This window comes from Schistocerca americana, chromosome 4, assembly GCF_021461395.2.
Source record: "Schistocerca americana isolate TAMUIC-IGC-003095 chromosome 4, iqSchAmer2.1, whole genome shotgun sequence".
Taxonomy (NCBI): Eukaryota; Metazoa; Arthropoda; class Insecta; order Orthoptera; family Acrididae; genus Schistocerca; species Schistocerca americana.
In genome coordinates, this window is record NC_060122.1 from 529,955,277 (window position 1) to 530,099,455 (window position 144,179).

General features: G+C 40.7%; 1 protein-coding gene across 1 annotated transcript; it reads left to right on the forward strand.

The window, feature by feature from the left end:
• Positions 1–26,437: 26,437 nt before the first annotated feature.
• LOC124613595 (odorant receptor 30a-like) lies at positions 26,438–119,384 on the forward strand. Its single transcript, XM_047142311.1, has 4 exons — positions 26,438–27,246; positions 40,347–40,446; positions 83,995–84,150; positions 119,343–119,384. The coding sequence occupies exons 1-4, from the start codon at positions 26,438–26,440 to the stop codon at positions 119,382–119,384; spliced, it is 1,107 nt and encodes a 368-aa protein (XP_046998267.1).
• The last annotated feature ends 24,795 nt before the right edge of the window (positions 119,385–144,179 follow it).

Sequence of the window (144,179 nt, forward strand, 5' to 3'; positions counted from 1 at the left end):
TGGTCAAATCTGTGCATGCAGAGCAAGGAGCAGTCCCCCAGCTTCGAATGCCACGCTCCAGCTTGTGATTGACTTGTGATAAAGTGGGAGTAGTCTAAGATGTGAATGTGCTTTGCTATCGAACTGGCGAGGAAAGCAGAGAGGTCACTCTTGTACTGGTGCTTCGCTAGTAAAGAACTGCAGGTCTCTATCTAAACGGTGAGACTTGTGCCCTTTGCTACTGTGCCACTTAGAGCCTGTGCCAGTCACCTTCCGAACCATCAGAGGTACTGCTTCTATCATCACGCACACAATGAGTGATGCATGGGTGTACTTATTTTTCTTGAGTCTGCCATCTAAACATTTGTCATCTTCCGTCACGCATAGTCACGGGATGGAGTCAAATTGGCTTGGAAGACCAGCAGACGGGCCCACCTACACTCTGGAATCCACCGGGTTTTCAGAGGATCATAGGGAATTACCTGCATTCCGAATTAGCCGAACGCGAGACCGCCTACTTGCATTTTTCGGGCGCGCGCTATTAATAAGAGATTGCTGCCGTCCATGACTTCAGTCGCTGAATGCATCGTGGTGTGCCGCCCTAATCAGGAGAAGGGTAAAGTATTCACTGCTACAGCGTAGGGCTCCAGTATACACTTCTCAGCACCCTGTTCTTTCGAACCACATTTTTGTTTTTGGAACAGTAGAGTATAGATTCTGGATGGTGGTGTAGTTTTTGTGCCATAACCCGGATTAACATGTATGAAGTCAGATAAAGCGATTAGTGTTCTGGTTAGTGTCGTGGGTCAATCCTCAGCTGATCACTTTTTCCACCATAGACCCCATATTAGTCAAAGCGTTTGTCAAATAAAAATGATTGTGTGACGTTTCTTTAGCCATTTCTTTGTCTTGTGAGATTTAGAATGAATAAATCCATTGTTATTTAGACCACAACTCCTCCCTGTGTCCTGATTAACATTATCTTTGCCATTTTTATTAAAGTCTTGATTACAAAAGAAAGTAGCAAGCTTGCAAGTCCATCAAGAACAAACGGCTTGGGCTGCTCACTGAGGGAGTGATTCTGCTTGACGACAACGCGGCTATCACTCTTAGTGTGCACTTGGAGAGGTGTGAACCAAGTTCACATAGGAGCGGCTTGAGAATCCACTCTACAGCCCAGACATGTCACCCTGCGACTTCCGTGTGTTAGGTTCGCTAAAAATATCTCAAACGGAAGCGCTTCAGCTCTCGGCTACGAACTGAAGAACACAGTGAAGGACTGCCTCCTGACACAGCCACAAGGATTCTGGGAACAGGGAATCCTTCGGTTTGTGTAACAGTGGGATAGCTGTGCTCAAGCCTCTAGTGATTACTTTTGAATAAACAATTATATCCACAGTTTTGTCTTAGACCTCTCTATTTGAACACACTCGTTCTTCTGCATTAGAAAACACACACATTCACACAAGCACAACTCACACATATAGCCGCTGTCTAAGGGCGCTAGAGCAATTTTTAAACAGTCTTTTTCATTGTGTTTGGCTGAGACTGAGAGCCTCCACTATATGGAAAGTATGCATCTCTTCGTCCAAAGTTAATCGAAGACCATGAAAGTCTTTTTTTCAGGGCTCCAAAAATATGGAAATCGCATGGGGAGAGATCGCTACTGTATCGAGGATGTGAAAGAGCTTTCCACCATAATTTCTGCAGTGTTCTCGCAACAGTCTTTGCTACTTGTGGGTGGGGCATTATCCTGCAGCAGAATGATGCCGCTCGTCAACATTTCTGGAAGCTTGGTCTTGATGGCGCGCTACAAAAAAAATGGTACAAATGGCTCTGAGCACTATGGGACTTAACATCTATGGTCATCAGTCCTCTAGAACTTAGAAATAGTTAAACCTAACTAACCTAAGGACAGCACACAACACCCAGCCATCACGAGGGAGAGAAAATCCCTGACCCCGCCGGGAATCGAACCCGGGAACCCGGGCGTGGGAAGCGAGAACGCTACCGCACGACCACGAGATGCGAGCGGCGCGCTACACTTTTTGCAGTGACCACGTACCGCAGTGTGTTAATTGTGGGCCCGTGTTCCAGTATGTCAGTGAGTAACGGATCCTTGCAGTGAAAGAAAAAGGTTATCATGACTTTCCCTTAGCTGGGGTGCCTGTTGTTTCAGCTATGCTTCAGAAATTGCACTGGAAAGTCCTCACACATTCTACACACAGTCCAGATATCTTCCCATACGATTTTCTTATTTCTGAGGCCCTAAAGAAAATCATTCGTGGCTGTCGATTTGCTTCAGACGAAGATGTGCACGCCTGGGTACAATTATGGTTCTGTAGAAAGGCAACTGCGAATATCTTTCCAGGAAGGCATTGACCATGTTGTCTGACAGTGGAAAAAATTATTAACATTTACAGTGATTACTTTTGAAAGAATAATGTTTACTGGCATTTTCCATCTGTGTCATTTTAGTTTGACTGTCTTTTGTGTGTACAAGAACCAAGAAGAAACAATAGGAAAGTGAGGGTCAGAGAAAAGTACTCAAATTAAAAATGGCTTGAGGCAGGAATGTAGTGTTTCTCTCTTCTCTTAAACCTGTTCCAATCATTGAAGGAACTAAAAGGAAAGTTCTGTAGCGAGATTACAATTCAGAGTGAAAGGATATCAATAATAAAAACTCATATACAACATTCGTATCCTCTGTGAAAATGAGAAAGAATTCCAGGACCTATTGATTCGAATGAAAGTTCATTGAACAAAGAATGTCACTTATTTGAAAGACGAAAGTATTGATGAAGAGTAAAAGTAAGACTAACTACAACCTTAACATCAAAATTAGAGATCACTCACTAGACAAAGATAATGTTTTCTTCTACCTTGAAATCAAATTCAGAGCAGTCTGCTATCTGAAAACTGTACTATCAGAAAATGGTGGAATGATGGTAATAACCATGAGGACAGAAGGAGCTGACTAACTCAGGAAAAGAGAGCATTTTGTGCCAAAAGATTCCTCATGGTATCAGACATAGGCTTTAATTTGACAAAAAAAATTTTTTGAAAATTATATCAGCAGCAAAGCATTGTGTTGCAGTAAATGATGGAATGTGGGAAAACCAGAAAAGAGGTGAAACATTTGAGATACAGTGTTACAGATGAATGTAGATAAGTTAAGTGATGAGATAAGTAACGAGAAGGATCTTTGCAGAATTGTCGCTACATCAGAGAATAGCTTACATTGACTACAGCGGGCCATAGAAGGCAAATAAATACAGTGTGTTTCATCTACCCCTCCTAATAGGTTTTTTGCTACCCACAATGACTTCAAAAACAATGTGGGGCATTTTCAAATTTTCTCGCTTACAACGCACGAACTAGTGGTCCTACAAAAAAAATGATCAGGACCTTTTTGTAAGAAATTTGATGCTGTAGTCTTCAGTCTGAAGACTGGTTTGATGTATCTTTTAATGCAAACCTCTTCATCTCCAAATAGCTACGGCAGCCTACATCCTTCTGAATCTGCTTTTTGTATTCCTCTCTTGGTCTTCCTCTACGATTTCCCCCCCCCCTCCCCCTTCCTCCCACACACACAGATACTTCCCTCCAATGCTAATTTGATGATCCCTTGATGTCTCAGAACGTGTGATGTCAACGAATCCATTCTTTTGGTCAGGTTCTGCCACAAATTACTTGTCTCCCCAATTCTGTTCAGTATTTCCTCATTAGTTACGTGATCGACCCATACAATCCTCAACATTCTTCTGTAGCACCACATTTCTAAAGCTTCTATTCTCTTTTTATCTAAGCTGTTTATCATCCATGTTTCACTTCCATACATGGTTACACTCCAGACAAAAACCTTTAGAGAAGACGTCCTAACACTTAAATGTACATTAACTGTTAAAAGATTTCTCTTCTTCAGAAATACTTTTCTCGGCGTTGCTAGTCTACATTTTATATCCTCTATACTTCTGCCACCACGAGAAAAACTCACAACTACTTTGTCTCGTTTCCTAATCTGATTTCTGTAGCATCACCTGATTTAATTCGACTACATTCCATTATTCTTGTTTTGCTTTTGTTGATATTCATCTTATACCCTCCTTTCAAAACACTGTCCATTCCTTTCAGCTGCTTTTCCACACCTTTTGCTGTCTCTGACAGAATTACAATGTCATTGGAAATCCTCAAAGCTTTTATTTCTTCTCCCTAAACTTTAATTATTACTTCAATGTTTTCTTTTGTTTCCTTTACTGCTTGTTCAATGTACAGATTGAATTACATCAGGGACACGCTACAATAATGTCCCACTCCCTTCTCAACCGCTGCTTCCCTTTCATGTCCCTCAACTCTTATTACTGCATCTGGTTTTTGTAGGAGTTGTAAATAGCCTTTCACCCCCTGTATTTTACCCTAGCTACCTTCAGAATTTCAAAGAGTGTATTCCAGTCAACGGTGTCGACAAATATTATGAATGTAGGACTGACTTTCCTTAACCTACCTAAGATAAGTCGTAGGTCAGGATTGTCTCTCACGTTCCTACATTTCTTTGGAATCCAAACTGATCTTCTTCGAGATCTGCTACTATCTCATTTTCCATTCTTCTGTAAAGAATTCGTCCTAGTATCTTACAACGGATTATTAAACTGATAGTTCAGTAATTTTCACTAGCGTAGTTAAATTTTATGCCAGAATATGTTTTCGCTAAAGGCCAAAGTTTTCAAATTATTCAAGAATAACGTATGAAAGTGACCTTCAAAAGCGTTTTTCTTAGGTAAGTCGAGAAATGTGGCCTGCAGCGAAAAGACAACCCGAAAAAAATTGAAGTACATTATATTTCTGCTCAATTTTCTCTGCAGGACTAATATTTGCACAAAGCGAGCGAGAGAATATGAAAATCTCCTCTGTGGTTTTGAATGCATTGCGGGTTGCATAAAACCTATCATTAGGTGCACCTGAATCATGCTGTATACTAGGAGAAGATAAGGAACGAAACGTATACAGAGTATGTTCTAGTTAGAGATGAAGAAATAATATGAAGAAATCGTGGTTGGTTACATCAAACAAATCACTAGATTTTTGACACCTAACCACTCCCCGTATTTTAAAAGAAACGGGTTCTTCCTTCCCTGTATTTTACCAAGCACAGTCAATATTTCAAAACTCATAAATTTAAATGTTACTCGCATTTGGGAATGTCAATACTCGAAAGCCAAGCTGTATCCTTGTCAGGCGATTTTCTTTCTTACCTGCCAACAATGTTACGAGAGCGCCATGGGCAGTTGGTAGAGGGTCCTTGTTGTGCACTAGCAAATTCTGTTACCTCTATCTTCTAAAATAAAAAGCTCTCCATTATTGAGAACTTATTGAGAAATCTAAACAGATAGTACGTGTTCTGTTACTATACGAGCGGTAGTCATAAAGTGTTGATTATGTGTTCGGAAAAAATAAAATTACGTGATTCATTTTTCATTTCTTTACAGGTATATGTCCGCAGTCTTGGTATGCACTGATGAGGAGGTTTGTAAGAACAAAAAGGATAATACGGGACCTGCTGCTCAAGTAGGTGCAGGTACCTTCCAACTGGTGATCTACATTGCGCCCAGCTGAGAGCTCTAGGTTGCTGCCCCTGCAGAGACAGGTAACGTATTTGATCCCATGGCAATGGGAATGAGGAGAGCCGTGGAGAATTGCCGAAAGAAAGAGCGGCCTCATCGGTTGTCGACGGCTTTGAAGCTGTAAAGAGAAGTACACTTAGTTGTACGACCTTGCATCCGCCACAGCCAACGCGAATTTGAAATCTACAGCTGCCAGTAGAAAGCTCTACAACGTCACACTTTGCTGCCCCCAGGACAACAATAAGCTGACGACTATCTTCCCTGGAAAAATGGCATTCCTTCCTGTATGTTTAGCAGTCGAGAAGACAAATTATAGACGGTGGTTTTCCATAAGTTGCCTCTCATTTTGTGATAGTGAGTCTCAAGAAGATACTATAGACAGTGGACTTTGTTGGGGAACGAGAAGAGATACTTCCGGCATTGCTGCCATTTTCTAGTAAAAAGCAGACAGTTCTGTCCTCTGCTGCAAGTTTCTGAGTGTGTGTGTGTGTGTGTGTGTGTGTGTGTGTGTGTGTGTGTGTGTGTGATGTAACATTGTGATGGATCTGTGTAACAAAGTTGCATGTGCTGAAGTTTACTGTGTTTCCAATCCTCATTAACAACAATAAGTAGCAACATTTTGATGCGAAAAGGTTAACTGTTACAAAACGTTAAAGAGGATTTCACGTCACCGGCGAAGATTTCGAGCGGCTTAAATCTCGTCATACGATCACGACAAGCAACAGTCAGGTCGCTCAGGTAAGCCATGGACGGCTGTACAACACTTGCACAAATGTTACTAATTGTTTGTTTACTTATGATGTTACTTGTTACACACATTTTGGTCGTAGAACAATATCAGGCAACAGGCATATAAATGCATAGTGCAACAAAGATCGTAAAACTATTCGATCTATTAGACAGCGGCCTATCTGTAAGTAACAGCAAATATTAGCAAGTCGTGTAGATGGCGATTACTAGACAGCAGTGCCATCTGTCAGTCGAAAGCGAGCAATTGTAAGGGTGGTGACCAGTACAGAAACATCCTCCCGAAGTTAGCAAAAAACTATATGTCTTTAATTATCGCAGTCACGATTCTCCCAAAACTAGGACCAAGCTCCAATGCGTTCGTTGTTTCTTCGCCAGAAGAGGGTTGGATTGGCTTGTTTGGGCAAGGTGAACAGACAGTGACGTCTTCGGTCTCTTCGGATTAGGGAAGGACGGGGAAGGATGTCGGCCTTGTCCTTTCAAAGGAATCATCCCGACACATTTGCTGGAGCCATTTAGGGAAATCACGGAAAACGTAAATCAGGATGGCCGGTCGCGGGGTTGAACCGTCGTCCTCCAGAATGCGAGTCCAGTGTGCTAGCCACTGCGCCACCTCGCTCGGTGCCAGAAGAGGAAATTCGACATTATGAAGATCGCCTGCAGCAAACCCTAGAGGAGCTGAACACACTAAGTGATTCAGTACAGAATTTGTTTTATGATACCGAATACGAGGGCGACATAGAAGCTTGCGACATCTTACAGACAAATGTAACGTGCCGTTTGAAAGGAGAAAGAGCCTTTCGGAGGAACACGTTCAGGTGACAAAAATACTGCTGACACGCGTTTGGCAACCTAACAAGTTCACCAATACGTCTCTGTAGACATCATGAGGCCTACCATCAAGCTGCATCCTTTCTCAGATGACATAGGAGCAATGCCTTGATTTTGGTAGCATTTCACTGCTTACGTATACCAAAGTCCGATTGTGTCAGTTATCAATAAACATGTATTCCTCCATTGACATCTAAATGGAGAAACCAAGCATTTGGCTATCGGGACTGCTGTTATAACTAACACATATAAGCAAACGAGATAATATGATATCCAGAACAGGATTATCCAAAGCAGTCTTGACTTCTTGGAGAACCTAAGCGCTTCCACTTCAGCCAGTTAAGAGGCTCTCAACACCACCGCACTGTGTGCCATTAGCGGATCGATGAACTACGAGGACTAGGAAAGGATGTGAAATCTTAAGGAAGAGTGCTCGCCCTGAACTGCTAGTGCAATGCCAGAAATATTTTGGAGACGCCGGTTTACCCAAACCGACGGCAAAAGATCCAAGAAAGGAATCTTACACACCCTGGAGTTTAGAAACGAATCGGTGGAGGGAGCTATCACCACACGCAAGATACAGGAAATACCGCTACACAAGAGAAGTTTGTATCCACAGCATGTGAAGATTAAAACAGAGGGGAACAAGAAGACGAAACAGCAGAATCCAGAACATTTCTACGTGTTCTGCGAAAAAAAGGAGCACTCGTGGTTGGCTAGAATAGATAGCCTGAAGAAAATGAACTACTGCCTCTTATGTCTTACAAAGGGCCATCACAAAAATCAGTGTTTCAGCTGGGGAAAAGCATCTGTCCGAAATGTAAGGGTGATCGCCACATACACAACTGCAACAGCCTCTTCCCAGCAGTGTACAAGACTGAAATAACGACTCCCAACTTGACATACTTGTAGATTGATCATGCGAGTATCAAAGGATTGGCTGGTAGTGGTAAACTGTGTCACGTTACGCATATTTAGGAGAGCTAACCGATCGCCCAGTGCGGGTACGAGGTAAGACGAATTTGTTGAATGTCTGAGTGCTGGCGGACAGCCCCAGGGCAGCCAAAGCGCCGCGGTCAGTCCAGAGATAGCGACCGTCGCTGGCGAGCCCAGCTGCGGGCACAGAGGCTCTGCCGAAAATGCAGAAAATCTCGGTATGGGGAATTTTGACGCTTAATAGGACAGACAATGTTCCAAAAATGACAGAGTGTCAGACAAGATGAAAGATGTCTTCTTATAGCTCTTTGAGAATTTATAATAATTAATAAACAAATTTTAAAGTAAATCTGAATACGTCGGCGACCCGAGAAAAATGAGGCGCATCCAGTGACACAATAATAATTTCAAGATATTTAAAACGACAAAAGTTAGCAATTTACAGTGACTAAATGTTGTCACAAGGAGCCTCTGAATTAACAATTTTTAAACACTTCATGGGATTCCAACACACAGTATCTCAGATGATAGCATTGCACTATAATTACCATCGCAGCTGATAGCTACTTACCTGTATCTATTTTATTTCTTGACTTATTACGTTTTTTATACCTTTTCAGTATGCGAATCTTTGTTAGAACGTCGTATTCTCTACACTTACACAGCAAATGAACACAGCATCGGTAACTTATATTTTGTCATACTTGTGTTTTTATTTAGTGAAAAGTTTACTATTTTTCCAATAACTTTATTTAAATATCGATTGCAGGAGCTATTGGAAATCTGTGCTAATTTAAAAGTGGTCAATTTCATGTGTTAGCGGGCACCACAATTGAAAAGAGAAATGAAAGGCGCTTTTGTTAAGAAGGCATAAATAATTGTTTAATAACATTTAGCGATAATCTGTAGTTATTTAGTATGAATATACTTCTGCAAGAATACTGGCTTATTTATTTATGAACCAACTATATATTTATCGGAGGTGAGAGGACTGTAACCAAATGTTTGGCATTTCTTTATTAAAATATTATTGTACTTTGTTAGGTTAGTCTGGGAAGTCGTCATGTTGAGTCAGATCATGCCTGCACAGCTTAAGAACGACGTGTTTTTGGTGGGGACGGCCTTCAGCCATCATCTACATTATATACATCATACTCCGCAAGCCACCTAATGGCGTGTGGCGGAGGGTTCTTTCGGTACCTCCAATCCTGCTCCACTCGCGAATAGTGCGTGGGAAGAATGATTGTCGGTAAGCCTCTGTATTGGCTCTAATTTCTCGAATTTACTGCTTGTGGTCAATACGCGAGATGTTTGGGGGTGGGGGGTGGGGGGAGTAATATGTTGTCTGACTCCTCCTGAGAAGTGCTGTCCCGAAATTTCAGTAGTAAGTCTCTTCGTGATGCACAAAGTCTCTCTTGTAATGTCTGCCAGTGGAGTTTGTTTAGCATTTCCGTAACACTCTCTCGCCAGCTAAACGATCCCGTGACGAAACGCGCCGCTCTTCTTAGGTTCTTCTCTATCTCCTCTATCAGTCCTACCTGATAGGGATCCCAGATAGATGAACAATACTCAAGAATCGGGCGAACAAGCGCCTTATAGCCCACTTCTTTCGTGGATGAGTTACATTTCCTTAAGATTCTTACGATGAATCTGAGTCTTGTGTCTGCTTTTCCCACTATCTGTTTTATATGGTCATCCCACTTAAGGTCGCTCTGGATAGTTACGCCTAGGTATTTTACGGTAGACGCTGTCTCCTTCTGCTTGTCGTCAATAGTGTAGCTGTACAGTAGTGGATTTCTTTTCCACCTTATGCGCAATATGTTACATTTATTTACATTCAGGGTCGATTGGTAGAGTCTGCACCATTTATGTATTTTCTGCAGGTAGTTCTACAAATTCTTACTATTTTCTGGCGTTGCTACTATCGTACAGACAACTGCATCATCTGTGAATAGGCTTAAAGAGCATCCGAAGTTTTCTACTAGATCATTTATATATATTGTGAACAGCAACGGTCCTATCACACTTCCCTGTGGTACTCCGGATATTACCTTTACATCTGTGGATTTAGTTCCGTTAAGAGCGACGTGTAGAGTTCTATCTGCAAGAAAGTCTTCAATCCAGTCGCAGGTGTGCTCCGATACTCCGTAAGCTCGTTTTTTTTTATTATTATTAAACGGCAATGCGGGACGGTGTCAAATGCCTTACTGAAATCAAGGAACACCGCATCAGCCTGAGCGCCGTTGTCCACTGCGCTGTGGGTCTCATGGAGGAACAGAGCGAGCTGAGTTTCGCAGGATCTCTGTTTGCGGAATCCATGTCGACTTTTACAGAGGAGCAGTTCATTTTCAAAGAACGTCATAATTTCTGAGCATAAAACATGTTCCATTATTCTACAACAGATTGACGTCAACGATATAGGTCTGTAATTTTGTGGATCTGTCTTACGGCCTTTATTAAAAACGGGAATGATATGCGCTTTTTTCCAGTCGTTAGGTACCTTTCGTTGCTCAAGCAATATACGATAAATTACTGCTAGACGGGGAGCAAGTTCTTTCGCATAGACTTTGTAGAATCTTACAGGTATCTCATCTGGTCCTGAAGCCTTTCCACTACTAAGCGATTGTAGCTGATTTTCAATTCCGCGATCGGTTATCACAATATCTGCCATTTCGACGTTCGCACGACGATTGAAAGGAAGGACAGTGTTACGATCTTCCGCGGTGAAACAACTTCGGAAGACCGAATTAATTAGTTCGGCCTTCTCTCTGTTATCTTCCTTTTCGGTGCCGTTGTGGTCGCTGAGAGAATGAATAGGTGATTTTGACTCGCTTACTGATTTTACAGCTGACCAAAATCTCTTAGAGTGTTTACTCAGGTCGGCTGACAACGTCTTACTTTCGAAATCATTGAACGCTTCTCTCATTGCTCTCCTTACGCTCATTTTCGCTTCGTTCAGCTTTTGTTTGTCAGTTAGGTTTTTACTTCTCTTGAATGTGAGATGAAGTGCTCTTTGTTTACGTAGTGCTTTTGTAACACGGCTATTAAACCATGGTGGATCTTTCCCATCCCATAAAACCTTACTCGGAACATACTTGTCTAGGGCATATTGAACGATACGTTTGAATTTTTTCCATTTGTTCTCCACGTCTTCGTCCTCATGACCGAATATTTGATGCTGACTGTTGTGATATTCTGAAATTTGTATCCTGTCACCCTTGCTGAGCAAATGTATCTTCCTACCTTTCTCAACATTTCTTGTAGGACCCGTCGTCATAGGTGCCGTCACAGCCTTATGATCACTGATACCTTCCTCTAAGTTAACTCGATAAGTTCAGGCCTGTTTGTTGCCAGGAGGTCTAAGACGTTACCCTCACGAGTTGGTTCTCTATCTGCTCAAGGTAATTTTCGGAAGTGGAAAAGCAGACAGTAGCGGAAAACTATGGGAGTCAAATGGTGACTGGAACTTTTCGAATGTAATGCGGATGCTTCAGTTATATACGTGATTGATGCGGAACGGTGAATGGCGGCTACCATACTTTAACTTCTGAAGCGACTTTATATTTCGAGGGCTGAACGTGATCCAAAGTAGAACTAAATTTTCCCGCTTGCATTGCAGAAATGAGGGTAGACAAAGTATGAGTTACTGTTCTTCGTATCACTTGTGTTAATTTGTGCATCATCGTGGTGAACTCCGAACTGTTTTGTGCTGATGAATTTTTTGTGTATTGTGATCACAAAATGGACTTACTTTACGTGCATCTTTGATGGCTATTTCTTTTTGTTAATTTGCTACCATTATCATAATGCTCTCTACGTAACTTCATTGCATTTGATAAGGGTATTTTCCATCTGCAATTTAAATATCTTAGGAACCCTTCCTGTTTATTTGAGAAGACTTTTCTTGAATAAATACTATTCAGCATAATTCTCTGTCACAAACATAAGTACAGACTTTGGAACAGAATCTTTGATATTAAATTATTCATTAACTTCTATTTTGCATTTATTTTATATTTCATTGATTCACAATTCTATCTAGTACATAGACTATTTGACGGCAGGATCACAGCTACAGGTAATTATTTTCTGCGAACTTGCCGTGGCGCATGAAAGCAGACTTGTACGCCACAGACCTATGACAACATTAAGCTATTAGTTTTAAACATGGCCATGCATAGCCTAAGTACCTAAAGTACGAGTAATGAGAGGTAAGCAGACAGCTGGATTGCTTGTATGAAATCCTGTTTGGAAGAGCAACTACACTAGCAGTAACAGACAGACACTGTCACGACTGACATGTGCAATCTTAGACACAGGGAGTTGGTCATATTTTATCCATCAGTCGATGATCGAACGATCGAACTCAATGTCACCTAAACCTAAAGTTTGTTTGAGTCATTCTTCCTTACAATCCTGTGAACGAGGAAGTTTTATTTTGATATGATGGGATACTGTACCAACGCCTGCAGCCCTGTGACAACTTGCGAAAGCGGCAATAAAGTCTCATAACAATCAACAGTGCCACAAGGCGTAGGAGATATGGGCATGAGAGAGGAGACTGAAGATTTCCCTATTGATTTCTTCATCACAGCAGATTAATACTGGAAAATTGTAACGTCGGAACTAGCAGTTAATGTATCTCCTTCTGTGGTTCTTACCAAAATCTCAGGACATGTTTTTAGTGGAAACAGAAGTGATACTGCAGTTAATCAGATAACAGTCGCTTTCAACCAGGGGAACTTCAATGAAACGTCTGATGAGCCAATGCACTATTTTCTTGAACTTGGAGATAATCGACATAAAGGAGCGTCAAGAATGACCATTGACACCCGTCGTCAACACTGTCTGGCGACAGTTCCGAGAGCCATACAGCATGGAAATTGGCCATAGAGTAGTAGGCAAGCCTCGGAAGGAGGACATTCTTTTCTCCAGCAACTTCCTACTGTTGGGGCACAGCTTCGCTTTTTACAAGGAAATGAAGAACTGAAGCTTATTTATCACAAGAACACGTTAAACTACATTAAAAGGGATCAGGTAAAAATTACAAATAAGGGCTATAATGTTGGAACTGTCACATTATATCGTCAAGAAATTCAGTAAGGAAGTATCAAATGTAGGCTCGTTAGAAACTATCAGAGCTCTTCAAAATAATCCAGCACACTAAAATCCAGTAGTATTGTGACTATAATGTAATTACCTGGAAGTAGATACCATGGACGGCTTGGTGAGGCGGGTGGCGGTGGCAACATGTGATATCATCCTTGAAGTGCTGCTTGATGCAGGTGCTTGATCGCTCTCAAGTGGCTGAAGAGAGCCTTAACACTATTTACCTAAAAATAAAAACTGCAGTAAATTGGAGGCCCGTCAATCAAGAACAGAGTTGGGATTGACACTTGTCCACGTCCTAAATGGTGGCAACCTGGTTAAATGGTTCCAATGGGTCTGAGCGCTATGGGACTTAACATCTGAGGTCATCAGTCCTCTAGAACATAGAATTACTTAAACCTAATAAATTAAGGACATCACACACATCCATGCCCGAGGCAGGATTTGAACCTGCGACCGTAGCGTTCACACGGTTCCAGACTGAAGCGCCTAGAACCGCTCGGCCACCCCGGCCGGCCAACCTGGTTAACATTCCGTGAGGGCCAAGACTACCTACTAGGAAGGATTTACCTAGGGAGTTCTGTCTGAGACAGATGTTCAATGAGGACGTTAGGTGTAGATTGAGAAATTGATACCTTTTGGTGCTAAGACAGTACCATGAGATGAAAGGATATCCATCAAGAAGAAGACCAAGAACTGGACTAGTTGATCTACTTCAGGAGGACACTTGTGGAAGAGAGCTGCGTTAGAATAAATGCAGCATGTCAGAGACGACAAAATCAAGTGCATCGTTCTATGGCAACTAAATTGAGCAAAGATCTGTCAGTTTATGTGTCTAATATAGCACTGCGATGGATACTATGATATAAAATTTTGTGTACTTAAGTTCACTACGTTTTCCTTTCTCTTAAATACAGTAACTAGCAACAGGCTTCGGCATGTGTTCTGTCGAGTGCCTGAGATCTTAAAAGATATGGGAGGAGATGCCGCTGTACATGGGCGTTGCTGGTAAGAAAAACACAACAAAATACCGAAAAGCCACATGCGAAACGCGGCTTGCCGCAATGTTTGTGGTGCCGAAAGCCTAGACACACAACCAAGTACTCTCATCCCTGAGAAGTGTGTGAAGTGCTTACTTAGGTGGACAACGCAGCAAGACTTGTCTTCTTGCTCGATCCAGTTCACACCTAAGTGCGCACTCTGTGGAGAGCAGCAGGTGGCTGCTGGGCCGGCTGCGTGATCTGTAAGCGCACCTGCGATTTACAAAGGGACCAGGATATTACACTGTAGGGTGAAGGCGGTGTGACGAAAGCTCTTTCAGTTATGAGCTCTACCGTAGAGGTGAAGCAAGGTAGGACAGATGAATCAGTTTTTCAAGCTCATTCAGTGGAAGCTAAATACAAAAGAGGAGCTGACTGGTCCATAATTGATACAGGCAAACCCCAGTGGGCCAAGACTTCTAGACCACAAACGTGGGACGCAACGGCTCACATCAATTGTGTTACCCAGATACCAGGGTCAACCAGCTAGCAGGCAGCTGTACCAGTTACATATAGCTGCTATTTACCAAGACACCACTCCCAGAGGTGATCGGCACCATCGCTAAGTCACAGCAGACCCCTCCTAAGGTATGTAATGCTCTTGTCGGTGACTGTGTGTCACGTAACGCTGCTAAGGTGCGCAATTCTCACTACGACTGCAGAGATGTTGCGGCGTCCTGGAGAAACACTCCACTCCTCGCGTCCATCACAAACCTCATTTCGAGATTGCCACATCGTACTACCGCCACAGTCCCTTCAGCTGTCATGACTGCCACCAGGTATCCCATAGAAGACCATAGTGGCAGAAAAATTATACAGAATCATGGTCTGGGTGTGGAAAGATAGTGGTGCCTGCACACAAGCCACAGAATTCCCGCAGCTTCTCTGTGAGGAGGTTGTGGACGTGTGATTCACACTAATCTCAAACTACGTTTGCTACCGCACAGACAAGGAGGCAGGTGGTGGCTGGACAACAGTCTGTGTGTGTGCTTTACTGAGTCACTGCCGAGTAATCTTACACTCTATCCCTGTGATCAAAGCCACGGCGATGGCAGTTATCACTTGCAGTCGCAAGATCAACTTTATCGCTGCCTGCGGTATTTCAAGGGTCTATTGGATGTGGCAGACTTTGAGGCGATTCTGTCACTAGATGACTTTAAAGCCAAACATGCTGCCTGGAATTCACATCTACGCCACTTCATGGCACGAAGCATTTGCGATGGCTCTGTGAGATCCTACACAGGCTACTTCTTCATATAATGGTGAAAGAGTGCATGACCTAGATATCGCAGTTATTAAAGGCGTACCACATCATGTGACGCCAAGCCCACACAATCCCTTGCCGTTGGATCACGCCCCTGTCATATCTGATGTAGACATCGTTGGTATTAAGCCTTGGCAGCACGAAATCTGCACGAAGGGTGTCATCCGGAATGCATTCCGAGAAGACCTCACAGAATCAATGAGGGCTATGTCAGATCCCTAGGCAACTCTGGAACATGTCACCAGTTGTCACCGATCGCGTGAACTCCTGCAGCACATCTCAGGCCTGTTTACAGTTACAGTTACGGAGCACCGAATACGGGAGTGGGCTGGCAGGGTAGCCGCTCTCTGGGCGCTGACTCTTCGTGGAAAAGCACAAACTCACTTCTGCACCGTATGCAGAAAATCTCGCCGCTCTAAGAGGGCTGAAATGTGGTCTGTGAGCCAGTCACCAAGTCTGATGTTCTGACAGCCAAGTTCGCAGAGAACTTCATTTCTATTGACGCTCAGTCGATACTGGATACGTAAAGCATGTTGCTGAGTGCTTCTCAGTACCTTTCTAATGGTGTTAAAGCACTCTGAGGTTTGGGCATTTCTAAAGCTCGCATCCTGTTGCTTGCGCTGTCTCAGTTCTCAAGGAGCTATATGAAAGGAGCCTCCTTCACTATATGCACTCCTCGAGAAGCAGTTTGTCTTCAGAGAAGGCCATGCCGCTTCTTATCTACTTCTGAAACTCGTCAAGGAAGCAGTGGGAGCAAATGAGTGTCGAACTTACTTCAGGGCGGTGATCGTGTACGTCTCACGTGCATTTGTTTCCTTGTGGCATGACAGTCGCTCACACAAACTTTTTATGTAACAAATTCCAGGAACGCAAGTGCCCTACTTCGAAGGTGTAATCTTCCATCCAGGGCATAGAATGGCTTGTATCGGAGCGTTAGATCCTAAAGGGAGTCTAGTAACGTATGATGTACGTTCAACTGCTGTACATAGCAGAATTGTCAACGTGTTCACAAGCGCAGGTGCGCTGTAATCGGAAGATATGGTACTTTCACTAGCTGAACGAACGTCCAGCTTATGTAAGGCATGTTGTAGGCCGCGTGCAACTTCCCAGTAACGAGGCTGGCAAAATGGAGTTTGGACTTCAACACCATGAAGAGCCAAGTACGTAGTGAGACAACCAGTTTCCCTTTGCCCTTAACCCGCTATTTCTTTAACGTTTCTGTCCACTATCAACTCCGGATGGGCCCGTATTAGTGAGTAATCTTACCCAAACGTATGGACAACACCGCAGCCCCGAATCCTGTGAACTCCTCGATTTGAACTACTGACCATTTGCAGATGTGACAGTACAACCTTTTGTGATGGCCACCATGCTAGTGCAGGCATGGAGGGGCTCCCCTCCGCACAAAAAGAAAAAATCCTCGTTACTCAGAGACAGATCGACATCGTGGATGGAAATGTACTTTGGGGAAACACTGCCAAGTGTCCGTGTGTCACTCTTCACAGAAGTCAGACAAGGCCAGACACGCCGAAAACTGAGAGCAGTGGGAAGGCTGTTCCAACTTCTCCCGCTGCCGAACCTAACGTCAATTCTTTCACAACATCTTGGAGTTGTTCTGTGTAAGAAGCTACTGCACTGTTTTGGGGTATGTAGTTTGTCATACGGGGAAGCATGGCTGATTCGCGTACGAGGGCCTGAACAGTGTGAAAATCACTTTCCAGCTACCACTGGATTTCCCGATAGCAGAGCTCCACCAGGTAGTCGAAGTACCTTATCTCCAGGAGGTGATCGGGTAAATGATCAACCAAAGAACCAGTGTGCAGCAAGAAATTGTAGTCGGCGAAAGAAGATCCGTAACATCTGTAGTGTACTTGGCACAGCTGGTTCGGGTGCATGCCTCAACCAGTCATGTAATACGATTTTGTATATATCTCAATGACAATGCCTCAGTGTTGTAACTCCACAGACGACTATCGTTTCGCCTGCTGGCGATTGTACTTTGCAGCTCAAATCTCGCAACAGCGCTTCTACCTGCCAAGGACCTTCTTTCGTTGACTCTACTATAGCAATGGAGCTGTGAACGTGTGTAGGAACAGCCGAAAGGGCTAATCCTTCACCGAAGATTGGGAGAAGAGGATTCTTTGTTAAGGAGGGAGCATCTTCATCACCACTGGAGAGGAGGGCCTGTGTCACGCATGCACCCCAGCAGAGTTGTGTTTGTTGTTCTAAACTGTCGTTATTTTTGTACGCATCATAGGCAAGGTGATACACTGGGGACAGGGAAGGATTCTTAGAGAAATAAAGGGACCCTCGACGCCACTGCCCACCGGGTTAGCCAGTCGACTACCTGACACTACGGCTGAGGATCAACTGACTTACATTGGGCTTAACTCGGAAGACGAATGGTACAGTTCTGCTGAGCAGACACGTAGGTCGAATATGAAACTAGATGACTTTTCGCATTTGCACAGAAGACAGGCTGCAGCTGTCAAACGATCCTAGGATCACTGAGCAGAACAACTGAGAACTAAAAGCGTCTGCTACAGCTTTTTGTATACGATACCAGGGTGGATACTGGATGAAATTCCACCATGATCTGTTAAGATATCGCATCCTCCGAGCCCAGCGTAAGCGTCTTGACAATGAAATGTTGCTGCAGATGTAAGCATGCTGCTCACACGACTATAAAGCTCTCGTCAAGCATGTTATTATAGTGCTAGAGAAGAGTGTTCAGAAGAAGAACGTATTGACAGTTACGGTACTTATTCGGGGACAGATGTAGCTGTGTTACGAGCTGATAATTCCGGCGGGGCTGCTTTATACCAGGTTCAGAGATGTGGTGGCCAAACTGTATACCTGGACCAATAAGAAGAGACAGCTGCTGTTGAGTTTGGCTGTGGATATAGCTTACAACAAAGGACGATAAAAGGACGTCGACGGAATCTTCAAACAGAGTAAGCTTATATTTTATACAACTTACCATCCTTCCAACGGTCCATAACTTCAAATTCAACAATATTTGCCAATCCACTGATATTGTGCCTAACTGCATCAATATAAAGGTTAACCAGTTGGACTACTGCTCAAAAAATAATTCATATAGCACAGAAAGTGTGGCTAAAATATGAAAACAAATCTCTTCACAAAAAAATAAAGCCTTCAATACAGAACCATACAAAACCTACCTAAAACATGCATATAACATTAAAAATGTTACTGTTTTCGTTTATCTGGTTAACAACATTGAAAGTTGTAGAAAACTTCCATGAAAGAAATGAAAGGTAAAAGAAAAAATGTAAAATAGCTTCCTATACAACAAGCACAATAACTAAACACGAACAACCAAAGCAACACACCAATTTTACTCCAGACCGACAAATCTCACAGACATGCAACTAAACAGCAAAGAGGATGAGCTGTTACAAAAAGAACTGAAGTATAATGCAAATACAAAAATAGATAAGACTACACAGAACACCTCAAAATAAAATCAAAAAGCTCTTTAACCCGAAAAGACAAAAGGGAAAACAGCAACTCAACTTTCACAAAATTGTAACAAATATGGCAAAGTTGAATAATAAAAACAATATGAAGACATAACCCACTACATTCAGAACACTCGGAAAGAAACTCCAAAACAAAGACACCATTACTTAAAAACCAGACAACCGAAATACTTTAGTTCTTTCAGACAAAATGACGTACCCTGGCCTAATACAAGAATTTACTTAACAAAAGAGTATTAAGAAATTGAAATCAGACCCAACAAACAGATTCGAGACCAAGATAAAACACTATTTACACTAGATGCCAGAGAAAGAACGAAACTAATGCAGAACAATCCCACTGAATTAGCCCTGACAAAACCCTTATAAACTTCGGGAAAGCTCACCCTTACACATTTGTAGCACTCATGTTGAAACTGCTGTCTGAAAACTAAGCAGTAGAAGAGGACAGGACTTTATACAACATCACATAGTTAATATAACTCATAAAAGGTATAAAAATCCCAGAGACAGCTTCCTCACTCTCCTTTGATATACAACATATGTAATCTGACTTACCAGCAACAGAAGCAATAAACATCATAGACCAAATTCTAAAAGCCAACTTCCAGATAAACACATCAGTACCGATCATAAGAAGTAACAAACATAATTTCAGTTTAATAACGAATACTATTTGCAAGGAGAGGCGCAATCAATGGGCTGCCCAGTGTCAGGACCGTTAGAAAATATTTTTATAAACTATGTAGAATAACTTATATTTAGAAATATTATTGCAAATAGATGCAACACATTGTATTGGGTCAGATACACGGATAATACCCCATGCCTAATAACTTCACCATCAACAAAAACTAAACACATGGCCCAAAAAGATTGTATCCCAAAAGAAAAAAAAAACGGAAACAAATCAAAAAACAAAACAAGCAACAGGACTGACACAAATAAGTTTGAGATATGTACTCCATAGACTCAGTACAGCACCATTCAGCACAGAATATTGCCAAAAGGAACTAGACACCATTACAGAAAACTTCTAAAAATTGGGTACAATAATCTAGCCTTAAAATTAAACAAAATTAAAAAAGAAACTAAATCTGTAAGCATGGGACATGAGGGCCACAAACACCAGCATAACATGACTCCACACAGGCAAGCACAAACAGTCAGAACAGCATAAAGCACTCGTGATACTAACAAAGAAGAAATAAGATGGTATATAGTGACATGCAATCACAATTCACACATAAAATAATGGAAGATTTCAAAGGACAAGATATGAACATTGCTTTCCATACAGAGAGTTAAATCCAGAAGTACATCCCAAAACTAAAAAGAGAAAGTAACATACCAGAAAGCTGAAATACATTAATTACAATGTAATACATGAGATAAGAGATATATGGGACAAACTAGTAGAAAATTGAACTTTCGATGCAAAGAACATATCAGAGCCTGGAAATATGGGACAAGCCTCTCAATATTTTCAGAGCACTTGATGTAAATGAGTCACAGGTCATCTACAGAAGAGAAAGAAATGAAAATAATTAGACTACATAGTAAAAGTCACATCATAACTCTAAAAGAAAACTAACATGTACACAAAACACAGACAAAAAGTGTAACGCCCCAAGGACAGAAAACCCCAATTAACAAACTTTGTGGAAACTTAAAGTAGGGAAGTGAGTCATCTTGACAGTGACGGCAGCTATTGACGATAAAATCTACACTGGTAATATTTGGATTAACACCTATATCATTCAAATACTGAGAATACCATACAAAAAGGGGAGATAAAAGGTAAGGGTTATCATACGTTCTTTATCAAACATCTACAGAATAAATTCAAAATCATATGAACGAAGGTTAAATCCAGGAAAGTAATTCAGTCAAAGATAACATTTACCATCGAAGGGAGTTGCAGCCCCATCGAAAAGGAAATTCAATGCGACTACAATGAAACTTGGATATAGAAATGTTCAGTTAGTTAGTTTCTCTTGAGTCGCTCTAGAGTACTGTTGAGATAATTGTCTGAACGCAAACGCTATTAGATTGTTTCAGTTTTGGAAGTTTGATAATTCGTGAGGTAGAGATTGAAGTATTGCTCAGTCATTCGATTGATGAAAGTTAATCTTTACCGTTCTCAACGCGACAGTATAATAAGACGAGTGTTAGACTTCGATTGAGTGATATTGGTTTATCGGACTTAGTCTTCGTACTGATGAACAGTTAACAAATCTTGATAGCAATGGATCAACGACAGAGAAACAATTCGTAGTCTTGAGTAGGACAAAATAAAACGAAGACACGAAGAAAGACAAGTTCGCCGATTAGTCAGAAGTTGTCGTCAACGTCACGATTTCTGAACTGAACAGAAGTTAATCTTGAATGACACATCGGTGTGCGTGTGCTGTAGGGACAAACAATTAATTACAGAAAGAACAGTAAAATCTGAGTCAAAAGGTAAATATTACGTGTCGCCTAACTTTTTAAACATTTTAAGTGACTAAGGGAGTACATGAATAATGGACAGTGAAGAGTCATTAGTTTAAACCAGTATTACGGCGTATTAAAAAAAAAAAATATTTACTCCAACATAAGTTATCTCTGGAGTTACGTCGGACCGTTGTTAATAACTGGACGTAGCAACGGCATAGCAACGGAATAGTGGATAGCAAATTTCATCCTCGCTATATATGATGTGAAAAACGACCGTAGTGATGAAATCAAGAATCAATATTTTATTTCATCACGGAACTAACCGGGCAAAAAATAAAAATAAACGGTTGCAGTTTACGAGTTCACGCAAACTAAGAAGACTGCTGTGAACAGATAACAATATTTCTAAGCCACGTGAGGAGTTGTGTTCTTACGAGAGTTACAGGTGCTGTTCCACGTCACACCGACGGTGACGACCATCGTTACGAGTCGCGTCTCTTCCCGGCGAGTGAAGAAGGAGGGAAGGGACGCCACAAAAGGGAATTGCTGTTAAATGACTAGGTGAACACGAAAAACAGCTCACTGTATACACTAATTCATAGCATAGTAAATAAACAAAACAAAAGACAGTCATTCCTCCTTACCAACCCTCTTCCCAATATGTAGTCAGCCATCCACCACTTACCACACATCTACCATCAAACTGAACAATATGCTGGCCATAACCATATCTGCTATAGTAATTAACCCCTGTTCTGTTATTTATATTATTATTGTGCACGTTACACGTGCTTAATGACACACTAGGGATCAAGAGTGGCACATAAAGTTGTGTTTACTATTAAAGTGAAGTCAATTACAGTGAATCTATAGTATCAGCCACAGTATGTGCAAAGAGTTCAGGGAAAGCGAAAAATCTCTACTAAAATATATTTATGACTTGCAAAAGAACGGAAAAATATGTAACTCTGAACATGTTACCATAGGAGTGAAAGCAGCACAGTCATCAAGAAATGAGGCAGATTTAATTGTAGGTGCCCTTGCATTTGCATGAACTGCTTTAAGTCTAAAATCAATGCTTATAAACAAACATAATATGGCATTCCCGGAGACACATTGATATTGACTTGTTAACAAAGGCGAAACTCATCTGAACGATTTAATACACTCATTCATCCAGGCAAAAGGTGTTTTAATTGACACAAATCAGTAACTCTGACCTAGATTTTAGGAAATTTCCCCTGTCCGCAAGGTGATTACAAGAGCTGTACCCAACAATTTACTCCAAAAACAGGATCAGTAAAAAAGATGTAATAATTTAATTATCTTTTATCTCATGAAATATAAATGGGGTATGAATAATTTACACTCGTTGAAAAAGGGATCTAAGGTTTCGATTACCACTATTAGTGGCCGCTAAAGTGCTCGTGCCAACAGACAGCTAGTTTGCGTCAGTTGTGAGTAACATGGTTACCATCGAGTATAAGGTTTCCGCGCTTTTAACTTCGCAGAAAGTGAGTCGAAAATGTAAGTGCAGAAAGCATTTGTCTCCAATCCGGTATTGAACCACCAACTAAGAAAAGCATTGGCCGTTGGTTGAAGGAGTTTCAACAGGATATCTCTGCAGGGGCTGAGACACACACCACACGAGTATGCTTGTAAACTTTAAAACCTGACGGAATAAAGTAACAACATCAAGAACAAGTTGTGAGACATAAACGGAAGTTGGTAGCCGTGTTTCTACGTCAGAAAGATGATATCTGTTCAGTTTTCTCTCCGGTCGCGTAAGAGTGGTACTTGTAGCGCCACTATGAGGATGCAAATCAGGTTAGCTTTAAATAAAGTTTAATTTAATAAACAGAGTGGATGTCACCGCTAGGTGAACAGTGAACCATATTGACCGTATATCAATCCATGATCTGGTCGGTAGGCTTACTAGCAAACAGCTCAACCAGAAATTATTCTCGAAGTGGCCAAATTTAACCAATAATGCCGACTAAGTAAGTTCAAAGATTGATGAAACCAAGCGCTTATGAACTATAAAACAACCAAGCCTAGTAAACCACTGCAGTATTCAAACCAACCTTTGGGTTGAGGACAGCTTCATACAAAAAAATAATATTTGAGGTAATAGCAGCAGAATGAAGGCGAGTCCAGTACTTCAGATATAAACATTCACAGCTCTGGCAACAATAGGCGAATAGGCATTATGTGTGTAATCTGTTTTTTCTTCTCTGAAATCCTCAAATTATTGAGATCTGTTGTGCTTTAACACAAAAAATGCGGACTTGAGTCCTTGACAAATTCGGGCGGTTGTAATATCTAGAATATCACACACAAAGAAACCGCTTACATTTCTTTTCGTGAGTGCTGCAAGACACATTTGGTAACTAATATGCCTAAATATAAATCTATAAACTTATACAACTATGACATCCTTAAATATTATATTACCTTCACAAGCCAAAGAGGAGTGCAACAACTACAATTTAGCAATCAATCCGTGTAGATATTATTTACAAGACGTATTTCACATCGTTCGAGGTAAATAACTGACTTTGTATGGTATTCATTATATTAAGTAACTGTAATATTCTGTCAAAAATTCTATCAAAGCCACTAACTAAAGAAAGCCTTTCCTGGAAATATATGAAGAGTGAAATCGGAAAACACTCCTGGAAAATATACTCTTCTTATATCTGAAGAGTGTTAAGTAGCCCTTGTGATGTTCGTCTCTTATTTTGTAAATACTTCGTGTATTGGACATCTATCAGGGATGATGGAGAAAACAAAGGAAGCTGGAGATCTCAACTGGACTCAATCTGAAATGATTTTCGGAACAATTTTTGTGGTTGGTTTTTGAGTAAAGCTATCTAGATCGCGTAGCATATTTCTTTATTTAGGACGAAATTTCGACAACTATCATCTCTAAGTCTTTAATTAAGATCAAAGGAACATAAGAGTGAGAGGTGTTAGTTATACATTACCAGATGTACAAAAGATAAAAAAACTAATATGTTAAACATACGGAAAAAGAGTACATCACCAAAATCTGAAATTTTTAAAGCAACGTTTACGGTGTTCAGTGTCAGTTTCAATAAACTCTATGCATAAGTTGGGCCTCAACTACCAACTTGCCTTGAACGATTACAGAAATACAAGTGCTAGTCGAGAGTTGGTACCTGGGGAGATATAGTGTCTTCATTTCTCAGGTCACACACATATACAACGAATCTCTAAAATTGTAGTACCTTAATTTGCAGTATAAAACAAGATTAAAGTAGATACAGCTGCTTACTCAGTGAAACCAATAACTACATCCGGAGTTCACATAAATATAACACATGCATTCGTTACATATGCTTCAAAATTAGATAAAATACTGAATTCAAATTGCCACAATCTTCGCAGACCGATTTAGGAAATTTATTTCTTTTATTAACACATTTTTGTTGTGTCCATGTTACTAAGTGGTGCGCACAGACATTATAATTCTTTACAAACACTGGAAAGTAGTTCAGATTTCCACGGCGAATTTCATTGATAAAGTCTTCCCAGGTCACCAACGGAGCCGTCGTGTCGTGACGTCCCGGCGTTTCGAAGAGTTTCGTACTCGTTATCTTCAGGCGACAACATGACGTCACGACTCGATTGATAACCCAATAAGATTTTATCAGTCACTACAGTTTTTCATACGAGTCTGGCCATTTGTATTTCTCTTCGTAGCTATAGATAAAAGCTAGACGAAACACATGATTTGTGATTTACCATCACACCATTGTTAAGTCTCGGAAACTTGTGTAACAATTTCATACCTGTAAGAACTTACATATATTGAATGACAGATGCTGTAGCGGCTAAGTAGTACTCGTTAAAGCACATGGCTGGCGTATAGCTGCTAATGCTTACAGAATATGCCCGGCTTTGTTTGATTCAAAATGACACGTTTCAGTCGAACGGAACAGTACCAGGAACATCTTCTTATTTCCTCATGGTGTCGCAGCTGCACCTGAGACAGGTTAGGGTTCGCTCTTCCACCCAGCGAATGTTATACTTGAAAGAAAAACAATACGATTAATTATGCACATTTTACGAGCGCGAAAGAATTGTTTCGCGTAATGCTACAAAGGAGTACATTCCTTGTAGCAAACATCTGCGTCATACCGATCTTTTGTTTTCTGTGTCGTACTTGTACCTATGCATAAACGATTCTGCTAAACAACAAAGGGTAACAACCAGTATTATAGACAGTTTACTGATTCTAGTAAACAATGTTTCTCGAACATAAATTACAAAACAGAAGTTCAAAATGACTCATTAATTAGCTTACGAGGCAGACCCAGCTCCGTAGGAGTACGCTGTGTTTACAATCGGCTTGCAATTACGAATAGTTTTAATGGTCTTTGATTAACAATTCAATCCTAACTCTCCTCGTTTGTTTCGTGAGATGAGAAATATAATTTCTATCGAGGGGAGTATTCTCTTTGAAATACGATTTCTACAGAAGACTGGCCACGAGGAACTAGCCACCAGAATGGATTACTTATTTGTCGGTGGTGTTTAAATCCGGTAGTGGAATATTAGCGATCCTGAGTAATTGACGTAGAGCCGATGCTGTGAGGTGTGCACGTAGCAGTGACGTAAAGGCAGTCTCTTCTCTGCCCTGTGCGAGATTAATTACGGGATTTTGTTACGCTAATCAAGAATTCTCTGTGATCTCCACTGAGGTTAGTCCAATCGTCCGTAAACAGTGTTACAAATAACTACGTCGGTACCTGTATTGATCTGTGTTGCTCGTTATAAGTACCACAGACGTGGCAGGGAAGATCGTAGGGACTTGAGAGAGCGCGTCCGTTCTTGTCATTTGTGACACTACCGGTGAGATTTAAGATAAGAAGGGGTTTTCTAAAGCTCGGTAGATTCCGTTGTGAGCTAGTTTTTCACCTGTATTGTCTTTGTCCACTAATGGGCTGCGATCTGGAAGAGACGGAGCCGCTGACGTGGCAATACACGGCGCACTCAGTATTCAAGTACGACCTGCGCATCCTTCACCTCCTTTGCTTGTGGCCACTCCCAGGCTCGCTGTTATTCCGAACTTTGACAGCGTTCTTTATCGCGCTGTGCTTGGGGCACTTTGCAGAAGCGGTAGTCAACCTGTGTACGCTAAGGGGCGACATGGAGGCCTACACGCTGGCGCTGTCCAACGTTTCGGTAGTCATAGTAGGCGTTCTTAAAGTGACATTCTTCCTGCGTCACGAGCGCAAGTACTGTCGCCTGGTACGTTGGCTGGACGCGTTAGTGGCAGCCGAGAGGGAATCCGTTCACGGGCGGCCGTTGCTTGAGGCTATATTCCCGGCAGCCCAGAAACGGGCCGTTCGCATCGCGAGGGGCTTGCTCTTGTACAATTGTTTCCTGCTCTCTATCTGGTTGACGGCACCCCTCGCCGCCCCACCGGAAGCTAGAATACTACCCCTGCAGCAACTCCCTTTCACGGACGCAAACGCTTACCCCCTGTATGAACTCTCATACGCGCTACAGGCTCTATCCGTAATCTTCGTCGGCTTAATCAACGTGCATATGGATTGCTTCTTCACGGTGACTATGATCTACACTGCCGCACTACTCAGAAGTTTGGCCTCGCGTCTTACCGACCTGCAGGCGCATGACACTCTCCCAAGAGCAAATGGCTACGGGCGGGGGCAGAAGACTGCGACAGCGGACGAGATGTACGGCGAATTATGCTTTTGTATCAGGACTCACCAGGAAATCACAAGGTAAGCAGAGGTGGAGAACATGTGCTAAAAAACAATTTACGAGGAAACGCTTCTAACGAAAAAACCACTGAGCATGAAAGGGTCAGGTTTTGGGGGAAGAAGGTTATTTTCAATCTGGAGTTTATGGATCAGTCTTTTTTTAATCCTCCTAAATGGTCGGTCGTCGAAGCCGACAAGGTTGATTTCAAGCGGGGGTAACTCTCCTGTCGGAAAGATCACAGCTCGTGGTAGAACATTTTCCATTACATGATGGGACGATACAGCAGTCAGTGATAAACGTTTCGAAGAGACAAACAGTCTTGGCTGTAAAACAGGCTTTATCGTTTTATATTTTGCCAATAACGCGTTTCTTATCGTTTAACGCGTCGTCAGATTGGCTGGCACAGCAGGTGTTAAACACATAGGCTGCCGTCCATGCAAATGTGCCAGCAGGAAAATACCGTTCTCAATATTTTAAGAACATTGCGTGCTTGCCTGATGTAAAATAGTGTTGGTCTAAAATACATAAAAGACCTCAGTAGGTACTTGCCCTTGTCGAGTTTTAAGAGACTTCGCGCAGTGCCCTTGCATAAAGCGCAGTGGAAGAGACGCTTAAAGCTGGATCAGGCACACAGGGATGCATCAGAAAATGTAAACATGGCACTGTGCGATATCTCTTAAAACTCAACATGTGCAGCTACCTCTTGAGGTCTTTCAAGCATTTTAAACGTGACTTCCCGTATACTCCACACTATTTTATATCAGGGCACCACGCAGTGTTCCTAAAGTATTGACAACGGCGTTTGCCTGCTAAGACATTTGCAAGGACTGCAGCCTATGTGTTGACACCTGTCGTGAAAACCAATATGCAGAGCCCGTAAACAAGGCGAAGCTCGTTATTGGCAAAATATAAAATAATAAAGCTTGTTTTGCAGATAAGACTTTATCTCTTCAAAACAGTTCGTAATAATTGGCAGAAATCCATCAAACAGAAATTATATCTGGCGCTGCCCAAGGAAGTATTATAGGCCCTCTGCTGCTCATAATCTATATTTAGGGATTTAGCAGACAATCTGAGCGGCCCTCTTAGATTGTTTACAAATGATGCTGTCGTTTTCCGTCTGCTAAACCGATGAGAAGTTTATAAGTAATTGGTTCAAAAAATGGCTCTGAGCACTATGGGACTTAACATCTGAGCTATTCAGTCCCCTAGAACTTAGAACTACTTAAACCTGACTAACCTAAGGGCATCACACACATCCATGCCGGAGGCACGATTCGAACCTGCGACCGTAGCAGTCACGCGGTTCCGGACTGCAGCGCCTAGAACCGCGTGGGCACCGAGGTCGGCTCATAAGTAATTGTAACAAACATTATTGTAAATGTTTATTCTTCATGCCTACATATTTGCAACCCTCTGCTGCTTTAGGGCTCCGAATTGCAGCGCGTAACACGGCGCTGTGTTCGTGACCATGTCGGTGTGTGAGCAACAGCGTGATATAATCGAGTTTCGAATTCTAAGAGTTGGTCCACATATGGAGCAACCTCTCTTTTAGCTTGACAATGCCAGGCCACGCTGCGACGTCTGCAACAATCCGACGCCTTCGGTTCACTGTCATCGATCATCCTCCATACAGTGACAGCTTGGCCACATCCGATTTCCATCTGATTAAAAATACCTTCGGGGACTTCACTTTGATAGCGATGAAGAGGTACAAGCAGAGGTAGGGCTATGGCTCCGTCAAAAAGGACAAACATTCTGCATTGACGGTATCAACAAACGCGTCTCTCCTTGGTGTTTATGTGAAGTCTTCGCCTGGGCTACTACGTCGAGAAATACACATGCAGAATGAATAATGAAGTTGTAGAACGTTAATAACGTTTGCTTTATTGGAAAAGCTTTGAGAGTTTTCATCGTTATGTTCCCGATGTCGTTTGAACTGTGTGGCAGGTAGCGAGAGTCCTTGCCGGAAAATCCTGTTCAGACTGGATAGTTGACTCGTAAACGAGACTTGTCGCGTGGTCCACACAAGAAGAAATCAAGTACGGTGCGATCAGGTGACTACGCTGGCCACGAAACAGTATCTCCTTTGCCTATCCACTTTTCAGGTGTTCGTGAACCCTCAGTCCAAAGTGAGTTGGGGCTCGATTACGTTGGAACCACATCTGCTGACAAATAACAAGTGGGATATGTTGCAGGAAACCTTGATAACACGTTTCTGATAAACATTGTGCACGTTGGTGGATTTAAGCGGGGAGGAGGAAGAAACGTTTTTCGCTTACAACTTTCGGATCGGTCTTTTGCGGATCAGGGTCCCTTACGTCAAACTGATACACTTACCCTTATAAATCGTCTGTGAACGCTTGTAACATGGTCAAGGAATCGTACTGTATACTCCGCAAGTCACTGTACGGTGCATGGTGGATAGCACATCACGCCAATATTCTCGATTTTCTTTTATACTCCACTCGCATGTTGAGGGAAGGATTCTCTGTATGCCTCTCTCATCTCATTCCCATGACCGCAACTCGAGATACACGATGGTGGTAGCGTAATGGTTGCACAGTACTCTTCGAATTCAGCTAACGAGGTTTAGAGAGAACTACATCGTCTTGCTTTCGAGTATTCCCATTTAACTTGCCCAATCATTTCTGTTACACTGTACACTGTACCTGTACAGACGTGTTAGGATCCTACCAGTGCATCTGTCGTTTCTATTCGCTTTCACAAAACCTGGTTTAACGTGATCGTCCCATTTCATATAGCTTTCCAGTATTACCCCTATTTGCTTATGCAATTCGACGTGCTCAAGTGGACTTTTCGTCATACTAATAAGCATTATATTACATTAAATGAATCTACATTTAAAGAGAGTCCTTATTCATTACGCCAAGCGAAAACTTTGTGCAAGTCTTCCTGCAATGCCCTACGATCGTCCAACGGCGCTACTTTCCTGTACACAACTCCATCTTGAGCGAAAAACCTTATAGTGTTGCTGATCCTGTCTGATAAATCCTTTATTTAACCTGAGAACGCTAGACATTCTAATACACTTCCTGTGCCCTCACCCAGTGTTACTTTCGCTTCTGTGGAACATTTTCCGTCAAAGGTAACGTAATGGGCTCTATTAGTGAAGTACTTCTCGAACACTTCACATATACTTTCTGATCAAAAGTGTCTGAGCAGCCCTGTGTAGTACGCAGTTGACCACTAGATGTCGCGAGATGTGGACCCACTAGTAGAAAAGGAGGTGGAGACTATTGTGTTGTCAGTAGGAAAATAGTAAAAGGGGAATGGGTCGATTAAGAGGTCTCAGTTACTTCCATTGTGCTCTAGTTTCTGGATGATACCTGAGCCACGAACTTATGAGAGGTCTTTTACACCCTCCTAAAGTTGCCAAACTCGACAGTTGATGATGTGATTGTGTCACATGGAAACATGAGAGAACAACCATAATTAAATAAAGATGGACTGTGCTGAGGGACAGGGACCGTCGAGCATTGCGGAGGGTTGTTGCAAAAAAATTAATGAAATCAGCGTCAGGAATCAGGCGAGAGTTCCAAAATGCTAGAATGAGTCCAACTAGTACAATGAGTATGTTTAGGAAGTTAAAAAGAATGGTGTACAATGGTCGTTAGCTTCTCAGAAGCCACACATTTCTGTAGTCAACGCAAAGTGACGCTTGATGTGGTGAAAAAAGCGACACCACTGCACAGTCGATTGATGGAAACGAGTTGCATCGAATCACTCTATATCCTGTGGCATTCCGATGGCAGGGTCTGAGGCTTGGAGAGTGAACCGAAAATGTCACCTGGCGCCATGTGCAGCGCAGTCACTCAAGCAAGAAGGAGGTGGCCTTATGTATGCCGTAGGGGTGTTTTTCTTCGTTAGGCTGTAGATCCCTTATTACGCTTAAGAAACTATTGAATTCAGATGTGACACATTTTACAGCATTATGTACTGCAAAAAGCAGAGGAAGAGTTCAAACTAAGGAAGATCAGTATCCAGTTGCCAGCGCGGTGGAAGAGTTCGGAGACGATGATTGTTTGAATCATTATGACAATGCACCCTGTCATAAAGCATTTCGGTGCGTTATTCCATAAACATTAACGTCAAGGACGCTATGCGTTTGACTTTAGCCGCTAAGAGCGCTGCCGTCGAGTCAAGTAAGTGTGTGAACACGGCACACGTGTCGCCAAGGATTCCCCATGCCTTGGCTCTGGACTCCAGCGTTCAACATCACTAGCTGCACTGGCTTCGACTCTTGAGGAAGAATGGGCTACCATTGCTCCGACGATATTCAAGCGCCTCATTGAAAGTGTCCTCAGCAGAGTTCAAGGCATTATAAAGCCGAGGTTGGACAAATCTCGTATTTATGTCCACTAGTAGGTGCCCGGATGGAACTGGTCAGATAGTGTATGTTTTTTGCATATTTTCTAGATTTATTTCCTAACTAATTGGCTACAAATGGTTCAAATGGCTCTGAGCACTATGGGACTCAACATCTGAGGTCATCAGTCCCCTAGAACTTAGAACTAATTAAACCTAACTAACCTAAGGACATCACACACATCCATGCCCAAGACAGGATTCGAACCTGCGACCTTAGCGGTCGCGCGCGGTTCCAGTTGGCTACTCTCTATTTAATCATGTGATGATTTAATTCCAGATCTTTAACTTAACAAAGGTGACATCTATAATCATATTAATAATATAAGAGAGATGTGTTTTGCATACAGTTCTGCACAGCGTTTTTGTGCTGCTCTTCGATTCCCTTAAGTAGAGCCATGTACGAGTTGGGTATCGTCCAACTACTCCTCAGTAAACCTATCCAGTAGTGCTGTGCATGACTCTTAACGTACAACTAACCCTGCACGAAAAACAAAACCGAGGCAGAACCGAGCAGATTGCAAGTTTGAGGGCGAAGAGTAAAGTGTGCTTTTCCGTTGTCAGCAGCAGTAGCGTGACGGGCTTCGAATGAATTTCTATCCAAACAAGATATGAGGAGTCTTCAGCCGACATTTGCACTGGTGCGTAGATATTTCCAGTTAAACAGAGATATAAAAACAGACGGGGGTAAGGTATAAGACGAAACGCAACTGCTCTGTTATGAACCACATGAGACCACCGGTACCTTATACCAGAATACTAAGGAAGTATCCCTGCACAGCTTTCTAAATTTTGTTAGTGGAGTTCCGTTTGGCCTTACACACAGTCAGTCCAAACACCTTGAGATGAATAAATAAGACGGTTTCTTCTCCTACTTCATCCAAGTGAGAAGTAATGATACCGTCGTTCACTGAGCGTGAAACACAACAGGAGGAAGTATTATTGCTTCTCACATGATCTACAGTGATCTGAGTTGCATGATTTGTCTATGATTTCAATCTGCGGAGTCGAAAGACGCGACGATTAAGTGATCAGGAAAACAGTAAACTTACGAAGTATTTCGACGCAATATATGCAGAGAACAACTGCACAGCCACTCGCGAAAATGTCCTTTAACAGATTTAAATATCCTGTATTTATGTCTTACACAATATTTTCATGTATATGAAAATCCTGTGACTTTAATATTGAACGCATTTACAGTCAAACATCAAAGTTGTCTTTGGAAATTGTAAAATCTGACGTTACGAACTGAAACTCGACTTGCATCTGTTCTAATTTTAAACAATTGCCTTTTGCTCTTAAAACACTTACACCAAAAATACGCAGTGAGTACGGAATTTAATCTGAAACAATTCAGTATCTTCCTTTAGCACAGGTGGAACAGAGCCTGTCGCCATAAACAGCCTTACTAACAATTAAATGTGTAAACGTTTAATACAAGATTCTGCTGCATATGAAGCTCTGTGGATGTTTAGCTGAAGTCGTCACTCAACAAAGTTAATTTTTCATTGAATCCTTTGCTAAAAATGTTGTACTTACAATGTCGTTGCCTATTTCTAATGTTTTTCTTTTTTCAGTGTTGTAAGAACTGTGTAGTAATAATAACATGTCTTCCTTCATCTAACTGTATAATTTTTATGAATTGTGCTACAGACTTAAAAGACATGAAAGGTAATGACTGATACATATACGTACGGTAGATTTCATGTAACAGTTTTTCCATGAAGATACTAAAGATTTCATGCTCTGACTATGGTACTAGTGTGGTCACTATAACTAAATGCAACGGTTGTGACGGTGAAAAATACAGTATCGTTGTTTTCTAGATCGAGGAAGGAAAAACAGTTGATGACGAAAACCATATACAACACAATCTTCTTGCTACATTTAAACTCAACAATCTATGATAGAGGAACGCTCTATGGAACGCTACGGATTTTTCACAGATCTGAGGAAGTAACCTAATACAGCATTCTTGCAGGTACGTTGTGCTGCCACCTATCGCCAGGTACTCCATATCAGCGACCTCAGTAGTCATTAAACGTCGCGTGAGAGCAGAGTGTTCGCTCCGCGGAACTCACGGACTTCGAATGTGGTCAGGTGATTGGGTGTCACTTGTGTCATACGTCTGTATACGAGATTTCCACACTCCTAAACATCCCTAGGTCCACTGTTTCTGATGTGATAGTGAAATGGAAACGTGAAGGGATACGTACAGCACAAAAGCGTACAGGCCGACCTCGTCTGTTGACTGACAGAGACTGCCGACAGTTGAAAAGGGTCGTATTGTGTAATAGGCAGACATCTATCCAGACCATCACACAGGAATTCCAAACTGCATGAGGATCCACTGAAAGTACTACGACAGTTAGACGGGAGGTGAGAAAACTTGGATTTCATGGTCGAGCGGCTGTTCTTAAGCCACACATCACGTGTGTAAATGCCAAACGACACATTGCTTGCTGCAAGGAGAGTAAACATTGGACGATTGAACAGGGGAAAAACGTTGTTTGGAGTGATGAATCACGGTACACAGTGTGGCGATCCGATGGCAGGGTGTGTGCATGGCGAATGATCGTTGAACGTCGTTTGCAAGCGTGTGTAGTGCCAACAGTAGAATTCGGAGGCAGTGGTGTTATGGTGTGGTCGTGTTTTTCATGGAGGGGTCTTGCACCTCTTGTCCTTTTGCATGCCACTATCGTAGCACAGGCCTACATTGATGTTTTAAGCACCTTCTTGCTTCCCTCTATTGAAGAGCAATGCGATTGCATCTTTCAACACGATAATGCACGGCCTGTGGCGGAGTGGTTACACAACAATAATATCCCTGTAACGGTCTGGCCTGCACAGAGTCCTTACCTGAATCCTATAGAACACCTTTGGGACGCTTTGGAACACCGACTTCGTGCCAGGCCTCACCGACCGACATCGATACCTCTTCTCAGTGCAACATTCCGTGAAGAATGGGCTGCCATTCTCCAAGAAACCTTCCAGCACCAGATGGAACGTATGTTTGTGAGAGTGGAAGCTGTCATCAAGGCTAAGGGTGGACCAACACCATACTGAATTCCAGCATTACCGATGGAGGGCGCCACGAACTTGTAAGTCATTTTCAGCCAGGATACTTTTGATCACACACTGTAAATCAGAATACTTACACTAGGACTGATCGTTTCCGAATAACATGTGTCATCGTTTGCGAAGGTAATCATTCAGGAACGGAGGATCATTAGCAAAAGAAAACGAGAAAACTTTTTTAAAAGTATTAAACTTGGTGGCTTCCGGCACTCCTGCGACAAGATAAGGCTACGTAGGATTACTCAATGCCGCGTACTTGGTTTTACTCATCTTGTCTCACGCGTTATCTCTGAAGTGTAGGTAAGCACATTGCAACCAACTTGCGGTAGTATTTTGGAAACGGTTGCATCTTTTCTCTCTGATGGATGAAACATGAGATGGGGGAAGGAGGAACTCAGAAATCCGAGAAAAAGTATCCAAAGCTAGAAAAATTCAAGTGCATGCAAAGAAACTAACGAGTTCTGCATACATAGTAGTGTGCCTAACAAGGGCGTGTGCAGCGAGGAAGACAGGAAGACAGCTATACCCCCGAAGCGCCAGAAAAATAAGCTTCGAAATCGAACGCAAATACTCGCCTACCACACAGGCAGACGCATGAATTCAGTATCAGTTTGGCAACAATCTGTAATGGTTATAAATTAGTAGAAAGTTTACGCAGAGCCACTTGACGTGAAATGTCAAAATATTCTACCGTTTGCCGGTATTCCGGTTACACCTGAGGACAACAGTTGGCACTGGATTCTATAAGCCTGGTGTAGCATTGTTCCTTCAGTTACCGTTGTTTCGTAGGAGTCCGTACGTCAGTGGGGAAAAAGGGAACCCTTATATCATCACTTTGTCGTCCCGTCCGATTTCCTGTCTGTCCGACTGTTAACACCTTTGTTTCTCCGGAACGGGTAGAGATATCAGGTTGAAATTCATGTAGCGTACTAAGGTTTAAGGTCTTTTGACAACACGAAAAACTTAACCTTCTAGGTCAATGCAGTCAAAAGGCACGATAATTTATGTCTCCATATTTCGAAACTTGCAAACTGACTCAAGACATATAGGGTACTTCCCGTTGACCTAGAATGGTAAAACTTGGCACAAAGCAAGGTTTCGTAGTACAAGTAAATAAAAATCCAAGAATTGTTAATTTGTAATTACATTACACAAAAATATTCTTTTGCCATTTGTTGTCCGTCTGCCTGTTAAGTCTCCATTTTCTCATGGTCGGGTTAGAGATATCAAGTTGAAATTAATGCCAGATACTAAGGTCTATGGTCCCTCGGCGTTGTGAAAAAGTTAATTAGAAAAGTCAAATGATTCAAATGGCTATAAGCATTAAGGGACTTAACATCTGAGGTCATCAGTTCCCTAGAACTTACGACTACTTAAACCTAACTAACCTAAGGACATCACACACAGCCATGCCCGAGGCAGGATTCGAACCTGATACCGGTAGCGGTAGCGCGGTTCTAGACTGAAGTGGCTAGAACCGCTCGGCCACCATGGCGGCAAGTAGAAAAGTCTCTGCGATCAAAAGATACGCCCATCAGTAAATACCCTCTTTTCTCAGGAATGGCTATAAGAATCAAGTTGAAATTTATGCCAAATACTAAGGCCTACAGTTCGTTGGCTATGCAAATAATTTGAAGACAATGTAGTCAAATGATACGGTCATATGTGTTACATATTTTGATACTCGCAGACTCACTTATCAAAACCTTTTGATGAACTGTCTACACACGTAAATAAATTTGTTCGGAAACCTCAGAGTGCGAGTCCTTCTCGCACTTGTCTGGTTTTTTCTAGTTTTACTAGCTACAGTGAAAAACTATTAAAAATGTACGAAATGTATACGCATGTATCTGTACGTTAACTGCGTGAGATCAAAATCGTATGCACGAAACTCAAACGATTCACCTGCAATTAAATACGTTGAACGTGGCTGGTACCTATTATAAAGCAGAAATATTAGTATATTTGGTGATTAATACACACAGTTTTGATTCTTACTTTGTAAAAAATTGTATTTCATTTTCTCCACCCATACCTTTCCACGAAACTTATATACAATAGTTGCTTCCTTCCGCTCCCCCCCCCCCCCCCCCCCATCCCCTCTTCCACCAAACAAACCACTCAGGTCAAAAAAAATGTTTCAAATGGCTCTGAGCACCATGGGACTTAACATCTGAGGTCATCAGTCCCTTAGAACTTAAAACTACTTAAACCGAACTAACCTGAGGACATCAAAGACATCCATGCCCGAGGCAGGATTCGAACCTGCGACCATAGCAGTCGTGCGGTTCCGGACTGAAGCGCCTAGAGCCACTCGGCCACAACGGCCGGCCACACAAGTCAGCTCGCTTTAGTCCTCTTTGCTCTTAATTAAGAGTTTCTAACATTCTGCGTGGTGTCTGTTTGTTCTAAGTCGTGTCTCCCTACCACTTTCGCGCAACGACGCTCTGAGCGTGTTTTTTTATGGAATTGACTAGTTTGAACCTGGGACCTGTTGCTGGTAAGGAGATGCCAGACCACACATGACATGTAGAGTTCAGAAGAGTTCAGTGAGACTAGCGATGATATAATCAAATACTTAATGATTTCAGCGTCAGCTCCACTGCACTCCCTGTAAAAGAATCTTAATACTAACTAAATTTAGTGGAAGGGGTTCAAGGCTTTCCTATTTTTAGTTAGCTGGTAAAATAACGTCGAAAAAGCAGTTAAGTTTACCGTTGGAAATTTTATTCTACTCATTAAACATTATTTATAAATTGCACTATTGATAGAAGGAAATATTTTAATAGAGGATGATAAAAACCAAATGCGTTCAACAAAAATGTGAACGAATATTCCCTGAATGGGTTTCCAAGTTCTATAATGGATCGAAGGATGACCTATGCCATATCACATCTATAACCTAAATTTAAGTTAAGTTTCATAAAAGAGAAAACTATCAAAATGGTCTACAGTGACCCTCAATTATCTTTAATTACTTATCTAACTTGTCGTAAATTACAGTGGTTGATGTGGTTTCTCAATAATTATATAACAGAAAAATCATCGCGTTTCAAATTTTTTACTTCAAGTAGCAAACGTGAACACCATGAGATTTAATTGACGATCGACACTAGTATTACGTAAAAAGAGGATGTAACAGATGAGACTTCTGCAGTTCTGAGTGAAGCCTTATGCGCTCAAAAATGCGGCATCGCATGCGTTCATTACCTTGTCGGTGTATAGGCAGGGTCAGGGGGCGGCGGGTGGCGCAGCTCCACACAGCTCGCCGTCTCGGAAGCAACTCTCTCCTAACTTCTCCTTACTACAATTTACCGAAGTTGGTTTAAAAAAAGATATCTGGCTGTGTTTTCAACTGATCAATCCGGGTCTCAATGTTAACCTTAAGCTCCACCTACAAAAATTCTGTCTATCCAATGAGAAACGTTATACTTTTCGTGGTGGGGCAATGTTTTTAACATTTGCAACGTAACAGAGATGCGAAAAAGTCTCACGCTAAAACTTGCGGGTGGTGTGGCCCTTTTAGCGTTATCGTAAGATCTAAACTGTTCTTCTGGAGGGCTCTATCTTTTAACATGGGCTGGGGGTGATCTTGGCCGTCGGCTGGCGACGTGGGTGTCCGTCCCTTGTCGTAGGGCCTTCTCGCTTACACGACTCTGCTCTCGGCTTCTGTTCTCATTTCTCCCCTCGGAACTGCGTCTGTTTCACGGTGGGAAGGTATGACATGCATTTAGGCGTTCTTGTGTTAGTCTGTGGTATTCCATTTGGTCACTCGTTGATCGTATTACTTTGGTTAATTTAATGTCAGGATTTATTCGGAGGTATGTGACATACTGCTGGATTTGCTTATCATGTCAGGGTTTTCATGGAAGGTGTTGGATTTGCCTGACACCTTACAAGTTGCCCCCTCTAAGCTCGTTATGCATAAGGTTCGGAATTCATTTCTTGAGATTAGTGCAGGGAACAAAATTGTAAAACATGCACTGCCGGAAGAAAATAAGTGCACCCTTTTAGAGGTTTCCATTTAGTCAAGATTTAATGTTGTAACAATGCATATGAAATACATGAAATGATTACAATTACAGATCAATAGCACAAGTGGTTCTGAGGAATCAGGTATCGAACCACGTTCAAACACCAATATTAGTATGTTGTGTGCCTTCCAAGGACGGCAATGCACATACTGACTCCGACATCTGGTCATTAGGACAGATTGCGAGTAATGTCCTGGGATACGTCACGCCACGCCTGCTCAACCCGTTCACGTAGTTCTGTGAGGGTTGTTGATTGACGAGTCGCACAATTTACTTCTGTCTCATCATACCCCACACATGCTCGATTGGAGACAAGTCCGAAAATTGTGCTGGCCAGGAAAATTGCTGCATGTCTCGCAGAACACATTTAGTTTCACGTTCAGCGTGTGGTCGAGAAGTATCCTGTTGGAACAACATGTCACCTTCCTGTTACAAGAAAGAGTGTAATAACATTCTGCACATACCAAGCTCCGGTTAATGTCTCCTTCAGAAACACCAAAGGTGAACGAGAGTTGTAGCTTCTCGCACCCCTGACCGTAAGGCTCCGGATGGGGGCAGTGTGTCTTGGAAGGACGCACTCTGCAAGACAGCACTCACCAGGTGTAGGTCGTACGCGCAAGCAACCATCACTTGCGTGCAGGCAGAATCTGCTTTCATCGCTGAAGACCACGGAGAGTCACTCCATTTTCAAACGATCCTCAGACGGCGTCAGTCGAGCCGTGGACGTCGATGCTGTGGCGTGAGTCGAAGACGGGCTATAGGTGTGCGTTCCCGTAGTCCTACAGCTAATAACCAGTTCGCAACAGTTTGTGTTTCACGTCTGAGCTCACAAGCCGTTTTATCTGTGCTGTGGTAGCTGTACGGTCTGCCACTGCTGCCGTTACAATACGATCCTGGCGGGCGTCTGTGCTGCCTGGACATCCAGAATCTCGTCTACGGGTTTGAGAATATTCACATGACGCTACTAAGCATCGTTGCCCAACTGTACCGTACTTGTGTGGTAGTTTTCCGAAAGGATCTTCCTGCCACTTCGAGGGCCACAATTTTCACCCCTTTCCTCAGTTAGCTGTAGCAAGCGAGTGCGTCTCCCTGGCATAGTTGCCTGCTGGCTTTACGCGTTTGTGCAGTACTGAGCCTTCTATCTGTGAGTATTCCCTATTAAGGGTAGACACAGACGGGGCTCTGGTAGCTATGCCACTACGCTACTGCTGGCGGACGACGTTGATACCATTACCAGTACATCCACTATCATCTAGGTGGCGTATGCCATCATCGGATCAAAGGCGACGTTGTCTTTCCAGGTGTACTAACTTTTTTCCGGTAATGTATTTAGTGGTATGGTATCAAGGAAAACAACTTTTACGTGATATGCTAGGAAACAACATTATAGCGACATAAAACATTAATCAATGACGAAAATGTGTGACTGTTACTTTGCTCCCGAATCAGTTTGAAAAACGAACTAAAGAATCGCCAATGTTGATCTCAAATAAAAAAGGTGGGGTGACTCGAGGTGATAATATAATAATATGCAACGCCTGCTTTATAAGGCAGAAAGACTGAAACGTAATTTTCTAGTATTTGTTCATTTATTAACAGAAATTAACCTTTTTCAGATTTGTCCAGCACCTGGAAAGCGTCATGAACCCCATTGCAATGATGCAGTTGGCTCTTGGTGTGTTCGACGGCTGTATGTTGATTTTCCCAGCGGCATACGTAAGTACAATGGTGTTCATAATATACGTTTTGTGGCTATAAAAGCAATCATAGGCACGAACTCGCACAGGAGAAAAACAATGCTTTCAACAATGGTATACAGGCCTGAACATTAAACCTTATCATGAGAAGATCTAGAATTCCCCATCCTTTAACTGACCGACGATCAATGTCAGAAAAAAGAAGTCCTACGAAATTATTTTGTAAGGCCTCACACGTGCTAGAGATTCAAAATGTGTTGCATGTGCTATCTTTAATATTTAATGTTTCGAATACACAAAGTAGAATCTTGTCAAGTTTTGGTTTCCAGTTACACAGTGTTTCGATGTGACTTTTCATTTGCAATGTATTAAGGAGACGTGTCATCAAAGCAAAGTTATGTGGGATGGGAAAGACCCACCATGGTTCGACAGTCTTGTCAGAAAGCTACCTCGAAAGCAAAGATTGCTTGAGTACAGATTTAACTGCAGCAAAAGCCTTGTAGACAAACAGAAAGCGAACGAAGCCAAATTAGCTTACGGAGAGCCAAGCGCGAGGAGTTCTACGAATTCGAAAGTAGAGTCCTATCAACCGACCGGGCAGAAAATGGTAAGAAATTTTGGTTTCATGTTAAATAAGTAAACAGATCAACGCCCTCTGTCCAGACACTCTGTGATTATACCGGCATCGAAACGGTGGATGGCATAGACAAGGCTGAAATACCAAACATATTTGTTTCAAAATTATTTCATGAGGAAAATAGTACGACACAAACCTATAAATGACAGAGAAAGCGAAATAAATGACCGCGGTACATTTCAGTGAACTGAAATCGCTCGCCAGATGAAAGGCGACTGGACCTGAAGGTATTCTTATGCGATTTAATACAGAATATGCGAAGGAACTTGCAGTCTACCGTAGGTCTCTGGAGGAGCGAGGGGTTCCCAGTGATTGGAAACATATGCTGATCATTCCCGTTTCCAAGAAGGATTGTTGAAGAAAGGCACAAAACAAAAATTCTACGTAGCTGCCGTCAATCTGTTTTCAGAATTTCGAAGCACGTTTTATGCTCGCGTGTTATGACATTTATGGAGACCGAAAAATATTCTTTGTAGGAATAAACAGAACTAGCGTGTGAAGTCCAGCTCGCTCTGTTAAGGCACAGAAAGCAGTAAATGCCGGCGCCCAGGTTGATGCTGTGTTTCTCGATTTCCAGAAGGCGTTCGATACAATTCGGTATTGTAGTCTAATTAATAAACTACGAGCAATACGTGATACGAGACCGGGTTTGTGATTGAACTGAAGAGTTCTTGGCAGACAGAACAGAGCATGTCATTATTAATGCAGAAAAATCTGCGGACACAAAAGAAACTTCGGTCGTGCCCCAGGGAAGTGTTTTGGGACCATTACTTTCCACAATACGAAGAGTGATAAAAAAGTAATGGAATTCTTTTCTAGGTATCTCTGTTTTTTCAGCTTGTCCCCTTCAAAGAAATCCCCCTCATATATAACACACATGTGCCTGCGCTTTTTCTAGTCTTAGAAGCACTTCTGGAACTCACTTTTCGTTATGATGTTCAGCGATTCTGTTTTTATCTCCTTTATCAGCAAAACGACGTCCTTTCATTGTACTCTTCAGTCTCGGGAATAGAAAGACGTCGCAGGGAGTCATGTCTGGCGAATACTTCGGCTGAGGCAAGATAATGGTTTTTTCTTTTGCAAAAAAATCACGAGCAAGCGCTGAGGTGTAAGTGGGAGCATTATGAAGCATTTTCCACGAGTGGTTTTGCCACAAAAATGGCTCTGAGCACTATGGGACTTAACATCTTAGGTCATCAGTCCCCTAGAACTTAGAACTACTTAAACCTAACTAACCTAAGGACATCACACAACACCCAGCCATCACGAGGCAGAGAAAATCCCTGACCCCGCCGGGAATCGAACCCGGGAACCCGGGCGTGGGAAGCGAGAACGCTACCGCACGACCACGAGATGCGGGCGTTTTGCCACAATTCTGGTCGTTTTCTCCTGATTGCTTCACGCGAACACCCATGTAATATTTCTTACCGACTTACGACCGTAAGGTAGGAACTTAAGGTGCACTATACCATTGTAATCGAAGGAAACAGTGAGAAGAACCTTAACATGCGATCGATATTGTCGAACTTTTTTCGGTCTTGGCTCTTGAGTCAGCTTCCGATGGGACGATTGGGCCTCGGTTTCGACCTCATACCACTATACTCATGTTTCATCAACTGTTCTTTACAAATTCTGGATCGTTGTCGACTTCATTCAGCAGTTACTGAGCGATATCTGCTCAACGTGGTTTTTGTCGAAATTCAAATATTTCGGAACAGACTTTCGTGCTACACGTTTCGTGCCCTAAAGGTCCGCAAAAAATGCTTATCATGAGCCAGAGGATATGCCGCATCATCAGCAACCTATCTGATGATGATTCGTTGATTTTCAGAACCATTTTCTTTACTTCTTCCTCATTGTCGTCAGTAATTGATGTGCTAGGGTGCCCAGGGTGTTCGTCGTTTTCAACGTCTTCTCGATCCTTCTTGAACGTTCATGCCACCGTAAACTCTTGTCTTACTCATCAGACCAGCCAAAAGCCACAGTCAACATTTAGAATGTGGTGCTGCACTTTATACCATTTTTTCAAGCAAAACTTAAAGCAAATTGTTTTATTCATCTTTTTCGTAAGTAAAAATTCGCCGAGCTCCTTTGACTGTCAACAGTAAAATAAATATTCAAAATAGCTGTGTACGTTCAAGATGAAAAAATGTTCTGAAACTTCAGGATCACGTTTTTCAATCAATTGTCAGTAGCCATAAAAACTCTAGCTACTAACAAATATTCGGTTTAAGAGAAGCCTAATTTATTTGTCGGTGGTCAACTTCGACTCTGGTTCCCAATTTCTTAGTAGAACTGGTTACTTTATTTATTATTAATAATATCAAATAGCATGTTACGTAAAACCTGACTCCTTCACGTCTTCAGTGTAATAATGCCATCAGTTTCACCTCTGTTCCTTTACAAGTACCTTTACGTACACATACATACTCTGCGAACTACTGTATGGTGCGCGACGAAGAGGTCCCGAGTTCGAGTTTTAATCTGCCAGGAAGTTTCAAGAGTACCTTGTATCACAATTAGTCACTTATTTTCTTCTTGTACTAGCATATGGAGCGAGCAGAAAACGACCATCTGTATGCCTCCCGACGAGTCCTAATTTCCCTTGTTATCGTAGTACTTATGCGAAATGTACCTTGACAGCAATAAAATTGTTCTGCTTTCAGCTTCAAATGTCGGTCCTCTAAATTCTCTCAGTAGTGTTGGGCGAACCTACCATTAACAAATCTAGTAGTCCGTCTCTTCGCACGAACGTCTTAAAAATTTCATGCCCAGCCGATGTTGCGCTCGAACTACTTCACTTCCAATCACTAAAATAAGGATTCATTCTATGTTTCACCTTTGTTGTTGCTGGATTTATGTGAAATGATATTTCTTACAGTGATTTTCTTCTTCCACTTAGAATTCTTTGTTTATGCGACAAATCGTTTGCAACATTATTCTTTAGTATCTCAGTCATTTAACGTGTTCCGTCCATTTTAAATTTCTTCCGATTTGTTCGTCCACTTTTGAGTATTTATTCTTCGATCATCAGACATTGACCTTCGAACATGTAAATATCACAGTGAGCTGAAACATCACCACTGCCTGGTTAATACCGCGTTGGTCCATCTTCGGAATGCAATATTGCAGAGATTCTGCATGGTACTGGTTCGACAAGTTCTTGGTAGGTTTCGGGAGGTATGTAGCACCAGATGTCTATGCAAAAGGCACGATGTTCCCAGAATTACGGGATGGTGGTCTGTGAGTGCCGTAGTGACTCAGATGTGTTTCATCGGGCTCAAGTCAGGTGAATCTGGTGGCCAAGACATCAACGTTGAGCTCACCATCATGCTCCTAAAACCACTGTGGCATGATTCTGGCCTTTTGACACGCTCAGTTACCCTGCTGGAAGATGTGATAGCCATCGGGGAAGACATGTCACGTAGAGATGCAAATTGTCCGCAATGATGTTCACATTGTCCACAGCGGTCATGGCGCCTGCAATTACTACCACTGGTCCCATGGAAGCTCAGGCGAATGTCGCCCGTAGCATCATAGCAGAAGGCCGCAATACCACAGGGCATTAGTCATAATGTTTTGGGTCATCGATGTTGTTGTTCTCGAAAAGATGCTTCCACCATTTGATTGTATATAATGTGTTTCTTTCACTATCTGTATTTTAGTTCAAAATGGTTTAAATGTCTCTGAGCACTATGGGACTTAACTTCTGAGGTCATCAGTCCCCTAGAACTTAGAACTACTTAAACCTAACTAACCTAAGGACATCACACACATCCGTGCCGGAGGCAGGATTCGAACCTGCGACTGTAGCGATCGAGCGGTTCCAGACTGTAGCGCCTAGAACTGCTCGGCCACCCCGGCCGGCTGTATTTTAGTCTTAGGCCATTTTCAAGTGTTGCGGCGTCAAAAAGCATCCCAAAAATCATGGTCGAAAAATAAATATCAGGTTATGTAAACCAATTGTCTCGTAATTAAATGTCTCGTAAGTATCTACAATACATAAAAAGAGTGGAAACTTGGATGTCTGACAAATGTAGTGAAGTTGTAATGCAAATTAGACGTCCGAAACAAAGGTGTAAGCTTCATTTCATTGTATATAAATATCAACTTGATATTTAGATGTGTCTACTTTTGATAGTTTGTGTGTATTGTGTTCTGTGTATTGAACCGGGGCCCTGGAAATGAAAGGAGAGGCTTCGTCTCGACGTAGCCCTCAGTGTTTCACATCCCCACAACAGGCCACAGCAGTACACCTACCCAACCACCGTCCCACACCGAACTCAGGGTAATTGTGCGGTTTGGCGCGCAATGGACCCCCCTCCCGGGGAACGTCTCACACCAGACGAGTGTAGCCCCAAATGTGTTCGCGGTAGAGTAATTATGGTGTACGTGAACGTGGAGACAGTGTTTGCGCAGCAATCGCCGACATAATGTAACTGAGGCAGAATACGGGGAACCAGCCCGCATTCTCCGAGGCAGATGGAAAACCGCCTAAAAACCACCCACAGGCTGGCCGGCACACCGGACCTCGACACTAATCCGCCGGGCACCGGCACGCCTTCCCGCTCAGGAAGCAGCGTGTTAGACCGCGGGGCTAGCCGGGCGGGCCTTTGATAGTTTACTTATGTGAAATTCCAACAACACAAAAATAGTTTTACACCTCAGATCAAATTTTACGTACATAAAAATTTTGTATGTACTTCATTTCTCAGGGTTCTCAAAACCCATTTGATGATAACGGAGACACATTGCAGCATATTTCTCTGTGCTACGTCACTTTATAAACTACGTGTGCGCCTCACACGGGATTTTACGTGCATATTTTACGAAGAAATATGACAAGAAAATTTTCAAACTTTTCCGAAATCGGAATCTTAGAAATATATTGTAAAAATGACATCCACTTTATGTGCATAGCGGCCTTGGAATCCGCGGCTCTATTTAATGCCGTAAACCGTGTTTTTCGGGTGTTTCTGTATAGCGGATAAAGATATTTGAAAACGGGAAGACGGCACTTTTAGATAAATGCGCAGAGAATATACTGTTAAAATGTGGGCAATTTTCTGCGGATAGTTTTTTAGATATTCGCTGCACACGGTTTAAAAATGATGAAAAACGCTTTTTTCAGATTTTCTCATGAACCGCTCGTGAACTAAATGGTACCTACATAAGCCCCTTAAGGCGCACCGTAGACCACATCTAATGCAGAAAGAAGCAACGTATCTCCTCGATTTGCCTAAGCTATAGGAAGGGTATAATATTCATTCTTTGGCCCTGTACAGTAGGATAGTCACAATAAGACGATCCTTCTTTAGGATATACAAACGGTCGTTACCCCAAGGGCTATCCAAAACACTTGACCCTACCTTTCTATCACCAACAGAATCCGAGGTATGAGATCCGTAAAAATTCCGTTTTTATGTGCGGTGTTTTGGAACATATTGGTAGCGCATGTTATCTCATGCCTACCGACATACGATTACAGTTATTTGGAGGCAAAATCTTTTCGAAAATCTTACATGTTTGTGGTTCCAGGAAAAGAAATGCTCATCAGGTGCTGTTGTTGTGGTCATCAGTCCGCACACTGGTCTTATTCAGCTCTCCACACCAGTCTGTGTTGTGAAAGCCCTATCATATCTGGATAACTACTGCAATCTGCACCCTATTGAACTGGATTACTCTAATCAAGCCTTAGTTTATCTTTACAATTTTTAACCACTACACTCCATTCCATTACCAACTGACGATTCCTTCATGTTTAAGGTTGTGTTCTTTCGACCTATTCCTTCATTTAGTCAAGTTATGACGCAAGTTTCTATCTTCAGGAGCTCGATTCCGTACCTCTTTATTACTTACTCGATCTACCCATGTAATTTTCCACAGTCAGTTGTAGCACCACATTTCAAAACCTTCTACTCGCAACGTTTCATTTCCATGCAAGACCAAGCTTTGCTCCAAAACCTTTAGAAAAGACTTTGTAACACTTAAGTTTACGTTCATTGTTAACAAATTTATCTTTATCAGAAATGCACTACTTACTATTTCCAGTCCGCATTTTATATCGTCTCTACTTCGATCATCGTTAATTGTTTTGCTACCCAAATATCAAAACTCACTGAATAGTTTTGGTAACTCGTTTCCTAAAAAGCTCTACCTGCAGCACCTGATTCAGTTCGATTAAATTCCATTAGCCTCTATCTACTTTTGTTGATGTTTATCTTATATCCTCTTTTCGAGACACTACCATCCTGTTCAACTGCTCATCCGAGTCTTTTGCCGCCTCTGACTATTTTAAAATGCCATCGGCTAACGGGAACGGTTCTCGTTCTACTCTGTGAACTTTAATTCCCTTGTTGAATTTCTTCTCGGTTTCATTTAGCATTTGCTCAATATACACATTGAATAACATAGGCGAGAGGCTACACTCCTGTTTCTTTCCCTCGTCAACTACTGTCATTCGACCCTAGTAACTTCTGTATGATTTCTGTAGAAATTGTAGATATCTTTTTACTCCCATGCAACCAACCTTTAGAATTTCAAAAAAGTTTACTGCCGACAACGTCGTCGAAAGCTTTGCCTTTTTTCAGTTTATCTTCTATGATAAGTCAAGAGTGAGTTTGGCATCGCGTTTTACTACATTTCCCCGGACCTCAAACTACTATCAGTTTTTCCATTCTCCTGTAAATAATTCATGTTAATGTTTTGCAACCATGTCTTATTAAACGGATAGTACGGTAGTGTTCATATATGTCAGTACGTGACTTCTCCGCAATCGGAGTTGTTACATTTTTCTTGAAGTTTGAAAGAATTTCTCCTGTCTCGTGTACCTTGCGAAACATATCTCATTTATGAATAAATAAAATATTGGACTCGAGTCTGAGAAACAAAAACGTCTACAATTCATGGCATGGGAAGTGCGCTACTTACAGACCAAAGGCACCATGTGAATGTGATGCAGCTGTGTTATACCAACACCACATAGGCTGTGTTGCTTATACGGCCCGTGCACTAGGTTTTATTCCTTGATGTAACAGACGGTATCCATTATCATAAAAAGACGGTATGTCTAAGGATAGTTCTTGGAGAGAAAAGACGTGAACTAACTAAGCATATTGCTCCGGTAGTTGAACTATGAATGTGTAATTATTCAGAAGCAGTACAGATTTTTTGCATGAAGTGGCATGATATTACACTGGAATATTATGAAGATACTAAGAAAAGGTTTCTCCATAGAGGCGACTGGTATTCTTTCGCTATTTACTTCATTAATCTTGTGTTAGATTCAGCAGTACATTAGGACGGAGGGCGAACAGCTTGGATCTGCTTAGACGGTCGAGCCTGAAACACACGGTCTGCTCAAGATTCTAAGCCTCCGCAACGAGTAGCAAGTTTCTATCCCTGGCCCGTATTGCACTGAACGAAGGCTGCCGACTGATTAACTAGCTTTCTATTTTCGCACGAATGTGGATAAATTTGTTAGAAACTGTCTTAATTCGTTGTTGTAGGTTGGAGATAACATAAGGGTTGATGACTGTTCCAAGAATGTCGATAATTCTGAGGGGCTGTTGTCTGTTTCAGAGGACTTGTTTCGGCTTAGGTCTGTCAGAGTTCTCTTAAATTCTTCTAGCAGTATCATATTTTCTATGTCGTCTTCATTTGCTATCTCTTATCACTCTATAATATTATCTTCAAGCTTGTTTCTCATATATAGACCTCTGCGTATGTATTCCACCTTTAAGTCTTCCCATTTTACTTAGTATGATATTGCCACCTGAGCTCTTAATATTCACACAGACATTTCTCCAAAGGTCTTATTAAATATCCTTTATTGTCCATCTGCGTTTCCCATATTCGTGCGTAGTTCTACAAGCTTGCACTTCTTGTCCTGCCTTTTCTGATTTGCCACTCCTCTCAGTCTCATTTCCGTATCCGGATGTATTCCACATTACCTGATTCACTTGCTGAATTTTTTTCTTTTTTTCTTTTGTCAGTTAGATTCAATAACTCTTGACAGATACCATCACAAGGCTATGAATGTAAATTACGAAACCAAACAAGGCTTGGGAACCTAGATGAAGAAGCTCATTCGTGGCTAGTAATGCATGGGCCCTATGGCGACCACATTATCGGTTCATGTTCTTTAACGTGTAGTGACAGTGTCATCATGGACCAACGAAAAACAGTGAGATGTTACTTGTTAATTTTAAAACAGAAAACGCAAGCAAGAAAATACACATAACAGATTGCTGCAATGTAGCCTGTTGCCGTGGTACATTCCCTCAAGTTTGTCAGTCATTTTCAGGTATTGTTAGCGCACACTGGATAATCGAACATGATTTTGTGGATGTTTGAGTATATACTCTTTCCCACTCTGATTAGTTTGAAATGAATTATGGAAAACAAATTTTCTTAAGGCGAATTGAATGTGATCTATTTTTGTAATTTTTACGGAAAAAAAGTTTGAACTGATTTTGTGCAAATTTAGAAAGCAGTACTTAAACGATACTTTATATTGGAAAACCTGTTGCTAAGCTGTTGCGCCCGAAGTTACACAAGATAATGAGATAACATAAAAAGGCAAATTTAAAACTTTATACATTTGCGCGATTTTTCCAACTACTTTGCCTCAGTTCTCGTAGTATTGTTAGCCCATTTTGGAAATTAAATCCAGTGTTCTTGGGGGGGGGGGGGGGGGGGGAGACGGGGAAGGGGGTACAAAATACGTTGTTTCAAATAAAACTGGTTTTGAAAGTTAAATAGAGAAAGTTATTTGTAAAAGAAGTGTCTCATATACCCTATTTTCACCGTTTCTCAATATTAGATGAATTATTGGTGAATAGTAGGTGAATGAAATTTTGTATTCCACATTTTTGTGCTACCGAGATATTCATATTCGGCATGCGTTTAATGTACGAGATACAAGTATAGGAAATTTACATTTTTTTTCCGTGCCACGATTTTTGCGCCCGACTGTGACTCAAATTATCTACTACTGCTAGACTACGTCGCGTAATCAGTTGCACTTTTCCGGATAAAACCATAGTCTTTCTAAGGAGATCAATTTGCAAAGTTTTGTAGAGCATAGTCTTCCGCCAAATCAAGTAAAAAACAGTGCATTTTAAATCTTTTTACAATATCTTCAATTTTACACTTAATTTAGTCAGTATTGGAAGGTAGTAGCCAAAAGAAACTTTATATTTGAGAACTTCGCGTTGTTAGGTTACTACATTCTATTTTTCATGGTCGTCACACCTTTAGACCCTGAGATATAAGAAGCCAAACTTTGACATTTTTCGGGACCCGATTTTTTCGGACGATTTTGCTTAAAATTTTGTGGCTAAATGTCGTAAAATTCTTTTCATTATTATACTCAAGAGAGCACAAAAATTTGTACAAGATGGACAAATTTCATTTCATTCAAGGAACTGTTGCCCTTGATATAACACCTCAAAGTTCCCAGACATTCACTCTCGCTTTGCACAAAGTCGTTGATGGAGTCAAACGAATGACTATATCTTGGTCAGTATTGCTTCGAAGAGCGTTAAACCTTACCAAAGTTCATAGGGGACTTGTGCGAATCTTAACACAAATTTCATGGAAATCCGTGATGGTCCAGCAGGAAAATGTTCCGAAATTCCGCGATTTGACATGGAATGCAAAATTGATTAATTGTACTCTGTGCAAAATTCAACCAGGTGGCTTCCTCTTTCATTGCTCCCTCCCAGTCCACGGATTTTTGCTGTTTTTCTTTTCGTTCTTTCCCTGCCGAGTCCCAGTTCCCGATCACGATTAATTTTTCGTCTCACTTATCTACTTGAATAATTTCTTTTATACCATCGTAAATTCTTTCAATCTCTTCATCCTGTGCGGTGCTAGTAAATATATAAACTTATACTACTGTGGAGAGTGGTGGCCTAGTGTCTCTCTTGGCCACTGTAATGCGTTGGTTATGCTGTTCATAGTAGCTGACACGCATTCGTGTTTTCTTATTCATTATTAGACTTACTCCTGTATCACCTGTATTTCATTTTGTGTTGATAATCCTGTATTGACCTAACCAGAAACCCAGCGCATTTCGCTAATTCTCAGTACGCACAACTTGATTTCCCTTTTTAAATTCTCCAACCAACCTACTCGATTAAGGGATTCAACACTCCACGCTCCATTTCATAACACGCCAGTATTGTTTCTCCTGGTGACACCCTCATGCGCAGTTCCCGCTCAGAGATCCAAATACGAGAATATTTTATCTCTGAAATATTTTACCCTCGAAGATGCCACCATCAAGCCTCGGGAAATGTATCGGCTGTAGTTTCCCCTTACTTTGAGCATTTCGCAGTACCTTCAGGAAGCACATATTTTTGCGGCCTCTCCAGAGATACCTCTCCGTTGTAGTTGCACCTACGATATGACTTTCTGTATAGAAGAGGCACGCAGGCTGCCCTATCCCAGCAAGGTACATGGTTAGTGGTGGACCTCATCAGTGTATGATTCTTATAAATCTCCTTTGCATGAAGAAGAATAAATCAAAGGATCAAACATTTTACGTCTTTCGTAGTCGCACAGTATTCAGCAGTCCTTCACTGGAAATAAGTATACCTATGTCATTAGGCAATTGGGGCAGGGGAGGTACAGGCCTTTTTCTCATTACTGTCTTCCTACGAGTGCATTTCTACAGATTCCTAGAGACAGAACCCAGATTTACTTTTGTGCACTATTTGATCAACAGTACTCGGAAACCTGTTAGTGCACGTTACTATAGTATGTGTCGATCTTCGCCTTTATGACAGTTCGAACTCTAATGGGAATACTCTGAATGAGGTGTATGAAAGCCTGTGGAGAAATGGCAGTCCCCTCTTCCTCAAGAGCTGAAAGCTGAGGAGGTAGGGATGTTGAACGCTGAGGTGTGGAGGGAAGTCGACGTCGTTCTAAGTCATCCCAGATGGGTTTCATTGTATTCGTGTAGGGATTTTGAGCCGACTAGCCCATTTCAAGAATCTTATTGTTCACAGTTCATTGCCTCACAGATGCTCCTTTACGACAGTGCATTATCACACTGATACAACCAAGCATCGTCTTCGAATTGTTTTTGTTCTGCACGCAGTACAGAATGCTGCAAATGTTTCTTATGCTTCCACATTTAATATTTTCTTAAGCGCAACAAGGAACCACATCCCAACCACGAAAAACGCTCCTGTACTGTAACACCGCGTCCTCCGTACCACACTGTTAGTGTCACACATAATGGTAAGTAACGTTTTCCAGGCTTTCAGCAAATGCATACCCTTCCATTGGATTGTCACAGGGTATAGCGTGATTTGTCACTCCAAATCCCACGTTTCGAGTCATCCACAATCCAGTGTTGCTTTTTATCCCACCTCTAACGTAGCTTAGCATCGACTACAGAAATGTGTGGTTTATGACGAGCTGCTTGACCATTGTACCCTATTGTTTTTAACTTCCTACGCTTAGTCATTGCGCTGTCTGGACTGCTAGTCACACTCACGAGTCATTTCTTCCGCTGTTTCCATGCGATATTTTTACAACCACTATACGAAATCCTCGATCGTTCCTGCCCATCAGAAATTATGTCTATCTAGTCTTGTTATAGCTGTCGTTCGCGTTCCCACTTGACAGTCTGATCACAAGCACATGACTTGGGCAGGTTTAGAAAGATCGAATTGCTCCTAATGGACTTGTTACTCAGATGGCATCCAGAGACTTGTCAGCGTTCGAAGTCATTGAGCTGTGCTGATCGACACATTCTGCTGTTACTGGTTCTCTATTGAAGCGAAATGAAATGATCGTATCCTTCTATACTGACGCGTCCGTTTATTGTTACATCTAGTGGTCAGTTAGGCAGTACGTAGGAGTCTGGATACTTCTGGTCAGATACCGTATCTGTACTGATCTGAAAATATCTGCGCAACAGTGCAAATTTAGAAGGTGCGGGCTAGTTAGTTGTACTTTAACAGTGATACCCATCAAAATTTACAGATGCAAAGGATATGTGGTGTTGTTGCTGTCGCTACGGGACACGTTCGTAGTCACTGTGCTGTTACTCCATTGCTCTCACAAGAGACGTCTCTCGGCTTGAACAGAAATTTCTATTTAAACATTTGTATACAGACCCAATCTCAGATTTATAGCCACGCCTGTGATGGCGTGTAACATGTTGCTCTTGTACACAACAGCAGTTGCAGTCTCTTAGGAGGAGGGGTAGGGAGATGATTAACAGGCAATCAGCTACCTCAGCGAGTACTTGACGTTTTTAATATACGTGTGTCAGTACTGTCATACGTATACAGCAAAAATGGAGGTAACTATTACTGTTTGGCATTTTTTAAATATTGCAGAATCCAAGTTAAGAAGTTGTTATCTAACGGAGGGCATTGTAGAAAAAGATTATGACACTTTGGCAATATTTTTGGTGGATCTGATTGTTCAGAAGCATGGATATTCATTTGACTGCTCAACTGAAGTTACATAGCAATAGGATTGTGGACATTAACGCGATTAATAATATTTGTGTTTGTTGCAGTGCTTTTTTGGTGATTGTAGCGTTAGAAGCAATAGCGGAAACAGTACTCCTAAAAGAGAAGTCAACAGTTCTAATGACTATGCACCTTCACCACAAAACAAATCCGGTACTGTTAGTACTCAAACAAAATTTTCGGAATAACTTCTGGAACGTATTTATGATGATTACGATACACCTTCACGAAAAGTTGCGACCTACAGCCCATTATTGCAGAGACATCCATCTGTAAAAAGCACATCGAACATCAAAGTAATACTTGATTATGTGGAGAAGAAAAGACGTAATGAACAGGTATTTCAAGGAAACAAGGCAATGAAAGAACTGGAGATAAAATAAAACATTCTATCCCAAACTGACATAGCACAGAACTAAGGAAAATCTGTCCATTACTGGCACACCGAAATTTTGGACCATGCAAAAAGCAAGAGAAATTGGGCACAAAAGGTTTAAATGTTCTGCGGCTTTCTTAGCACGTCTTAAGAAAGAAACAGAATGTACGTCAATGATTTGCATGACATCCAGAGATGTACAGAAAGACCGAGATATTTGTCAGTCTGGGACCCATTTTGTTGAAGAATTATACCAGAAATCTGCAAGTTTCCATATACTGCCATTGATCAAAGTGCATTTCACTATTAACTACCTTCTGGTGTAACACTATCTACGCAGAGGAATAATCAACAGTTGCCGTGGTCCAGACAGCACGCAATACAACTGACAGTTGTACAGAAGATGCTGGACTTTCAATGAGTAGACACCTAACAAAACTGTATGTTTGTCTTCGGGAAAAAATTCTTCACCCGAAAGTTAAACAGGCTGTTTGAAAACCATCCTCGAGCAAACATATATTTGTGAAAATGTCAAAAGTCTGGTTAAAATCGTTTTTCATGAATGTTATTAATGAAAATATAGCAAATAATCAGAAGTGTATACTCTTTATGATTTCTGGAGTGCTCACAAGGCCACAACAACAGTAAATGATTCATTTGCGGGTATAGATACTGACTGTTTGATCATTCCACTAAAAACAACAAAATTCGTACAGTCCTTGCATGTATATTTCTTCCGGCATATGCATGAAAATGGTTGAAATGGCTCTGAGCACTATGGGACTTAACATCTGAGGTCATCAGTCCCTTAGAACTTAGAACTTCTTAAACCTAACTAACCTAAGGACATCACACGCATACATGTCCGAGGCAGGATTCGAACCTGCGACCGTACCAGTCTCGCGGCTCCAGACTGAAGCGCCTAGAACCACTCGGCCATAACGGCCGGCCCATATGCATGAAGGCTAACAAGTTCTATAAGAACTCTCTGCAGTGACTGACACTAAATTAGGAAGTAGAATTTTCATAATGAAAATACATTCTGTTACCCATAACCAGCTGTCTGCTCCAGTATATCAGCCTATGCTTCAATATTCCTCGCAAGCGGCTGGGTGCAGTACTCCCACACATGTTGCTGTATTCAAAAATATGAGTCGAGTGGCATAAAATTTACCAGCTCAAGATTGTGGTTCTGAGGAATAATAGATATTGCTTTCACCAAATGTGCCTACTGTGATTCTGCATATTGTTTCACTCATTTTGTTAAAGAGTCCGATAGTGGGCAAACTAGGAATAAAACATTCGAATGCTTTCACCATCCCAATCACAGTGATACGTAAGGCTTCTAAATAAAATTGGAACGCCGAATTCCTGTTCAAGCCAAGAGACCTCCATTGGCAGTGAACGCACGCACTAAGTGCATAACGGCCATTTATACCATCTCTTCATCAGTAGATCGATTCCTCACCGCTGTGACTCACTGTTATCTGACACTGCAGGAAAAAAGAGACCCTAGACAGAATCGAGCAATCTCCTCACGAAATTCCAATCACCAACTTTCTCTTTCGAATGCGAAAATATTTTGTTGACACCGACCTACATAGGGCGGAACGATCACCACGATAAAATAAGGGAAATCAGAGCTCGTACGCAAAGATATAGGTGTTCATTCTTTCCACGCGCTATACGAGATTGGAATAATAGAGAATTGTGAAGGTGGTTCAATGAACCCTCTGCCAGGCACTTAAATGTGATTTTCAGAGTATCCATGTAGATGTAGTTACAAAGATAAATGACGTAAGTAATCAAACGAGATGGAGTTACTCTCTAACGAGCCAACAGAGATCACAGGTCACTTGCATCACAATACTCAGGAAACATCCCCGAGTAACCTCCGACATATTGTCATTGGAATTGGAACTCACCCTGTATATTAGTAGTCTAACCGTGATTACGACTCTGGTTTTATCTACACATTCCAGTTGGCCATTGTGGAAACAGTTCCAGTTTACTTAGGGAGAACATTTGCAACCACAAACCGTTTCTGTGGACAGGCTGCGAGCAATCGTGTGCTCACCAGAGTGAAACAATGAGCGGTCTATTAATACCGCTCTGTTAAGCAGGCGCTTGCCACACGCAGTTATTAGTAGCCGCCGTAGCAGCCCGTGGAACTTCTGGGCATCGCGCCATGCTAGCTACTGTTGACGGTGAACTGATACTACAACAGTAGGTTGTAAGCGAGACCCCTCGTTCTCAAATTGCCATCCCATTCAGAAAGAAAAATTGCTGTAATAGAATTCCACCCCTGACCAATGGAACTGTCAGTCAACCACTAACCCATAGTCTAGTTTTCCGGAAACTGCTGTTGGCTGAACATCTTGCACGGTACAACATAAAGAGAAATAGGCATATGACATATTTCTGATGGACTGGTCGCCATGATTTTTTGTGTGACAATAACAGATACACCGTTATACCTCCAAGTGTTATGTTATGTCACAACTATTCACTAAACACTTTGGTGTCGTTTATTTTTTTAAAAAAGTGCTGCTCTCAATAGCATTTTAACAACGCTTTACCAACATGTTTTGACTGCAGCCCAAGTATGTCCGTTTCACGCGTTTCACGTACGATACCATACACCTGAAAATGTCTTCGCAACTGCAACTTCCCAGCAGCGAAAAAGACAAAACAAGGAGATAGTCTAATGCACGACAGCCAGTGAAGCAGGTAATTGTCCTTCAAATATTTTTTTCGGCTATGAAACCTGTAGCTGCTAAAACCTATCATGATGCTGCGATCCAAGTAACAGTCCAGTAAAATCTGTTGAAGGATTATTTCAAATGTAATCATTGGTCATACACGACCAAATGGCGAGATATCTCGTGCAAAATATCCAGGTATATGTGTTTTCTTGTATATTCGGAAAGTAAGGAACTATCGGTCGTGAAATGGAAACCACAGTGAAAATCCGATGGAGTTTTGTACAGGTGTGTTGGGCAGTGTTTCTAGTATGCCCTTCGATCGCGTTACGATCGCGTGAGTATGCGCGTCGATCTAAAAACCTGTGTACCCTGATTGGTACTAGAGAAGAGGTGTGGAGAAGGGAGGAGGGGTGGGAGGGTGGGGGGCAGGGACTGGAAGAGGGAGATTACAATGCTTCAGAACGCGTATGTAGTGTGATCTTTCATTTGTGACGAGCAGTTCGCCTTTACTATATTATTCTCTAAGTCTCGCTTATCTTTGGATATCAAGACAAGACACTTCAAATTACAAATTTTCAACGACTGGCAGACTTCATGGATGTTAAGCAAGCTGGAAGTTGTAACAACAGTTCTCCATGAAGTGGGAGTCTTGGAAACTACCTCATCCAAAATAAGAAAATTATAACTTCTTTCCAGCATAAAACATTACACAGTCTTGATGATAGCTCCAGTACAACACTCGGCAAGTGTTGTCACCTAAAATGAAAAATAAAATATTTATGGCATCTCTCGGTTAGCATATTCTTCTTTTTTTTGTCATCAGTCTACTGACTGGTTTGATGCGGCCCGCCACGAATTCCTTTCCTGTGCTAACCTCTTCATCTCAGAGTAGCACTTGCAGCCTACGTCCTCAATTATTTGCTTGACGTATTCCAATCTCTGTCTTCCTCTACAGTTTTTGCCCTCTACAGCCCCCTCTAGTACCATGGAAGTCATTCCCTCATGTCTTAGCAGATGTCCTATCATACTTACCCTTCTCCTTATCAGTGTTTTCCACATATTCCTTTCGTCTCCGATTCTGCGTAGAACCTCCTCATTCCTTACCTTATCAGTCCACCTAATTTTCAACATTCGTCTATAGCACCACATCTCAAATGCTTCGATTCTCTTTTCTCTTCTGTTCCCGCTTACCCACAGTCCATGTTTCACTAGCATACAATGCTGTACTCCAGACGTACATCCTCAGAAATTTCATCCTCAAATTAAGGCCGGTATTTGATATTAGTAGACTTCTCTTGGCCAAAAATGCCTTTTTTGCCATAGCGAGTCTGCTTTTGATGTCCTCCTTGCTCCGTCCGTCATTGGTTATTTTACTGCCTAGGTAGCAGAATTCCTTAACTTCATTGACTTCGTGACCATCAATCCTGATGTTAAGTTTCTCGCTGTTCTCATTTCTACTACTTCTCATTACCTTCGTCTTTCTCCGATTTACTCTCAAACCATACTGTGTACTCATTAGACTGTTCATTCCGTTCAGCAGATCATTTAATTCTTCTTCACTTTCACTCAGGATAGCAATGTCATCAGCGAATCGTATCATTGATATCCTTTCACCTTGTATTTTAATTCCACTCCTGATCCTTTCTTTTATTTCCATCATTGCTTCCTCGATGTACAGATTGAAGAGTAGGGGCGAATGGCTACAGCCTTGTCTTACACCCTTCTTAATGCGAGCACTTCGTTCTTGATCGTCCACTCTTATTATTCCCTCTTGGTTGTTGTACATATTGTAAATGACCCGTCTCTCCCTACAGCTTACCCCCACTTTTTTCAGAATCTCGAACAGCTTGCACCATTTTATATTGTCGAACGCTTTTTCCAGGTCGACAAATCCCATGAAAGTGTCTTGATTTTTCTTTAGCCTTGCTTCCATTATTAGCCGTAACGTCAGAATTGCCTCTCTCGTCCCTTTACTTTTCCTAAAGCCAAACTGATCGTCACCTAGCGCATTCTCAATTTTATTTTCCATTCTTCTGTATATTATTCTTGTAAGCAGCTTCGATGCAGCTGTTAAGCTGATTGTGCGATAATTCTCGCACTTGTCAGCTCTTGCCGTCTTCGGAATTGTGTGGATGATGCTTTTCCGAAAGTCAGATGGTATATCGCCAGACTCATATATTCTACACACCAACATGAATAGTCGTTTTGTTGCCACTCCCCCAATGATTTTAGAAATTCTGATGGAATGTTATCTATCCCTTCTGCCTTATTTGACCGCAAGTCCCCCAAAGCTCTTTTAAATTCCGATTCTAATACTGGATCCCCTATCTCTTCTAAATCGACTCCTGTTTCTTCTTCTATCACATCAGACAAATCTTCACCCTCGTAGAGGCTTTCAATGTATTCTTTCCACCTATCTGCTCTCTCCTCTGCATGTAACAGTGGAATTCCCGTTGCACTATTAATGTTACCACCGTTGCTTTTAATGTCACCAAAGATTGTTTTGACTTTCCTGTATGCTGAGTCTGTCCTTCCGACAATCATATCTTTTTCGATGTGTTCACATTTTTCCTGCAGCCATTTCGTCTTAGCTTCCCTGCACTTCCTATTTATTTCATTCCTCAGCGACTTGTATTTCTGTATTCCTGATTATCCCGGAACATGTTTGTACTTCCTCCTTTCATCAATCAATTGAAGTATTTCTTCTGTTACCCATGGTTTCTTCGCAGCTACCTTCTTTGTACCTATGTTTTCCTTCCCAACTTCTGTGATGGCCCTTTTTAGAGATGTCCATTCCTCTTCAACTGTACTGCCTACTGCGCTATTCCTTATTGCTGTATCTACAGCGTTAGAGAACTTCAAACGTATCTCGTCATTCCTTAGTACTTCCGTATCCCACTTCTTTGCGCATTGATTCTTCGTGACTAATGCCTTGAACTTCAGCCTACTCTTCATCACTACTAAATTGTGATCTGAGTCTACATCTGCTCCTGGGTACGTCTTACAATCCAGTATCTGATTTCGGAATCTCTATCTGACCATGATGTAATCTAATTGAAATCTTCCCGTATCTCCCGGCCTTTTCCAAGTATACCTCCTCGTCTTGTGATTCTTGAACAGGGTATTCCCTATTACTAGCTGAAACTTGTTACAGAACTCAATTAGTCTTTCTCCTATTTCATTCCTTGTCCCAAGCCCATATTCTCCTGTAACCTTTTCTTCTACTCCTTCCCCTACAACTGCATTCCAGTCGCCCATGACTAATAGATTTTCGTCCCTCTTTACATACCGCATTACCCTTTCAATATTCTCATACACTTTCTCTATCTGTTCATCTTCAGCTTGCGACGTCGGCATGTATACCTGAACTATCGTTGTCGGTGTTGGTCTGCTGTCGATTCTGATTAGAACAACCCGGTCACTGAACTGTTCACAGTAACACACCCTCTGCCCTACCTTCCTATTCATAACGAATCCTACACCTGTTATACCATTTTCTGCTGCTGTTGATTGTACCCGATACTCATCTGACCAGAAATCCTTGTCTTCTTTCCACTTCACTTCACTGACCCCTGCTATATCTAGATTGAGCCTTTGCATTTCCTACCACGTTCAAACTTCTGACATTCCACGCCCCGACTAGTAGAACGTTATCCTTTCGTTGATTATCCAGTCTTTTTCTCATGGTAACCTCCCCCTTGGCAGTCCCCTCCCGGAGATCCGAATGGGAGACTGTTCCGGAATCTTTTGCCAATGGAGAGATCATCATGACACTTCTTCAATTACAGGCCACATGTCCTGTGGATACACGTTACGTGTCTTTAGTGCAGTGGTTTCCATTGTCTTCTGCATCCTCATGTCGTTGATCATTGTTGATTCTTCCGCCTTTAGTGGCAATTTCCCACCCCTGGGACAAGAGAGTGCCCTGAACCTCTACCCGCTCCTCCGCCCTCTTTGACAAGGCCGTTGGCAGAATGAGGCTGACTTCTTATGCCCTGATGTTTTCGGCCGCCAATGCTGATTATTTATCAAAATTTAGTCAGTGGCGGGGATCGAACCCGGGACCGAAGACGTTTTTGATTATGAATCAAAGACGCTACCCCTAGACCACGGGTCCTTCTATAAGGACTAAACCACGTCAATCAATCAATCAATCGTATCGGTGATAGATTACCCTGTAGACCACGTGCCGAAATCACAATGCTCCTCCATAGATGGCAATCTTGTGCACTTTGGATCCAGTTGTCACTGACTCCTAGCTGGCAAATGTCCTTCTGTAGCTCATCCTCCCATCACTTTCTGAGTCTTCTGATTGGGCGGGTTCCAACAGCTCTTCCCATAAATACAGCTTTTGTCCGAGAGGTGTCTGGTCTCCTAGCAATGTGGCCTGCCAAGCTTAATCTCCGCGCTTTCAGTTTTTGAACGATGTTCGGTTGCCTCATCAGCTCATACAATTCTTGGTTTTTTCTACGTCTCCACGAGCTCTCTTCCTCGACAGGTCCAAAGATCCTTCTCATAACTTTTCTTTCGAAGCCCAACAAGTTTTCTTCATCCTTCTTTGTTATGCTTGGGGTTTCTGTCTCATACAACAATACTGGCACTATCACGGCATTGCATGCTTTAAGTTTGGTCTTAATTGACAGATTCTTGGATGACACTATCTGCTTTAGACTGAAATAAGTATCAGACCCGTTCACAATACGTTGGTTTATTTCCTGTTTTAAATTATTTTGCCTGTTGAGCCACGTACCAAAGTATTTAAAATTTTCCACTTTAGCATATTTCCATACCCCTACCTGTAATGGGATGTCATTAGGGGATTCTCATGATGCCTCCATTATCTCGGTCTTTTCCGCATTAATCCGTAACCCGATCTTACTTGAATTTTGCGCTCGGTGCTCTACAGTTCCTGCCATCTCTTCCTCTGATTCTGCTAGAGCTGCGATGCCGTCTGCATAACATAATAAATCTGTCCTACCATTTAGCGTCACTCTGATTTTGTCGATTATAAATGGTTTTTCGGACGCCTGGGACTGTGAAAACAATGGGTTCGTTCATAAATAACCTTTCCGCTACGAGACACGATTTTCTTTAGTTCATATTGTACACGACGTTTTTTGGGAAATGATTCCCGTTTTCAAGTATGTTTTCTCATTGTATTATGTCATTTTTACGTAATTTTTTTCGATTTGTGGGGTTCCGGCTGGTTTTGTTGACTTACTGCAACAAATAAAAAAAACGCGCAATTTTTACTTAGTTATCGATTTTATATGTAGCTAATAGCGAAATTTGGAAGAACTTGTACTTACAGTTTTCTTATAGTCCATTTATACAGTGTCTCACACATGTTAAACATCAGACAAAACTTCCACTGCACACTAATTATCAAGAATAACTTACATAATACATGATACGCTTTTATACAGAGAATAATTATCTCTACAATATGGATTATAATTTGTTTATATCCATTTTACAATGGTGCTTATTTCCATTTGTTACAATTTTTATTTAAGTATATTCTCAAAACGTCTGATTTTCTTCCATGTTCTTCATTTAACATTTCTTTTTGTATTTTCTGTAATGTGAATCTATATCCAGTTCTTCCAACAAATCCATTTTATGCCCTTCGTTTAATCGATGAAGTACTTTCACATTTTTCTACTTTTCCAAATGGGTGTTCTGTATTATGTACGTGAGTGGCTATTGCTGATGTTGGGTGTCTGTTGTGTGTGTAGGCTTTAATGTCTCCTGTGTACCTGGTGTTGAAATTTCAATCTGGTTGTCCTAGGCAGAACACGGAGCATTCCTGATATGTCACTTTGTGATTCTAGAGTCTGAGTCTGCGTCATAATTACACTTCATATTATGTATTAGTTTTTGTTGTGGTTTATTTGACGTAGAAAGACCAATTTTTCTTTGAGATTTTTGAAAATATTTGCAATCTTCTGTCATTTATTGCCAACGTATGAGATGCTAGATAAACATTTATTTTTGTCTTCTTTCTTCTGTGGTGCACTTTATGTTTGGGTCTTTATTTTTGTCTTCTTTCTTCTGTGGTGCACTTTGTGTTTGGGTCTTTCTTCATTTTATCTAGGACTGTGACTACCATGGAAGCAGTACGATCATTGGCAACTGTAATCTGTTTCACTATATTAATTTCTTGTTGCTTGATTTCATGGTTGGAAGGTATTTTAGTTGCCCTACGTATCAATGACGTGTATGCTGACTGCTTATGGATGCCCGGGTGACAAGAGGTTGCTGGGATTTTGGTGTCGGTCACTGAATTTTTCCTAAAAAATTTGAATGCGCAAGTGTTGTTGTTTCTTGTAATATTAAAGTCCAGGTAACTGGTGCTTTTGTCTTGTTTATGCTCCACTGTAAACGTAATTTTCTCGTATAGATTACTGAAGCAATGTAGAATGTCTGTTATGTCTTTGGCATCCTCTCTCACTAAGAGTCGTGTGTCATCTACACATTCCCTATAAAATTCAATTTCCTCCATGCAGGGTTCTTGGTTGCTAAATAACTTTTGTTCCAAGTGATTTATGTGTATGTCAGCTGTGGTATCTGACATATATGACGCCATTGCTAAGGCATCTGGTTGCTTATAAATGTTGCCTAAGGTAAAGTAGTTGTAACTTAGAGTTATCTGGAGTAGTGCCATAAATTCAGTAATATCTGTGTATGCAAGTTTCTTATGCACCGTAAGGTTCTTTTGTATTACTGTTACAGCTTCTTGTATGGATATGTTTCAGTAAAGGTCGGTAATGTCAAGTGATAATAACTGAGTATCTTGGGAAAGAGAATATGTTGTTTCACATGTACAATTTTTCGTAAGTATGTTATTCAGTTTCTGTGACATTTGTATGTTGCGCTATTTATAGAGTTCACCACAGGACGTATCGGATTACCTTGTTTGTGTATCTTTGGCTGTGCTCTTAAGCGAGTTGCCTTTGGATTCACGCATGTAATGATGCAATAACAATCGATAAATAAACCCATAGCAATCGGAATACGAACTTCCAAAACAGAAACGCTACGAATTTATACAGCTCCCTAACACAACATTTGTGAGTGACCATATTTCAGAGAAGGCCAAGAGGTTTACATGTCACTTCTAAAACCGAATCAAAGCGTGCATCAAGGCCCAATGCGTTGGAAAAATCAAGTTGTGTCTGGCACAAGTAGTGTAATCGTACTCTCAGTTTTGTTCCTCATTTAAGGTGATTTTGTGATCACTGAATTGCAACCACATAAAATTTTGTCGCATAAAGTTTCAGTTCACTTCCTCAACTCTTTCTAGTAATTTAACTCGTAATACCAACAAGTGTATTTTCTGTGACCCTGACCAAGTTCGTACAGAGGATCTGAGCAGAGTTACAGGGAGCGGCTGAAGGAGCTGGAGGCTCATATTAGTTTCATGTAAGGGATAAGGATGGAGAAAACCAAGCACAATTTGGTACCACATCAAATTATAAACTGTCGAAAGACTGTGTTTATTAATCACCAAACGTATTAACTTTATGATTGGTATCTACTACCTAAAATCTACTTAACCGAGAGGAAAATGTTTGAGATATGCGCATATCATTTTGGTCTCAAGCAGGTAACGTTCTGGCGCATGTGAATATTTGTTGTATTCAACTTTTTGGAGAGTTCATTATTTCCAGGTGAGAGGAGAAAAAACATCGCTAACTGAAGGTACAACACTATTAGAAATGCAGAGCTACGTCGCATTTTCAATTGCAAGTAGAGTACCTGAAAACGGAAAATAGTCCTGACTGAGATTTCACGCCAAATGACGGCCATATTACAAATTAACAGGTCCATGTGGCGAGGCAGAATGGGAATTCGATTTCTAAAGATCATAATTTTATTTTAAGATGCAGAGGAATTCCAGGCATTGGCTACTAGCAGGCACTGATTTAAATCAATGGGGAAAGTTGAAAATTTGTGCGGTACCGGGGCTAGAATACAGGTCTCCTGCTTACTAAGCACAGGTTCTGGCCACCGAGCCATCCAGACACCCAGGGCATCGCAACTGCATGGGTTAGCACGACCCCGGTCATACTCAATTTTCAACTTAATTACACACTGCTAATGTATTTCCCCTTACCCATTATCCTCACTGTTCGCAGCATTTTGCAGATTCCGTAAGAGTTCGAGACTGGGGAGCATCTTCACTGAAGAGATCATTGGCCATCCTCGCCTTAATTATATATATATGTGGTGTCTGTTCTTTCAGACATGTCCGGAAGAACAGACACCACGTATATATTACAAAATATTTTTTTTCTAATACGGCAGCGGGGGGTGGGGTGTTGGGGATTGACTGCTACCAGAGAGGCGGTCGCAGAATATGCCTTCCACTAGTAATTATTACATTTGTAAGCGATTTGTTAATGCATTAGCAGTTCTCAAAGCTAACATTTGAGAAGCAGTGTGAGATTCTAACCATCAGAAGAAATTGGATACCAGAGTGCGTTAAGAATATTCTACCATTCGTCGGTACTTTTGCTCCGGGCAATATTACCGCGCTAGTTTACAATAAATAGTAGTTACAAGAACGCAGTAAGTCACTATCGCTCCTTCGTCCACGAGGCATGAAACAAAGAAACACACAGTTTTACATTCGCTCCTACAGCACGGAAATGGTTCGTCTCCAGACAAGTGTTCCTTTTCTAAATTCATAGGAGTATGTAAGGGTAGTTTAGAAACACGCTTTATTAAAATAAATTTTGTTAATAGCCGGTAAACCGTTTCGTTATACAAGGCAGTAAGGTTGGGGTTGGGTTGGTTGGGTTGTTTTGGGGGAGGAGACCAGACAGCGAGGTCATCGGTCTCATCGGATTAGGAAAGGACGGGGAAGGAAGTCGGCCGTGCCCTTTCAAAGGAACCATCCCGGAATTTGCCTTGAGGGATTTAGGGAAATCACGGAAAACCTAAATCAGGATGGTCGCACGCGGGATTGAACCGTCGTCCTCCCGAATAAGACAGTAAGGCTCACGTGTGTTCCATACGACGTGAATGATTGAACAGCTTTCGTGAAACTTGTACTGCTGCACAGTAAGCAAAACTGTTGTGTTTACCCCATTACAGTATTATAAACAGTACACTCCCTTTAGCATTGGGCCGTCAGTAACTCCTGAAGCAGCCTGACATACTCGGTACAGCTAAGCTTTACCGGGTAACAAACGAGTGCCTACTGCTCAACAAAACAATAGCAATATATTACGTAAAATGCTCCAAGCAGCTACTCACAGACAACGGTCTGTCACTCTAGAAGGGTATTTCCTTAGAAAGTTTCAGTTGCAGAACTGAAACGTTGAGAAGCGGGAGTTTTGAAGAACAAAGTGAGCTAAAAGAAGATTTTATATTTCGTAAAATGTACCGATATTTTACAGAGTTCACTCTGTCTTGCACTTACGAAACACTAGTGTACAACTTTAAACGTGTCTTGCATTCTCTTAAGTCTCCTGTAGCCCTCGTCGCTCATGTAAATACTCTTTCGAGAAGCAAGTAAATACATTACTCGCATTCAAAATTTCTGTTTTAATTGTACTACACGTACAGCGCTATTCGTGTATCAACTCTTCTCATCTAATTTTCTCTATAAAACGATGCATTGGTGACCTGTCCGTTAGTGAGTGTTGGGTTTGTGCTTATGTTCACAGAGTTCAGAAAGTGGCGCGTTGGTAAAGTGTCTGATTACCGGTCCTACAGTCGCTATGCAGCTCCTACTGTACTGCCTGGGCGCACACAGCGTTCGGGAGCAGGTAGGACACTTTTTTATCCCTTTAAATGTCTTACATTTTACCTAGTCTTATTTTCATTTATTGTTTTCCTTGCGTCAGAGTCGCACATGCTCCTAAAAGCACCATGTTGTCGATATTCCGGTTTTTACCATGCCACCTGCGAAAATTATCGCACGGCGACGAGACGCGATTTTGAGCGTGAAAAATTACTCTGGTATCTCTAGATGATTACACTGACTACGTCACCGCTCTCGTTATCGCGCAATCGCCACTGCTGAAGAGTAAACATGGCTATTACGTAAAGCAAAGGTGTTACAGCATTCCACTCTTCGTACCAGTGGATCAGATTATTATATAACAGCAGCCTCACAAGCAACGGAGGGCCTTATCTTTTATTTCTTTTGATATTGCCCTGCTCGATAGAACACCACTTAGCATCTTATGTGCTGATCTTGCCTGCTGGATCCTGCTGGATAATGGAACAGAAGCCTTACAGCTGTAAGAGTTCCTTGCGGCAGTACTGTACCTCTTCCATCTGTTCCCACTCCTAGATATTCTGTTATGCTCATATTTATTCTAAACGCGCCTCGTTCAAATGCTTCCATTAACTTTTTTATCATCAACTTGACATTCACTCCACTTTGTGCTATCAGATACTTGATCATTGGCAAATAACAATTAGTAGATAGTATCATACCGGAAGCAGTTCCCATTCCTCCTCTCGACCAATTCCATCAAAGAAATTAAGAAGATTTCTTAAACATCAGTGGAAAATGCACTAACATATGACGAAGGAAGAGGGACCCTGGGTGAGAGGCAGAGAAGTAGACTACAGGCAGTAGAAATTTATGGAATAAGTGGAGCAACCAGGATGTCCCGAACGGAGAGGAGATGAGATGAGGAAATTAAAGGGATAATGGATATGGAACAACCAGTCGTGCAAAGAACTGAGAGCAGAGTTACAATTGTATGGCCATATACGGAGAATGAAGCAAGGGAGATGGCCAAAAGCAATTCTGGAATGCTCGCCTCCGGGAAGTCGAGAGTAACATGAAGAGTGGGAATTATTGGAAAGATGAGGAAGAAAGAGGAAGGCTACCACGAATGTGAAAACTGGCGAATGGGAATACACGCCAAATGCTGAACAGCGGAGAAGCCCTTAAAAGTAAATGTAAATAATCTTTTACTCCATAAATTGCCGCTTGGTGTGTACAGACTGTCTAGGAATTGATTATAAATTATTACAGCTCGCATTAAAAAGTGAAACACGCTCTAATGCACACTTATAAAATTTAGATCTCTAGATAGAACAAAATTTCGCGACACGCTCCGTAGTACAATGCCAAACAACAAAATGTCACGACACAATGGCTGAGAAAACCAGCTCCACGTTGTGTTTAGCGGTGGATGCTGGAAATCTAACACTTTCATACTCACTGGGACACAATGAGCAACTGTTGTATTTTGGTGTATTTAACATTAAAGCATCCATGAAAATTCTGCTGAAAGTTATCACATTTGGTAGAAAAACACACTGTGGATGAACTTAAAATTAGTGAAAGTAGCATATAACAGGATCGCACAAACGGCACCAACTGACCTATTAACAGATTATCACGAAATTCAGACGAAGAGCTGTCACACTTTGGTAGTATTCTGTTTATCTGTTTCGGTGAATTACCTTTGTCATTCGATGTTGTAATCTTACCCTCCCATACATCACCATTAAATTTCTCTTAGTCTCTTAAGTATTTTAAAAAGCGTCTAGAGGTGTAAGATATACAAAAGAAAAGCTTTTTACTTATCTTCATTTTCTCTTCGTGGTGTTGGCTCTAAGTCTTGCGTCTAGGGTTACATTCTTGCTGCTGAAATTTTGATTTAACGTTGTGGGCTCCTGATGACTAAATAACTGAAGAAGATTTGCCTGTATATTTCTTGAATTTTATTCTTTGTCACATTATTAAATATCAGACCGTTTTTAAAATTTCCACTTTCAAAAAACCAATAATTACTTTGATGTTGACAAACTTAGAAAAACGTCTACTTCCATCAGAGCCATGCCCACTACTCCCACATTCTGCGGTACTCACATTATTCCAAAGAGTTTACAAAACAAAAGAGATTACCAACATTCTTGACAAAAATGAATCATCACCAACATATATTATTATTTTATAAACCAATCCAGAAATAAATTTAATAATTATCGTCAGATTGTTCAATTAATAATAGGACTTTTAAGTATGCCAGAAATTTCGTAATTTCAAATGTTTCTAAAAGAGGCGTTATTTTAACTGTTAGTACATATCGACTGTAACACATTAATTTCTTTTTATACATTTTAGCCTGAAATATAATACATTGTACACAAAATCATATGAAATTCTTTTAGTGAAACAGCCGAGAATGTGCACCTATACAAAAATCGACAGTATACATTGTATCGGTTATTTCTATAAAATAGGTAGTGTTAGAGTAGGGTGTCACATTATAAAGTGAAGGTATATAATCATCAAGTTTGAGTGAATTCAGTTGGAAATGTTAAGCAAACAATTTTAGTCTATAATGCTCGGCCAAATTCGTAATAATGTTCAGCATTATGGACAATGGTATTGGATCCTTACGAGATAGGATTGAGGGAGGACATTGAAAAAATTTATAGCAGGGCAGCTTGTTTTACACCACCACGAAATGGAGGAAGACAGTGTCACGAATATGATAAGCGAGTTGGGGTGATAATCATTAAAACAGCGGCAAGATCTTCTCAAGAAATTTCGGTCTTTAACTCCCCCCCCCCCCCCAAATTAAAAATATTTTGTTGACGCCCATCTACATAGGGAGAAATGATCATCGTAATAAAATAAGAGAAATCTGAACTACACAGAAAGATTTAAGTCTTCGTTTTTCCAGCGCGGTGTTCGAGAGTGAAATGGAAGAGGAACAGTGTGAAAATGGTTCGATGAACCCTCTGACAAGCAGTGTGAATTGCAGACTAGTCATGTAGATACGACAATCGGACACAATACTGAAATAAAACGCAAATGACAATTTGTAATACATAAAATGTTCTTTAATAAAAGAGTATTAAATCGAACGTAACTTCAAATGTTGCAAATCACAATTTACGTCACTGACCTCAAAATAATGTATACATTTTCGACTGAATCTCTCTTTAATTAAAAAAATGGGAGTAATTTTTTGTCTACAAGGAACAAAACCTCTTTCTCGAAAAACTCTGCAGCGATGCTCTCGTGAGACAGGAATCAACAAAACCAGTGTGATTCTTCAGTTCCTCCCAGCGTATTTCTTGCTCGAACAGTCCACGGGTGTACTGCCGGTTCATACTCTCCAATGGGCACAATATTTCGGCGATCAGACATGTCGCCATTGTCAGGTGCGCTGACGAAATGAGCTCCTGAGACGCTGACGCTGACGCTGGAATGACGAGCCTGTCCTTGGCTCGTGGTGGTGCAGTTTAGGCAAAAATTTGTCGTTCCTGCGGTTCCTGTAAGAGAGAGAAAGATATGTTACCACTCTTGTTGATTGGTCCTGTCTGGTGTAACCTGAAAAAGAGAAACACACACTCTGTTGAGGGATTACTAAAATTTAATCCCTCAGCAGGTCAGGCCAACGCGTGGTTTGCCTGTGATGAGGTTGTTGGCCCAGTCCACGGATGAGCCGGTTGCGGGAGCGTCCCGTCTTCTCGTAGAACTTCCTGGCGATGGCTCGAAACCTGTCTCGGAGAGGCAGGATCGCGGTGTCCTCGTGGAGTTGGCGCGTCGAGAAGCGCCACGGAAGATGTATAGCAGTCTTCAGGGCGCGGTTCTGTATCCGCTGCAGAGTCACAATGTGAGCATCTGCGGCTTTGCCCCAGACAACGGCCGCATACTCTAACAGTGGACGAACCAATGTTAGGTAAAGCGTGATGCCGTGTTGCGGTGGCAATGACGACTGCGGGTTTAGCAGCGGATACAGGGCGCGAAGGCGTCCTATTGCTCTCCCTTTCACATCACGGATGTGATGCTTCCAGGTGAGCCTGCGGTCTAGGGTAGCCCCTAGGTATTTCGCCGTCCCACTCCATGGGATAGGTTCTCCCAGGATTTCGACCGGCGTAAGCCCTGGCGGCAGAAGTCTTCGGGTGAAGACGACTGCCTGGCTCTTTGTGGCGTTGAATTTCAACCGCCACTTTGTTGCCCATGAGCCCAAGGCGTCGCACCCGCGTTGGAGGCGGTTTCTCAGCACTTGGGCGTTCATGTTGCGAGTGAACAGGGCTGTATCATCAGCGTACAGCGCCAGTTCGACTCCTGTCACTTTCGGCGCGTCGGCAGTGTACAGGGAGTACAGCGAGGGGCCGAGAACCGACCCTTGCGGCACCCCTGCACGGTTGTGGACGTACCGTCGTCAGCCCTCACGTGGAAGGTTCGTTCGGACAGGTACGACCGCAGCAGCGTCATGTGGGACGTCGGTATCCCTTGCTCAAAAAGTTTGAACTCGAGACCGTCGTGCCACACCGAGTCAAACGCTCGGGAGCCGTCGAGGAACACTGCGCCAAGGAATTCCCTTGTTTCCAGTGCCCTCATCGCCGGTTCTACCACCCGCAAGAGCTGGTGGGAAGTGGCATCTTCTTCTCGGAACCCGAACTGCTCGTCCGGGATGATGCCTTCCTGGGTGACGTGTCGCATCAGTCTTCCCGCGTACAGCCTCTCGAAAGGGGGACGGGAGCAGGCTGATGCGTCGGTAGCCCGATGCCTGGCGTGGGTCCTTGCCGGATTTCAGAATGGCCACGACCTCCGCGTGTTTCCACGCAGAGGGGTAGACACATGATCGGAGAATCTCGTTGAAAACATCGGCAAGTTGCCGGTATAAGCTCGGCGGAAGGTCCTTCAGCAGGAGGTTTGTGACGCCATCGCTGCCTCCAGCCGTCTTGGGGTTCAGCGAGCGAAGCTGCACAGCAACTTCCTCCTCCGTTATCGGTTCGATAACGTCGCCTTCCTCCCTTGCGGCGCGGAAGGTTGGTAGTTCCTCGTGGGCCCGCCGTATGTGGTCGTCGTCGATGGCGTCGGTCACCGGTGTGAAGTTCGCTGCAAATGCGTCAGCCAGGACGCTGGCTTTCGCGTCGGGGTCGCTGGCGAAATCGTTCCCGACCTGTAAAGGCGGTATTCGCTGTCGCCAGCATAGGAAGGACTTTACCACCCTCCGTGCACTGCCATCCTCAGGATTGAGGGTAGACACAAGGTCTTCCCATTCCTGGTTCTGGTGTTGCTCGACTGCTGCCTTAATCTCCCGTCTCATGCGATTTAATCGGCGCTTCGTGTCTGGATCGCGAGTGAGCTGCCATTCACGAAACAGTCGGTTCTTCTCGGTGATCGGGTCCAGGATAGGGCGCGGTAGCTGTCGCGAGAAGTCTCGTGGCGACGTCTCGGCCTGGCTTCCTCCGTTGTTCGGATTATTCTTCGGGTGAAGAATGCTAGGGCGGCGTCTGCCCCTACCACGGCGGGGTTTGGCGCGTCCTCGAGCAGTTCGAGGGCTTTCGTCTGAAACCGCTCGGCGTCGAGCCTGCGATAGCTCGGACGGCTGCCTGGAAGAGAAGCTCCGGCCACGTCGAGGCCAAAAATGACTGGTACGTGGTCGGAGGAGAGGACGTTGCGCGTCTCGGCGGTCGCGAAGTGCCCGATGCCCTTCAGAAGAGCAATATCGATCACGTCCTGTTGTCCCCGTGCAGGGAAGATCGTGGGGTCAAACGGCCCCACGGTGATCGCGCCGTTGCGGTGAACAACGCGGGAGAGGTGGCGCCCGCTGCGGCTGACAGTTCGCGAGTTCCATTCGGTGTGTTTCGCATTGAAATGCCCGGCAATGAAAGCTCGCCTCGCCCCTCCAGCGACAGCAGGACGTCTAGCGGTCTGCTAGGCTGCAGATAGACCGACACGAAAAGAATCTTTCCAGCGGTGGTGTTGACGGCCACTCCTGTGGCTTCCAGCGCGTTGAGCGCCGGCACTCTGTGGTGGCGCAGTGACTTCTTCACGTAGATGGCAGTGCCGCCCCCGTGGGTGGCCCTGTCATCTCGGTAGCAGCAAAAATTTGCTGCTCGCACGTCGACCCCGGGTTTGACGAAGGTCTCCTGCACAAGGCAGATGTCGACCGCCTCGTCCCGTAGGAATTGGCGAAACTCGCCCTGCTGGGGGTGGAGACCCCGAGCGTTGAACGTGCAAATGGTTAACCCATAAATATGGTCATCCATTTAAGGCTGGCTTCTCCGGGCGGTGGCCTGGAGGGCCGCCGTCACTGCTCCCACGAAGACCGGTATCTGCGTCATCAGTTGGTTGAGCGACCGCAGAAGCGCGGCCAGCTCGGTGGTGTCTTCCTTCGCCGTTTCGGGACGGTCTGACTCCTTCGCGACGTTTCCCGTAGTCGGCAGCGGAGCGGCGTGCTGGGAACGCCCTGCGCGGGCGGCAACCCTCCCTACAGCCGCGGGCGCCGGCAAGCAGATCTCCCCGACTGCAGGCGGTGCCGCCGGCGAAGGCAGCTGCGACGGCTGCGGTGCCGGTGCTGCCTCCCCTGCGAGCGGCCCTGGCCTCTCGGAAGGGGCGGCCGGCTCCCCCTTAGCAACGTCCGCGAAGCTGTGGCACGGGTTTAGGCGGCTGGCGCCTTTCCCGCTCGTGAATGCGGCGCATTCCCGGTAACAGGCGACATGGTCCCCGTTACATTTGCAGCACGTCGTTTGGTCTTCCTTCTTCTTCGGGCAGTCCCGCGACGGGTGCTCCTCGGCGCACTTGCAGCAACGCACAGGCATCCTGCAAAACTTTGCCACGTGGTCCATGCGTTGGCAGTTGAAGCACTGGGCTCGCCTGCCTTTCGCGCGGAGTGGCTCGACTTTCACGTCGAAGTCGGTAATGTTTTCAACCTGAAAAATTTTCTGGTTGTCTACATTGTCGACGAAAACCACAAGGAACAAGGGCATGTCCCTGTGAGTCCTGGGCGACCTCATCTGGCCGACGTTGCGGCTCTGGAAGCCGAGCTCACCATACCGTAACAACAAAGCCTCTGTACGTCTCAGTTAGCGTAACATAACGGCAGGTAACGTTCTCCAGGCATTCAGCACACCCAAATCCTCCCACTGGATTGCCATCAATCCAAATCGCTTATATCCAGTCAGCCATTGTTCGTGGCGTCGTTTTTTACACCAGCTGAAATGTCTCTTAGCATTGACTACAGAAATGCGTGCCTTATGAGGGACCGCTCGACCACTGGACCCCATTCGTCTTAAGTCCCTACGCACAGTCACTATACTAGCTGGACTGCTGGTAACACTTCGGAGTTCATAAGTGGTACCTTCCGCTGATTTCATGTGACTTTTCACAACCATCCTTTGCAATGCTCGACAGTCCCTCTCCATCAGTACATGAGGTGTGCCTGATCTTCGTTTAGCTGTGGTTCTTCCATCACCTTTGCACTTCACAAAGACATCACCAACAGTCGACTTGGGCAGTTTTAGAAATATTTCTACATGTACAGTCGTGCTCAAAAGTATCCGAATAACCTGAATTGCATTTCGCCGGAATCAAATGCAACCCACATAACGCAGCTGTCTAGCAGGTCTTCTAATCGCTCTCTGGTACAGTCGTTTGACTATTGAAAATGGTTCCAACAAGTCACCACTAGAAAACACTACTCTGTATCGCAATAACTCAAGATGTAAAGTAATACTACGATACTACAAATATCAGGGAACACCTTATCACAGATAAGACTGTCCTTAAGGATTATAAGCTCACATTTATTACAATAAATGACATACCTGAAATGTTACCACCCTAATTATTACGTCAGATAGGTAATGCACGTAGTAAGTTCGTCGTATTCATGATTTCCTCTTCAAAGTAACATACCGTACTTATTATTAAACACAAAATGACATTAAAAATTTAAGTTATTCACGAGCAGCTAATTGAGAATATGTATGAACTTCATGACACGACGAACCGTCTCGTTCTGCATATGGATTCAAACTCAGGTCATGCAGACTAAGCAAAGATTTCGTGACTGACGGAAACTAACAGCCATTCCTGATTAGGCATACAGAGAGTGATATACCTCGATTTTAGTCAGTATCAATTAGCAAATACCAACTTAAAACTACATAACGCAAACATTTTTAACGGACGCGAATTCCTACCCAGCACCTATTGTCCCTGTTAACGAACTCCGAGAGATGTTAAATATTGTTTCTTAGCAAGTAACTTACTTGAAATGCCGTGAGGTAAACGTTTGTGTTGGACAGGGAACCGAACCCAGAACCTAATAAGATAGATATCGAAGCACAATCAACTGTGACATATCGCATTTTCTTGGCAGTAGCTAGATGTTTTAACTGAAATGACGAGACGAAACATTAATTTTTTCCTTCCAAGGACTCCAACCCGGCACCTACCGCTGTTATATTCTAGAGAAAACGAACGTTAAATATGGGTTTGTTGAACCAGCAGCGACATGTGAGCATGTTTGAACTAGAAACAGTATGACGAAGAGTTCAGTGCTGACTGGGAATAGAGCTCCACACATATCGTTGTTGACTACACACAAAGAGACGCCGGCTACCAAATTTTTCTCCACCAGCAGCTCGGAATAACATCTTGAACTTACAGTGATCTCGCAAATAGTTCTGTGTTTCATTGGGAGTCAAAAACGTCAAATATCGTTAGTGTGGACAACGAATGAAAATACATTAAACATCGAAATTATTATCCACCAGCAGATAGGTGTTCTCATGGTAGATCTTGATAATACATAATAAAATCTTTAGTGCCGAGCCAGGATTCAAACCCATTCACGCGCAATATGTGGAGATGTTGAGGAATCTGCAGTTTTGAACAAACAACAAATTGTAGCCGAGCTGTATTGTCACGAAGGGAACAAATTCCGCGTTAAGGGCGGTCTGAGTTGCATTCCCAGTTCAGAACCAATTTTATCGACCTACAGAAGCTCAGATAAAAGATGTCCTGTGATCCTACATAGCGTTTGTCTCGTTACTAGAAATAAATAACTAGTATAAGAAAGGTCTCGAATTCGAGTACATTCACTGCCATATTTTTTTAAAACGCAATTCTGCTGTCTGCTAAAGTTATCAAGCTAATGGAACTTGTAACATAATTCTCTTCACTTCTCAACCCAAAATAGTTGCATGTGGGAAAAGGGCTAACTTCTGCGACATTTTATTCTTTTCAGGTTTAATAGACAACCAGGCAGCAGCCGCATCTCGAAACTTTTGTATTATGTATGGGGAGAGCGCATCGTGCCAAAATACGTCGGAAAAGTATTTTCTACATTAGCTGTCGTCTGGTAGTGGCATTTTATTCTTCTTCAAACCTTGTTTGACAGGTTTAACTCAGAACAAGTTTTCTACATGCATGTAATCAATAAACCGCATGTGCATTTTCAGACTGTTATAGATAACATCAGAGAATTCGTATATATCGTTGATTATTAATTTCTCTCTCATGTTTACTATCGTTTTAACAACACTAAAGGAAACCTTAGGAAAATTGTGAGCTGTATTATAAGAACTGTAATAAAACTACCCACAATAATCTTACGACGAAAGTCTGTTTTTATAAAACTGAGTATCTGTTCACGAGCGCGCCTCTATCGACACGAATTGGTAAAATACTACTCACTTAGATTTTGATTGGGCCTGTGTTTAATTGGTATGCTGTGTCATACTCAAGAGGTATGCAGATGTGGCATTTCATAAATAAAGTTCTGTATTCCTAGAAACCCAAAATTTGCTTGTCAGCAGCGGAAAGAGGCGTTACCTGTTGCGCAGCATTGTAAGTTTTTCACCATTGCACTATGAGCCGAAAGTATTTCCTTGCGATTTCCTTATTGATGTTTGATCTGACTGCTTTTAGCTCTTTCACAGAAGGGAAAAAACGCTACACTCAGTGAGACTGGAACTGCGAACCATAACAGACGCTTTTTTCACAGGTCAGGACGTTACCACAGAACTGGCGGAGAAGTATGTGGCTTAGCTTCCTCTTACGAGACCAATAGGAGCTAGAACTCGTAAACCGCTATTTGAAGGACGAGATTAGTTGCGATTTCCACGTGCAACGACTTTCCTAGGCTGAAAACCGTAGATTTACAATCTTTTGTTACACCTCAAGCGATAATAACTCAGATTATTCAATGGAAATGACAGGTAAAATCAAGTGAACTTGGAGGCTTAATTCCGTTCACTCCAGGAAGCTTTTTCCTATTTAAGATGCCTGTGAACATTGCTGCTTGAGACGATTTAAGACGAAACTAAATTCCTTCAGCTACGACAATGTTTAAAGAAATCGACTTAACGGCACTAAATCGATACGATATTTCGTAATGATGTGGAACGTGTCATTTTAATGAATGATTTCTTTACATACCATGATTCAACTTCTTTACAATTTTTTACTCTCTCTCTCCCCCTCATTCTTTTTGATTTTTATCTCTCTCTCTCTCTCTCTCTGTCTCTCTCTGCCACATACACACACACACACACACACACACACACACACACACACACATTCTTTTTTTATTTTTATTAGTTTGTTGTGATCGACCATCGGCGAGGCCCGGAAACGTCTGTGAATGAGTTTCTTTGTTTTGAGTACACTTACGAAAGAAATATAAAAACAACTATGAGAGTTACTGATTTATGATGCTTAGTTTGCAGTCAGTTCTGAGTATTATTAGTAACTAGGCTCCAGCCCCTAAACCTAGTTACAGAAATGCGAATCAGACACATTACGTATTCCAGGCCGTAGCAGCTGGGACTTGGAGACACCAGCTATGGTCACTTTCCGGCCCGCTATAAGATCACATCGGTTCGTCTTCTTCCTGCTGGTATTGTAACTGAGATTTGGTAACAAGGCAATGTATGTTTGGCAACTTTGTGATCGACGTGTTACTTCTTGGAGTGCACGGAATTAAGCCTCAAAGTTCACTTGATTGTACCTGTCATTTCCATTGAATAATCTGAGTTATTATCGCTTGAGGTGTAACAAAAGATTGTAAATCTACGGTTTTCAGCCCAGGAAAGTCGTTGCACGTGGAAATCGCAACTAATCTCGTCCTTCAAAAAGCGGTTTACGAGTTCTAGCTCCTATTGGTCTCGTAAGAGGAAGCTAAGCCACATACTTCTCCGCCAGTTCTGTGGTAACGTCCTGACCTGTGAAAAAAGCGTCTGTTATGGTTCGCAGTTCCAGTCTCACTGAGTGTAGCGTTTTTTCCCTTCTGTGAAAGAGCTAAAAGCAGTCAGATCAAACATCAATAAGGAAATCGCAAGGAAATACTTTCGGCTCATAGTGCAATGGTGAAAAACTTACAATGCTGCGCAACAAGTAACGCCTCTTTCCGCTGCTGACAAGCAAATTTTGGGTTTCTAGGAATACAGAACTTTATTTATGAAATGCCACATCTGCATACCTCTTGAGTATGACACAGCATACCAATTAAACACAGGCCCAATCAAAATCTAAGTGAGTAGTATTTTACCAATTCGTGTCGATAGAGGCGCGCTCGTGAACAGATACTCAGTTTTATAAAAACAGACTTTCGTCGTAAGATTATTGTGGGTAGTTTTATTACAGTTCTTATAATACAGCTCACAATTTTCCTAAGGTTTCCTTTAGTGTTGTTAAAACGATAGTAAACATGAGAGAGAAATTAATAATCAACGATATATACGAATTCTCTGATGTTATCTATAACAGTCTGAAAATGCACATGCGGTTTATTGATTACATGCATGTAGAAAACTTGTTCTGAGTTAAACCTGTCAAACAAGGTTTGAAGAAGAATAAAATGCCACTACCAGACGACAGCTAATGTAGAAAATACTTTTCCGACGTATTTTGGCACGATGCGCTCTCCCCATACATAATACAAAAGTTTCGAGATGCGGCTGCTGCCTGGTTGTCTATTAAACCTGAAAAGAATAAAATGTCGCAGAAGTTAGCCCTTTTCCCACATGCAACTATTTTGGGTTGAGAAGTGAAGAGAATTATGTTACAAGTTCCATTAGCTTGATAACTTTAGCAGACAGCAGAATTGCGTTTTAAAAAAATATGGCAGTGAATGTACTCGAATTCGAGACATCTTATCTACCGCGCGCGATACGTAGCATTACGCTACTAGCTGACACGTAGTTCTAACAGCTCCAGAAGTCAAGAGCAATTCCTCCAGAACTTCTGCATTCCACAGCGCTGTGGGATAATGCATATGGCCACGCCAATACTAATGAGAGACAAACAGTTTTACCTTTTCTTTTGCACTGCACGACGTTTTCAACAAACAGATAGCGCTCAGTAGCTCAAGTGCAAAGGAACACTTCCTATTTAGATTTATGCATCCTACACTGTTGGCAGTTCTGTGTAGGTGGCAGTTACCTGATTTTATTTCGGTGATTACAAAATAAAGTTGAATGTATGCACTGGGTAGCCGAGGCATCTAGTTCATGGTGATTCGGTCAACCAAGTAAATGAATTTACTGAACATGCTGCAAATTGATACAGGCAGCCTGTGTGTCAGAATTCTCAGCAAGTGTGGCACAACGGCGTTATGATAGAAAAATGAGCCAGTAAGGAGACGATTTGGTGGTCTGTTGGGCTGATGATAGGTTTATATATCTATGGTCTGGGTTCTATTCCATCTTGGGTCAGTGATTTTAGATAGGGAGAGACAGATTCCATTCTCTTCTGGCTTCACCAAGTGACGAAAATATAACAGCATTGTGGTCTGAAATTCACCTTAAAAATGATATTCCTTCTCCACCAAGTAGACGTTAGGTTGAGCCACAATAAAGTCTGGAGTGACGACTTACAGAAACTCTATCACCAGTAACCTTTCTTATACTAGTTATTTATTTCTAGTAACGAGACAAACGCTATGCAGGATCACAGGACATCTTTCATCTGAGCTTCTGTAGGTCGATAAAATTGGTTCTGAACTGGGAATGCACCTCAGACCGCCCTTAACGCGGAATTTGTTCCCTTCGTGACAATACAGCTCGGCTACAATTTGTTGTTTGTTCAAAACTGCAGATTCCTCAACATCTCCACATATTGCGCGTGAATGGGTTTGAATCCTGGCTCGGCACTAAAGATTTTATTATGTATTATCAAGATCTACCATGAGAACACCTATCTGCTGGTGGATAATAATTTCGATGTTTAATGTATTTTCATTCGTTGTCCACACTAACGATATTTGACGTTTTTGACTCCCAATGAAACACAGAACTATTTGCGAGATCACTGTAAGTTCAAGATGTTATTCCGAGCTGCTGGTGGAGAAAAATTTGGTAGCCGGCGTCTCTTTGTGTGTAGTCAACAACGATATGTGTGGAGCTCTATTCCCAGTCAGCACTGAACTCTTCGTCATACTGTTTCTAGTTCAAACATGCTCACATGTCGCTGCTGGTTCAACAAACCCATATTTAACGTTCGTTTTCTCTAGAATATAACAGCGGTAGGTGCCGGGTTGGAGTCCTTGGAAGGAAAAAATTAATGTTTCGTCTCGTCATTTCAGTTAAAACATCTAGCTACTGCCAAGAAAATGCGATATGTCACAGTTGATTGTGCTTCGATATCTATCTTATTAGGTTCTGGGTTCGAATCCCTGTCCAACACAAAGGTTTACCTCACGGCATTTCAAGTAAGTTACTTGCTAAGAAACAATATATAACGTCTCTCGGAGGTCGTTAACAGGGACAATAGGTGCTGGGTAGGAATTCGCGTCCGTTAAAAATGTTTGCGTTATGTAATTTAAAGTTGGTATTTGCTAATTGATACTGACTAAAATCGAGGTATATCACTCTCTGTATGCCTAATCAGGAATGGCTGTTAGTTTCCGTCAGTCACGAAATCTTTGCTTAGTCTGCATGACCTGAGTTTGAATCCATATGCAGAACGAGACGGTTCGTCGTGTCATGAAGTTCATACATATTCTCAACTAGCTGCTCGTGAATAACTTAAATTTTTAATGTCATTTTGTGTTTAATAATAAGTACGGTATGTTACTTTGAAGAGGAAATCATGAATACGACGAACTTACTACGTGCATTACCTATCTGACGTAATAATTAGGGTGGTAACATTTCAGGTATGTCATTTATTGTAATAAATGTGAGCTTATAATCCTTAAGGACAGTCTTATCTGTGATAAGGTGTTCCCTGATATTTGCAGTATCGTCGCATTACTTTACATCTTGAGTTATTGCGATACAGAGTAGTGTTTTCTAGTGGTGACTTGTTGGAACCATTTTCAATAGTCAAACGACTGTACCAGAGAGCGATTAGAGGACTTGCTAGACAGCTGCGTTATGTGGGTTGCATGCGAATCCGGCGAAATGCAATTCAGGTCGTTCGGATACTTTTGAGTATGACTGTACATGACCACTCTGCAATTCACACTGAAGTGTCTGGCACAGGGTTCTTTGGGACTGGGCGTTTGTGTTGCACTCATCATTTCGTCATCATCATCATCATTATTCGTGACAGCGGCTAGATTGGACTGTGTAAATAAATTGGACTGTCTAAAAATTGGGACTCTGTACGGGCGCTGAAGACCGCGCAGTTGAGCGCTCCACAAACCAAACGTCATCATCATTACAGGATTGTTTGAACCACTATCACACTATTTTTCTACCGCACCAGTATCGAACAGCGAGTGAGAAACATGAACACTCAAATAATCCCGTACGAGATCTGATTTCTCTTATTTTATTGTGATGATCCTCTCTCCCTATGTAGGGAAATATTTTCACATTGAGAGGATAAAGTTTGTGATTGAAATTTTGTGAAAGGAACTCGCCGCAGCAAAAAATGCCTTTGTTTTAATGATTGCCGTTCCAACTCACTCATCATATCCGTGGTACTCGCGCCCCTATTTCGCAATAATACAAAAAGAACTGATATTCTTTGAACTTTTACGACGTACCCCATCAATCCTATCTGACGAGTATTCCATACAACACAGCAGTACTCGAGCAGAGGAAGAACACATATAATGTAGCCAGTCTCTTTAGTAGACCGATGGCATCTTGTAAGCGTTCTGCCAATAACACGTAGTCTCCGGTTTGCTTTTCACACATTATCTATGTGATCGCCGCCAGTTAAGTTGTTCGTAATTGTAATTACTAGGTATTTAGTCAACTGACAGCTTTTAAATTTGTGTGATTTATCGTGTAACCGAAATTTAGCGGATTTCTTTCTGTAGTCATGTGTAAATTTGTGTGATTTATCGTGTAACCAAAATTTAACGGATTTCTTTCTGTAGTCATGTGGATGATCTCACACTTTTCCTTATTAAGAGACAATTGCCACTTTTCTCACCATACAGATATCTTGACTAAATCATTTTGCAGTTGGTTTCGATTATTTGATGACTTTGTGTTGGATGGTGAGGAGGCGTGTGTTCAAAGTTGTTCTTCCGTCGAAGGTTAATCCCAAATACTTCAGTGCGTTTGTCAGAGGGATGGGTTGGTTGTAAATGGAGAGGTGGAGGTCTGCAAGACGGAAACGCCGAGTGGTAGGTACAAACATGATGGCGTTTCCACGTAGTACACTACTTGTCCACGAGATTGAAGTGGCACTAGAGGAAGGCATGGGCGAGTTGGAGGGTGTGGTTAGTGGCTAGGTAGTCAGTCTCGTCAGCATTTTGCAGAAGTTGGGTGGGGGGGGGGGGAGGTTTAGGGAATGTCTGCAGTGTACATGATGTAAATGAGGGGAAAAGGATAGAGGCACGAGGCAGACCTACAGTGGTGTGAAATACTCATATGTGAGAGTACATGTGGTTGATTATGACATATATATACCATTGGAGTTGGAAGGATGCCACAAGGTAGACGTTAACTGGGAGAGCCCTAGAAATCCCTTGTCGGTTTCACTTATAAAATGGAGTTTTTTCCACGCTTGTGCCGAAGAACTGGATTTCTTGGATAAAATTTTCCAGCTACCAGTGGTGGGCCATCGTCATTGGATAGCTAGCGATATCTCACAGAGAAAGCGATAGGGAATGTTTACCAAAATATTACTATCAAGCTGCAAGCGTTACTTCTCTGTAGTCTTTTGCATTTGTCGCGCATCGTGGTTTGATGGCGAGTAGCCGTGAAGATGGAAGACTACGAGTATATCCATCATCTCTATTGAAATTACTTTTGTTCTTAGGGATATCAACTGCGTCTCAGACTTCCGTCTATAAATGTTTCCTACTGAGGCTCACGTTCGTACGTTGTTGAAACATACACTGGCTGCTGTTCTCCAGACGTTACTCTAGTGCAGATTTCACACGTCGTTTTAAACATATGTAGCTTCGTGCTCTTTGAACCTTTCTTTTGCTGCTTGCATGTCTGGATGAACAGAAATTGATGACGATGCACAGCCATCCGAACTTACTTCGAAATAAATCCGATAAATGCGTACAAATTGGCTTTGCTTTGTTAGGTGTAGACTTCCCGTGTATTGGTGATATATGGAAATTTTTGCCGGAGCGGGACTTGAACCTGGCTTTTCTACTTAGCGCGAACAGTCGCCTTAACTATTTTTTTTTTGTTCTTGATCTCATCTTGTTCGTTAATGTTCGTTGTATTTGTTCGAGGCGAACGGCCCATGTCGCTTATTCAAGTTTTATCGTTGATCCATTAATTCAGTTTTTTTCTTACAGAGGGCAGCTAACCCTCTGACCGTACACGCTGAGCTACCGTGCCGGAAACTACTAGGCTATACGTGGGCGGTTCCCGGACCCACTCAAACTTCCACATGTCGTAATGTCTACGTCCCTATACCATAGTCTCCTACCTCCATCTCTAAATGCTCGCAGCTACACTCTGTTTTCCAGCCCCGGTGAGAATGAGACTATGATGAATCGAGACCTACGGTGTTAGCGATGAATGTAGGAGTTTATAGTTTGGGGAAGTTTGGGTCTGTCAAGTAGGAGTGAGCGGTAGCTTATTGGTTCGGGCGGCCGCTCACGATAAGCGGGAAACCCGCATTCCAGTCCCGTTCCTCCAAAAATTGTCGTATTGCACCAGTAGGTGGTACATATACACGTAACACAGCGGAAGACAAGTTATTCGCATTTAGCGAATTTATTTCGATGTACTCTCTTTTACTGTTTTCCTTGTTTCGTCTGAATGCACTTTGCCACAGCCAAGCGTCAACTTCACAGATTACCGGAATGTGTAGGTGAACTGGCGCGACCGTGTTGCGTCGAAAGTCTTTTATTTTGCACTGAATGAAAATATGGTCTTCACACTATTCCTCCGAAGAATTGTGCTTATGCTTTCAGTAACTCCAGAAACTTTACTGAGTGAGAAGGCGGTTCCTCGTTCTTCTTATTATCATAATTAGTACTACTTCATTCGAAGGTCCCAGAGAGAGGTCGGAACGTCGATTTCTAAAGAGGAAATCTGAAGAGAATCATGATGTGGCCTAACAAACCTACAGGATCCTATTTTCAATGACAAGGGCCACACAATCTTGCAGACTTGTGCATTTGTTATGTTCCTTTCCCCGTTTATGGTGCAGGAGACGGTGCTTCTGGTGGTTACCTGAATGTTTCAGGGAGAGTCTGTGTCCCTAGCGGCGTACAACTGTGGGTGGCCAGACGCCGGCGCCCGCTTCGGGAGGGCAGTGCAGCTGGTCATCAACCGCGCGCAGCAGCCGTTGGCGCTCACCGCTGGTGGGGTCTACCCCATCCAGAGGGCCACCTTCCTGTCGGTAAGTTTTACAGCACATTACCACACCCTACCGTCACCATTCTATCTGCCCTTTCCGACTTTTTCAAATACTATACTTTTTCATACACCATAATACATTGCCGGAAAAAAAAATTGGTACTCCTTTTTAGAGGTTTCCAGTTCACTCAAGATTTATTATTACAACAGTGCTCACGAAGTACATGAAATTGTTACATTTACGAATCAGTAGCACAAGCGGATCTGAGGTACCAGCTGTCGACTCATGTCGAAACACCCCTCTTAGTACGAGGCATAGTCTCCACAGACGGCAATGCAGGTGCTGAGTCTGGCTGGCTCCCCCCGTCGGAGGTTCGAGTCCTCCCTCGAGCATGGGTATGTTTGTGTTGTCCTTAGCGTAAGTTAGTCTAAGTTGGATTAAGTAGTGCGTAAGCTTAGGGACCAATGACCTTACTAGTTTGGTCCCTTGGACCTTACCACAAATTTCCAAAAATCTTCTGACTCTGGCATCCAATCGATCGTACAGATGGTGAATGCTGTCGTGGAATACGTTATGCCACGCCTGTTCGACCTGTTCATGTAGTTCTGTAAGAGTTGTTGGTTGCCAAGGCGCATGAGTCCTTTGTCGTCCCTTCATAGCTCACACGTGCTCGTTTGGAAACAAGCTCTGAGATCGTGCTGGCTGCGTCTTGCAGAGCGTGTTGAGTTTCATGGGTAGCGTGGGGGCGAGCATTATCCTGTAATAACATCACCATCGTGTTGCAATAACGGCAAAAGAACGGGTCTAACAACATTCCGCGTGCCGAGCATTTGTAGCGTCCCCTCCAGAAACATCAAAGGTGAACGAGAGTTGTAGTTTATCGCACACCAGACCATAAGGCCAGGGGTGGGCCACTGTGTCTTGGACGAATGCACTCTACGAGACAGTGCTCACCAGGTCTACGTCGTACTCGCAAACGACAATCACTTGCGTGCAGCAGAATCTGCTCTCATCGCTGTAAACCACTGCACATCATTTCATCTTCCAAGTGATGCTCTGAGCCGTTCACGTCGATGCTGTGGGGTAGTGGAAAACATGCTAGAGGTGTGTGTCCCATAGTCCAACTGCTAATAACTGTTTCGCTACCGTCTGTGTTGACACATTTGAGCTCACAAGTTCTCTTATCTGCGCGGAGTAGCTTTACGGTATGCCACTGCTGCCCTTACAGTACGACGATCCTGACGGGGGCCTCTGCTTTTATGGATTCAAGAACCATGTCCAACTTTTGTAGCAACTCTCCGAAAGGACCATCCCGCCACTCAGAAGGTCACCATATGACCCCTTTCAAACACTCTCAGTTGGCCTGTTGGAAGCCTGAGTGTGTCTCCGTGGCACGACTGCCTGCTTACTTCACACCTTTGCACCTCGGTGGGCCTTCTGGCTGTGACCATTCCTTATTAGAGAGGAGACACAGACGGCACTCTGGTATCTATGGCACTATGCTATGTGTTGGCGGACGACTCTGAAAGCATTATCAGTACATCTTCCAACCCCCAGGTGGCATATGCAGTCACTGGATCAAAGTCAACTTAGTCTTTCCAGGTGTGCCAATTTTTTTCATGCAGTACACTTTCGACTGACGCAAACAGGAAAAAATACATGTCACCTCCTTAAAACAATACACAGGTCTCTTTGAAGCACTTTAGATGGTGTAGCATGTGTCCATCCGCCACTGACGTAAGTTTCTACAGTGAAGCGGTGTATACTGGGCATAAAAGAAAGGTACCGCCAGGCTTTCAGTAAACATTCCTCACACATAGAGGAATAAAATGTGTTACATGGACCTGGATCCCAAAACGTTTTATTTCCATGTTTTACTTCATTTTCTACTTCACTTCACAATCACATTACAACGTCTGTAGGCATTATCAACAAATGATTTTCCTGCACGGTTCAGTAATCCAAGATGTTATGTAACTTTTTTAGGTTGCAGAAGCTTACGATACCTCTTTATTTTCAACCATAATATTTTCGGGTATATAGTATCTTATTCATGTTCTTAGACATTTATACAATGTTTTATAGTTTGGCGAAGTTGTTCTGTACATAAAGTTGGTTGAGTTTATGTATTTGGAGGGAATCCTAATTCAGCTTTACAAAGAGTACCCTACGGCATTGGCCCCTTACTTAGGTTGCGTTTATCGGGAATCTGCCGCCCAGCGCGAAGTCCCAAGCGACTGTAAAAAAGCACAGGTGACTCTTGTACGTAAGAAGGGTAAAGGAACGGACCCGCAAAATTGCAGACCAATATCCTTAACATCGGTTTGCTGAGAATACTTGAACGCATTCGCAGTTGGAATATAATAAATTTCTTTGTGAGGGAATAGCTTCTGTTTACAAATCAGGACGGTTTTAAAAAGCATCACTTGCCTGAAAGTCAGCTCGCCCTTTTCTCACATGATATACTACGATCTATGGATGAAGGGCAACAGGCGAATTCCATATTCCTAGATTTCCGGAAACCATTCGAGACGGTGCTCCACTGCAGACTGTTAATGGAGATACGAGCATACAGAGTAGGTTCCCAGATATGTGAGTGGCTGGTGGACTTCTTTAGTAATAGAATCCAGTATGTAGTCCTCGACGGTGAGAGTTCATCAGAGACAAGGATATTATGAGGGCTGCCCCAGAAAAGTGCGATAGCACGGTTGTTATTTTCTGTTTATGTAAATGATCTGGCGGATGAGGGTGCACACAACATGTAGCTGTTTGCTGATGATGCTGTAGTGTATGGGCAAATGTCGAAGCTGTGTGGCTGTAGGAGGATGCGAAATGACTTAGACGAAATTTCTAGTTCAATGGCAACTGGCTTTGAATGAAGAAAAATTTAAGTTAATGAGGATGAGTAGGTAAAATAAACCTGTAATGTTCTAATACAGAATTAGTACTTTGCTGCGTGACACAAGTCACATTGTTTAAATATCTGGGCATAACGTTGTAAAGTGACATGAAATGGGACGAGCATATGAGGATTGTTATTGGGAAGGCGAATGGTGGAAGAGTTTTAGGAAAGTGTTGTTCCTATGTAAAGGAGACCGCATGTACGATGCTGTTGCAACCTGTTCCCGCGCCTAGTTTGATTAAAGGGAGACATCAAAGCAATTCAGAGGCGGGCTGCTAGATTTGTTACCGGTGGGTTCGAACAACATGCAAGTGTTACAAAGATGCTTCGAGAACTCAAATGGGAATCTCTGAAGGGAAGGCGACGTTCTTTTCGTGGAAAACTATTGAGAAAATTTAGAGAACCGGCATTTGAAGCTGACTGCTGAACGATCCTACTGCCACCAACATATACTTCGCGTAAGGATCGAGAATATAAGATATGAGAAATTTGGTCTCATACGTAGGCATACAGACGGACGTATTTCTCTCGCTCTATCTGCGCGTGGAACAGGAAAGGAGTTGACTAGTAATGTTACAGGGTTCCCTCCGTCACATACCGTACTGCAGCTTGTGGAGTATTTATGTTGGTACAGACGTAGATATTGATATGACCCTACAGGTTATGCAGTCTTCAACGACCCTCCTCCACACTGCTTGTTATCAGGCGCTCCACTGTGACATAAGGGAAGGAACAGCAAGAAGTTCGACATTAAAGAAGGGCGCCGCAGGAGATGGAATGCTGCAACAATGAAACATCAACGTGTTCAAGTTCCATCTACCAATCAACCCAAGATTTGATCTGAAGAGAAGAGAGTGGACAAGAATGAACAGGATAAGAACCAGTCACGCCAAGTGCATTTCTGTGATGCTCACGTGGGGATTCTGAAACTCTCCAGCCTGCGATTGTGGCGCCCAAGAACAAACCGGTCAACATATTGTGAGAGATTGTCCCCTCAGTAAGTAGGGCCTATCCAGGACATTTCAGTGACTTTAGTAATGCTCCTTCCTCTGCTATCAATTGGCTTCATTGACTAGATGTTGAACTCTGAATAAATGTATCTGTTTTAATTAACAGTGCCAAATTTGTAGTTTAAATGTTCTCCTTTAAGTATTAATGAATTGTTAATTTTCAGAATTTAAACGTATCAGCTTTGGACCTATATACTCAAATGTATAATTGTAAACTATATGTATTTCTAAATATTTGCATGAGTCGCCATACGATCCGGTTATGCTACGAAAATTAGTCTTTCTATAAAAAGGCCACAACAAAATCTAAATTACTACTTTGTTATCAATTTTATTTTATAAAATTAAAAGACTGCCATTTAAGAAAAACGTAACTTAATTTTTGGTTAATTTACCAATTTACTAATTGTATGGCATAACTCGGCATCTGTATTTTTGAACACCAGCTGATTTGTCTTGTCAGTTTCATCTTCATAATAACTTTAAAATAATTTCATTTCATGTGTGAAACACGTTAACTAACATGGATTTATACCTACTCTGAAAAGCGAAAATGTGCGTGACTTTTATTTTGAATGACAAAAAGTTCTGGAAGCTTCGAGAACATTATCTGTTTGATATATGGTGTAAATTGACATCAAAGCACCACCATTTGCTTACTAGTTTTTCGACCACGCGCATGTGCTGTGCACTCAAGGCTCTTTGATTTGGGAGTGGTATAACAAAGAAAAATGTGACTTTATTTCATATAAAAAATTCAGTGACGTGTTTAGTGGATCTGAAAGTATGGGGATAGAGAGTGTATATGTCAAAATTAAAGCGTTACACTTCAGTCTCATCATTAAGGCTATCCACGAAACAAGAACTTTTGACGCTGACGCCAATTGCAAGATAAGTGAAAGATTTATTTTCGTTACAAAGCTACCCTCTTAACTGCGTACTAGAAATTTTGCTGTAGCAGTGCTTCGCGGTAAAATAAAATGTGTTGGCGCGAGACTTTTTAATGATTGCGATTTGGATTTGATTTTGAATTGAATTGAAATTATTTTTGAGATTTTACTTATACTTTTAAGTTTATGCTTTTATTAACTGGCTGGTTAATAAAGATTAAGGTGAGCAAACCTTTTGTTCACGTTAAAGTTACTTTAATATGAGCCTGTATAGAAACACATTGCATTTAAATCGAAAACTGAAATAATATTTTTGTATTTTCCTCGGCTAATATTTTTAACAAGCATGAGTTCTTTGTTATAATTTGCAACTGCCCACACACGCGAGAGAATTGTTCTCACCGCCGTTAACAAACAATTGAAGTCCGAGTCGTGGCTCTGGATTTCGGCGAGTAACTGAAAATAAAAATCTTAACGACTATGTTGTCTTCCGCTGCGTCAGGCGGCTGTGGAAAAAATATTTGTTATGTTTTGAGTTGGCGATCTCTTCGCTTCCGTTTAATTCGTGAATTAAAAATGCCACATAATGGCGTCTGTTGCAGCAGCGGCGGCTGCAACTATTGAGCTGAAAATTACTCAGAATACTGTTTTTAAAAGGAAACGGACATGACACAGGGCGGAGTGTACCCAGTGGCGGAGAGTGGTAACTTATTATGCAACTCATCAAATGCCGAAACATACTCTACCCACTTGGTGTGGCGATTAGGGATAAAGGTTCGCATGAACCGGTTCAGTTCCTTAAACGTGCGTTCAACCAGACTACTTTCTGGATGAAAGCGAGATACAAAAATATGTTTAACACTTAGTTCTTGCAGAAAAGTTTTCCATTTCATACTGCTAAAGTATGTGGCATTGTCTTATACAATGATATGTGTTTCAAAATGGCTCTGAGCACTATGGGACTCAACTGCTGTGGTCATCAGTCCCCTAGAACTTAGAACTACTTAAACCTAACTAACCTAAAGACATCACACACATCCATGCCCGAGGCAGGATTCGAACCTGCTACCGTAGCAGCAGCGCGGCTCCGGACTGGAGCGCCTAGAACCGCACGGCCACCGCGGCCGGCAATGATATGTGGTTTACCAATTTTAATAAAGTAGTCGGTTCGTAACTTTTGAATGAGGGGTGTAACAGCTGAAGTTTTCACTGGGTATAACTTTAAGAATTTGGAAAAAGCATCACACACTGCAAAGATATATTTTACACCTCCTCTCCAATGCGTAGCGTTCCTTGGATATCCATTGAAACCAGTCGTAACGGTTTGTTGGGTACAGTAGGATGAAGTTCGCTTACAGTGGGCAGATTGATATATTTCGCCTTCTGACAAACTACGCATGTCCTCACTAGGTTCTGAATTACTCCTTTCATGTTACTGAAGTGACAGTGTCTTGCCAGAAGGGCTCTACATTTGTCAATTCCTACGTGTCCCCACCAGAGGTGCACGTGCCGTATCAAATCAGTAATCCATATTTTAGGTACACAGATGCACCACATATCCTTGTTAATATCCTTTCTGCAATATAATATATCATTTTGTATAGAATAATTGCTTCTTACTTCAATTTCTTCAGAAGTCTGGAGTTCTTGCTTGATTCTTCCTAACACAGGATCTTCGTCCTGTAACCAAGGCAGTTGCCTGCGTACCTGCAGGAACTTTTTTCTATAAGTATGATCTTTCATGATCAAGATTATATACTCTGATGCCTGTTCCAGTATTGCTGTCAATTCTGGTAGACCTTGCGGCAAACGCGATAGAGCATCGGGGATTACATTGTCACTACCCTTAATACCTGCCGGCTGAAGTGGCCGAGCGGTTCTTGGCGCTACAGTCTGGAACCGCGCGACCGCTACGGTCGCAGGTTCGAATCCTGCCCCGGGCATGGATGTGTGTGATGTCCTTAGGTTAGTTAGGTTTAAGTAGTTCTAAGTTCTAGGGGACTGATGACCTCAGAAGTTAAGTCCCATAGTGCTCAGAGTCATTTGAACCTTAATACCTTCGGAATTGGTATTCCTGGAGTGCAAGTACCCACCTAGTCAATATATCATGTATCAGCTTACACGTCAACAAGAAATCGCAAAAGATTTTCACATTCTTCCCATACACATAGTATCGGATCTTTTTCTGACCCACACAACTGCCAGTGCTTCGAGTTCAGTAACAGTGTATAAACGTTCACAACTCGATAACACTCGACTTGCGAAACCAATTATTTTTATTTCCTTTCTTCCTTCGTTCTCCTCAATTTGGAACAAACAAGCTCCTACTCCGACAGCGGAAGAGTCTGTGGCAAGACAAAATTCCTTCGACAGATCAGGATGCGATAAAAGTTAGCATTCAAAGTGCTTGTCGCATTTGCTTGAACGCTCGCTGACACTGGTCATTCCATATCCATGGTACATTTTTCCTCAGAAAGTTTAAAAGTGCATTGTTATTCAACAGCTGGTCGGGTATAAACCGTCGAAAAAAGGACACTAGTCCTAAAAATGCCTTCAGTTGTTTCTTAATTCTTGGATGAGGAAAGTTCTCAATCGCTTTCATTTTCTTTTTATCAGGTACAATACCTGTGGGTGATATTATGTGTCCAAGAAATTTAATTCTCTCTCTGTCACACTTGGCCTTCGCCAGGATTGCAGTTACGTCTACGTCGGAAAAACGCTTGAGTACACGTGTTAGCATATCAATGTGGCTTTCCCGATCTAGAGTAGCTATTAACAGGTCGTCTACGTATAATGTTGCACGGTCCAGTAAATATGGTCCCAACACTGTGTCAAGCGCTGTAATAAAAACACCTGCGCAGACATTTAACCTGAATGGCAAAACTTTAAACTGGTAACTTCTCCTAGAAAATACAAATGCAGTATATTTTCTTGACGACTCAGTAAGTGGGATTTGCCAGTAGGACGATCGCAAATCAACAGAGGTCGAATATTTGACCCCGAAAAATTTCTGAATTTGTTCATCCAGATTCTCTGGCCGTGTTTTCACAGGTACGATTATTTTATTGATGTCTCGTGCATCAAGCACGAGATGTATACTACCATCTGCCTTTGCTGCTGCAACAAGCGGGCTGTTATATGGAGATAAGGATGGTTCAATTATCCCTCATTGCATCATTCTTCGGATCTCTTTCGTAACTACCTCCTTTCTGGACTATGGGACGGTGTAATTGGCATGGCGAAATGTATCATGAGGCACTACCTCAATGTTATTAAGTGTAGCCTTTTATAGCACCTGGTTTCTCCGAGAACACATTCTCATAACTTACGAGCAGCTGAGTTAATTCATTCTGTTGTGCCACAGACAAATATTCTGATTCCATGACCTTCATGTTTATCAGATTTCTTTTCTCTTCACAGTCTTCGGTAATAGATTCATTATAATATTCTTTTCTTCCACGTAAGTCTGAGTACAAGTTCATAACCTGTAGGCCTTCAAATCTAACCTGAGAGCTACGGCAATATTTTCCGTGCATTTCTCGTGTTCGTAACATTGGCAATGTCACATGTTTACTCTTGTTCATAATGCTCAATTCACCGCACAAGAGGCCGATATGTGCGTCCCTCTGGTGTAAGAATTCTATTCCCAGAATGCAAGCGAACATCAATCCTTTAACAACAAGGAACGAGCTTCTTATTGCTTCATTTCCTAGAACAAATTCAACTTGCACCTGGTGCTTTATGGTTTGGGACTGTGCATCAATTGCACCTGTCACTCGACAATTTTTTACAGACAATACAGGTATGTGATTGTTTCGGCTTATTTACTTTTAAAGTTCTAAACTCAGGACGTTAGTTGACGCACCTGTGTCAACTATTATTTGAATCGGTGCACCGTATATTTCGTCTTGTAATACCGCTTGCACAACATTTTTATCTGTTTGTTTACATTTTTGAGGTACATTTACTAATTCCTCCTCTATTTTCATCCTGTCATTATACCTCAGCATACAGAGATTGTTATTGTCGTTGTAGAACGTGCCCACACTACACCATCTCACAGCCAACAACGGAGAGCGGATTGGTGCTGTCTATAGTTTGGCGGGTGACAGACATTGGGTTGACGGTTATCTGTCACCTCCACTATCCTCACACTATGATTTTGATTGTTGCTACTATGGTTGGGTTGGCTATCCTGCCTACCCGATGGTGGAGTTTGATACGTCGCATTGTTCTCATTATGTGGCTGGCGGTTATAGCCTCCAGTGTGCGGTTCTAGGCGCTTCAGTCTGGAACCGCGAGACCGCTACAGTCGCAGGTTCGAATCCTGCCTCGGGCATGGATGTGTGTGATGTCCTTAGGTTAGTTAGGCTTAAGTAGTTCTAAGTTCTAGGGGACTGATTACCTCAGAAGTTGAGTCCCATAGTGCTCAGAGCCATTTGAACCATAGCCTCCAGCCATGTTTTGTTGTGGACCTGAATTTGAATTCCATTGTGGCGCTGCATTTTGTTGTCATTGTGTTGGTGGTTCGTTATATCCGCGCCACTGGTTCCAGTTATTGCGCCACTGCAGGTTACCGATACCATTGTAACCATTACTCATTCGCCCGTCATGATGCGTTTTTCTGTTATGATTAGTATAACCCTTATATTGTTTGGCCCACGATTCGGTTGTCTGTATTCTTGTCTGTTCCCAGTATATTATTACTGCAGTTGTAATCAGCTTTCTGCTGATTCCACTTATTTTCACTTTTCATGTCCTCGATTAATAGATCCACGCCGGTCGGTGTGGCCTAACGGTTCTAGGCGCTTCAGTCTGGAACCTCGTGACCGCTACGGTCGCAGGTTCGAATCCTGCCTCGGGCATAGATGTGTGTGATGTCCTTAGGTTAGTTAGCTTTAAGTAGTTCTAAATTCTAGGGGACTGATGACCTCGGATGTTAAGTCCCATAGTGCTCAGTGCTGAAGCGCCTAGAACCGCTCGGCCACATCGGCAGGCAACTCTGCCGACACACGTGACTTTATCCTAGCTACTTCGACTTGTATTGCGGCAGCGCTGGCGTCAGTGTTTACTTTCATAGATGTTAATCAGGGAAGAACTGGGCCCCGTAGTGTCTGAAGAATAAAATAAAGTTGGTGATAAAAACCAGTAAATTTAATGCATTGAAATCTATTGAAAATTGTTGTAACCGTTAAAGGGGAGGGGGGGGGGGGGGCACCAATTAGCGAAAGCAAAAAGCGTATGCTGCCGGTCAAACTTACCAAAAGCTGACACGCCCATGTGTATTTGCCTCCAACATAGTAGCTGACAACGTAAGCTACGAGTGTGTTGTCGAAGCGTGTGCTGTGGCTGTCATCCGGGTACTAAGACAACGACGGAAATTGCGTGCGCAACACGGAAAACAGAAAGCGAGACGCTAGTGTTCTCCTGAGGACTTACGGTCACCACACAAACTGTTGGACTCACCTCTCTGTATTACATAAAATTGAACATGAGTAATCCTAAATATAATAATGTTGCTAAGATGAACTAATTATCTCTTAATCACTAAAACTTATTTCTGAATCATTAAAACAGTGTAGACATTAAATGGAGCAGATGACCTCCAAGTGGGCCAGCAGTGGGAATAAACATGAATGTTAACATAAAAAAGCTGCAGTAAGCTAACCAACTGATTGCATGTTGAGACGCCTAACTTCAAAAATTTAAATAGTCAAAAATGGTCAGTGAAACGCTGTGCCTTAACTCCGTTTGGTTACTTAGAATTTTGTTAGGGGACTGTATTATGGACTTTATTAGATATATTTCCTCAAGCACGTTTGAAACAGCGCCGTTTTCCTCTTTATGTAGTATCTAGAAGTTATTGTGGAGATCTGAAATAGAATGTTCGTTATTACGTAAGTCAGATGTTAACGCGGATTTCGAACTGCACAAGTTGAGATGTTCTTTAAAGCGAATTTCTAAATCCCTACCTGTCTGCCCAAAGTAATTTTGAGAACAGTCATTACAGGAAATTGAATAAACCCCGGTGTTCTTATCTGGGTTCCTGATCGACTGTCCCTTGTGTTTGTAATTGGAACCTATATTCTGAGGAATAAAAAACGCTGGATTCTTCTTATTTTTTTAAAATGTTTACCTATTCTTTCTGAAAGGGGTCCGTAGTAGGGAATGCGGTGGTGGTTCTTGCTGTCCTTCCTAACAGGAGATAAAGTGACAGAAAACGTGGAGCAGTCATTGCCAGAACTTGTCGTATTCAGTACTTCCTTATTAATAACGTGAACAATATTTATATCATAACCTTTAGCTAGTGCAGTACCTTGTGTGACCTGGTATTCCCGGTCGAAAGCCTGGAGAGGTTAGGGGGCCTAGCTGGAGGCGGTAAAGCAGCGAACGAAAGGCAGCCATTTTAGATATCATGGGACGGTTAGAAGAACGATGGAGCACCGCGTCAGTGGTTTGCGGTTTACGGTCAATACCAAAAACAAAAGTGCTGTCACTTAATGCGATTAAAAGGTCAAGGTAAGAGGGTGTGTCGTTAACACTGTGTTCGATTGTAAATTGAATACCAGACTGGTGCGAACTCAGGTGGTCCACCGCAAAACTCATCGGGGCTTTTAAACAGAAAGTCATCAACGTAACGAAATCAACGAAGGATTTTCGGACCCATCCGAGGCGATCTAGTGGGTAGCACAATTCAAATGAATTCAATTTATTGCTACGAATTTAAAACCTGTCTCCTGGAAACTCTAAACACGTCGTACATACATCTACATCTACATGATTACTCTGCAATTCACATTTAAGTGCTTGGCAGAGGGTTCATCGAACCACAATCATACTCTCTCTCTATCATTCCACTCCACAGCGCGCGGGAAAAACGAACACCTAAACCTTTCTGTTCGAGCTGTCATTTCTCTTATTTTATTTTGATGATTATTCCTACCTATGTAGGTTGGGCTCAACAAAGTATTTTGGCATTCGGAAGAGAAAGTTGGTGACTGAAATTTCGTAAATAGATCTCGCCGCGACGAAAAACGTCTTTGCTTTAATGACTTCCATCCCAACTCGCGTATCATATCTGCCACAGTCTCTCCCCTATTACGTGATAATACAAAACGAGCTGCCCTTTTTTGCACCCTTTCGATGTCCTCCGTCAATCCCACCTGGTAAGGATCCCACACCGCGCAGCAATATTCTAACAGAGGACGAACGAGTGTAGTGTAAGCTGTCTCTTTAGTGGACTTGTTGCATCTTCTAAGTGTCCTGCCAATGAAACGCAACCTTTGGCTCGCCTTCCCCACATATTATCTATGTGGTCTTTCCAACTGAAGTTGTTCGTAATTTTAACACCCAGGTACTTAGTTGAATTGACAGCCTTGAGAATTGTACTATTTATCGAGTAATCGAATTCCAACGGATTTCTTTTGGAACTCATGTGGATCACCTCACACTTTTCGTTATTTAGCGTCAATTGCCACAGCAATCTTTTCCAAATCGCTTTGCAACTGATACTGGTCTTCGGATGACCTTACTAGACAGTAAATTACAGCATCATCTGCGAACAACCTAAGAGGACTGACGCTTCCCTGGGGAACACCTGATATCACTTCAGTTTTACTCGATGATTTGCCGTCTATTACTACGAACTGCGACCTTCCTGACAGGAAATCACGAATCCAGTCGCACAACTGAGACGATACCCCATAGGCCCGCAGCTTGATTAGAAGTCGCTTGTGAGGAACGGTGTCAAAAGCCTTCCGGAAATCCAGAAACACGGAATCAACTTGAGATCCCCTGTCGATAGCGGCCATTACTTCGTGCGAATAAAGAGCCAGCTGCGTTGCACAAGAACGATGTTTTCTGAAACCACGCTGATTACGTATCAATTACATAATCGTCAATCATGGTGACATGCGATGTTGTATATTACGTACTTAGTAGTAAATCATTTTAACGGTAGCCATTGGCAATATTAATGCAGAAATAAAACAGAACATTTGAAAAATAAGAACTAGTAAAGAAAAGCTTATTGGACAAAGAGTCAGGAGGACGACGGTACAAATGCGAGTCCGACCGTCGTGACTTCCAGTCAGGTAAATATTTCTGAAGGGCAGCCGCATTATGGCATTGAAATGAATCAATGATGAGATATGAAAAGTTGTGCCGCACCGGATGTCGAACACGGATGCTCCGCTTCTCTACAACTGTTGCGTTAACCATCTCGGCCATCGGGACCCAGATTCCCAGCTCGCCATACCCGTACGCCAATATGGCGTCTCTGTCCACACACACAAGTACCCCTCGATCGCAGCGCAACCTGTATTCCGTACTCCGCAACCCACCGTACGGTGCGTGCGGAGGGTGCCCTGTACCACTGCTGGTCATTTCCTTTCCTGTTCCACTAACAAATAGAACAACGGAAAAACGACTCTCTATATTCCTCCGTATGAGCCCTAAATTCTCGTATCTTATCTACATGGTCCTTGCGCGCAATGTACTGTATGTTGGCGTCAGTAGAATCGTTCGGCAGTCAGCTTCAGACGCCGGTTTTCGAAATTTACTCAATAGTGTTTCTCGGAGAGAACGTCGTCTTCCCTCTTGGGACTCCCACTTGAGTTCCTGAAGCATCTTCGAAATACTTACACGTTGTTCAAACCTACCGGTAATAAATATCGCAGTCCGCCTGTGAATTGCTTCGATGTCTTCTTTCAATCCGACGTGGTACGGATCCAAAACACTCGAACTTTACTCGAGAATAGACCGCACCAGCGTCATATATGCGGTCTCTCCCAAGAAACCGAGGCTGACTGCTCGCCTTCTCTTCCACAATCTTCACATGCTCTTTCCATTTCATATCGCTTTTACGCCCAGATATTTGAACGACCTGACAGTGTTAAGCACGACATTTGTAATACTGTATCCGAACATTTTTGTTCTTCCTACTTATCCGCTTTACCTTACATTTTTCCACATCTAGAGCTAGCTGCCATTCATCACATCAACTAGGAATTTTGTCCACGTAAGTCGTCTTGTGCTTTCCTACGTCATTCAAGTTCGACGCCTTACCGAACACCACGGAATCTTCAACAAACAACCCCAGATTGTTGCCCACCCTGTCCGCCAAATCATTTATGTATACAGAGAACAACAGCGATCTCATCAAATTTCCCTGGAGCGCTCCTGACGATACCCTTGTCTGTCGAGCCACTCACATATCTATGAAATTATTCCATACGCTCGTAATTTCGTCAACAGCCTGCAACGTGGCACCGTGTCAAATGCTTCCCGAAAATTTAAAAATATGAAATCTTGCTGTCGCCCTTCATCCATAGTTCGCAGTATATCATGCGATAAAAAGGCAAGCTGAGTTTCGCATGACTCATGGACATAAGCTCCTCAGTCTGAAGAAAGCTTAATATATACGAACTGAGAATATGTTCAAGGGTTCTGTAGCAAACCTAAGATAGGCATATTGGTCTGAATTTTGCGGGTCCATTCTTTTACCCTTCTTATACGCTGCAGTCACCCGCGCTTTTTTCAAGTCCCTTGGGACTTCGTACTGAACGAGAGATTCACGATAATTACAGGCTAGGTAATGAGCCACTGAGTACTCTTTGTAAAACCGAACTGAGATTCCATCCGGACCTGGTGATTTATTTGCTTTCAAATCTTTCAGTTGTTTCTCTACACCAGGGATGCTTATTACTATGTCTTCCACACAGCAGTCTGTCCGATGGTCAAATGGTGATATGTTTGAACGAATCCCCTGTGTGAACGATTTCTTGAACGTTAAATTTAAAACTTCGGCTTTCGTTTTGCTATTTTCAACCACCACACCAAACAGGTCAACGAAGGACTGAATGGGAGCCTTAGGCCCGATTAGCGATTTTACATGGTACCAGAATTTTCTCGGGTTCTTTGGTACATTTTTTGCTGAGGAGTGACGGTGGTAGTTGTTGTGTGCTTCGCGCATAGATCTTTTCACAGAAGCACGAGTGTGTACTAACCTTCGCTTGTCGTCATTTGTGCGTTCTCTTTTGAACAGTGTGTGCAACAGCCTCTGCTTCCGCAGCATCTTCCGAATTTCGTTATTAAACCATGGCGGATATTTTCCATTCTTTATCCATTTGCTAGGCACAAAACTCTTCAGACCTCGATTTACAATCTTCTTAAATTTTGCCCATAATTCCTCTACATCGATCTTAGTGGAACTAAGTGATATCAGTTACTACAATGGTTCCTTTGAAACGGCACGACCGGGGTTTCATTCCCCATCATTGAAACAATCCGAGCTTGTGCTCCATCTCTAATGACCTCGTAGTCGATGGGACGTTAAACCCTAATTCCTTACTTTTCGGATCCATGTTCGTGATATGAACTTTTTGCTCTGTTTTGATGTCAAGAACTATTCTCTAAAGTTTCTGATACAAGGTTTTATACACCTCGTTGTAGAGGTGAAATATTATAATATGTGGTATGTGACAGAGAACACTTGCATGCTCACTTCCTAACATGAAACACACGTAACGACAAATCTGCCAATACTGTTGCAGCTGCTGAACGCGGGGTACTCCTACTACGCAGTGCTGCAGAACTTCAACGGTCGTTGACTCGTAGCAACGGTATGGCCATGCATTACGGAAGACGGGTCACTGCCTTGGGAGCTTACATCGCTTCTTGCTGCTGTGCTTCTCTTCTGAGCATTCTTCCTTCGACAGATACTGGTCTTGTATTTTGAAGGAGTGTGGTTAAAGTATACGTCCTGCCAATCGTATTTAAATGTTTATTGTTTCGTTTAATAGATTTAAGAAAGTGCCAGGATGTTTCAGTTAAGAAAGAAATGATAGATATCCTGCATTCGGAATCCTTACTCAACCCCAAATCTTTTCGTTGTCAACGGCTGTTTCAAATCTAATGTCCCTTCCTACGTGCAGACAGATGGCTAGCATCTGGTTAATGCCAGTTAGCTGCAGTATTCACGGCGCGCAGCTTGTATCAGATCACGAAAAACATTTGTGGGTATAACTGTTCCTTCGCTCTATTCAGTCTCTCTGTATAAGTTAAAGTAACTGACTGTAATAAGGAATCGACCTCTAAAATTAATGTTTAGTTTTGGCTGATGTAACAATGCAACTCAAATAAACGCTTTCATATCATGATTACATCAGTTCTTGTGTTTCGTCTATGTGGTATGTCGTGAACATCGATAAAAAAAATTAACGTCATCTCACACTTACTAAAACACTCGCCATCGTTTCAATGTCGTTGCTGGGACAATCTTCAAGAACTGTGAAAATTAATCCCGAAAGAAAGACATTATTTGGAAAAAAAACCTTCAACAGTGAACGTACAGATTCCCGGCTCTAGCCAACATTGCTTGATGCAGTACCAGTTCATCGCTGCATTTAAAGATAGGCACAAACACTCCATTGATCCATCGACTACACAATAGATTCGAAATAGATGAGCCTCGAGATTTCAAACTGACTACACAGTTTAGTTGTGGGTATGCACATCATAGACATCTGCAATGGAGGGGGTTTGGGGAGCAGTCCTGAATGGGACAAGAGACATCTGGCACTAAAACTTTTAATTCACTGGAGAATTCTCATAGATTTCTATAAATGATTGTCTATATACCTATTCAGTCACAGATTTCGTGGTCTTCATAATCACTACATACGAGGGATCGTCATAAAGTTGTAATTATCACCTCAAAATTATAAAGTTAGATTATTATTGTTTTTGTTTTTGCTTCCAGGTACATGTCTGGAGACTTACTGCACGCAGAAATTCCAGCGTCACAGTAATGCCGCTCTCTAACATACCATGAGGTGACAAAAGTCATGAAATACCTCCTAATATCGTGTCGGACCTCCTTTTGCCCGGCATAGTGATGAAACTCGACGTTGCGTGGACTCAACAAGTCGCTGGAAGTCCCCTGAAGGCTCACTGAGTTATCCTGCCTCTGTAACCGCCCATAATTGCGAAATTGTTGCCAGTGTAGGATTCTATACACGAACTAACGTCTCGATTATGTCCCATAAATGTTCGGTGGATGGCCAAATCATTCGCTCGAAATATCCAGAATGTTCTTCGAACCAATCAGGAACAACTGTGGCCCACTGACATGGTGCATTGTCATACATAAAAATTCCATTGTTGTTTGGCTGCAAATGGTCTCCTCGTAGCCGATGATAAGCATTTCTAGTCAGCGATTGGTTCAGTTGGACCAGGGGATCCAGTCCTTTCTATGTAAACAATGCCCGCCCCTTTATGGAGCCAGCATTGGCTAGCTCAGGGATTCCCAAAGTGGTCGATATCGACCCCTTGGGGTCGATATCGGTTTCCTAGGGGTCGACATAAACGAAAACTGATTTTGGGTGTCGACGAGGTCTAAAAATCGACCCCTATTAAATTAACACAAGTTCTTAAACTTTCAAGATGGGTAGGTACTGTATTGTTTATGTTGTGTTACGTGTACTAAGAATAATTAATATTTTTGTAGGAAATAGCATTGTTGTAGTAATGTAAAGTCTCAAGTTCGTACAAGATGAAAAACTCGGCAAGTCTGTGTGGACAAGTTTGTGCAAGATAATGAGTTCGAGCGCACGTCTTTCAGGCGCGTTTTGACTTGCTCTCTATTTGACGCTTACGCGATTTAACACGAACGAATTCATGATCAAGTCCAAACAAGTTCCTGATATTTTACTATTTAACGAGCTTGCACTTAGGTTGAAAGTTCATTTGCGTTTTGAAATTCATTGGAGCTTGAACGATAGTAACTCATATAAGTACTCATTTATTTCAAGAGATTGCAAAGTTATGACATAGCTAAATTAAGTGAAGTAAAGTGACTGAAAAAGTGGTAAACACAACATACAACATATTTTAAATAGGTAGGTATAAAAGTATTTGTAAAAATTACTTACACTTAAGTTGTTAAGTAGGTAGGTACCTAAACTTTGAAGTGTTCAGTTTGCTTTGGTTTTCGTTCTTATGCTGATAGGTACCTACTTACCTAATACGAATTTTCTATACTTAATTACCTACTATAGTTACTTACCTAATATAGGTATCCAAATTTATCAATGGGTAAGTCAGTAATACCTAACAAGATAAAAATAAGATAGTGTGCAAATTTAACAGTGTATTATTGTTTTTCATTTAGGTAGTTTTTTATTTGCAGGATTACTGAGAGTTTTATGATGGCGGACACGAAAAAAAAATGCAGACAATACAGTTTGGACTACTTGAAGTTCGGATTTATTGCATAAGGGGGTTGATCTTAAAAGTAGGTAATTTGGCCATGGGGGGTCTAGGGTAACAGTTCATTTTGGAAAAGGGGTCACTTGTCCAAAATAGTTTGGGGATCCCTCGCTAGCTTAATGCCTTGTTGACAACCTGGGTCCATGGCTTCGTGAGGTCTGCGCCACACTCAAACTCTACCATCAACTTTTACCAACTGACATCGGGACTTACAGTATCTGACAGGGTCACGGTTTTCCAGTCGTCTAGGGTCCAACCGATACTGTCACGAGCTCAGCAGAGGAGCTGCAGACGATGTCGTGCTGTCTGCAAAGGCTCTCGCGTCTGTCGTCTGCTGCCACAGCCCATTAACGCCAAATTGCCTGACGGATACGTTCGTCGTGTGTCCCACATTAATTTCTGCCATTTTTTTACGCAGTGTTGCTTGTCTGTTAACACTGACAACTCTACGCAAACACCTCTGTTCTCGGGCCTTAAGTGAAGACCTTCGGCCACTACGTTATCCATGATGAGAAGTAATGCCTGGAACGTATTATTTTCGAGCCACTCTTGACGCTGTGGATCCAGTAGTATTGAATTGCCTAGCGATTTCCGAAATGGATGTACCGTTCGTCTAGCTCCGACTACTATTCCACTTTCAAAGTGTATTATCTTCCGTCGTGCGACCATAATCATGTTGCAAATCTTTTCGCATGAATCACATGAGTACAAATGACAGCTCTGCCAAGGCACCGCCGTTTTATATCTTTTGTACGCGATACTACCGTCATCTGTGTAGACGCATATCGTTATCCACCTCAGTGTAGAGTCATGGCATTCTTCTGTAAAAGTTGTTATTGCCTGACAGTTGAAAAGACACTAGCACCCGTGGCAAGCTAGCCAAGAGATTAATGTTCGTTTTTCATTATATTACTTCTACTTAATTAAATAAGTATTTATTACATTTTTGCGTTCTAAAATCACTAGACTATCAATATAAATGAAGATCGTGAAACAAATGTAAAAAGAATGGCTCTAAGCACTATGGGACTTAACATCTGAGATCATCAGTCCCCTAGACTTAGAACTACTTAAAGCTAACTAACCTAAGGACATCACACACATCCATGCCCGAGGCAGGATTCGAACCTGAGACCGTAGCAGCCGCGTGGTTCCGCACTGAAGTGCCTAGAACCGCTTTTTTTTTTTTAATCATTTTGTTCATTTTCGTTCGTTATATCTGCTCGGGGCGGACGTCGTAAGACATCCGTTTAAGTTCGTTGTCGATCGATTAACTCAGTTTTTTTATTACAGAGGGCAACTAATCCTCTGACCGAACACGCTGAGCTACCGTGCCGGCGCGCTCGGCCACAGCGGCCGGCTGTAAAAAGAACCATACGTCTCTGATTCAGTGACACAAGTTACGACATATTCATTAACAAATGTTTTCGAATACGTGTATAATTGCAATTTACTACGCTGAGAGCAACAGAATATAAACACAGTTATTCATGCAAGAGAAGCAAATATTTCTGCTGCTGTCTGTTCTTATTATGTTAGGCAGTTATCTTGACACTAACAACTCTGCATAGAGTGTAACAACTCATATTTTCTAACACATCACTCAAATCTCTAATATCCAAATATTTTTGTAAATAGAATTACAATATTTTTACTTTAAAATTACGATTATATTGAAGATTCTTCCCTGTTATGGCCCAGAGGTAGAAAAAATTTTAGAATTGGTTTCTTTTGTGTTGGAAAATAATTTTATTGCTTAACGACGTTTTGTTATCACGTCTGTTTGGTTTTCTCTTCAGCTACAGTTGTAGTGGCGTATTTTGTACCTTAAATAACGTAGTTTTGTGTTCCATAGAAGTTTCCTACGTTTCGCATGCACTGATTTCGTTTGAAGTGTAACGAAGAAAACTTCACGTTTTTGGCTAGATATATGACGTCTTTTTGCAGAAGGTACGGTTTTCTGCTGTATACTAGCCGTCTTTTTTCGTGAAGGAAACCGACATTCATCACAAAATATCTCTATGTTATAAGAGAATTCTGAATAAACTGTCCCGTAATGTAATGTTTCGTATCTCCCAGGGTCCTTAGGAAACTAATTAAAGAGAAATGTGGCCTAATTTTTAGTTACTGCCCATTTTGTTGCACAACATACTCTCAGTTTTGTAAAAACTATTTTACAAATTGATATAAACCGTACTATTCGTATTCATCAGATATCGTGTCCAATAATGTAGCTTTACTGTCCACTTGGCACGCTGCTGTCGCATGTGCTGTATAACATGTGAGCAGGAGTGTCATTATGTATTAGACGAGAAACACGGACCTCGCAAAGAACTTCTGACGTGACATTAGTCACCTTGTACGCTATACTTCGCGAACAGTCAGTTCCGTGCAGGGTCCACGGGAAATCAGTATGTCAGTAATAAGGTAACTGAATCGTGTGCTATCAAGAGCTTGCATGCATATAAACGCTTAGTTAAGAATTATTAAACTCGTCTGAATTAGTTGCATGCTCTTCGCCTGATTGCTGGAACTCTCAAGACCTACAGTCACGTCCTGTGGCGTACGTGCTGCAGTGTCTTTCTCGTTGGCCTCCGTTAGACTGTAGTAATGCAGCACAGCTCTAGAGATTGCTTAACGAAGTGATGCAGCCCATTGATGAAGTGGAATATCGCGTAGTAGTTTGTTTTCTCCATTTGAAGGGAGACAATGCTGCAAAAATCCACCCTGAGTTTGTGAAATTGTGCAGCAACAAAGCACGATTACATGATCCAGCAGTTAGGTACCGCCTCACAATTGAAGAGCTTTTTCCGCCTCTTGTACGACAATTTGAACACGATATAGGCCGGCGGCCAGTGGATTCCTCGACTGCGTACATCCATTTAAAAAGTTCAGCGATCTGAGTCAGCACCGGAATTGTGACAGCTATATGTGGTCAAGCCAAATGACTTTTTGGCTGTCTAACTACCTTTGATGGGTATTGGGTCTATCATTATGATCCCAAGACAAATGAGCGAAGCAAGCAGTGAAAACTTGCGGATTCATCACTGTGGAAAAAGGGGAAGACCCGGTCATCACAGGACGCTGCCATACTGATTGAATTTTGTGACTGTCACGCTGCGATGTTAGCAGATAATGCTTGGAAGGGGCAAATCATCACAGGAACGTACTACTGAAATCTCCTGACGAGCTTGTGGGTGGCTTTTGCAGGAAGTTGTCAAAAGGGTGTTTTTGCGTTATGAGAACACCCTAGTTCATTCTGCACAGGTCAGTCACACGTACTGTTTCTTTAGGCTACCAATTTTTGCCTAAACCAACAGACGAGTACTCTACCGACATGACATCCAGCAACCTCTTTCTCTTTCCTTAGGTGCAGAAACCATTCCATGGCAGGCATTTCCCAACTGACGATGAATTATTGTCGAGGCGAAACGTACGTTTCCTGAACAGCTAAGTGCAGACTTTTACAGCCAAGGTCACTGTCAAGTAACTTATCGTTGGGAAAAATTAGCAGAATTTATTTGTTTTTAAAGATGTTTTTTTCCTCACTGTCCTTCAATGAAAACGGTTGCGAACATTGGCAGAATAATACCAAACTTGCGTTCATAAACTTTACTCTGTCTCTTTCTCTTTAACTCCTTTACGGAGCTACGAAAAAAGACCTGTTCTTCGCCCCAGAGTGTGGTATCAGTCGCCAGCGCCCTGGACATCCGTCTCCTCCCCCACCAGCACAACGGAAATTTCGCCTGAAGACCTCCTTCCGTCCCCTACCTCCCCCACAACTTGTATAACTTAAGAACAGCCTAGACCTGAGCTGAGCCGCTGAGGCTGCATTAAGTTTCACGTGGCATAGCGATTGTAGTTGTCGTTGTAAGAAGCGAACATTTCATGCAATAGGATTGCTTTTCTGTGCTTCAAGTATGGGTCCAAATGCATCGTTCGGCAATATAACAATACACTTCATACCCTAGAAATACAAAACAAAACAGCATGGAGATTTCACATCATCTTAACCACTCAACATACAGAGATACTATTGTAAAGTTCTGCAACACAGGAACAGAGCTGCTCAGCTGAGGATACAAGGACTGCAGTGGTTCTATAGTAAATTACTAGAAGTTGGTTCTACCATATAATTTCATGTGTTTTTAGAAAGTTTACCACATTCGTCTAGAGAAATGTTGGGCCTACATTATACTTTACTTCAAACACCCAGAGCATTTAGCTTCCAACATATATTGCTTGCTTAATTGTAATGAAACCATGCGAACTTAAAAAGTAGAGGGAATACTTCCGCAAACTTACTTGCAGCATCACCTGTGTTCATGGATATCGCATATAATGCACATGTCTCACGGTTCATCTCCTCTTCCCCCTCCTGCCTATCACCTCCTCATCTCACTGTCCATCCATCTCATTCTCCCTCCTCTCTTCCTGCCAACCTCATCCCCCCTTCCCCCCTCTCTCCCTACATCTCTTCCTCTATTCATCTCAACCTTCCCCCAAGCATGCCCATCTGCACTTCAATGTCAACCAGTAGATTGGTACCATGTGGGTCTACAGGCCCTCCCAGTAAGGTGGCATAATGCCACTGCATTGTAAATTGTTATAATGAAGATAAGGCTATATACACAGGATGTTATGATAGTGGATCATAAATACTGGATAAGAGCAGAAGAGGTTGGTTTGTTTACAGAAAGGTCATAAATTAGGTCCTAAATATACATGGTAAGTCTGGCAGCCATACAGCCTGTGCCAGCTCTCCTGACCAACAGGTTAATGCCCCTTTTAATTTCCTGCCATTTATACCTCACCAAATTAGCCTAGAAAAGTGGATGAGGAGGAGGATAGTGGGTGGGAGAGGGTAGTGAGAAGGAAGGGTGGATGTGGACTGATGTTTGTTTACATAAAGACATGTGGCAACAATGCAGAGTGTGCTCATATTCACTTTGCACCACTACTTCTGCCCACACCCAACTTGACACAGATACTACCTCTGATGTTGGTTTACTTTGTCTAACCACTTGTGAATGGTTTGTTTACATGGCAAGTATTCTGGGTTATATATTATAATAATTAAGATAAAGATAATGTATATATGCTGTATGACAGTCAAATTTTAGGTCATAAGTTATAGTAATTAAGATAGGGCTAAATACATAGAATGTTATGATGTTGTTGTTGCTGTTGTCTTCAGTCCTGAGACTGGTTTGATGCAGCTCTCCATGCTACTCTATCCTGTGCAAGCTTCTTCATCTCCCAGTACTTACTGCAACCTATGTCCTTCAGAATCTGCTTAGTGTATTCATCTCTTGGTCTCCCTCTACGATTTTTACCCGCCACGCTGCCCTCCAATGCTAAATTTGTGATATCTTGATGCCTCAGAACATGTCCTACCAACCGGTCCCTTCTTCTTGTCAAGTTGTGCCACAAACTCCTCTTCTCCCCAATCCTATTCAACACCTCCTCATTAGTTATGTGATCTACCCATCTAATCTTCAGCATTCTTCTGTAGCACCACATTCCGAAAGTTTCTATTCTCTTCTTGTCCAAACTGTTTATCGTCCATGTTTAACTTCCATACATGGCTACACTCCATACAAATACTTTCAGAAATGACTTCCTGACACTTAAATCTATACTCGATGTTAACAAATTTCTCTTCTTCAGAAACACTTTCCTTGCCATTGCCAGTCTACATTTAATATCCTCTCTACTTCGACCATCATCAGTTATTTTGCTCCCCAAGTACCAAAACTCCTTTACTACTTTAAATGTCTCATTTCCTAATCTAATTCCCTCAGCATCACCCGACTTAATTCGACTACATTTCATTATCCTCGTTTTGCTTTTGTTGATGTTCATCTTATATCCTCCTTTCAAGACACTGTCCATTCCGTTCAACTGCTCTTCCAAGTCCTTTGCTGTCTCTGACAGAATTACAATGTCATCGGCGAACCTCAGCGTTTTTATTTCTTCTCCATGGAGTTTAATACCTACTCCGAATTTATCTTTTGTTTCCTTTACTGCTTGCTCAATATACAGATTGAATAACATCGGGGAGAGGCTACAACCCAGTCTCACTCCCTTCCCAACCACTGCTTCCCTTTCATGTCCCTCGACTCTTATAACTGCCATCTGGTTTCTGTACAAATTGTAAATAGCCTTTCGCTCCCTGTATTTTACCCCTGCCACCTTTAGAATTTCAGAGAGAGTATTCTAGTCAACATTGTCAAAAGCTTTCTCTAAGTTTACAAACGCTAGAAATGTAGGTTTGCCTTTCCTTAATCTATTTTCTAAGATAAGTCGTGGGGTCAGTACTGCCTCATGTGTTCCCATATTTCTGCGGAATCCAAACTGATCTTTGCCGAGGTCAGCTTCTACCAGTTTTTCCATTTGTCTGTAAAGAATTCGCATTATTATTTTGCAGCTGTGACTTATTAAACTGATAGTTCGGTAATTTTCACATCTGTCAACACCTGCTTTCTTTGGGATTGGAATTATTACATTCTTCTTGAAGTCTGAGGGTATTTCGCCTGTCTCATACATCTTGCTCACCAGATGGTAGAGTTCTGTCAGGACTGGCACTCCCAAGGCCGTATGTAGTTCCAATGGAATGTTATCTACTCCTGGGGACTTGTTTCGACTCATGTCTTTCAGTGCTCTGTCAAACTCTTCACGCAGTATCGTATCTCCCATTTCATCTTCATCTACATCCTCTTCCATTTCTGTAATATTGTCGTCAAGTACATCGCCCTTGTACAGACCCTCTATATACTCCTTCCACCTTTCTGCTTTCCCTTCTTTGCTTAGAACTGGGTTTCCATCTGAGCTCTTGATATTCATACAAGTGGCTCTCTTTTCTCCAAAGGTCTCTTTAATTTTCCTGTAGGCAGTATCTATCTTACCCCTAGTGAGATAAGCCTCTACATCCTTACATTTGTCCTCTAGCCATCCCTGCTTAGCCATTTTGCGCTTTCTGTCGATCTCATTTTTGAGATGTTTGTATTCCTTTTTGCCTGCTTCATTTACTGCATTTTTATATTTTCTCCTTTCATCAATTAAATTCAATATTTCTTCTGTTACCCAAGGATTTCTACTAGCCCTCGTCTTTTTTCCTTCTTGATCCTCTGCTGCCTTCAATACTTCATCCCTCAGAGCTACCCATTCTTCTTCTACTGTATTTCTTTCCCCCATTCCTGTCAATTGTTCCCTTATGCTCTCCCTGAAACTCTGTACAACCTCTGGTTTAGTCAGTTTATCCAGGTCCCATCTCTTTAAATCCCCACCTTTTTGCAGTTTCTTCAATTTTAATCTACAGTTCATAACCAATATCAGAGTCTAGATCCGCCCCTGGAAATGTCTTAAAATTTAAAACCTGGTTCCTAAATCTCTGTCTTACCACTATATAATCTACCTGAAACCTGTCAGTATCTCCTGGCTTCTTCCATGTATACAAACTTCTTTTATGATTCTTGAACCAAGTGTTAGCTATGATTAAGTTGTGCTCTGCGCAAAATTCTACCAGGCGCCTTCCTGTTTCATTTCTTAGCCCCAATCCTTTTCCTACTACTGAATTCCACTCACCCATGACTATTAAATTTTCGTCTCCCTTCACTATCCTAATAATTTCTTTTATTTCATCATACATTTCTTCAATTTCTTCGTCATCTGCAGAGCTAGCTGGCATATAAACTTGTACTACTGTAGTAAGCTCGGGCTTTGTGTCTATCTTGGCCACAATAATGTGTTCACTATGCTGTTTGTAGTAGCTTACCCGCACTCCTATTTTTTTTATTCATTATTAAACCTTCTCCTGCATTACCCCTATTTGATTTTGTATTTATAACCCTGTATTCACCTGACCAAAAGTCTTGTTCCTCCTGCCACCGAACTTCACTAATTCCCACTATATCTAACTTCAACCTATGCATTTCCCTTTTTAAATTTTCTAATCTACCTGCCCGATTAAGGGATCTGACATTCCACGCTCCGATCCATAGAATGCCAGTTTTCTTTTTCCTGATAACGATGTGTGTCATAAATACTGGATAGAGCACAAGACATATGTTCATTCACGTATGGGTCATATATTAGGTCCTAAATATACATGGCAAATCTGGCAACCATAGAAGCTGTGCCAGCTCTCTTAACCAACAGAACAACACTTCTCTCAATTTCCTATTGTTTATACCTCACCCAATTGATGGAGAGAAGTGTGGGAATGTGATGGTAATGGGAGGGAAAGATCAATGGGAAGATAGGGTGGGTTGGGATAAGTATTTGATTACATAAAGAGATCTGGCAACGACATAAAGCACATTCATATCCACTTTGCATCGCTACATCTGCCAACATCTGAGTCGGGACAGACCTCCTATGCTATTATCGCTTCATCTAACCATTTAAGGTGCACCAAAGTAGAAGTCCTAGGTCAAACTGGGAAACATCAAAAGTCCTACTCTTTCTAAAACGAGATAAACTACCCTCACAAATCTCATTCTATTGAACTACCCGTATCACATCAGTTTTAAGCAAAATCCTTGAAACCATCTTTACCAATCGAATTCATCAGCACCTTGAAAAACATCTACCCATTGTGAACACCCAGTCTAGATTTCATCCCAATTATTCCACTGACAATTAACTTGTTTTCCTTACCCACATTATTTCCCATAAATATAAATGTGACTACTTGTGTTCCTTGATATACGAAAACCTTTTGAGTGGCCATGACATTCTAGACTGCTCTTCATGCTACAAACCAATGCCCTCCTAACTATCTGCATGCACCTTACAGTATCATTCCTCCATCACCACACTACATAACTGCTGCCACCTTTTTCACCCCGCTGCCAGTGTGCCTGAAGTCTCTGTGCCCTTCCCCCTTCCCCCCTCCTCCCTCCCGCTGGACATTCTGAATCATCCACCTCATATCTACCTAGCTATCCACTATACCTTACAGTTTTCCATTGCTTTTCCATACTGGAAACTTCAAGGAAATCCACAAAAAATCGAAGACAACATCATTAGCCACACTTTAAAGGCACATTTACATGCTGAGCTTTCCTTAGCAGAAAAAGAAATTTGAGCTATAGATATAGTCCATGGGTGTATAAATATTGTATGCAGCTGCTGGAAACTTTTGAAGATTTTTGATCGTCATTTGTTAACTAAGAGTCACCTTTTGTTTTCTAGGTCTTATCCAGATCAGATGTATGTGGCACACCACCATTAATACTACATTATTTTATTAATATTTGATTAGTTGCAACCAAATGACACTCGTAATTACGTAACGTAGAGTAGCATAGAGAGCTGCATCAAACCAGTCTCAGGACTGAAGACCACAACAACAACAACAACAACAACAAGTGTTCTTTTCATTGTGTTTTTAATTCCGAATATATTGTTATTACTAACCTATGTATGTTTTATTTTGTGTCTTTAGTTATTGTAAGTCTGTTGGGTGCCTTGAAATGTCAAAAGGTTCCGACTTTTAAGCAAAAAGTCATCCAGATCGATCCACCGTTGTCTTCGGGTGCTGTCTTATTATGAAGTCTGATTTTAATGAAAAAACAGAGAGAAACAACATGGTTAAAAATACAGGCATGGACCTTTAACGAAAAGTCCATGCTCAAGTGCCAAGTGTTTGTATGAAACACATTATACCAATCTGTAAACTTAATTGATCTCTATTTAATATTCATTACTATAATACATTGCCAACGGCCTTGCTACAGTGGTAACACCGGTTCCTGTCAGATCACCAAAGTTAAGCACTGTCAGGCTGGGCTAGCATTTGGACAGGTAACCATCCGGTCTTTTGAGCTCTGTTGGCTAGCGGGGTGCACCTAGCCCTCATGAGGCAAACTGATGAGCTACTTGATTGAAAAGTTGCAACTTGGGTCTCGTAAACTGACACATGCCTGGAAGAGCGATGTGCTGACCACATGCCCCTCCATATCCGCATCCAATGACACCTGTGGACTTAGAATGACATGGCAGCCAGTCAGTACCATTGGGCCTTCTAAGTCCTGTTCCAACGGAGTTTTATAATACATTGTATGGTCTCAATCCAGTTCCAAATGACCCAAAAAATTAATTAAAACACCACTTACTGACTCACAATTTCTGCCATTCTGATTTGCACTTCTTCATCTACAAAGAACCCAACCCTCTGACTAAGTCAGCAAACTAACACAAAAAGCGCACCTCTATACCATCCAACATGAATCCCAAAACTAATACTATTAAAACTATCAACAGGCTGCACATGGGGTCTGTAAACTACTGCATATATCCTCATCTATAAATCCCTCACCTGACCCATTCCAATATCTATCAACATTGCTTGGATCTCCGTGTGCCCTAAATTTTACAAATTCCTGGAAATTCTGGAAAGCCGTATGCTCTTTCTCACATACAACATCCACCCATCTGCCAAGTAGCATTCTATACCAGTTAATTCACTTCTCTAACTTTCATCTCCTCTTGGAGCCTATTTGGATGAAAGACATTAACAGCAGAAACCAGTCCCAGCACCCAAGATCCTATCAATAATCACCAATAGAGGTACCTTGCCATACCACTTTGATTGTACCCCACCTTCTGTGCACCTTCATGTTTTATCCATCCTCTCCAACAATTACTTCAAGAAACTCCCAGTACCAAATAATCTCCACTACTCAACGGCAAAATCTCGCCCGCAGATATGCCTCTCTTTTGAGCCCTAACACTGCACCTCACACCATTCTTCCACTTTTCTCCCTCCATGTTACTTCCCCTCAGTGACTTTCATTTGCTACCTGCAGTTCCACAAACCCCATAGCCATACTCATCATCCCTCTTCTATAATGAACTAGAGTATTTTCATGCACCACCAGTATCACCATTATAATATCATAGATGTATTAATATTATCATTAAGTGATCATATGTCAACTATAATATAAAATCATCTAAAATGCTATAAAATCATCAAACTGTGCTTCAAGCTGCATTTTTAAAATCATCATTTATTTTTCCCTCGCTTTCTACATATTTTAGACTTTTAATAAACAGATTAAAACGTTTGGTTGAATAGCAGTTTAGTCCGTGGCCAGTTGCCTTTTTCATAATGAACTCAGTAGAGCATTCTCCACCAGCGTTTTGATTATCTCTCATGATGCTCTGAAATGAGAAATGTCTTGCCCACTATCCTTCCCACCCCTCACAGTGGTATTCTGCTGTCCACCAAACCTACTCAGTATACCAATATACTCGTCCATCCTTACACAACCCAACTCTCAATCACTTACCTCATAGCTCATACCCCTTTAGTAGACCTAGATATGAGACCTGTCCTATACATCCTCCAACCACCACCTACTCCAGTCCGGTCACTAACATCAGCTATCCCATCAAAGCGAGGGCTACCTATGAACCAGTCACGTGGTCTACAAGCTAAGCTGCAACCAATGTGCTGCATTCTATTTAGGCATGACAACCAACAAGCTGTCTGTCTGCATGAATGGCCACTGACAAACTGTGGCCAAGAAACAAGTGGACCACCCTGTTGCTGAACATGCTGCCCAACTAGACATCTTTCATTTCAATTTCTGCTTCACAGCCTGTGCCATACGGATCCTCCCCAGCAACACCAGCTTTTCTGAATTGCTCAGGTGGGAACTTTTCCTGCAATACAACCTACATTCCCATAACCCTCCTGGCTTCAACCTTCGTTAGTCACTGTCCTGACCCATCCAGCCCCTTCCCTGTTACCATTCCAGCACTACACAGCCATAATTCCTCCACCACATCCAGTCATTTTATTTCTCTCCTTTTCCAGTACTTTCCTTCCCCCCTCACAGCCCTTTCCCTGCCCACCGTCTGACGTGCAGAACTTCGCTGTCTGCTACCACCACCACTCTATCCCTCCCCATACCTGCCCCAGCTTCCTCCTTACCCCCTCCCAGCCACTACTCCCATGCACTGGTGCTGCTGCTTGCAGTGTAGTTTCAGTTGCCTGAGACTGTAAATGTGTGTGTGTGTGTGTGCGTGTGTGTGTGTGTGTGTGTGTGTGTGTGTGTATGTGTTTAGTGCTGACAAAGCTAGCTGAAAGCTTTCATTGTGAGAGTCTTTTTGTTGTGCCTATCTGCAACTCAGCATATCTGCTATATGGTGAGTAGCAACTTTCTTTCTCATAATTGTTACATTCTATCCTGGATTTTCCATTGTTTGATTTGTCTTTCAAATGTAAATTATGCAACTACTCTGGATGTGGAAGTCTTAATTTATAGTGAAATTTCCTGTTTGCCTTGTTAACTATTACTAGGCTAGGGGCAATTTTTATGATACTGTGTACTCATATTTTGTAGTCTGTATTGTCTAACGCATCTCTGCTCACTTCGGTTGGGATGCCAGAAGATGTGAGCTATCATGTCTGAGACTCTGTTCTCTTCCTGATAAAAGAAATTTTCATCTTCAAGCCATTCAATAATAGCTGATCAAATATTTAGATCACTTGTACTGACTTCTGGTGATATTCTTTGTGTCTGACAGTTCTAAGCAATCAATAAAAGTAATTTCTCTAGCAATTCTGTTTATAAAACTAAAGTTGTGCTAATTTTAAAGTATTTTTTCGCTGAGAAATACACATACCTTCAAAAGAGTGTAGGATAACTGTGCAGAACTGATAACTCTTACCAGAAACTTGCTACTTTAAGCTCCATTGGAATCGATGATACAAAACTATTGGAAAGATGGATTTTTGTAAGAGATTTAAACACACCCTGTCATGCAGGACAGGCATAGGATTACAAAATTCACACAATAAAATAATTACTTTGACTGGGAATGAATAATAACTTTTCAGAAGAAAGCCAGTTATATTTCTATTGGATATTGTGGGCATCAACTAAAATAAACTAATTTTAAGACAATTTATTGAGAAAATGAGAGACTTTCAGGCCCTAAGAGACCCCTATTATGCATCCAAGGGTTTATTATGATGCCATTTTCAGTAAGTAGATTGAAAAATTGTATGAGGTGAGATGCATGTGCATGATTGTCCTCGGAACAAATGAGGATATCATCAAGATGAGTGTAGCAGAAGGGTAGCTTAAATAGAACACAGTGACTTTGATACCATGAAAAGATACTTGAATAGGCTGAAAGTAGTAATGATTTCTGTCTTTTGCACATATTCTATATACTCAATGTTATTTGATGATATACGTGTTTGCAGTACAGCACAAGACAGTTGCATCTGCAAGATAGTGAGTTAAGTCCTCAGTAGTCCATATCAGATGACTGTCAATTATGGTATGTACATTAAACGTTCTGTAATCACCAAATAAATGCAAAGTACTATCTTTCTTTGCTGCTATTTAAATAGGTGAAGCCCATGAACTGTCCAAAGGTCTGACTATTCTGGCTTTTTAAAGTTAATTGATTCAAGCAAAATTTGTCTGGTGAGGATTGGTGAGGTCTCTGTCATACCAAGGGGACCTGGTATGGTGGGGACCTTGTGTACTGTTTAACTAGTGATGCCACTGGGTGAATAATACTCAAGGGGAATTTGTGGGTGATTGGGTACTCTAGGTAAGAGCAGGGAGCATTAAGGCATTTGATTGTGTGGATCGAAATATTCTTGAAGATAACTGGTTTTATGTGATTGATGGTATATCCAACAAATTGATGTCATATCTAACCAAAATAATGCAGGAAGTTGTACTTGACAATTCAATCAATTTAGTCTGGGGACATTATTTTGACTTGGAAGAAATTGGCTTAACATTAGGTCCACTATTGCTCCTAATGTATGTAAAAAATCTTCCAACTAATATACAACAAGCAGAATTGTTCTTTTTGTAGATGACACTAGTGTTGTAATTAGCCCAAGTTGATACACAGCAGAAGAAGAAATGGTAAAAAGGTTCTGAAAAGTATCATTTACTGATGTTCTGTGAATGGTCTTACTCTAATTTTAAGAAAGCACATATTCATTTCTGCATGGTTTGAAGTGCTACACAAATGAAAAGTGTGAAATGTATTAAGGAAGTAATAAATAGTCTGGAAACTTCAAAATTCTAAGGTTCCATATTTATGAGAATTTAAACAGGAAAAAGCACATTTTTGATTGCCTAAAACAACTTAGTTGAGCTACATTTGCAGTTAGAACCACAGCAAATCTTGGAGAGAGAAAAGTCGGTAGTTAGCTTACTGACCTGGCTTTCCCCAAGATTTGCAGTGCAGATTTGCAGTCATTGCTCAAAAATGTACTGTAAACACAATATGTGATGCTCACCCATGATCATGTTGTAGCCATCTGTTTAAGTAGTTGGGCATTCTGGCTCCTGCTGCACAGTATATTTATTCTCTCTTGAAGTTTTATGTAAAATACCCACTGCAGTTCAATAGGAACAATTATTACATGAGCAGAAGAAAACATGACAATCATTATGCCACATTCATGTTGCCTGTAGCACAAAAGGGGTGAGCAGTGCACCAACCAAAATTTTTGGCAATTTACCCAGTGATAAAAAAGTCTAACAGGCTGCACTGAACACTGAAAACAAACTGAAAAAGTTTCTCCTTGACAGTTCCTTTTATTCCATGGAAGAATTTCTGTTATTGTAATGTGTAAAAGGTGTTGGGTAGAAATTACTAACTCACATAAATATGTTTGGTAGTAGTAGTAACAACAGTAGCAAAACAGTGCATACAGATGTTCAGCATGAAGCTATATATACAAATTAATTTGCAATGAGTATACAAAATGACTCATTTCACAGCATTGTGATTTATCATGCAAATGACTCTTGGAACATGAAAATAACTATCATTGCTGTAATATTTTACAAGATTAATTACTTACCTCACACAACTTGGATGTGTAGTTTATTTCCATTTGTGTCTACTATCATCTTCGTAACCATATTATTCTCTGATTGTTTTCTGTTGGAAATATGGATAACCTGATTCCTTTTGCCAAGTTGTTATTACAATTTGCTGCAGCCAAGTATCCCATTTTGAAGTTTTCAGTACCAGAAATTTACTCTCTCTACCGAAAATTATAAACAAACACTAGGTGCTACTGTCCTGGCAAAACCCAAAATGGCTACATTTCGCAAGGTACCATAGGAGCATGGCCTTACCTTATTGGTTTGCTTCACATTGTACATCTATTGGTGACTCCTTTCAATAGTATTACATAGCTGTTTATGACACTTAGAAGTCAACAAGAATGTAATACCTTTCTAACAATTCATTTATGGAAATGGAAAGGAAAGTTAAACTTACATTAACATTCAGTTAGAAGCACATATTAATCTCTATGCACTTTGTAAGAGCCTTACATGTTATACAATCATCACCAATAACTGAGGCAAATGAAGAAATTCCCACTACATTTCTTGATCACATGGTATATACTTCTCCACCAATTTGGTTAGAAAATAAAAATTAATGTAGTATGAAAAATGAATGAATTTTTGGATGACCTAGGTCATTTACAATTATACTGATAAATGTAATTAGAAAGAAGTGTTATCAAAAAATTGTAACTGATATCTGATTTAAGTAATCTTAATGAATGACTAAAATGAGGAAGTGCCACTGCTTGCAGTTGGAATTAGGTTGAAATTGGAAATCAGTCACGTGGTGTCCATCGCCCACTGTGTGGTGTGATCCTTGTCTGAGCGTGGAGGAGGGGGGGGGGGGGGGCTTGAGTGTGTGTGAGGTGAGTGAGCGAGTATAAAAACAGGGGGTGGCAGAACACTGGGGATTTTGTACTGTAAATGATAAATTTCCTGTACTTTTTTCCCCACTTAATAAATTGCATGTTTCAAGTTCTGTATTTTTCTCTGCATTGTTGGTCAGTGAGGTTAGTTAGTAAGAAGTATTTTTTTAAATTTTATAAATTTTCTTTTTATTATGTTGTGCAAAATTGTGTTTCCTCTTTCAGGGGCCCTATTTAGTTAGATGATCTGTTTCATTATTTTTGAGCTTACATACATAGAAAATGGTATTTTTATGTGTCTCACCAGGAAAGAGCTAAGAGGTCAAGTGAAAAGGGAGCATGGAATGAATATGCAGACAAAAAAATGTAGTTTGATTTGCAGGAACATAAGAAAATGAATACCAGTATTTCCAGTGTAATTTTGGAAAATAATATATGCATGCAGTAAACTTGTAACTGTGCTTAGTTTTTATTTTAAGAATTTCTTCAATGTAAAACATAAGATGCAAGGTGATCAGTAAGTTTTCTTCACAAAGAGAACTGGTGAATAGACAACTGGCAGTAAGAAGTCCTGTTTATATTAAATTTGCCACTGTTTCGTAACTCTCATGGGTAGTAGTTTGGCCAAAAGATTGAGAGGTCCATCAACCAAAATTGACCAAACTTGTTCTGCATTTTGGTACAGTGACAAAGATATCATCAGGAAAAATCAGCATCAAGCTCCACATGATGCATTCAAGTACATGGGATCTCTCTGTGAGGTCTCTCCATCTTACTCAAGCTGATATGGCAATGGTTGCTTGGGAAAATATCAGCAGAGATATCAGAGGCCAAAATTTTCGAAGAACGAGAGTGAGAGAGTGAGAGAGAGAGAGAGAGAGAGAGAGAGAGAGAGAGAGAGAGAGAGAGAGATGAGGAGTGGGTCTGTTGGACAATAAAGATATTTTCGTAATGTCAGAGAAGAATACTGGCATGATGATTGTACGGTACATGGTAACAATGCAATCAATGTGCATCTTTGGGTTCAGCAGCAAAGGCATCTTTGAGAAGATTCTTCCATAATTTTTTGAAGCCCATAGGGAAGAGAATGAAATGTAACTAATACCAATTTTATGCTAGTGATCATGACACCATTTCAATTAGACGTGGCAAAGAGCTTTGTGAAAAATAAAGTCCTGACAGAAACAAATTGTGCTATCAGATGAGATTTTTATTTAACAACATAATGACAGTGGATGAGTTGGGAGTGGGATGCCCTGTGACATTTTGCCTAAACGTTCACATTAATTAATTTTGATGGAAGTTTTTATATGGGCATTCAAAATACATGTTGGTATCATCATAACACAAGTGAAAAACTGAGAATCATTTGTCAAACTTTCGTGCATTCTGTTTGTTGAAGTATGATGAGCTGTAATTGTATTTTTGTTTGTTTACAGGTGTTCATGTTAGATTATTGTCGAAATTATTATTCTGATTGAAATGCTGTAATTAGCCAGTGTAATCACTGATTACTGTGTACTTGGCATGTTGATCAGGCGGGGAGATAGAGCTGAACCCTTTCAGCCCTTCATTTTTTTCTGAAGTAATGAAATTTTTTTAATGCTCTAATGCTCTTAGGTGGCTTTTAATGATTCTACAAACAAGAATTATACAACTAAATGCACATATTTTCGAAACATACTTTGTACACAATTATGAACACTGGTTTGTCAAGCAAAAACCTCACTGTTATTCATGTGACCTTGCAGTGTTGTTTCAAACACCAAGCAGCCATTTGCAATATGGCTGTTTACACTCCAGGCTGGTGCATAAGCTTTGGAATGGTATACAGCCTGTCTATACATCCAGCATAGGAAGCACAAATTGTATGGAATGGGACCTCTGCCCCTACAGGTCTAATGGACTGTTGATTTACATAATTCCACACAGAAAGGTTAATGAATAAAGTTAAAAATACAACAGCAAAGTGTAACATGTATAAAGTTCTCAAAATTTTGCACTTCATGAAGAAAAAGAGAAATTTTCTCTGATGTTAGATTTCCTAAGATGGCATGTAGAGGACCAACTGACACAAGAGTTTTGCAGCTATTTCAGAAATGAATATTCAGGGTGGTCATGAATGTGGGCTTAATGCTACAAAGGAAGGCTAGGCATTCCATAACATTCTTCAGCATTGTTATTTCTATGCAAGAGGGACTGCCCCACCCCGCCCTGCTCTGTCCAGCCCCGCCCCACCCCACCCTGCCAAGTTACGTTGCATGTTGTTGCATCACCTTGTGTCGCAACTTGTCCCATCCTGTTCTGTCCTGTCCTGTCCCATCGCATCCCGTCTCGTCGCATCATATTGCGTCGCACCCCGGTCCCATCCCGTCTCATCCTGTCCTGTCCCATCTCACCTCAGCTCGCCTTGCCTTGTCTCATCTTGTCCTCTTTCCTCTACTCTCCCCTTACCTCCCCTCCCATCCTCTCTCCACCCCCCCCCCCTCTCCTCCCCTCCCCTCTCCCTCCCCTCCCCCTCTCTCTCTCTGTGTCACCCCCCCTCCCACCCCACCCCCCACATTCTTTTTAACTGTTATTTGTCCTGCATTGATTTCAAGGTGATGGACACCTTACATAAACATAGTTATCCAATTGTAATGTATGAGACAGGATAAATGAAGAGGATGCACTGCATGTGACATTGAAAATGGTAACACTGTAGCCATCTCTGTTGCCAGCACTCTGAAATGGTGCGCTGCATTATTTGATACGATGGTGAAGAGGAGTTTTATGATATAGCAACATTGGACAAAGTCATACAGCAAACTAGTGCAGCCATTTCTTTACATAAAGAGAACTTAGCTGCTCAAAGAACAAGTAATACCCATTTTTCAGTGAATGGTCCAAGAGCTTCTGTAGGAAACAGAGAGAATTCTACTCAGTAAAGAAAAGAAAGATAAAGAAATGAAAAAGAAACAGTAAACAAGGAAACAATTTGTTGGTACCTTCACCTTCTGATGTTGTGGTAACTGATGGTCTCTTGCATGATGGAATTTTTAGCACTGGATGTGACTATACTTAATTTAATTCTAGCTTTTTGTATTGATCTCAACTGATACAGAATCAAAAAGCTGTAATTAAGTATGTAATGAAGCATATGTGACCACTTTCCTTTTGTAATCATTGTGAATTGCAGTTAACAGGCTTTCTGCAAGTGTTATGGTTGATTGGCTTGGTAAATCCAAACTGGCTTTCATTTATCTCATTGTTATTCTCAAAATACATAAGTAAATCTAGATATGTAGGCAGCTCTGTCATTTTAGATGTTGTAGTGACAACTGATACTGGCCCACAGATATCTGACATATTCGTGTTACCCCTTTCATACACCTATATTGGAAGTGTAACTGTAAATTTAAATAATCAATAATTTTATTTGTAACATATAGACCAGGTGTATCCTGATTTCCTTAATTAGGAGTATGCATTTTAGAACATAGTTACTGAGCCGATAGTAGTCTTCTGTCCTGCTGTTCAGCTTTTGTAGCATTTTTGTGATCACTGTAGGACTAATTCTTCTGCAGGTGCATCTAATTTGCTTTATGCTATAACTGCAAAAGGACGTACTCAGCATCAGATGAACCATTACTTTGTGATACAAGATTACTTACATAGTTTACAAAATATTTATTGAGAGTATTATCGTTAATTGGGATTTTTTTCATTTCCCATTATTTCACTTTTTACTACATTCCAGGCTACTTTACATTTACTTATGGAATTGAACATGTATGTTTCATTTGCTTTGATTTCAGCCACTTTTATCCCAAATTTGTAGATTTTTATTAATATTATATACCTGTTCTTGATCTCCCAACTGTCAGTGATTTGATCCTACAGCATGAGTAAACATATACTGACTCTATTTAGGTGTGATGCATACCACTCTTCTGTATGTTACATGTGTGCCTACTGTTAGTGTTGCATCTTTTAGTAACTATAGGGGCAGTCACTGTCTTGTGTATTTTTTGCAGTGTAAATTAATGTGGAGAAGTAGTCATTTATATCTTTCTCACTGGTTAGCACATTAAGCGACACCATTAGTTTCAATTTGATTCTCATTCTTTCAAAGTTCTCTTCATTGAGAATTCTGTATGTAGGTAACATCTTGGAATTATGAATAGTTGGGTTTCCAATTTTCAGCCACATGCCATTCTGGTCAGATATTAATAATTTGATGGGGTCACACTCTACTTGATTTCTATATGCATTACTAATTATACTAATTATATTGTCAAATCACGCTTCCATCCTCCTTGGTTTTTCATTTAACCAGCGAAATTAATTGATCAAAACATACTTAGCAAGCTTATCAACATTTGTTCTATTTACTCTCAGATAAAATTTATTGTCTTCCATAATGACGGTATTGCAATACTTACATTTGGCGGTCAATAAAATTAAAGCAGAGAGATTTTCTGGAAATTTTTTCTTCATTGGAAGCTGGCAGTTGGAAAAACAATAATAAGTTTGAGTTTACTACACCTTCTAAACATAAACTGATGAGATCTGTGGTTGAATATTCCGAATTAAGATTTTTATTGATGTAGATACCTACTCTACTATGGGCACTGTTTGGTTTACAGTAATCGTTGCCAGTGAGTTACCAAGTCAGTATATGTTTACTCATGCTGTAGGATAAAATCACTGACAGTTGAGAGATCAAGAACAGCTATTTAATATTAATAAAATCTACATATCTGAAATAAAAGTTTTACTTTTAATCCAGTGTGCAGTTAATTTCATCCAGACAATACCGGAGTCCAGTAACTTTACTTCTTGAGGAGTACACATTTATATGTAACAGAATTACCTTATTTTTGCACAACCAACTAAAACAAGTACTGTACAATTGGTGTTTGGTTGAAAGTGTGAAAATAATTTACATGAAAAATGTGGCATGAATGTAGACATTAGGCTGTGCTACAGGTCAATCTGCTACCACAAACGTTTTTGTTGTTCATGTTTGTTGGTTTCACAAACTCTCAAAGAAATGAACACCTTTTAACCTTATGTTGATGTCAAGTTACACTATAGATCAGTCTGTCACCACAACCCAATAGATCGATTTCCGACAAATATCAGTTGTACAAAACTCACATTAGCTACTCATCAATTTCAGTGGGATAATTTTTGTTTACTTTTTTTTAATTTTTAGAGCTTTTACTACACTAAGTATGGATGCTCTTTTTTTGCTCAATACCAGAATTATAACACCTAAGCACTGCTCTGCTTCTTATTATAAGTCTATTTGTTTTGGATCTGCATCCATCACACTTCTGTTTCCTATGGTTTTTTCCTCCCCTGTCAAAGAGTGAGATACTTTCCCACAAAAAATTACACAATATCACTTTTCACAGCTTCCTGACTTTTTGACAATGTTTGCTTGTAATGAGTCGAGTTATCTAATACTACATCACGCATCACGACACACTGATGCCAATCTAGAGGGGGGGGGGGGGGGTTGTAAAATGCCACCCTCAATAATGGGAGGAGGGAAACAATTTAATTACCACTGACAATGAGTGAGAAAAATATAAAAATATACAGTATCTAAAAATTCTGACTATAGCTGGAAAGTGGTAATAGTGAATCCTCCATCATGCCATAGGAGAAACTTAATAATTTGCTTCTCCACCATTCACAAGTATGAAGCTGAATAATCTAGAAAATTCACATAATAACATATCTGCTTCATATGATGAGATACTCAACATTGATATCCTTGAGGGTTGTTGCTTTAGAAATACCTCAATCTTTGCATCACTGCAGAACTGATTTTGAAATAAAACACATTGTCTAATACTTTTCTTGGTATATATTGTTACTGATTATCGAGTACAGAGGCAGAATATACATTCGATACCTGACAGCCCCTGAAAGACTCTGACACAAACAGCTTTCAAAAGACAATAATGCAGACAGATGAACCTCATGGCTCATGCACCACTTCCTTTTATACAAAACAAAACAAAGACATTATTGAATTTGAGATTTACAAAATAAAAATAAAAAATCTTGAGATAAGTTTGTTACATGTATCAAAAAATGAGCCACAAATTGCCCTATGAGTTCTGATGTATAATTAGGGAAAGTTTACATAGTTCCAATTGTAATTCAGAAGAATATAAAGTACAATAATATAAATTATATTTTAATTAATTACAACCCAACTACTTTGAATAAAATATTACTAATAGAATTTTGGTTTGCTCTCAAGTACAGCTACCATTTTAGATGATCATAATGAATAGACAAACATCATAGGTTTTTAGAAATAGGGGAGAGGTTAATTTTAAAGAATATGTGATACAACATGACTGGACAGTTCATATCATGAAATTTCAAAATTGGGTTATTCATAAGCAGCTTATTCCCTTTAGTTGCTAATATGAATCAGATAGTATATTGATGCAAAATTTAAACTGAGATAGTAAACTCATTTGTACTAATTTTTTAAAGGGAAGTTTACTATTAGAACTGGGTATGACCTCTTCAGAGGATGCTGACGTTAGGAAGAAATTTCAGACAAGCATGGGGAGGTAGTCCCATTTCAATAGCCCCCAAAGAGGTCTTATTAACCAAAAGTTAGTGAAATGCTCTTCTAGAGTCCTGAAGGTGGAATGTAGACAATTTGGAAAAGAATTACATTTCAGTAAGCAGGGGTATACTTTCAAATATAGATGTAAATACCAAAGATAATAATATACAGGTGGTGTGAAGCACCAAAAACACTAAGTCATTAAATTATATAAGAGAAATTGTGGGTAATATGTGTAACGCCCAAAACATACGAGATTATAAAGATTATAATAGTGCATAATACTTTAGAAACAAACTATTCAAAATTTAAAGTTTACAGTGGTATGAGATATCAATTACAACAAAGCATCCAAAAAGCTTATATGAGATACTCCCAAAGTGTGACTCTAAATAAAGTTCCAAAACGTTTAACACAGGATTCCTATCTAAGAAATTCAAGACACATTTTTACACTAATTTTGAAATTTCATTTTCCTATGTAACCTATTTCTTCTGGTGGGATCTCCACACTCTGCAGTTCAATATGGCATTTTGGGTAACACTGTCTTTTCAGTACCTGAAACCACACACTGCATAAGTTTCCATCCTAATAAACGACATCACACAATAAATAAAAGTTTCTGTCATTTATGTACACTTACAATAACGAATTTCAATTTAACTCATTTCTCACTTCAGAAGGTAGTTCTTGAAATGGGTCATTTCACCACAAAGCTAGACAAAACATGTAGAAGAAATAATATATAAGTAATAATATCAAGATACTGACTTAGTTAAGCATAGTCACTATATTAATATGACATTAATACCCTAACACTGGATAGTTTTCCTCCTCCTGTGTGAACAGAATTTCAAAGGCAGCAGACAAGTCTAGTATGACAGCAAATAAGTAGATCAGCATTGACCTCACAATGGTCCAAACAGGAAATTCCTAAAACACTTGCTGAGTCTGAAACCTACCTAATATCTCATGTGTGACTCTAAACCAACAATATATGTAAGTCAAAGATCAAAAATCATATGTCATGACTGACTATAAAGTGTTTAGGTCACAATTATTATCTTTGTGTTATGTGAGTAGTCTGAATGTGTGCATAATCATCTACATCACAGGATACACAGCATCACAGTGTCAGCTTGGAGTTTCTTGCAAAATATATACAGGGTGCTGTAATGGGACACCCTTTTCTATCATTTAAATTTTCTTAATAGGATTAATCCTGACTCTCATATAGGTAAACATTATCTTGGCTGTTTCACTGAAAGAATTTCATTTGATTTTGTATGCACTTTATTATATTTCAGGCAAAAATGTATAAAGAGAAATTGATTTTTTACACTCTGCATAAAGAATTAAAATTATTCTTTTTTTAAAAAATATTTGAAATTATGAAATTTCTGGTATACCATACTTAAAAGTCATATTATTAATTGCACAATCTAACACTAATTATTAAATTTATTTCTGGATTCATTTATCAGATAATGTTATATCTTGGTGACGATTCTTCTGTTGTTAAGAAAGTTTGTAAACTCTTTTGCCTTGCAAAATCTTTGGAATATTGTGAGTACCACAGACTGTAAGTAGTAGTGCACATGCCTCTGATGGAGACAGACGATCAACACTAACAGTGTTATTTGGAATATTAAGTGGAAATCCTAAAAATGGTGTGATATTTAATAATGTGACAAAGAATAAAAGTCAAGAGTAATACAAGCAAATCTTCAACAGCTATTTAGTCATCAGGAACCTACAATGTTAAATCAAAATTTCAACCACAAGAAAGTATCCTTAGATGCAAGAGTTGGAGCCAACAACAAGAGAAAATTAAGATAATCAAAAGTTTTTCTTTTGTATATCTTACACCTCTCAAAGCTTTTGAAAATAATGAAGAGTCTAAGAGAAATTTAATGGTGATGTGTGGAAGGGTAAGATTACAGTGTATCAGAAAGAATCATCTGGCACATCTATATTTATGAAACTAAGAAACATATACTATGAATTTAGTTTTTTGATGAATGAGAAACTCAAAAAGTTATTCTTTCTTTTTTTTCACACCTTTTCATAGGTGCTCATGATGGCCTCCACCCCTCCCCCCTTGCAATGCATGGCATATGTCAATCTGGTATTCACGTTGTCCCCCCAGTGCATTGAGCAGGTCTTTTACAATCCCTCACAAGAAATAATCATGTACAGTCAAGTTGTGAAGAGGCAAGCATGGATATTTTTTACTTCCCCTCTTGTTTTGCCACATTCCCCCTTAAATTTCATTTTTTCCATTTTTGAACTAATTACCATTAACATACGTGAGTATAATCTGCATTTTCATATAAGAGAAAGGTTTGCCTTCAGTTTTAATCCAGATCAAATTTTGTTCTTAGTTTTAGGTGTGTAATTGATTCTCTTACTTCTTTTGACTATTCATAGTTAGTATCTTTCATTATAGAGTGAATTCAGTAATTGTTTCATAACTTAAACTCTATTGCTGATGCATAAACAAATATAAATTCTGTACTATTTAGAAACATTTGGAAGACAAAATGCTAGTAATCTTAAAGTATCTATTTGGCTCTATTAAAAAACATGTTAGCAAAGCCAGCCCCTAATTAATTCCAAAGTAATTAGCAGTTTTGTCGAAAGTATTGTTTGCAAAATGATATTTGTTAACTTCATTGTTTAAATAAAAAATTCGGCTTAACCCTGATAGTAGAAGAAACTGTTAAAAAGAAACATTTTTTTTATGTATTCGGTTAATTTAATCAGTTAAATTTTAATTGTAATTTTTGTAAATTAAACACCAAACAATGTAGAGTTTCAGCACCTATTATTGTGAGGATATATAAAGGCCCAATTTTTGGTACCAAGACAGTCAGTCCACGGCTGAGTTTCAGATGAGGAACCTATGTTGATTAGAATGACAACAATGTTTCAACTTAACAGTGAAAAATGTGTTACACCAATAGGCTGTGTATTAAAAGAATTACAGTGTCTGCTCCATATGTACCTTTATATTCTTCAAGAATTGTGAACTTTGTGGTTAGATTTTTTACTGCTCGTAGATGTAAACTATTGTAGGCATATGTGGATGTTCGCCTGCAAACTATTAATTAGACTTGTGGAAAGTTAAAACAATAGTGCACTGGCCATATGTAACTGTCTATTATTGGGGGGTTGTGAACAGTGAAAGTAAAAGACTGTAAAACGTAAATGTGCATCTGTCAGCTACACCATTTACAGACAGCAGTTACACTTCCACAACCCATTTTCAGCCAGTATGTTGACACTGAGGACAACAAATGAAGAAATAAAAGTGAGAGGAATATCATCCCAAGTTCCAATGACCTTGAAGGCCAATTATGTAAGGCTGAATCATTTGGTCCAATTCCACCAATCCATCTTGCAGTAATCCTTTGATTTAAAAATACTTGCACTTCCAGATGCCAGTGCAGCAGTGTTTCATCATGTTGGTAAATGAAGTTGTCCGAATCAGTCTCTAGCTATGGGAAAAGAAGTTCTCAAGCATATCGAGATATGCTATGGTAGATGCGTTTGATGTATGTGTCAGACATTTGAGGACGAGGATGGCCCAGCGATTTGCCTTTGCACAAACAACCTGTTTCTCAGAAATGTTCAAGCCATCATCTAATGCTCTGTGCTGTAGGAGGATCCACACCATACTCAGTACAAAAGCCATGCTGAACAGTTATTACTGACCCACACTGTGCAAAATGTAGAACATAAAATGCTTTCTGTTGTCATGACACTATTTTTACTAGAACTGAAGCTGATGCACACTGCTACTACCTAGTGAGAACCATGTAAAACTCAAGAGTTTGCTCTTTAAAATCTAAAAAGACATAATAGTTATGATTTTTTGAAATTGGATAATGATTTTTGATACACCCTGTATTTTTAGAAGAAAAGCCATATGGCATAGCAGTAAACTTACCTCTAAATTCAAAATTTTCTATATAGTGCTTAGACTCCAGTAAGTTCATATATACTACGGTATGAAAAGTGTGACTTCCTTGAGTTAATCTTGACCAAGTGCGTCATTCAATTAGCATGTAATTAATCAGTTACTCGGTTAAAGAAGAAATAATCATTACAAAGGGTATTTACAAAATAAATGAAACTTAAAGTACTAGCACTTAATCTAAATGGGTTATGAAAAATCAGTTAAATATCGGGTGATCAAAAAGTCAGTATAAATTTGAAAACTGAATAAATCACGGAATAATGTAGATAGAGAGGTACAAATTGACATACATGCTTGGAATGACATGGGGTTTTATTAGAACCAAAAAAATACAAATTTTCAAAAAATGTCCGACAGATGGCACTTCATCTCATCAGAATAGCAATAAATAGCATAACAAAGTAAGACAAAGCAAAGATGATGTTCTTCACAGGAAATGCTCAATATGTCCACCATCATTCCTCAACAATAGCTGTAGTCAAGGAATAATGTTGTGAACAGCACTGTAAAGCATGTCCGGAGTTATGGTGAGGCATTGGCGTTGGATATTGTCTTTCAGCATCCCTAGAGATGTCGGTCGATCATGATACACTTGCGACTTCAGGTAACCCCAAAGCCAATAATTGCACAGACAGAGGTCTGGGGACCTGGGAGGCCAAGCATGACGAAATTGGCGGCTGATCACACAATCATTACCAAACGATGCATGCAAGAGACCTTTCACATGTCTAACAATACTTTTTTTTGTTCTAATAAAAGCCCATGTCATTCCAAGCATGTGTGACAATCTTTTCCTCTCTATCTACATTATTCCATGGTTTATTAAGTTTTCAAATTTGTACTGACTTTTTGATCACCTGGTATATACAGTTCAAAGATAATCAAGGTGCAGATTTGCTTCCCAGACTATTCCTGAAGTCTCAGGTTGAAGCCAACATATGACACACATAATGAGAAGGGTTCCAGTATTAGAAAAGAGGTAAACTGGTTGAATGATAATCACATGGATGACATAGAATAAAAGATAGAAGAAAACATATGGCACATCAGGAACAAACGAAACAGGTGACAGATTCCCCTTATATTTCCCTGAATGCCACCCCCACATCAATGAAGGTGATACCTGGATGTAGGTGTTGCCATACAGCAACAAACAGCATAAAAACAAATGAGTATAATGGGCTGTGTAACATAAGATAGACATGATAATACTGTATGAAGATTAAACATACTGACTCTAATATAGTCCTGAAAATTGAAAAGAAACTTAAATAGAGTGAACTTTTACACAAGAAGAAAACCAAAATGCTAGACACCAGAATAGTGAGGTGCATCCTCCAGGTCTAGACCACTATAATATCATAATACATAGCATAAGATACAAACATGAAGGTCAAAATTACAAAAAAGATTCCAGAAGTCAAGTAGGTCCAAAGCATATACATATGTATACAGAACAATTATTTCCAGATATCATCAGTTCATTTGAAGAATATCACATCAAACATCAAATCAAAATCCCATCTCTCTAAATCACATTTAAGCAATACAGAACAGGATTGGTGAACAGACACCCAAGGCTCATCAACCACACACAACATGTTCAAAATTTCAAGAGCTTCCTGCACCAAAACCAGAAACAAGGAAAAATTCAAGCAAGACAAGTATACCATCAAATACAAGAAAACAAGAAAGAGCCAAGTATACAGGGTGTTACAAAAAGGTACGGCCAAACTTTCAGGAAACATTCCTCACACACAAAGAAAGAAAATATGTTATGTGGACATGTGTCCGGAAACGCTTACTGCCCAGGTTACAGCTCATTTTATTACTTCTCTTCAAATCACATTAATCATGGAATGGAAACACACAGCAACAGAACATACCAGCATGACTTCAAACACTTTGTTACAGGAAATGTTCAAAATGTCCTCCATTAGTGAGGATTCATGCATCCACCCTCTGTCACATGGAATCCCTAATGCGCTGATGCAGCCCTGGAGAATGGCGTATTGTATCACAGCCATCCACAACATGAGCACAAAGAGTCTCTACATTTGGTACCAGGATTGCGTAGACAAGAGCTTCCAAATGCCCCCATAAATGAAAGTCAAGAGGGTTGAGGTCAGGAGAGCGTGGAGGCCATGGAATTGGTCCACCTCTACTTATCCATCGGTGACCGAATCTGTTGTTGAGAAGCATACGAACACTTCGACTGAAATGTGCAGGACCTCCATTGTGCATGAACCACATGTTGTGTCGTACTTGTAAAGGCACATGTTCTAGCAGCACACGTAGAGTATCCCGTATGAAATCATGGCGGTGAATACAGGAAGTACAGTACATACTGACGAAACTAAAATGAGCTCTAACATGGAAATTAAACATTTCTGGACACATGTCCACATAACATCTTTTCTTTATTTCTGTGTGAGGAATGTTTCCTGAAAGTTCAGCCGTACCTTTTTGCAACACCCTGTATATAGGTGCCAAACCAATAGCATTAAACATCATGTAAAATTGAGCAAGTTCATATAGTCCTGGGTAAATATTAATAAAGAAAGTCAGTAAAGAATGAAATGTAATGTAATTAGGTAAATTATCTGTTGTCATACAAGGACAAAACAGAAGGCAATTAAGTAAAAATTTTCTGTTGTCATGCCAGGATATGGCAGAAAGCAATGTAGATAAGTTATCTATTATCACACTGTGACAAAACAGAAGGCTTAAAAGCATAATTGTCAAGTCAGAGAATAATTAGGGAAATTTCTGTTGTCACACTAGGATAATGCAGAAAGAAATTAAGTAAATTTATCTGTTGTCATGCTCAGGCAATGCAGAAAGTAATTAAGTAAATTATGTGTTGTCACACTACAACAAAACAAAGCTTACAAGCCAAATCAGAGAACACAAAAAAACACTAAGCTGAGTGGTGGTGTCAGTCATGGAAACAAAACCATTAACTTCATATCTGCACCATAAGAATTAATTAGAATGACAGAATACCATTAAATACTTCACAGAGTCAGACCACAAAGTGCAATTGCGTTAAACTCTACAGAATATTAAATATGGTGCATTACTTCCTCCTCAAAGCATCATCCAGTAAGTGTAAGGTGTAAGACATTTTGTATCAAAGCGTGTGAAAATGTGCAAAGACTGTCAATATAAGCATCCCAATAGTCATTCAAAAGCAGCATTTTCCTGTATGTGAAAGGCATGAAGGCATGTTAGTGAAGAAGCATAATAAGCATGTGTCATAGAAATAGAAATAGAAGTTTAGTGTCTCATAACATACAATGTCAAGCCATTGACTTAAAGTACAGGAGACTTGTCAAAACACAAAAACTGGTTTACAATTTTCCTTATAATACCAGTAATATAATATACAGTACTGAATAATTACTTAAATAAGCAATTAATTATTTTCCTTCAAAAGTAACACATTTTAAGATTACCAGTCCTAAGTATTTGCTCAAATTTTCAGGTTGTTATTTATGAATTCTTCTACTGAATGGTAACATTTTTGCACTAGTTTCTCATATAAGGATTTTTTCAGTATTTCTACATTTATGCTGAGCAATTCTTTTCCATTTGCTTTGTTATAATTTTTCATACCCGTATAATGAGGAGTTTGAGCATAAAGTTTTAAACTGTGGGTGGCCAGTGTAAAATTATTTTGAATTCTGGTGGTCAAATCAAGTTGAAAATGATTTGCTACAAATAAGTCAGGATTCCTGTGCAGGTACAAAGATAATCAGCTTATGTATGTGTAGTGAGGGAACACTGTACTTAGATCTTTAAGGAGTGGACGTCATGGTTTTCTTCACCCTACATTGTGCATATTTCTAATGATGGTTTTCTGTAGTTTTAGTATTCGAAACATATGGTTTGAGTTACCCCAAAATACAATTACATACCTTATTACTGACTCAAAGTAGCTGTGATATACTACTTTTCTTATTCCAGTACTGGTAGCATTGTACAATACTCTCATTGAAAATGCTAAGTGTGGTGTCACCGCCAGACACCACACTTGCTAGGTGGTAGTTTTAAATCGGCCGCAGTCCATTAGTACATGTCGGACCCGCGTGTCACCACTGTGTGATCGCAGACCGAGCGCCACCACAAGGCACGTCTCGAGATACGGACTAGCACTCGCCCCAGTTGTACGGACGACGTAGCTAGCGACTACACTGACGAAGCCTCGCTCATTTGCAGAGCAGATAGTTAGAATAGCCTTCAGCTAAGTCAATGGCTACGACCTAGCAAGGCGCCATTAGTAACTTTGCATGTATGTAAAGAGTCACACTTGTATCGTCACAATCTCCAGATGTACCAAAAAGGATGGATTAAAGTTAAGTATTCCAGAAGCTACGTACTTTTCTTTATAGCATTCATTACGTATTTTGTTTCAGACCTCACGCACCCTGCTTTAACGTAGCGCGTGCCTTTTGGCTTCCTCTCATTGTGTCTAGGCTGTCTTGTCTAGAAACAACACTAAGCTATTTAATTTATTTGCAAGGTATTGTATATGTGATCCCCATGATAGATTTTTATCTAGTCACATTCCTAGGAATTTCACGCAGCTAGCTTCCTGCAAATTCTGGTTTCTATGACTGACCTGAATATCATTTAATTTTGCTGGTTTTGTTTTAAACTGCATTAACTGAGTCCTTTCTCTGTTTAATTTTAACCCATTTAAATCAAACCAGGTATCTAATTTTTCTAAAGTATTTAATACAGTTTGTGGAATTTGATCTGTACTGTTACTTTCAATGATTAAATAAAACTGAGTGACACTCAATATTAAGTGGCAGATCATTTATGCAAAACAAAAACAGAATGGGACCTAAGACAGAACCTTGGGGTACTTCATGTGAAATGGATTTCCATTTTGAAGTATAAGTTCCTCTCTCTGATGTTATAACCACTTTTTGTCTTCAGTTGGTTAGATAGGATTTAAACCATTACAGAGATATGAGAAGTTCTAACATAACAGACCTAAAGATAAAACTACAAAATGTGAAGTGACCAGAAATTTACTTATCTAATAGTGTTAATGATAAATATAACAGTTTCCTAGATATCTATTTTAAAACCATTGAAGAGTGTTTGCGCACCAAAATTAAACCAATGAAGAAAAAGCGAGGACATCTGCAATGGCTAGCAAAAGGACTATTAGTATCCTGTAAAAGGTTGAAACATCTTCATGCAATTGGGAAATCTCCAGATAGGCCTACTCATTTTGTTGAATATTATAGAGCCTATAAAAAGATTTACAAGAAAACTTTCATAGCTGCAAAAAACTGTATAATGGAAATGTTATTAAAAAATCTCCCAACAAAGTCAGAAGCACTTGGAAGATAATAAACAGAGAAACAGGAAAGTCATCAGGAAATAACAATAAAAGCTTAAGCCTAAAAATCAATAATGTTGTAACAGAAGATCCAATAATCATTAGCAACATTTTCAACCAATATTTTACCATCATCTGCCAACAACTTACACAGGGCAACAACAGTGATATTCTGCAAGCCCAAAAAGTAGTTGAGAATAAATAAAAGGCCCCCAGCAACTCAAGTTACCTGTATCCAGCAAATGAACAAGAGACAAGAAAAATAATAGAGAAACTAAAAAATAAACCATTCACATACATACGTGGCATGTCAAATATAATTTTGAAGCTAAGTACTAGGGAAATTGCTACACACCTCTGTCACTTAGTCATCTCATGTCTTGAAAAAGGAATCTTCCCAGATAGAATGAAGATTGCCAGAGTACTACCACTATTCAAAAAGGTGATCACAGGGGCCCAGATAGTTACAGACCAGTTAGCCTCCTTCCCATTTTGTCAAAGATCGTAAAAAGAATAATATTTGTTAAGTTAATGGCATTTTTTGATAAACACTGTGTTATAAATGGTAGACAGTTTGGGTTCCAGAAGGAAAAATGTACAGTGTCAGCTGCATTTGAACTTATTAATATAATCTCTGCAGGCCTGGATCAACGCAAAATCCCGGGTGGCATTTTTGGTGGCTTGTCTAAAGTTTTTGATCTTGTCAATCACCATGTATTAATAATGAAGCTACACCACTATGGCATTAGAGGAACTGCTCTCAATATCATAACGTAATTTCTGAAGAACAGACAACAAGTAGTGGAAGTGTCACACAATCAAGGGAAACAGCTATCAGAACTACAAGATATAAAACATGGGGTGCCACAGGGTAGTATTCCAGGACCCCTCATTTTCCTTATAGGCGTAAATGATGTACCTTGTAATGTAGACAGTGAGTTGATACTCTTCGCAGATGACTCAAAAAGCATAGCTGTGAGACCAAGCTTACAAGAGACCATAAGTAAAAGTAATCAAACAGTTGAAATGATCACCCACTGGCTTGAAGTGAGTAGGTTAATCATCAATTATGAGAAAACTAATGCAATCCTATTTAAGAAAAACAAAAGAAAAACAAGTGAACTGACAAATTTGCAAGAGCTAGATTTAAGAGTAGTTGAAATTGCTAAATTTTTAGGGATCACCATAGACAGTTGTTTGGGATGCAAAGATCATATAAGCAATAAACTTCGCAGTGCTGTTTTTGCTCTGAGACAAATTGAGCCACTAATAACTGAAGATGATGTGCTCATGGTGCATTTTTCATACTTCAATGCTATAATGAGCTATGATATTGAAATCTGGGGCCACTTTGCTGAACTGGCATTTGGTGTAGGTTTTTTTTGAGCAAGGTTCTGTTGTTTTTGGTAACTCCATAAAGAGAGCACAATGATCAGAAAGTCCTAAATCCAAACAAAACATATTTGCCTCATTATAAGTGTAATTGGTTAAAATATTATCTATACATGTTGCAGACATTTCGTTTACTCGAGTAAAATCAGTGGAATTTGCACTGAAACCTGATATTTGAATCATATCAATGAATTTTGTTGAGTTATTGGCTTAACTGGTTAGATCTGTGTTGAAATCAGCAGTTATTATGACTCCTTTCTTGGTTTCTTTTTTAAGTTTTTGCAATAGACTCTGGAATTTTGACAAAAAAATGTTTCATTATTTTAGTGCCTGGAATTCTGTACACAGATAAAATTACAATATTTTGTCCTAACTCTGCGCAGCAGCTTTCAGTCATAAGCATTATCAAAGCATAAGTATCATAAATATTCCTCAGAAGCATTATATGGGTATATCCCCAATGACTGTAATACACAAAAAGTAAGCTCTATTAATAATAATAATAATAATAATAATTTTATTGTCATTCAGCCATTACAGCAATAGACAACGCCATATACATACTAAAATACAATTAATAGTTTGAAAGAAACAACAGGTTTCTTGTTAACATTATAGTATTATATTACAGTTGATAAATTCTCTTATGTCATAGAATGGGTGGAGAACTAGCCAGTCATGAATTGTTTGTTTGAATAATAGTTCAGGTAATTCTTGAACAGATTGAGGAAGATTATTAAATAATTTGTACCCCATGATTTCGTAGCTGTTGAGTGACTTTGACAACCTGTGGTAAGGAATATAGAGGCACCTATTCCTTCTTGTATTGTGGCTGTGTACATTTTCTCTGGTTTTTGTTTCTGGTAATTTCTTCTTCGTATAAATTAGAACATAGTATATGTACAAGTTTATAAAAGTCATGATTTTCTGTTCACAGAACAATGGTTTACAGTGTGCCTTATATGCAGAACCAGTAATTATCCTAATAGCTTTTTTTTTGCAGTATTAATATGTCATGTACACAGCTAGAGTTCCCCCACAAAATAATTCCATATGTTATTATACTCTGAAAGAATGAAAAATAGGATGTTCTAACATATATTTCAGGAACACAATCCATAAGTCGCCTTAACAGGTAAATAACTCTTGACAATTTACCACTAATATATTGTACATGTTGACCCCAAGATAATTTATCATCAATGTATACCCCCAAAAATTTGACATAACTTGGATCATCTGACAGAAGCTTGTCTCTAAGACTACAGACCATCTGCTGTGTTTTGTTTTCATTCAGCAGTAATCCATTTGCCTTGAACCAATAGGATGCTTGGTCAATTGTCTTTGCTGCACAAGTTTTAAGGCTATTGAAAGCCTCACTAGCATGAAGAAATGTTGTATCATCTGCATACAACACAGTGGTGGACTTGATAAATGACGGCAGATCATTTATCATTATCAGGAACAAAAAGGGGCCCAGCACAGATCCCTGCAGAACACCTACCTTGACTTGCTCTATACTCGACATTTCTCTCCCTACACAAACAACTTGCTTACGATTCTGAAGATATGATTTTATTAATTTAAGGCTGTTATGTCTAATGCCATAGAATTCCAGTTTTTCTAGGAGTGGATTATGCTTTACACAGTCAAAAGCTTTGCTTAGATCACAAAATGTGAGTTGAGCATAGCCCTTATCCTCAAACACATGATGTAAGTATTTGACTACAAAGTCTATAGCATCCACAGTAGACAACTTTTTCCTAAAACCATACTGAGATTCACTAATTATTCCTAATTTTTCAAAATCGACGGATAGCTGTTGGTAAATTACACATTCCAGTATTTTAGAAAAAGCTGGGACTATGGAGACTGGTCTGTAACTGCAAGGTGAGTCCATATCTCCCTTTTAGTATACTGGAATTACCCTAGCCACTTTGAGATCTTCGGGAAAATATCCTTCAGACATGCATTTATTTATACAGAATGTTAAGGGGTACACAATATAGTCTATTACTTTCTTTAGTAAACTACAGGATATGTCATATATATCTACACTGTCAGAAGATTTCATCCATTTTACAATGCTTAGGACATGACTAGGTGAGACCTCGGAGAACATAAACGTACCTGCGTCTGTTGGTGTTCTGCAAACATTTTTACAAAGTAACTCTGATGAACTGATATCAGGTTTGATTATAGTATTTCCTACATTTTCAACAGATTTAATAAAGAAATCATTGAATTTTTGGGGACTTATATTAATTTTTTTGCTTCTTACATCTTTAGCAACACCATTTATTAATTTCCATGCAGCTTTGCACTTATTTGTGGAATTATCAATGGTATTGAAATTATGTGCTTTTTTGGCTTCCACGATGGCTTTTTTATACTCATTCCTGCATTTTATATAGGCTAATCTGATTGCTACATATATTGTGCAACACCATAACTTGGTTTTTCATACTTGATAATTGTTTAGTGAACCATGAATTTTGTCTGTTTGTAGCTCTGTTTGTAAAGCCTTTGTCAGTTAATTTGCATTTCTTTATGGGGATATTGTCATTAAATTGTGTCAGAAATGTTTTAAAAAATCTCTCAAATAATAGTTTCCCTGACAAATCAGCACTAAGACTATAACTTGTGTCACCATGACATTGGTTGAACCAGTCTCTCTCAGCAAGGGACTTACAGAGCTGAACAATTTTGTCATCTGTGACAGGCCTGGTGATTATAACTTTTGGGACAGGCTTAGGAATATTACTATTATCAATACAGAACCTACTTGTATAGTTTAAAGATACAGAGTCATGATCTGAAAATGGAAACACTGTAACAGCACATGATTCTTCTGTAGTTTTAAAGTTGACAAAAATATTGTCAAGACATGCTTTATCTCTTGTGGGCCTGTTATTGATTGAGTGCAAATTGCACTGTCTTAAAAGGTTTTTCAACTCAGTCACAGTACGTTTATGTGTTGTTATATCAAAATCTGCATTCAGATCTCCACCAATTACTATGTCATAATGCAACCATCTGGTCCCTCTTAGTACATCTAACAGCATGTCCAATTTTTCTAGAAATACATTGATGATATCCTTAGGTGACCTGTAAAGGGATACTATTACTAACTTAAGACTGTCCATAACTATACCAGTGGCTTCAAAGTTCTGTTCCTCACATAAATAATCTAGGTCCAACTTAACAATGGAGCAGCTGAATAACTGATTAATTTATATTGCCACGCCACCTCTTATATGCAGTTTTCTACGGTAACTATTTGCTACATTATAGTTATCAAGTTTGACAACTGTAAGTACACTCTCAGTAACCCAATGTTCACTCAGACAGAAAATATCAAATTTGTTATCTAGTCCAAAACTGTTTACAATAAATTCTTTATCTATTAGTCCTTGAACATTCAGATAGCAAATTTTAAGATCATAATTGTTGTTCATTTTAGATTGAACGTTTTGGTGAGGTGTTATGAAATTTGTTACACTACTTATCTCCTGGGCTGCTTCATCTTGCTGCCTTCCACTAAAAAATCATTTAGACGGACAGGAGGTGCTGTTTTCCGTCTACACGTAACACTTGATGCTGCTTCTCCTGCTGCAATTCTCATTTCTCCTTTTAGAGGCACTATAGTTACTGTTGCTGGTGAAACTTCTGCTGTTGATGCTACTGTTACTTCCTTTTCCACTGCTGCTACTGATAATGCCACTGGTGACTGTGACGCTTTACATGTTTGCACAGTTGTAATTTTTTCATCATAGGGTGTATCTGCAGATGTTTCTTCCTCATATGCTGTTGGTGCACTTTTCTTTTCTGTTGTCATTGGCAGAAAACCTGTTGCAGGTAGTGCTATTCTTACATAGGCATCCACTCCTGCCGTCTTTATCACCTGGAGAATTTCTTTGGCCAGCACTTTCTTGCCTAGGTTGTTTCTGTGCAGTCCATGTCTAGTAAAATTATCCAATCCTCAAAAGTTCTACTAACAATCCTTAGTATCAAGCATCATAAGGAAATATTTGTGTAATATCATGTAAAAGGAATGTGGTATTTATGTGTAAAACTGTAGAATCAAATACCACATTTGCTGAGCACCTTGCATTTGCCAAACACATGATGCACAAAGGGTGTATATCTCCTTGAGGGTGCAAATTGTTGATGAATGTAAGATTTCAACTGAACAATATTTCTCAAACCAAACATTTTTCCTGATTTTGGGTAAATAAGTTAACAGCCATTAGGATGTGGTATCTCAGAAATTTCAAAATGTCCAATAAATATATCAAAAAAATTCTTAATCTATTTGTTAATTGCTTTAGATTTCTCATAGCTTTTGGTTAATACTAGATCAACAACTTTGTACCTTGTTACTTTCAAACCTTTAGCATGCCTTAACTTTTTCTTATTATAATATGCTTCCATATTTTTCCTCACATATCCTCTCTATCTCATCAACTGAAAGTTCAGAGCTAGTAGCAAACTTAACTATCTCATACAAAAGGTTCGCAGACTTTTTATTGTAATGAATTTCACATAGAGAAAAACCAGTAGTGGTGTGTTGTAAATCGTTGAGGATATCCTCAAACTGTTGTATGTAAGAATATGAGTTAGTGTGGTCCTTCGCACAATAAGGCCTACAAAGGCATCCAATTTCTCTTATGTTCCTCTCTGTTGGATTGAAAGAAGGTGAACAGATTGGAATGCATATATGTTTGATGTTCTTATTTGTAACAAACTGCTTCATAACACTGGATGTAAATTGACTGCCATTGTCAGATAGGATTGCTTTTAGTTTACCCACATTGGTGAAGTAATCATTGACAAAATATTAAATTATCTTGTGGCTAGTGGCTGTCTTCAATGGATACAGTTTAACTAGTGTAGTGAACAAATCAACAACTACAACACTCTTGAACAAGGAAGTTGACAATAGAGGTGGACTTCAATGAGCTCAGACTTATCATTAGGAATAATGATATATAAGAATCCTAAGACTTTCATATGCCAATTTTACCCTCTGACATCTGTCACAGGATGCAATATATTACTAAAATAAACATTCTACTTCAACTTTTGTATGCACTTCATACTGCCATAACGTCCAAAACTTTCATGTACAAACTTAATAAGTAAATCAATGTGTTGTTTAGGTCAGCATAATTTCCACTGATCAGTATAAGGTTTGTGTCTTTCAAACAGAGTCCCTATGTGTACCTGACACAATTGTGCAACTTTCTCATGCTCCTTTTTTCCAAGTAAGCTCTTTACTAACTTAAGTTCTTCACACTGACTATGATGTCTCTTCAGTTTTTCAGATATCTTAACTATTTCTTTTTCGCCTTTTACATCTTTGATAAATATGATTCTGAAGCTCTTATCATCCAGTATTCCAACACTTTCCTGCTCATTCCCTATTGGCAATATAGATAGAGGATCTCAACACAATTCTTCTCATCCTTAGTGTCCGCCCCAGTAGCTGAGTGGTCAGCGTGACGGATTGCCGTCCTCTGGGCCCGGGTTCGATTCCCGGCTGGGTCGGAGATTTTCTCCGCTCAGGGACTGGGTGTTGTGTTGTGTTCCTCATCATTTCATCCCCATCCGGCGTGCAGGTCGCCCAATGTGGCGCCGAATGTAATAAGACCTGCGATATGGCGGCCGGACCTGCCCCGCGAGGGGCCTCCCGGCCAATGACGCCAAACGCTCATTTCCATTTATTTCATCCTTAGTATGTAAAATAGTATAATCAAACTGTTGCAAGAATAAGGCCTGTGTTATACTGTTAATAAAGTTTATACTCTTGCAGATAGCATAAAGCTTTAAGATCAGTTAAACCAATGACCTTGAGTCCAATTAAATAATTTCTAAAATTTTTGAATCCGCACACAATGGTGAGTAGTTCTTTTTCTGTTACAGTAAAGATTCTCTTATGTTTTAACAAACTATGGTTTGTAAAGCTGATTGCACACTGCTCCATCTGTCAACCTACCTCCTTTTGCTGGAATAGATAAGCTTCTAAACCATAGTCAGTACCATCAGTACTAAAGCAGAATGGTAAAATAACATCAGGTCTATGTAGAAATTGGCTGTTACAATTTTTAATCTCATCAAAAACTAACTGGCAATCAGTTGACCATTCCTATTTTGTATTTTTCTTTAAAATATGATGTAAATAGGTGCATTTAAAGCTTGAGTCCTAATGTATTTGCGATAGAAATTGCATAGACCAAAAAATTACCTTAATTACTTCTTATAGGAAATTTAGCAATAGCTTTAATTTTGTCTGGATCAGGTAATACTCGTTCGCAAATAGTGTGTCCTTAAAAGTTCAAAGTTCTTACACCAAACTTACACTTGGACAACTTAAGTGTCATAACTCCCTGCCTGAACTTATTAGCTACCTCTCTGACTGTGATGACATGCTCGCCCCAGGTGTTGCTTGTTAGAAGTATGTCATCAACACAGATTACTGGTTTTGAACACATTTCACTACCTGACACAAGATCTAAGGCTCTAATAAACTCTGCTACAGATACATTCAGATCAAGAGGTACTACATAATACTGATAGCTTCTATCAGAGAGTAAGAAAGAATATTCTGATTCTAATGTTGTCTGGTGGAAACCTGAGGTCAAATCTAGGCATGAAAAATAATTGGCACCAGAAAATTTTTGAGTAATTCTTCCATTGACTGAGGGTGATTTCCAAAAGTTTATTTAGATGACAGGAATCAAGCAAAAGCCTGACCTGTCCATCCTTTTTAATTACAACAATCAAAGTGTTGTTCTATTTCCTAGTAGTCCTTCTGCAACTCTCTCATCACAACCTTTATGTTTTTTAGAAATAGCAACTGAATATGGTTTTATAAAGAAAGGCTGGAGCTCTTTAAGCCTTAACTTGCAGGCATAGTTCTTAAGTCTACCTGGTTTCTCACTATATATATCTTTATACGATCTCAACACTTCTTCCAGTTTTCACTTCTCATCTCCAGTAAGCTTGTGTGATTTATTTTACCTTGTCAGTATTAAGTTCATCAAAATCCCTATCAGTTGTATCATTACTTGACAAATCACCATCATCTATATGAAATTTTTTTCTACCTCAGTGTCAAAACCATATATTCCATTGGCAACTTAATAGGAAAAACAATCACAGAGGTAACTATACAGGAAACAGCAGTCCGCCTCAATGAAGTTCCACAGTTTTGGGGTGAGGAAACACAACAAGTACACATCTCCCAATTTACACTTACTACATATTAATAATGTGACACAAGTGTCTGAAATTGAAAAGAAGAAATATCAGATTTCTCATTCGTGTTTTGATCAAAAGTTTTGGAATACTACCCTTAATTATAGTGTTGTAGGTACTAATCACAAATTGGAATGTGAGAGTTATGAGAATTTTGATGTAGTGTGTACTAATGATTTACTCTCTTGGTCAGAAAACAGTGCTATTGATATATGTAAAACAGGTGATGACTGTATTGATTCTGAATTAGGTGGTATTTTTGATGTAGATGTGAATGAGAGCTGTGAAATAACTGAGGTTGATAAGTCTAAAACTGGTAGCTTATTGCAGATGAATATAGGTGAGGTGTGTGACTTTAATGGAGATGAGACTTGTGTTGTTAATGATGTTATTGATGAAGTAATTCTGGAAGAATACAATGATGAAGATGACTATCGAATTATTGTGGAGTTTAATAATAATGAAATTTCAGAGTTATTTGTGAATACAGATGAGGTAAGTGATTTATGTGATCATGTAAGTGAGAGTGATGGAATACCAGTCCAGTCAAAGCAGTTTTTGATTAATTTCATGAAGCGTAATTATCCAAACAGTAAAGGTGAGGTATCTGTACGCCTAGAGAATTTGTTTGGGACCAAATTGATGATAACATAGATAAATGTGCATTCTGGATTAAGTTAGCTGTGGTTAGTCAAAATTTGTATCCAAATTGGTGGAATGAAGTTAAAGAGGATCTAAGTAGAAAATGTAATTTTGACAATAATATATTTTGTGTTCCTTCTGTAATAAGTGGTGTTAGTTGTGCTATTGAATCCATTCAGTGTGTTCAATCTTTACCTGACAACATGTGTAACCAAAGTAATGCTATGATGCCAGTAAAGTGGATAAAACCCTGCAAAAACAGTGTAAATGTAGCATTTTATGAAATTGAAAGTGATCTTTTGCATGAAGTGTTTAATACTAGAGATGATGATTCAGATTTTGGATGTCCTTACATTAAGATTAAGATTGATCAGTGGGAAGGGAACTATTTGATTGACACAAGTAGCCCAATTTGTGGCATATCTGAACAATTTAGAGATGAGGTCAAGTATAGTAAGAATTTTGTGGAAATGCTGGTTGTAAGTGTAAAGATAAGAGGAGCTACAGGTAAGCAAAGAATATTGGTAAAATCTCAGGTATGCTTAGTGATCCCCAGTCTGGAGGAAAATATAATCCTTGGTATGGGTTGGATAGTGAAAGTTGAGGCTTGTTTTGGATGGAATGCTAAAGAATTGTTTATTTTGGAACCAAAAAGTAGTACTTATCCTTCTCAGTCCTGAGGAAATTTTTATTTAAATTTTTTATATTTTCTTCCATAATTTGCTTATTAGTAATACTAGAAACACAAGAAAAATATTTTAAAAAATCATTAATTGCTCAAAGTCCTACAAAGGGATGTTCCCCACAGGGGGCCTTAGGTCACAAGGGGTAATGAAGTTCCACAAATCATATTTAATTAAGAATATTATTTTTAGCTTTATCAATGCATTATTTATTTAAATTAGTACAATGATACAGTTTATTGTTACAAAATTGTACCTAGGTATAGGTACTGAACAAAAGAAAAGTGGATTAGAAACAAATTCAGAATACAATAGGTCTATCATAATCATTCATTTCTGATGACACATGTAATTCATTTAGTTTTCACAGCTCAA

Bases quoted from the DNA above. Each gene is read 5' to 3' on its own strand.
- LOC124613595 (XM_047142311.1), top strand. From the start codon at position 26,438: ATGGGCTGCGATCTGGAAGAGACGGAGCCGCTGACGTGGCAATACACG. The intron at 40,447-83,994 runs GTAAGTACAATG...TGAATGTTTCAG, and splicing joins TGATTTTCCCAGCGGCATAC to GGAGAGTCTGTGTCCCTAGC. The intron at 84,151-119,342 runs GTAAGTTTTACA...GTTTGTTTACAG, and splicing joins AGAGGGCCACCTTCCTGTCG to GTGTTCATGTTAGATTATTG.